The sequence below is a fragment of the Podarcis liolepis genome, assembly GCF_965112155.1.
Source record: "Podarcis liolepis genome assembly, chromosome: 3".
Classification (NCBI taxonomy): domain Eukaryota; kingdom Metazoa; phylum Chordata; class Lepidosauria; order Squamata; family Lacertidae; genus Podarcis; species Podarcis liolepis.
This window is the reverse complement of record NC_139557.1, coordinates 93869136-94012544: the sequence shown is the minus strand read 5'-3', so window position 1 is coordinate 94012544 and position 143409 is coordinate 93869136. Positions and strand designations below refer to the sequence as shown.

Here is a 143409-nt window from a genome sequence, read left to right as displayed (position 1 = left end):
AGGAAGGGGAGCCCACAACCTCCCAAGGGAGACTGCCCCACTGTCAAACAGCTCTTACTGTCAGAAGCTTTTTCCTGATATTTAGTCAGAATCTCCTTTCTGGCAACTTAAATCCATTGGTTCAAGTCCTACCCTACAGGGCAAGATAAAACCAGTGGCGTAGCGTGGGGGGTGCAGGGGGGGCCGTCCGCACCGGGCGCAACATCTGGGGGGGCGTGCTCGCACTCTCAGCTCTCTGCCCCTACCTGGCTCACTCACTCTCTCTCACTGCAGTGCTGGCTGTGCGAATCCGATCCGAGCCGCCAGGTCGCCGCCCACTGTGGAGGGGGTGGGTGCCAGGCGTGCGGTGCGGAGAGAGAGTGAGGAACTATCTGGGGGAGGGACAGTGCAGCGGCCGCCTAGCGCAGCGCTGAGCGCGGGAGAGAACCACACCAGACCAGACCAGGCAGCGGCAAGAAGAAGCTGGCAGCGGCGGCAGGTTAGGGGTTAGGGGGCGCAAATTACTTGCCTTGCCCCGGGTGCTGACAACCCACGCTACACCGCTGGATAAAACAAGCTTGTTCCCTCTTCCATGTGACAGCCCTTATGATAGCCATCTTCAAATATCTCATCACCTCTCAGTCTCCTCTTTCTCAGGCAAAACATACCCAGCTCCTTCAAATGTTCCTCATAAGGAACAGTTCCAGACCCTTGATCATATCGGTCACCCACCTCTGCATGCATTCCAGCTTGTCAACATCCTTCTTAAATTGTGGTGCCCAGAACTGGACACAATATAACCAAGGCAGAATAGAGTGGTACTATCACTTGATCTGGACATAAATACATAAAGTCAAGCTGAGCCAAACTACTGCGTAGTATGAGTGCATGAGTATGCAGGTTCACAGAGGGGAGATCACAGGTGCTTTGCTTGTCCATAGTCATTTTGCATGGCATCTGAACCTTGGCTCATAGTTTAGCTCTCTCCAAACTAACCAAGAGATGTAACCAAGGTTTTCCTTTGGTTTAGGACTCATGGTTTCTCCAAGATAGTTAAGCCATGAGCCTGGCTTAGATGACACCCTAAACTGTGTCTTAGCTCAGCAGAGCATCCAAATGAGTGGGGAATAGCAAAGCTATTGCAACCTTTTCCCCGGAACTTGCACATTTCCTCATTTGCACAAAGCCGCAGTTTGACATGTCTTATATTTCCACAAGTTCTCAGTCTAAATATAATTTTGTACATTGGGGTTGGCAAAGCACAGCCCATGGGTTGCACCCACCTTATGTCTCAGTCAAGCACCATCAATCAGGCTGCATAAACTAGCTCTCAGTTGCATTATTATAATAGTGATCTATCTTCCAATCTTTCTTTCTCTCTTGTTGAGGAGGCAGGAGTTTTTATGTGGTGCAACAGCTACCTCTGCAAATGGAATTGCTAATGAGCAACCAAGTGGTAGAGTTTGTCCTTGTTCTAGTGACCTAAAGAAAAGAAAAAAAGAAAAAGGAGTGCAAACACTAGAAAGGAAAAGTGCTATGCTCTAATGAAAGTCAGGAGATTAAAGTACAAGACTTCATTTAAGCTCTTGATGTATTTCATTTGTCAAGTGTATTGGCACACTCCAGAATAATTTTTCATCCTCTGCTGTCAGATTTCCTATACTGGAGGAACAGTATAGGTCTTATCTCAGCCTGTTTAATTGAACAGAATACAACAAGGATAGCCCAATACATTTTGTCTATATAGACTAACAACAGATTGGGACAAAGGGTGCTTCATTTGTCTGAGCTTGATGCAATACCAGTAGCATTAATACTTCAGTAATCTCTCCATTGAGCCGGAGCCAAGGAAAACTCAAGATTTTATCTCTGAAATTGTTATATCAAGCTCTGCAATGTCTGCCCTGTTATGCCAAGGATCCTGCTTGGTGCATTTATTTTCTAGTGTATAACCAATAAATATATTCCACTCACTAGATTTCTGAGAGAACACAAAAATAATATTCTGTTGCCACCTTCATTTCAAGGTGTCTCTTTCCTTCCCCCCTTTTTAAAGTTTGGTTACATTTGACTACATTGTAATGGATTAAAAATAGTTCACTCCTTAAATTCTAATTGTGCACATCTGGTCAGAAATAATCCCAACAAGGGTCACTTTCAGGAAAGGGAGTATAGTCATACCTCGGAAGTTGAACGGAATCCGTTCCGGAAGTCCGTTCCACTTCCTTTTTTTAAAAAAAAAAATCATTTTGATTGATTTTTCAAAAAAAAAAAAATCCGATTAATATATCCAATCACTTCCAAAACATTTGGAATCCAAGACATGGTTTCTGATTGGCTGCAGGAAGCTCATGCAGCCAATTGGAAGCTACGGAACCCACGTTGGACGTTCGAGTCCCAAAGAACATTCGCAAACCGGAACACTCACTTCCAGGTTTGCGGTGTTTGGAAGCCAAAACATTTGACTTACAAGTCATTTGACTTCCAAGATACAACTGTATAGAATTGTAGCATAAATAGGAGTGCCAACTTGAATAAAATATTGGGGGGAGGTGAGCACCACCCCACATAATCATGTTGCACACACACCATTTGAATGGCAATGCCCATCAACTTGGGGGGGCAGCCCCCTCAAATATTTTATTGGGGGGGTCAAATATTTTATTGGGGGGACCTTGGCCCCTAGGAGTTGGTTACTATGAGTATAAAAGACTATGGGATGACAGGCAGGGAATGACCCTTGTTAAGTACAGTGGTACCTCAGGTTACATACGCTTCAGGTTACATACGCTTCAGGTTACAGACTCCACTAACCCAGAAATAGTGCTTCAGGTTAAGACCTTTGCTTCAGGATGAGAACAGAAATCGTGCTCCGGCGGTGCAGCAGCAGCAGGAAGCCCCATTAGCTAAAGTGGTGCTTCAGGTTAAGAACAGTTGCAGGTTAAGAACGGACCTCCGGAACGAATTAAGTACTTAACCCAAGGTACCACTGTAATTGTTTTATTCACAATTAGAGAATGCCTGTGTGTATTGCTGAAAAGGGTTTAACTGGAAGATTCCATTGAAGCTTAAGTAATGGTCTCTGTGCTTTAGCTGGCTCATAATTCTCTGTCGTGTTCCTGACTTAGATCACATGGAAGAGACAGGATTGCACTCTGTGCATATGTTAATATGTGGGCCTGCAGTTCAAAAACACATCAAAGTGCAAGTAGATAAATAGGTACCTCTGGTGGGAAGGTAAACGGTGTTTCCATGCGCTGCTCTGGTTTGCCAGAAGCCGCTTAGTCATGCTGGCCACATGACCCGGAAGCTGTACACCGGCTCCCTGGGCCAGTAAAGCGAGATGAGCGCCGCAACCCCAGAGTCGTCTGCAACTGGACCTAATGGTCAGGGTCCCTTTACCTTTACCTTTATTTCTCTGAATGCCCCAGAGGAAACAAGGAGGTGTAAATGATGAAGCTTTCCAGGAGCACAGAACCTCAGACTGCAATGGAGGCTAGAAGGCGGGGAGGGGGAGAGAGTTTTGATCTCAATCCTGTTTAAAGTTATTTCAAGAGGCTGAACCTATGCTGGATATGTGCAAGATATTGAACAACTGTTTGGGTATATCATTTACTGTTTTTTGGTTCTGTTTTGAAGAAAGTTCTGCAAGAAAAGCTTGAACCAAATCTATGGGAATGGACAATGTTTTATTCCGAAAGGAGTCAGTTTTTATGCATCCAGTCACTTCAAGCTGCACAGTATTCCTTTCTGCAATAACCCTTGTCTGAAGCCCCAGAATTCAGCTGTTGGTCAGACAATGCAGAGCTGAACAGCCCAATGGTCAATCTCTGTATAATACATCTTCGTATGTTCCTGTGTTCCAATCCCAGGCACTCTTGTCCCCCTTGTCCCTGACATGTCTGGCTCATAATGGCAAGTGAAGTAGAGCTGTACATTGTCTATTGAATACATTTTGCCATACTGAACCACCATGGTCCCATCCCATGCCATCTCCTAGCCATGGCCCCAAATATCCATAAAAAACAAAAGCCCATCTGAAACTTTTGTGCAGTGACTTTTTATGACTGTCTCGTGTCTGTTATCATGGGAAATTTACTGCATCCTCCTGAAGAGATAAATCTTCCAGGATGTGGTTGACCTCATGTGCACAACAGAACAGTCAAAAGAAAAGCTAGCAATTGTCAGTGGCTCCAAAGTTCGAGCCAGGAACTTCATGAGCTAGGCCTGGAAACTGAACTGGTTAGCTATGGTTTGGGCACAGAAAGGAACAGGGGGCTGCAATATGAGCACCTGCCATCAGCAGGCAATATTAAGCTTATGGATTGGCCTAGCCTGGTAAAAATAGTAAGAGATGGGCCAATTTGCTCTCAACATATAGGGCTCCAGCTCCCAATTCAGGCCACTGTGGAGTGTCCCAGCCAAGCTTCTGGCATGGCTCTAAAAATGAGGAAAATAATGAGTCCCTTTACTACATCAGCAATAAATGTGAGTGGCTGGCCTGAGTCAGCTATTTATTGTTGCATGTGAAGGCATATATTTGCTTAGTGATTAAATATGAAGCTTGTTTCATAGGCCTGTAAAAAGCAGCAACACTTATCACGTAAAACACTTAACCTCTGTTTTCGTCGTGGAGCAATTATGTCTGTAGCTGAGGGACAGAGAACCAATTTAACCACGATCACAGCAGCAGTCACAGAGCAGAATAGGGAACAGACGTCAGCAGTAGCAGATAGCATAGAGGCACAGCAACACTCACCTGACCTATTGACAGGGGTGTTGCTGCTGCTCAGGAGAGAGCGGAGGTTGGTGGGGTACACAGTCTTGCCCTTCCCCATCTCCCTCCCAGTAAGTAGTAGCGACTCAGCTGTCAGGACGGAAGGGATGCTGCAGCCCCATCACACCTCCTGCTAATAGAAGCCAAATCTCTTCTCTCTTAAGATCCGTCCCACACCCTCCAACATGCTGAGTCCCCAAACCAAGATGAATGTCTTCCTATCCGTGTTCCCACACGAGTCATGTGACCCGCACAAGATCATGGAACCCAAAAGACACACTTTTTCAGGGCAGCGATCTCATGGCGTCCAAAAACGCATTTTGGGCCGTGTGAGATCATGGCCTCAAAAAAAGTGCCTTATCTGGGGCAAGATCTCGGGGCAAAATTGCATGATGTCATACTGCCCAAAATGGCTGCCATGCTCAGAAAAAGTGGGATGTATGACTTACAGGGTATGTGTCCGCATCACAGTCCTGCTACGGTTGCCAAGTGATGTTCTTCCATCAGAATGAAACATGGTCTGTCTGTCGTGGGGCATCTCCACACTGTGGCAATTTCAAACCCATCTCCCACACTTTATTTATTATGAATTATTACAGCAACATATTAATGAAGTATTGAAATCAGCTTAAACTGTTTACATTAGGAAACCAGTGTAGAAAGTAAACCAATGCCAAATGGAAACCAAAATGGGGACTCTCAAATATAAACAGCTATTGCAACGCTACCCTAAAACTGCCTCTGAGATCAGGCACTGGCTGTGGTTCCCAGCTAGGCTGCCCCTGGCTACCCTCCTTGCTGAGCCTCCAGCTGACAGTTTGAGTGGTGAGTGCGAAGCAATGACAGCTTCTGAATGGCAACCAAACATGCCTCCCATCCACAGCAGCTTCCCACCATTTTCATTTCCCCGAAATGTCATACCTCAGCTCTCTTGGCCTGGGCCTGGGTGACTTATTTTGGAGGGCAGCCATTGCAGATGGGAACCAAGACTAACTTCCTTTCAAAAGGCACCACCACCCACCCACCATGATAACGTTGTCTAGGGTCTCAGTGCGAAAGGTGGTAAGAAAATGTGTGACTATATGACAGGGTGTTGGGCAGTGGGGGCCCATCAGCACCCTCATTCTAAGGGCCCCCTGAAGTCTGGCTGTGGTCCAGCATGGCAGACAGAGATTTAATCAAATTAAAACATCAGTCAGACATCAGTCTTTCTTCTCCCCATCAAGCATCGGGTAGGCTGTTCACCCTTTTATTTTTTTAAAGGTGCCACATATACATATATCAATTTGTACATTTATCATGTGTCTTGTTTTTTAAAAAGCTGGTAACATTTTTTAAAAGCTGCATAGCTGCTCTTGGAATTAGCTTGTGCAACTGGGCTGGTGATAATATAGGCACTAGCCAATCAGCACTGTTCACAGATGGCTCTTCCTACAAACTTGTAAATATTATTATTATTTAGAATTTGACCCTGAAAAAAGGGGGGAAACCATTTGTACTTAATGCAGCAAAAGTGCTTCCAAACCAGCCCCACTGCTGAACAAAAGTTAAATTGATCACCCTGTTTTTTTGCCACGCAGCTCTGCAGATCTCTATGACAATTTGCCCAAAGCCTTAATGGGTCACATCAGGCCATTGACTGGGAATAGTCCTTCCTCTAAAACCCACAGTGTGATAGCTTTGTAGATTTTAAACTTGTGATGCTGTCAAATAAGCGCTCAAGGTTCCTTGCTGCTCCTCTGCCTCCCCAAAGAACTCAATTCTCAGAGTAATGCACCAGGGTAATAATTTAATTCTACAGCGAACAAAAGCAGTCATACAGAAAATTAAAATGTTTCCCTCCCTCTCCCCTCGAAACCAGCAACAACAGAACAAGGTTGCATCAATACTAGCTCAAGAGCAGAAAAGCACTTCAGTGCTTTAGCCTCGGCTGTTCTTTTCATTCAGCCTATTGGTGACGTCAGTCTGGCACTCATAAAATCCTAATTAGCATATCACCTTGTGCGTTGGAATGTACAAGTGGAGCAGTTCCTGATTCTCTCTGGCATGCTAGCTAAAAGAGATTAAGAATCATAAAAAATCCTCTGCGCTTCACGCAGTGACAACAGCCCAACGAGGCTAACATATAAAAAAAATCCTGACATGATCCTCCAAGGGGATCAAGATAAAATGTAAGCGTTCCAGTTTCTGAACTACATTTAGTTGAGCCTGGTTCTGGGATTTCCTACCATACTTCTAGATGCCTGCATCCAAGCAGCAAGTCTGCCCACATCAAGAGCCAGGGTGGTGTAGTGATTAAAGCGTCCGACTAGGAGCTGGGTTCAAATCTGCACCCGGCCATAAAGCTCACTGGGTGACATTGGGCAAGTCACTGTCTTCTCTCAGCCTAACCTACCTAACAGGGTTGTTGTGGAGATTAAATGAGACGAGGGGAACCACGTACACCACCTTGAGCTCCTTGGCAGAAAGATACCTACAGCACCCAGCTGTCATGATAGGCCACCCACTCCCTTCATGTGCGGATGGGGCAGCTGTGGAATCTGTCAAGATCAGTAAAATTAATTCTCAAATTTCATATGTTGAAAGGAGCTCTTGGCAAAGCAGATTGGCTGCGTTCTATCTGTGTATGTGGGATGTGTACTGAGTGCTAATATGCCTTCTAGCTTTCCAGACTGCACTGGGGGAAAGCGCCAGGCCTAGCAATCTAAGAGTGAAAATTTTCAATCTGGACTCTTAACACAAACAGCTCTGTCACTAAGCGCCCAGACATTGCAAGAAAAAGTTGGCCTTCATCTAGCAAAGGGCCATTATTAATAGTTCTTCCACACTGCCAATCTTTTTTTATGGTGATTCATCAAAATAAGATGTGTCCTTCAGCTTCTTCCCAGGCTCCGGAATGATAAGATGTTTTATTGTCCTGAGAGTTTAAAAAACAGTCAAAAGTGCCAGCAGCCATAACATTCAGATAACTCACTCCAGGAAGGAAGGAAGTTATGTTCAACACGATCCTCCCATTTTCAGGTTATTTTTCAGTGTCTCTCCTCTGAGAACCAACTTAACCTGACAACCAAGACAGGAAAAATAACACACACAAACAAACGTACCTTTCCCCATCTTCTATCTAGAATTGATTCAATAAATTTATCATTTCCCAAATTCCCCTGAACAAATTATTAATGAAAAAAGAATGAAGATGTAAAAAAAATCAAATCAGTAACATCTTGCTTTGTGGGAAAAGTTTTTACACCTTTACTGAGCGTCAAAGTTGCTGCTTTTCTGGCTCCACCAATGAGGACAATATCTAGCCTCTCACCACCAACATCATTCGAACAAGTTATTTCAGTTAGTTTAATTGAATGGTTTTTATTTTGTCAATTTCCTGACATTTATACATATTTGTGAAGGCTGGTTGGTGCACTTTGCGAAGGGCTGAGGCCTCTGGGAATTTGCCTCCATCAGAAAATCAGATCTATGGGCTGTGAAGACATGCCAGTTGAAGGAATAATAATAATAATAATAATAATAATAATAATAATTTATTTATTTATTATTTATACCCTGCCCACCTGGCTAGGTTTCCCCAGCCACTCTGAGCGGCTTTCAACAGAAACAAGATGGCTAAAAGGGTACAGTATCCTAGGGACACAACTGAGAGCTCAAATTAAAGCATGAATAATGGACAGCAGTATGAAAATATATGACAGGTAGCAGGTCAAATTGAACAGTATCTGACAGACGACTTGCAAAAGAATTTAGTACATTTTATATTTCTCTTAAGAGTAGGGGCTGCTGACCCTCCTTGCTGCATTGACCAATCCCACTTAGCCCTTAGCCCTTCCTCCACACCTGACCAGCCTCCCTTTACACTTCAACCCCCACTTATCCCACCACAGCTTGACCCAGAGGTGAGAGGCTTCCCCCACTCCATTAAACAGCTTGGCTGGACCTGCCTGCTGTTACCCGTTCTGATATTAAATTTCAATGCCAAATTCAGACATCAAACCCTGATATCAAAATCCTAACTGTGCAATTTTGACACATTTTCCTTTCGTCTCTCGTTTAAAACATCATCTTCTTGTCTCCTGTTGCCTCGGGAGCCATCCAATCAAACCGACCAACCTAAAGGATGCTTAAACTTGGCAAACTCAGATTTAAGTAAAGAGCATGGTTTCATGACCAAAACAATAAAGATCTTGTTGACTTTAACACTCTTGCCTAACCGATGAGTTACAGTCCTGTCCTTTATTTAGCTGCTTAAAAGAAAGGCTCTTTTATTGAGACATTGTAATAGTGTGTGTTAATGTGCTTGTGTTGTGTTGAACAGAAAGAGAATTAAATGAAAACAAAGGAGTAATCAAGGTTGCTACATAACAAATAGCTGCTGACCGCTACGAAATTCTCAACAAAGAAATGAAATAGTTTTGAGGATCCCTAGCAGATGCATCAAACCTACGGACAGGAGAAAACATTGAATATGCTGCTTGTTACTATTACAGCAACATTAATCATCTACTACACCAGCTCATTGATTGTGACCTTCAACAGAGGCCAGGACATCAAAGATACTCATTTTGTTAGATTAGCAATGTTACATCTTGTAGAAGCATGCTGAGATTGTCGTTATTCTCTTGGTTCTGTGTTTTAATTAAAGGTGTTCCTTCACCTGGGTAAGAACAAGTAGTGTAGAAGTAAATTCTTACCACACACCTAAAAAGAACTATGTTTCCTTCTGAATATACATTTGAATTAGCTGCATAATAAAACTCAATTAAATAGACATATTTGCACATCGAAAATCAGTCCCTGCACCTTTCCTTGTTACTTATGTACTCGTAGTAATAACCTGCCCTTCAGCAAATGATCCCAGGATGTGTTACAAAATATCACAGTTAAAACAAATGTAAATTCTGTATGTAAATAAATGTAAATAAAATTGTACTGTTAAACCACAAAATTAAACCAATAATGAAGTTGACAAAACAGAAGAGCAATGCATTAAGAGGGAACCCACTCAGCCAAAGGCCTGCGCAAAGAGGTACATTTTGACCCATGATTGAAAAGCATACAGTGATAACACAAGACACGCCTTGGAAGGGAGAGCGTTCTACAACCTTGGGGCCACCACAAAGAAATCCCTTAGAATGTAGCTCAAAAGACATATGAATCAGCTGTTCTGTATCTGAAAAAAGTAATGTCAAGCTCATCTGCCGTCTTAGTTACCTATATTTAGGCGCCAGGCAAAAATATTCCTCTTATCCCAGGCCTTTGGCCAATTAAACAATCTATGGCCTTTATGTGTTGGTGGGGAGTATTGTTTTTGTTTGTTGTGGTGGTATTTGTGTGGGTTTATGTTGTAAACTGCGCTGTAATCTATGGGTGAAGAGCAGTATAGAAATTTGATTAATAATAACAACAACAACAACAACAACAACAACAATGGCCTAGATTCTCATGAATTGTTCTCTGTACCTCACCTTACCAACAAAGGTCCATATAGTTAAAGCTATGGTTTTCCCAGTAGTGATATATGGAAGTGAGAGCTGGACCATCAAGAAGGCTGATCGCCGAAGAATTAATGGTGCTGGAGGAGATTCTTGAGAGTCCCATGGACTGCAAGAAGATCAAACCTCTCCATTCTGAAGGAAATCAGCCCTGAGTGCTCACTGGAAGGACAGATCGAGAAGCTGAGGCTCCAATACTTTGGCCACCTCATGAGAAGAGAAGACTCCCTGGAAAAGACCCTGATGTTGGGAAAGACGGAGGGCACAAGGAGAAGCGGATGACAGAGGACGAGATGGTTGGACAGTGTTCTCGAAGCTGCCAGCATTAGTTTGACCAAGCTGCGGGAGGCAGTGGAAGACAGAAGTGCCTGGCGTGCTCTGGTCCATGGGGTCACGAAGAGTCGGACACGACTAAACGACTAAACAACAAAGGTCAAGGAGATAATTATGCTCTGGAATAGAGTTGGAAGAGACCATCAGGGTCATCTAGTCCAACCCCCTGCAATGCAAGAATCTTCTGCCCAACATGGGACTTGAACCCACAACCCTGAGATTAAGAATCTCACGCTCTGCTGACTGAGCTATCCCGGCCCTCTTTGATAGTAGTTCCAACAGCATCTAATGACATCATAGCTGATCTTTGTGTTTGTGGTCTTGCATTTAGTTCCAATTTCCCATTCCTTTTAACTTCCGTACTTTCCTTGGTACTACAGAGGAATGATTCCAAGCAGACAATCGGTCCAGACATTGGTTTCCCACTGGAAGAAGAAACCAGCAGGAATGTGGTGGATGTGGGATGCCCTTGCAATCACCCCTGCAAACCAGCAGTGAGAACCAAAGGCATAGCACTGGGCCCCGTCAGTTTGGTGGGCTGGCAGGAAGGAACACAGGCAAAGGCAGCTGTAGGATCTGAACTGAGCTGAGGAGACTGGGAGCGCTTGAAACAATACTTTGCCATTTGCAATTAGAGCTGTCTGGACGTACCTTTAGGCCTGCAATACTTACATTTATTCTAGTTCTCTGGAGATCACATGGCCAAATTCTTTCTTTTAAAATTGGCTAGTCAGTAATCATGGGTAACACTTCCTCCACTCAAACTAGAATTGGGCTTTCCATAATTCCCACACACCTTTAATTTAAAAACAAACAAACAGAAAATACATCCAAAAGAAATTCTGAGCCTAATTCTGAGCCAGTGTGGTATAGTGGCTAAGAGTGGTAGACTCGTAATCTGGTGAACTGCGTTCAAAATTTCTGTTCTCATCCTGAAGCAAAGTCCTTAACCCGAGGTACTATTTCTGGGTTAGCAGAGTCTGAAGCATCTGTAACCTGAAGCATCTGTAACCCAAGGTACCACTTTACATCCTGGCAACTGGAATTTGTCAGCCCTGCCTTGGCCTTATCAGATATCTGAATCTCAAGTAATGATTTGTCACCTCGTGTAATGTTTCCACTGTAAATCACTTGGTGGGACAGAATCTGACTTTCATTGTAAACAATAGCAAACTTTCACTCTTCCTCTGTGTTACAGCGCCTGTATTATATTCTGAGGATTACACTGCTTGATCCTGATCTTGTTACCTGAAGCTACATAAAATCAGTTTTCATATTTCTTTAAATTAAGTCTTTTGTTTTGCTTTGGTTTTTTTAATAGTAATATTTGGGGGGGGGGAGGGTTAAAAAAATATATTAGCAGGAAATCTCAAGATTCTACAGACAACATCAGTCAACGGAATAATGCTCATCTCGCACGCCAGCCTGCAACAATTTGATGAGCTTGGTGCATTTCTCTCACAGTTCCTGAGCAGCCAGCAGGCTGGTGAATGCAAATGGATCCATATTAGTAGGGACAGAAGAGGTTTCCTTAGGCCAAGTCAGACCATTGATCCATCTAGCTCAATATTGTCTACTCTGACTGGCAGCTGCTCCCCGAAGTTTCAGAAAGGTGTCTTGCCTGGAGATGCCAGGGACTGAGTCTGGAACATTTTGCATGCAAAGCCTGTATTCTAACACTGAGCTACAGCCCTTCCAAGAACTCCCATTCAGAGCCAGCAATTCTAACCCAACAGCATAAATCGAGAAGACGACAAAGGTAGCAACAGCAACCTTTCCCTTAATTTCCCATCTCTAAACTGGGAATGATGTAGCCCTGAAATACCTTTTGTACGACAGGCATGCTAATGATCAGTGCTCTTTTTTTTCAGGGGGTATTCAAGGGTACGCAGTACCAGCACCCCTTGGGGGGGTTAAAAAATGAGGCACTTATTGTTAACAACTTTATGGTGAGTACCGGCACCTATTTTTCTAGGGAAAAAGCACTGGTAATGATTGCAGAAGTGCTCAGACAGATGCAGTAATAATAAGGAAAGGACTGGATGGAACATGTGCTCCCTCTTCTGGCCAGCCATGAAAATGCCTGCAGCTGGTGGCAAAATGTACCACAACATATTGCCATTTCTTTTGAGTATCATAGAACCGAAGACTTGGAAGGGACCCCAAGGGTCATCTAGTCCAACCCCCTGCAATGCAGGGATCCTATCCACAGCTGTACCCGGGTGGGTTCAAACCACCAACCTTCTGGTTAGCAGTCAGACACATTGCGCCACCTGAGCTTGAGGACTCTTTTCTATTAGGAAAGCCTTAACTCATATTTCTCAATATATTTTTATCAGTTGATCCGATATCTTGCTCTTTCCCACAGGGAATACACTGGCAAAGCAGCACCCAAAGCGATTGACCCCCTGCCCATCAACTGGTGTGATTGACAGGTGGGCATGGTTTGGGGGAAATGGCCTTGCGAGCCAAATTGGACCCCCAGGACAGAAGTTCCCCACTCTTGCTCTAGAAGAAGATGAAAACCTGGTTCACCTTATCAGTTGTTGCTGTTTTCGATGCCCAGTCTCTTGTGCCCTTTGGCAAACTCCCTTTCCCCCAACCCCACACACACACTTTGAGTGGTTGTATGGAAGTGTAGATGTCAAGTGGGATTTTGGCGACAGCTCAGAAAAGAAAGAAAAGTAAGCTGCGACCATGCCATTCGTCCTCATGGAAATCTATTTTATGGGTTTCTCAGTCTGCATCACTGGTTTTTCTCCACATGAAAGAGCCAAAGACAACATAAGCGAAAATGTCACTTGTAGTAGAAAGGAAATCTACAGGAGGAAAGGTCAGTGCACACAAAGCAGTTTGTCTCTATAGGCTGTTTTCTAAGGCTGCTTTGGGAGACAGTTGCTCTTGAACTAGAGCTGAGACAAAAAATAAATAAATCAGAAAAAAATATTTCCAAGAAATTAACCAAGAACTTTATTTCTTGTGCACCCCCTGAACCTTTAAGAGAATTTGCAGAGGGAGGGCTTGGAGAATATTTAGCAATTCAGACGCACAGTGCCAATTTTGCCACCTGTCAATAAGGCGGTGAATTTGGGGCGCGACAGTGAATGCACAGCAATATATTTGAATATTGCTGAAAGAAGCATCAGGGCTCGGCTCCTACACATTCCAGTCCTCCTCCAAGCCCATGGTTTCATTCGGTATTAAACTGAGCCAAAATTTCTCAGTAGAGAAGTTCCTTGGAGTTGTTCTTTTTGGGGGCTGTTTAAGAATTCACACCCCAGGAAGAATTGGCACAGTGCGATATCATTGACGTGACATTGCTGTTACTTATCGGGAGCAGGGCAGGGTGGCAGCAAAGTTGGGGTGGCTGAGGCACACCAGTGAGAGTGTCAGATTGGTTCCACCAAAGCACTTGTCCCTGTTAGAATTCCTGATCCATGATTGCAGTCATGGGATTTTTGTCTATCACATGACGGTGTATGTTTGGACTCCACAGAGTGGGAAGTGACGGAGACAGGATGTTTGTGTTACTGTGTTCCATGAAGTGGGACTATTGCCCTTTGTTCTTTTTCTCTTTGCTGTCTGATACTAGAGAGAGAGAGAGAGGGAGCCATGTTGCAGTGCTCTGTGTGTGTTTATATGTAAATAAAGTAGATTAGCCAAAATGCTGAGTTGCTGAGGTCTGTCAGGCAAGTTGCACAAACTCCATGGATCCCTAAGTGTGCCGGTGTTGGTTGACATCGGTCGCTATGATGTTCAGGCTGAAGAAAGCTTATGAAGCTCCCGAACGATTGACCAGTCGGGCATGTGTCTCTGCCAGAGTCCCACTCAAGTGTAGGCTGAACTCCTGACAGTCCCACACCATCCTAGCAGTGACACTGCATCCAGAAGGCCAATTCTGTGGCAGTGCCCCATCCCATTGGCCACCACTGCCACCCATACACAGGTACGGAGAGTATCTGATGAAATGCCAGCTGCCCAATTTCACCACTCACCAATAGGGTGGCGATTTATGGGAGACCATTCTCTGCACAGAATTGGGCCATTTTTCACAGCAGCAAAGGCTGACATTCAGGTGTGTTTGAAGTAATATACAAAAGAGCTTTAAGAGGCGGTTGGTTGGACTGTGAGAGAGGGTACCGCAGCAGAAACAGCTCAGAGCTGCAACAGAGATAAGAACGGAGACCTGGGAACTAACATCAAGCAACCAAGTTCAGACCCTCCAAGGGTCCCTGTTTTCCAGGGGTGTCCCTAATTTAGAGAAGCTGTCCCAGTTTCTGGTTTGATTCCGAATGTCCCACTTTTCCATAGGACATCCCTGTTTCCATCGGTGAAATGTTGGAGGTTATCTGACCCCCAAGCCATCCGAAGGCAATCCTGTATAGCGAAGGGGTTTTTTAATGTTTAATGTTGCATTATGTTTTTATATATCTTGGAAGCTGCCCACAGTGGCTGGGGCAACCCAGTCAGTAAGAGGTGTGGGGTATAAATAGTAAAATTATCGTGATGGAATGGGGTGTCCCTATTTTCTTTGGAGGGTTGTTGGAGGGTATGCAAGTTCTTCTTTGAGAAACATAGGTCCAGAACTCTAGCTGGGGGGAAAGGAGTTGTGAGGGAGAGCTGCAGAAAGAAAGGAACTCTTATTTTTGCAGCATTTCTCCCACTGCAAATTGCTCTCTCCTGACACCACTTTGCAGATTTGCAGGCCAATTAGGCTAAAGGGGGGGGGCTGACAATATACCTTTTGATTCTGTGATACTGGATGCTAGCAGTGTGTCTACCTAAGATCAGCAAGAGCCGAGTTCAAGTCCTCACTCAGATTTGTAGGCACACACATATATTGAATTACATGCCGCTCAGATGTACTGCACAGCTGCTGCCAACTTTCGCAAAGCTGTCCTTGTGAATTATAGTTTGCATCCCTAAGTATTCCTTTGTGTTTTGTTTTAATGCTGCAACTGTTGCCAACAGAATAATGTTAAGAAAATGAGAATGCTTTCTGTTTCCAGATCGTGCCGTATGATTGTCTGCTCTAATGCCTTTATAATGGAAGGCATTTTTTCATAACTTTTGCTGGTGGGAATAATTGGGTTGTGTGCAAGATTTTAAAATTTGTTATATGCAGTAGACAGGGTGGGATTTTTGCTCTTAAATATTGCACAGATTAAAGGGCCTGTTTCTGCATGAATCTGCCTGTTCACCAGGGGCATCCTTGGAGGCCCATCGCTGAGTGCCTCCACCCTCTGAAATTTGGTGGACAGTGATTACAGAGAAGACCACCCCCAGAGGAAGAAGTTTTCAATCCCTCTCACAACTGGTAGTCTCCAAACTCTACCCATCAGACATGGCTCTACCCAATGAAGACTCCTTTGCTTCAGGGCGAATTTTTCAAAGTCATTATAATCACCCTGACAAAGTCTTCCTTTACCTACTATGGATGAGTGCATGAATTAGGGTTCTCGAAGGACATGTCGCAGAAAAGACTCACCTGAGGGGTTTGACATCCCCTTTCTTCCCTTTGCATTTCCGCAACACTTACTCCCTGAAGCTGCCCTCACCCCAGAATTTCTTATGGGGCCTTCAATCTCCCACAGGCAGTTTTCAGTTTCTGTTCCTAAAAGAGAAGGCATCTATTTCAGGACAATGTGGGAATAGGTTCTAAGAACATCACAGGACTCTTCAATCTCTCTGGGCACTGGCTCCATCCAGCCCTGGCTAAGTTAGGGCCATTAATTTCAATAAGCCTGTTTTTCAAATTAAAATTTTACAAACATATATCAAACATAAATCATAAAAACAAGATTCCAAGAAATCTCCATCCTTTGTTGGTCCTATTATTCATCATTTCCTTCTGCATCTTTTATGATAGTCCAAATTTTTTACGTATCCAGAATTCACCCTTAAACTGCAAGTGATATTCCAATCCTACTAATGATTTTAACTGGCCTGTTCTGAGTAAACTTTACTTGGATCCTCTAGGCCAGCCCACCCATAAGGCAAGGTGAAGCAGCCGCCTCAGGCAGCAGGACCCACAGGGGCAGAAGATCCCAATGCAGGTCTTTATTACGCATTTGTTCCTCATGCTGATATTCATTCATCCCTTCTTATCTGGCGAGGAAGGTGCGCCATTTTGTGGTTCATCTTAGGTGCCAAAATGTCTCTGGCCCGACTTACTTATCCTCACCAACAGGGAAGAACTGATCAATAAGGAGAAGTAACGGGTTCCTTGAGAGTCCCATGGACTGCAAGAAGATCAAACCTATGCATTCTTAAGGAAATCAGACCTGAGTGCTCACTGGAAGGACAGATCCTGAAGCTGAGACTCCAATACTTTGGCCACCTCATGAGAAGAGAAGACTCCCTGGAAAAGACCCTGATGTTGGGAAAGATGGAGGGCACAAGGAGAAGGGGACGACAGAGGACAAGATGGTTGGACAGTGTTCTCAAAGCTACAAACATGAGTCTGACCAAACTGCGGGAGGCAGTGGAAGACAGGAGTGCCTGGCGTGCTCTGGTCCATGGGGTCACGAAGAGTCGGACATGACTAAACGACTAAACAACAACAACAGCGGGTTCCTTAGAAGGAAGTGACCACCACCCATGATCTATAACCACATGAAGCAATTCTTTGGAAGCCAATCAGTATGGAGCAACATCTGTCTCACATATTTTACAGATCAGCATCCATCCTCATACTAAACACCTGGGTCAGTAGATCTGCTTTGGGCACTAATACAGTGTCACAGTTTGTGAAGCTGCATACATTTTTGGAACTGAGCACATTTGCAGGAGAAATTTAGTTCTGAGGAAGAATCCTAAGCCAGCTATCAACTATTTCCTTTCTCTTGCTTTTCCAACTAAAATTGCTGCCAGGTCTTTGGCCAAACCTTGATTAAATTCTGATAAGGCTACAGGGACCAAATAAAATTCATTTTGAGGCCAAATCTGGCCTGCAGGCCACCTAAAGGTTTTTATATATATAAAAGCTCACTATTATTGCTTATTGCTCTTTTCATTGCTATACAGCTACACATAGCTGAAGAATTAACATCTAGCAAAATCTGCATCTTGTGATTTGAAAAACTAGGAAAGCAATCGCCTTTTTAAACAATAACTGCTGATCCATACCTGTATAAGCACCAAAAGCAGTTTTCTATGTGTTTACTCATAAGTAAAAACCACTGTGTTCAATGGGACTAACTCCCTAATACTTCAGTGTCCTCAGTAATGACTGGATGGTCAGTTTTGTAGCCAATTAAATCTGAAATGTCAAATGCAGGTCTTGGACTAGAAAACCATTTTGTTGCAACCCAGTAAGAAGCTGATGTTGTGATGTTGGTGTTGTGCATGCAACTCTTCTTGGTTAATCAGCTCAAACAAAAGTGGGGGAAAGATCCCAAAAGAAAGAAAGTTATGGTAGAGGCAGAACATAGCACAAAATTAACACAACAGAGAAGATGCTTGTTTTCTCTCCAACCTTCTGCAATGAACAGCATAGCCTTTGCTAAGAAATTAAACAGAAGTGAATTTGGTTTAATTGCTTGCAGAGTCCTGAGGAACTGGTGTGAAGGTCACAACCGGAACAACCAGCAAAATCAGCTTGTCAGGAGAAGGCAGAATCAGAGCCAGGTGAGTTCTAGGGAGAGCCTCAGCATCTCAAAGAGCAGTTGCCAGTCAAGGTGGATCATACTGTGGGGAAGGGTATTGTTTTTGTCTGTTACTACGTTACGGATTTTTGTGTTTTTATATTGGAAACCATTCCTGTGATCCTCGGATGAAGGGCAGTATATATATTTAATTAATATATACATTTAATTGATTGATTGATCGATGGATTAATTAATAAATTTATAGATGGGCCAATAAAATTATAGATGGACCAACTTGTTTGGTATAAAGCAGCTTTCTCTTTTCCTATGACTGAGTGCATAAATTTATATCAGTGTCTCCACATGTGCTGGTGGTGAGATGACTGCTGCTTTCCTGATACATAAACAGAGGATGCAATAATGAGAACACCCATGCTTTGTCCCTAGTCTCTGGACTCCTCCCTTAAAACTTCACACTACCAGCTTAGAGCCTGCATATCCAAGCCTGTTTTCTCCATGTTGCATATAAGGCACGTTTCAGCTTGCCCTGCCAAGAGGAACAGGGATTGCATTTTATTTTTGTTTGCGGTGTCACTTTTTATAGAGCAATCTGTTTTAATGCAGCTTAATATAAACCTGTAAATGTCTTTGAGACTTTACTACCCCGATCAGTCACCCGGCCCAGCCATCTGCTGAGAAAGCGTCTACAAAGCAGCTTGCAGAATACAGGAAAAGCTTGACAGCTGATTGGCCCAGCCAATAAAAATGTGCCTTTGGAGTGTTTCTGCTCCTGTCCTAGAGGGGGTTTAGTTCCTGAATTCCCACCCCACAAACGTTCAAAGAACATTCTCCAGCCACCTGTATGAGTGTACCAATGCACATAACAATACACGTAACATTTTGTGCATGTTAAATTACCTATTACAGAGAAGTCACGTTTGCCAAAGATCCCATTCCTCCCTTTTCTTCACTACCAACTCTGTGGAAGTACTCTCTCCATATCATTTAATGTGTTTGTTTTAATACTGTTCTGGGCTTTTATTGCCGTTTCAACAGAAAGGTGATTAATATATTTAAAAATATATAAATGCATACCATATTCCCAGGTTGCTAGCTTTCACTGGTTTAATAGTTGGACATATGAACTAATGCTTTACTTGATTAATGAGAGCACATTTTAACTGTTGAACCTGAAAGCGAAAGGGCACTGTTTTTATATTTTTTGAGAATATTTTAGTTCTGGTTTACCACCAGAACAATATAAAATATACAGTGAATAGCAGAGTTAGTTTAATAAAATCAAGCCCTTGCACATTTTTCAGTATCAATCTACTATATGAAGGTATTAGTGAGATGCATGTTTAATTAAATGTGATAGAAAGTGAATCACTTAAAAGCCATCTGGTTAGGTCACTAAAGATTATTTAATGCAATACCTATATTGCAGATATAAATCGCACCTAAATTGGAGATAGAACGAGCCCAAATGGCTGTGTTATACCTCTGAATATCACTTGCTGGGAATGTATTATTTTATTATTATTTATTGCATTTACAGTCATACCTCAGGTTGAAGTAGCTTCAGGTTAAGCATTTTTGGGTTGCGCTCTGTGGCGACCCGGAAGTAACGGAATGTGTTACTTCCAGGTTTCGCTGCTCGTGCATGCATAGACGCTCAAAATGACATCACACGCATGCACGGAAGTGGTGAATTGCGACCCGCGGACGCGGGTTGCATTCGCTTCAGGATGCGAACGGGGCTCCGGAACAGATCCTGTTCGCATCCAGAGGTACCACTGTATATATCCTATCTCCACAACAACCCTGTGAGCTAGGCTAGGCTGAGAGAAGACAGTGACTAGCCCAAAATCACACAGTGAGCTTCATGGCCAAGTGGGGATTTGAACCCTGATCTCCCAGGTCCTAGTCTGACACTCTAACCACTACACCACACTGGCTCTTGATGGTGTATCCTCCATAGGTAGCGAAGCGGACAAAAAAGCAGACAGACTTGCTACTTGGAAGTGGGAATCTGGAAGGTTATTGTATGAAATCCTAGAACTAGGGCTAAACGAGAAGGAAACAGAGAATGTTATGCAACCTCAATAATCGCCACATTAGTAAAGGTAAAGGGACTCATTAGGTCCAGTCGTGGCCGACTCTGGGGTTGCGGTGCTCATCTCGCTTTACTGGCCGAGGGAGCCAGCGTACAGCTTCCAGGTCATGTGGCCAGCATGACTAAGCCGCTTCTGGCGAACCACAGCAGCGCACGGAAACGCCGTTTACCTTCCCGCCAGAGCGGTACCTATTTATCTACTTGCACTTTGACGTGCTTTCAAACTGCTAGGTTGGCAGGAGCAGGGACCAAGCAATGGGAGCTCACACCGTCGCGCGGATTCGAACCGCCGACCTTCTGATCGGGTTCTGTGGTTCTGGGTTCTGTGGTTTAACCCACAGCGCCACCTGCGGCCCATCGCCACATTAGCCTTGCCGAATTAGTTGTTCAAATTCATAACTTCTCTTTAAAGAAAAATGGTAAGGGTTTTAACAAAGAGTGCAAAAGGAACTGCTATCTTTTAGCCTGATTAATCAAAACTAATGAGTTCCAAGTGCCGTCTGTTTCTCTCGACCCACATCCCATCTTCAGCAAAGCCCATTCCAGAACAGCCGAAGGGCCTGTGCTTGCAACTGCAGAGCAATTGCCTTTTCTCTCGTCAAGTACAGCTTGCATAAACTTCTAGAGCAGATGGTGGAGCTGTGAGACAATCAGATGCCTCTGAAGTGTTTAATACAATTAAGGATATGCAATGTGTAAATGCCCCAGGCCCAGACATTTTGTCCACTGATTTCTGTAATGCTTTCAAAAACAAATCTGCATAGCCAACCACCACTCCATTGTTTTTTTCTTTTTGCATGAGCTTACTAATGATTTCTATGCCAACAGCAGGAAATTTCAGCAGTTCTTTCTAAGTGAACCATATAATGATTCTTCTTGATTAACTCTTTCAGTCCTGTTAATTAGGGCTGCCATATGTCCTGAAAATCCCAGACATCGCCAGGATCTTGATCCCTAAAATGGCCTCCAGGCAGAATTTGTTTTTTTTTTTTTTTATAAAATTTTTATTGGTTTTACAACATTTTTAAGAAAAACAAACAAACATTAAAAATGACAAACATACACGTATAGTTTCAAACATATTTTCATAAACCTCTTTTCTTGGACTTCCCCATACCCCCCCTCTCTGCATCCCAATGTCCGTAGTTCAACTAGCAACTCCCAATTGTTACTTTCCAATCTCTATCCTCTTAGTCCTCTTTTATAATCTAACCTTATATCCCTGTACCCCTTTGTTTCTGGTAACCACGGCATTTTAGCATTCATTAAGTTTATAGTAGTCCTTAAGATAACTTTTAAATTTTCTCCATTCTTCTTCCACCGTCTCTTTTCGTTGGTCACGGATTCTGCCTGTCATCTCGGCCAGTGTCATATAGTCCATCACTTTCATCTGCCATTCTTCCAAAGTGGGTAAATCTTGTGTCTTCCAATATTTTGCGATGAGTATTCTTGCTGCTGTTGTGGCATACATGAAAAAAGCTCTATCTTTCTTTGTCACCAGTTGGCCGACAATGCCCAAGAGAAAGGCCTCTGGTTTTTTAGGGAAGGTACATTTAAGTACCTTTTTCATTTCATTATAGATCATCTCCCAGAAGGCCTTAATCTTCGGGCATGTCCACCAAAGGTGATAAAAGGTACCTTCAGTCTCTTTACACTTCCAACATTTGTTATCAGGCAAATGATAGATTTTTGCCAGCTTGACTGGGGTCATGTACCACCTGTATACCATTTTCATAATGTTTTCCTTTAAGGCATTACATGCCGTAAATTTTATACCGGTGTTCCATAACCAATCCCAGTCAGCTGACATAATATTATGTCCAACATCCTGAGCCCACTTAATCATTGCCGATTTAACTGTTTCATCCTGTGTATTCCATTTCAACAACAAGTTGTACATTCTAGATAAATTCTTAGTATTGGGTTCTAACAGTTCAGTTTCTAATTTTGATTTTTCCACCTGGAAACCGACTTTCCTGTCCTGTTTAAAAAATTCCATTATTTGGCGGTATTGGAACCAATTTTCTACTTTATGCTTCAATTTCTCCTGACTTTGTAGTTTGAACTTATCTCCATCCTGTTCTAAGATTTCCCAATACTTCGGCCATCCGACCTCCATATTGAGTTTCTTCACTGCTTTAGCCTCCACTGGCGACACCCATCTAGGGGTTTTGTTTTCTAGTAAATCTTTATATCTTATCCAAACATTAAACAATGCTTTTCTAACAATGTGATTTTTAAAGGCACTGTTAACTTTACCATACCAAAGATATGCATGCCAACCAAAAGCGTTATTGAAACCTTCCAGATCCAAGATATCCGTGTTCTCGAGGAGCATCCATTCTTTGAGCCAGCAAAAAGCTGCTGCCTCATAGTACAATTTTAGGTCCGGCAGGGCAAAACCCCCTCTTTCCTTAACATCTGTCAATATTTTAAATTTAATTCGGGGCTTTTTGCCCTGCCAGACAAATTTCGAGATATCTTTGTGCCACCTCTTAAAACATTCCATCTTATCAATAATCTGCAAGGTCTGAAACAAAAATAACATTCTAGGCAATACATTCATTTTAATTACTGCAATTCGGCCTAACATTGACAGTTTCAAATTTGACCATATTTCTAAATCTTTTTTAATTTCTGACCAGCATTTTTCATAGTTGTCCTTATACAAATTCTGATTCTTAGATGTTAAATAAACCCCTAGGTATTTAACCTTCTTGACCACAGTCAAACCTGTTTCCTCTTGAAATTTCTCCTTTTCCATATCTGTTAGGTTTTTCCCTAAAACTTTGGTTTTTTGCTTGTTCAACTTAAATCCAGCTACCTGGCCAAACTGTTGTATTATTTCTAAAACCCTTTTCGTACTAGTGTTTGGCTCTTGCAAAGTCAATACTAGGTCATCTGCGAACGCTCTTAACTTATAATGTTTAGCTCCGACCTGCACACCTTTGACCTGCTGGTCATTTCTTATCATATTCAGCAACACCTCCAGAACTGAAATAAAAAGTAATGGGGAAATCGGGCACCCCTGTCGTGTTCCTTTTTCTATCTTAAGCTCCTCAGTCACAACATTGTTTACAATCAGTTTAGCTTTTTGTTCAGAGTATATTGCAGCCATACCATTCTCAAAGCCCTGACCTACCCCCATCCCATGAAGATTCTTCCTCATAAAACTCCAAGAGATATTATCAAAGGCTCCAGGCAGAATTTGTTATGTCCATTCTAAATGACCTGGGAAACCTGGGCTTATGACAAAGTGGAGGTTTTTTTTGCCAATTTTCTAAAAAACAGCCAAAAAACTTGTGTTTTTTTTTCTGGCAGTTTTGCAAAAAAAAAAAAAAAAGCCCAACAACTTGGACAAAAAACTCACAACTTTGCCCCCTAAAAAAACCTTTTTTGTCCAGATCTTCACTTTCTGATATATGGCAACCCTATAATGAACATACTTTGGTTGTGTTAGGCCCCACACCAATGGGTCTTCTAGCACCTATTTAACACATTAGGCAGCAGCAAATTTTGGTTTGCTATCAAATGTATGCCCAACTACTAATCACTGTATAATTCCAAGTTGTGCCTGTATGTCTTCCTATACATATAAATATAAATGTTAGGCTGCCGCCATACTGCACTTTTTTTATCATCAGCAGGTGGCTACACCAACGCAAGCATGATGACAGACTGGCAGGAAGGCAAGCAGTTCAGCAAACCCCTTTCTGGAGCACTCTGTTAAATACGGCAGCAGCAAGCTTTAATGGAGGAGGGGAGGAGCTTCAGAGAGCAGTTTGGCAAACAACTTTTCTGTCCGGATTTTCACTGTTTGAAATACGGCAACCCTAGTTGACACAATAATCGTAAAGGACCCCTGACAGTTAAGTCCAGTCGCGAACGACTCTGGGCTTCCCAGGCAAAACCAAAGCAGCGCACGGAAACGCCGTTTACCTTCCCACCAGAGTGGTACCTATTTATCTACTTGCACTTTCACATGCTTTCAAACTGCTAGGTTGGCAGGAGCTGGGACTGAGCAACGGGAGCTCACCCCGTCACAGGGATTCGAACCGCCAACCTTCCGATCGGCAAGCCCTAGGCTCAGTGGTTTAGACCACAGCGCCACCCGCGTAACAGTGCATTAGCGGTGAATATATTCTGCTTTAGTTTTTTTCTGGGATGCTTCCCCAATGCTACCATGTTGTTGTTATCCGGAAGGGCTACAGTGCAAACACCCTTTCCCTTTGTCTCCTTTCCACCCATTTGTCCTCTTCTAAACCTGCTTTTGATTTTGATTTTCAAAAGCTCATTGGAGAAATATTCCCCCAGGTCTGCATGTAATGCATCAAGTTCAGCCTTGGAGCCAGCACTCGGATAAGCTGGCCATTGATTAAAAACTCTGCAAAAGTATGAATCCATTAGACACCGTACCTCTGAGTCATAATCCCAGAATGCGCTTCCATAACCTTTTTTTTTTTTTTTACTGTTGTTATTCAGCACTATTGATCAGAACCACTGCACTGACAGTGATAAATAGGACAGAGCCCACAAACGTACTCACACATTCTCCCAAGGACTCGCTTTTAGCATTCTGCAGCATTTTGGGAAACACTGAGCTCTGTACTTTTACCCAAAGGACTGTAGGAGTAATACGTGAGCAGCTGCTTCACTTTGGCTGGAGCATCAAAAAGGCGGCTTGGGGAGAGGAATTACGCTCAGTATATGTCCCCTGCGAATAACAGAGGCCAGCAAATAACTTCATTGTGTTCTAAATATGTGAGGTGTGACGTTCTGCACGGACTTAGATCTTCCCTTCTTTTTTCTTTTCTTTTTTTGATAGCAGTTTGTACAGGTTGTGGTGCACAGAATGTTGATATTCTCCTGTGAACCACTTTGAACCATGCTTGCGTAAATGTAAAAGGAATAATATTTATAGTTGTTTTTCAGGGCTTAATTTAAAACTTTGCTCACTATTTGACTGAGGTCAGAAAAGGGCTTGTTTGCGACGCTCAGTTCCCCAGTGAGATAATGGATATTTTTAAGGGATGGAGGTTAATCAAAACATGAGATTGTACAGAGATACTTGACAGACATAATAGAGCAAACGTAAAGGGAAAACAAGGAGAAGGGGGGGGATATATACAGCAAAAATTAAAAGCCAAATACTGACTGTCAATCACACGAACTTAAAAACTGGTGAGAAGGGAAATAGTTCAGTGGCAGAGCATGATGTTTGCATGCAAAATATCCCATGTTTAAATATCTGGTGTCCTCAAATAGGGCTGGGGAGCAGTTTTCCCCCCAAACCCCTCAGCTTGACCACAGCTTCTGTTTTCTAATTGAATGGAAGCTAGCTTGAGGGAAAGCACATCCACTAGGAGTATTTCCCAAGAAGCTACAGGATACAGTGGTACCTCAGGTTACAGACGCTTCAGGTTACAGACTCCACTAACCCAGAAATAGTACCTCGGGTTAAGAACTTTGCTTCAGGATGAGAACAGAAATTGTGCTCCGGAGGTGCGGCAGCAGTGGGAGGCCCCATTAGCTAAAGTGGTACCTCAGGTTAAGAACGGTTTCAGGTTAAGAATGGACCTCCATAATGAATTAAGTTCTTAACCTGAGGTACCACTGTACCTACAGGTTGCAGCTAACGTCATGTATACTAGGCTTCAAAGACTGGAGCTGCAGTGAATAGTAATGTGTATTCCACCCAATATATTTCTGTTTTCGTTATTAAAGTTGGCTTTATTTTCAAAAGATGCCATAGATTTATTTATATTTATTGGAAGGCAGAGTAACATTACATTGAACGAACGAATAAGCAAACTAACTAATCTGAGGATGCCTTAATAATTACGGTACTAATTCAGTCTTGGGTTTTGCTTCTCTCTTCATGGTAAACTGAAATTATCACCTTAATATCACTAAATTGATCCATAATCCAAATATAATGAAATGCCCATAGTTCTGCATTAGCCTTCATCTAGGGCAGGGGTCTGCAACCCACGGCTCCGGAGCCGCATGTGGCTCTTTTACACCTTTGCCGCGGCTCCAGGGCAGATACTAGCAAGGGGAGGAGGCGCATTGTGCGCCCCGACACTCCCCACTGTGGCGGGCGCTGTACTGGCTGTGACATCGCATGGGGGCGGTGCGTGCGTTAGTCACGCACTGTCCCGATGTCACCTTCCCGCCCGCTGTCAGATCGCGGCTCCGGAGATATATTTGTTTTAAATGTCTCAATGGTTTTGCGGCTCCCAGGTTTTTTTTCCCTTCGGAAACGGGTCCAAGTGGCTCTTTTTGTCTTAAAGGTTGCAGACCCCTGATCTAGGGCATGCTCTCTTGCATATCCATTAAGCACATATATTTTTATTTAATTTAAATGGAAATTAGTGAATATATGCATGTCTAAGCTCTTCAAAAGACCTATCATGTATGAAAAGCAGCTATTAATATGTATTTATTTTACACACAGACCCATATAAACTAACATTCTGATTTGTGATTAGAGAAGAATTCATCCCCCCCTTCTCTTCATCGTGATCTTGGTGCTCTCTGCTGATATTCCCGATGGTGCAAAAGTCCACTGGTGAATTTGATTCCAGAGTTAACATGCTCATTCTGCTTCAGGGGATTTGCTTGAGTTGCCAAAGATCAGGCTTGAAATAAACCTAGTACTTGATAGTGTCACCCATCTGCTCTTTCCACCTGGATTTTCTGCTGGCCACCCACTCCATAAATGAGCCATGACCTAATTTGCACAAAATAAACACCGAATCTGAAACCAGCTCTAGCCTGACACTTGCAAACAGATCTAGTGGCCTTTTCCAGCCACGAAGAAAGCTCCTCTATTTTCGGCCCAACGATCAGAGCGCCGCTTCAAATTCTTTCCAAAATCAGTTGGATTGGTGTGTACAAAATGATATGAATGGCTCTATCTTGAGTGGTGGGTCCAAGTCTGATGACTCCTTCCCATGACTATACAACTTTTGTGACCCACCAAGCCAAACACAGCCACACCACCCATGTTTGACAGCTCATGTCTCCTTTCTAAACCTCCTCAATTGGCTGCCTCACTGAGATTTCCACTGGAGCAGAGGGGATTGTAACCAGTCGGCAACCCATGGCTGATGGTCTGTGTTTATTAGATACAAATTGTTATCATTATTATTTAGGGTAGGATTCGACTAATGGGTTCCATCAGCAGAAGCCCTGCACGAGGACTTCTGCTCACACAACGGGACCTTTCCCCCTCTCTATCCCCAATGCCCCCCCAAATTGAACCAGTCACTGCCGCTCAACCCACCTCACAGGGTTGGTTGCTGCGGGGATTAAATGAAAAACCATGTACCTTGAGCTCCTTGGAGAAAAAGATGGGATACAAATGGAATGTGCTCTATGTGGGGCTGCCCTTGAAGACAACCCACAAACTTCAGCTGGTCCAAAACACAGCAGCCAGATTACTTGCTGTCTGGGGTTCCATTTAGATGATAAATCATATACCGTATTTTTCGCTCTATAACACGCACCTGACCATAACATGCACGTAGTTTTTAGAGGAGGAAAATCCGTAGGCATGCCACCCGTAGGCATTCCCACCATAACACGCACAGACATTTCCCCTTACTTTTTAGGAGGAAAAAAGTGAGTGTTATGGTGCAAAAAATACGGTAATCCCTCTTTTAAAACAGCTGCACTGGTTGCCGGTTCATTTCCGTACCCAATTCAAGGTTCTCACATTGGTGTTTAAAACGCTAAACAACTTAGGGCTCAAATATCTGAAATATTGCCTCCTTTCCTGCAGTCTCTCTTGTGTGCTGAAATCGGCAAAAGGTGCCCTCTTGGTACTTGCTCAGAGGCTTGGGGGGTGGCAGCAGCTCAGGTGAGGGTCTTCTCTGTGAATTTCTTCTCCCCAAATATGAGTCTGATACCTTCATTATACAGCTTCTGGAATTGCTGAAGATGCAGCCCTTTATCCTGACTTTTGACCCTTGAGGTGTAAGTTTTTAGGACCCATTTATTTTCATGGTCTTAAGTTGTTTCAAATTGTTTTTAATATGGATTTTAATGCTGTAACCCGGCCTGGGACTTTAGGGTAAAGGACAGGTAATAAAGAAATTAATAATAAAAAAACCAGGTGTGATTAACCATAATTTGGTGAGTGAACAGATGTCCGTACACAAAATGACCAAATGTAGGACAGCAATAAAAGAAAGTTGAAACTTCCACTAAATCAGATAAAATGTTGATAGGGCATATGAAATTCAACGTTAGGCTGTCCAGTAGATTTAAAGCACTAATTTGCTCTACCATGTTATTTTTGAAACACATGGTAAATTCTTCTAAACTTTTTGAATCTGACATTGCCTCCAGAATTCCTTCCTCCTGGGTTTTTGTGTGATATATTGGCTCCACCTAGCGGTTCTCAATTACATTGGTCATTACTGATCCTGTGGACGATGTTTAACAAGGAATTAAGAGTTTCACCAATGCATCACTCTATTACTTAAGAGTTTCAGCTTAGTTTATTGGTTTTATCAAATTGTATAGCAGGTTAAATATACAATAATTAAATCGGAAATGCTTCAAGAAAGAGGGATTGTGCCAAGGCAATTTTTAAGGTTTAGGCAGAGAGAGAGAGAGAGTGCATTGCAGCAAGGAGTGCATTTTGTGGTTTGCCTCAGGTTACAAAATGTCTTGGGCCGGCCCTGCCCACAAGTGAATCCGTTCTGGGAGTTGGTTCTTACAGAAATGAGTGTTCTTATAAATTGCATAATCACAACTGATCCACAGCTGGGTCTACTTTCAATTTTTTGTGAGAGGAAAATATATACAGATCCATGTGGACCCACTTGTGTGAGTGAACAACAAAAAGAATTGTCTGGGTTAGCACGCGGAGAGCCCAATGGCAGAGTATTAAATCCACAAAAATAGGCAGCACAATGAAGCATTAGGCATGTGGGTTGTGAGACCTTTCTTACCCTGCTTACAATGCCCCCCTCTTTTGACCCTTTTCGCACGACACATACCACTTTACTTACAAATATATAAAGAAATTTTTTTAAATGTCCAGTAGCACCTTACAGACCAACTACGGTAAGTTTGTTCTTGGTATAAGCTTATACCAAGAACAAACTTAGTTGGTCTTTAAGGTGCTACTGGACAATTTTATTATTTTATATATATATCTCGACTGTGTCAGACCAACACGGCTACCTACCTGAATGCTTTACTTACAGATTCATAGGTCTGATACATGTGTTGTTCCATGCAGCTGCATGGAGAAACACAGGCAAATACTCTTGAATAGAAAATACAGAATATAGTCCCAGACCCGTGCTCTTAAGTTTGGGAGCAAGTATACACATGCCTCCAGAAGCAGAGAGAGGGGGGGGGTAGGTTTCACTTCCTCCTTCTCCAGAGAGGGTGTGTCACCTAACTGAGTCTGTCTAGCTACACATCAGCCTCAAAATCTTACTGAATTGGAGAGGATCTGCAAAGAGGAGTGGGACAAAATACCTCCTGAGATGTGTGCAAACCTGGTGGCCACCTACAAGAAATGTCTGACCTCTGTAATTGCCAACAAGGGTTTTGCCACCAACTACTAAGTCATCTTTTGCAAAGGGATCAAATACGTATTTCACTCATTATAACGCACATCAATCTCTGACTTTTTGTCTTCTGGGTTTCTGGGGGTTTTCCTGTTGTTATTCTGTCTCTCGCGGCTAAAATAAACCTACCATTAAAATTATGGACCGGTCATTTCTTCGTCAGAGGGCAAATGGGCAAATTTAGCAGGGGGGGTCAAATACTTCCTCCCCCCCCTCACTGTATAGTGAGTGGGTGGGGAGGGGTATTACTCAGAAGGGTGGTGGGAATGGGTGATGGGCTGATAGGTGTGGTAAACCAGTTGCAATTGGACTGCATTTCTGAGGCTTCAAACTTGGATAGCCCAAAGAGTTGGTAAAATTCGTAGTAATAGCATAGGGGAGGCTGGGGGGTGGAGGTGGGGAGAGAGAGAATTTACTGCTTCCCAATGGCAGCTGTGTCTAAATCCTGGGCTTCTCTCATTGTTTTCTAATGGGGTGTCAGCCAGCTTCCTTGCAGCTTCCAAATTTCCAGGGGAAAATAAATTTAGACCAGGCTGTGATTTCCATTCTTATACCCTGACCCACCCACCTCCCCACCTCCTATAGGGCCTGCATGGTTTTTTTGCAGTCCGATCCATCATGTCTACGCAGAAGTAAGTCCTCGTGTAAGTCGATCGGGTCTTACCTTAATTGTTGTGAATAGGAATTCCAGCGTGAGACCGAATAAGGAGCTCTTTCTGCCAAACTGGGAACGCGGAACTTGAAGCGACGCTGCTTGGAATAAAATGAATTTATTTGTATGTTATGATGGTTTTCATACTATCTGGTAGAAATCGCTCTTTTGCAGTGAGAAGCGAAGTAGACATCTGCACAAACCCAAATCTTGAAAAGCGTGAATCTGAGATGGATTATGTGATTTAAAAAACCCTTTGTAGAGACGGCCGGGTGGGGGCGAATGCATTGCAACAATAAGCCGTCCTTGGATTTGCTTTTTTAGCTGGACATCATACAATCATGTTTGTGGGGGGGGGGAATCTCTCTCTTCAGGTCCAGGAGGAGGAGAATTGCTTTGGAAAACGTCCCCGGGGACGCACGATCCGGCTGTGTCTCTGCTTCGGGGCTGTAAGGTTTCTTTCTTTTCCCCCGGCGTCATGCACACAGCGCTTGGGGGATTTTTTAATTAAAAGCTTGCTTTTGGGGTCTTCGCGACAACATCGATCTAAAAAGTCGACAAAATGGTAGAAGCATCCGGGTAGCATAGAACAGTACCATTCATTTGTATCAGCAGAACTGATAGGTGGCTCCATAGCTCAGTGGTTAGAGCACTGGTCTTGTAAACCAGGGGTCGCGAGTTCGATCCTCGCTGGGGCCTGGGCGGTTTTTTCCCCTCCTTTTCTTCTTTTCTTTCTTTAAGAACTTAGAACTTAATGCAAAACGTTTAGTGCAAGATTTGAAGCTCGTGGAAAGAGCTCTGTGGAAATCAAGACTGCTGCCCTTCGATCAATGTAGAAGAAAAAGTGGGGAGGGACCATTATGGCATTTTTTTTTCTCTACAGCAGGAAAAAATAATTTTATTTTTTTTAAAAAAAAAAGAAAACGTAAATCGTATTTACGTACGCCTGCTTCAAAAGTGAAAATTACTCTTAAGAGATTTGAAGGTTCGAAAGCGGGGGAGGCGGGGAGGCGTCGCTGGTTGCAAAGGCTGCAGTTTCAGGTGTCTTTCCAGGCTGAAGCCAGCAGGTGGCGCTAAAGGACAAGGAATCTGCGCGGGTCTCCGAAGTGAGAAAAGTTCCCGGGAAAAAGGGTCGGATTTATCCTGGGCGGGGGGCGTTGCGCTGGGGGGGCAAGCCATGTGCTTCCAATGGATGGTTGTGTACACAGCTTTATTGGGAGCATTTGAGGTCTCCCCGAAGTGGTACTTCAATCACGTGGCACAATCTGAGTGAATCTGAGACCCAAAGAGAAAAAATGTGTTCTACTGCTACTGTAGTCTTTATTATGTAATAAACTCACGAAGAAGTATTGTATATCCCCACGCATTAAGAATGGTGAACAGGCCTCCAGGCAGCCTGGAACACCTGGGACAAGTTTCACCGGGGGGGGGGGATTAATATTTTCTTAATTTAGTAATATTGCACAGGCACTTTGCTTTTCTGTGTTAGATACACAAAGCGCAACAGGCTGAATAATAATAACTGTAAACATTTTATTGGTTATTTCCTAACGTAAAGGTCTAGCGCAGTATGTGCAACATATACAGTTCATATGTACGGTATATTACCTATGAGACTAATTCCATTATTAATACATTTCTTCTTACTGTTTCTTCTTGTACGTTCCTGTATAACACAATCCTTAGGTAAAAATAGAAAAGTCCTCAAGGTAACGAAAACAACACAGCTAATGTAGACTGCTGGCACAAGCAAACAAGGTGCAAACTGCTAACTTAACAAGGTTTCCAAATAGCTCCCTTCCTCAGCTGATAGTAGATGGTCAGTGTGTATAACAGGTACATAAGTAATTATACGTGAATGATTATCAATAGTAAAGATACTGAATTTGTTTTGACATTTTTTCTGTGTTAGATGGTAGCTAAAAGCTTTTTTCTTATAGCAGCATGTCTCTTCCAGACATTGTTTAGTTATGTATAATGGTTTTTAACATTTGCAGGTTTTATCTGTGTTTCATGGCTAGTTATGTAACCTGCTTAGGTATTATTTGTATTTTTTTTTCTAAATAAGGATACATTATCTAGTTGTATAGTGCTGAATGAGGGATGCATCCGTTCCTGCAAGTCATACATTAGTGTGGTGGAACAGGCTGTAAATGCATTGGAAATATGGCAGTCATAACGTGAAAAAATGTAGGAGGCAGCGAAGAGGCCTTCCTTGCCTTGATTTAGGGATGGCCTTAGTCTGGCCCTGCAAAGTCATTCTTAAGTCCTTGCCCACTACTAGACAGAAGGTTTACTGCAAAGCATAGCTTATTATCCTAATTGTTCCTATCCTACCCATATCCAAACACAGGTGAATTCCCACCCACCACCCACCCCAATACTGGTGCATTTGGAATTTGTATCTGTGATAGTATGATCTGAATCCCAGGTGTCCAGGAATATTGTACACCTACGTTGGGTGTTGATAGGATGACCAGGTGAGACCTACAACAAAAGGTCGCAGCATTTAAGTGCTTTTGTTGAAACATTTTTTGCCTTGCAAGAGAACCACACAAATAGAGGCACTTTGATTTATTTGTTCTCATCCAGTATTTTATTATAGGGAGGGAGAAAATACGTGTGCTTTAGAATGTATGTTGCAACTGATAAAAGAAAATCAACTGCCCAGTATCATCAAAATATCAGACTGGGCAATTTAGTTAATTCTGCTCCCTGTAGTTAATTCCTTAGAAGGTTTGCATTTCATTAGACTGTTCAGCCATTGAAATGCAGCCAATGTTCCTTGCTTACTAACCTTTTGATATACAGCCTTACTCTCCCCGAGACAAAAGTACCACAGACTTATTAACCTCGCCATCTTTTCAGTGGTGCTCTTTGCCATGCAAGTCGATGGGGGAACTGAATTTCCCAAAGAGGGTGCAAATCAGTTGCTGCTTCACACAGCCAAAGCAACCCCACTGACATTCCTGTAGAACTATACTGTTGTAAATGGCCACTGCGTCGCCTCCTTAAACCGGTCATCGGAGTAAGATTTCTGCAAAGCAACAACCTGGAATCCATCTGGGGCATTTTAACTCCTCATTAAGCAAATGTGCTGCACCTGTCACAGTGGCCTAGCAGCTGCTTGCTTTTCCTGGAGCGGAATGCTTTCATTCATATACATATATATATTTATTTGGGGTGTAAACTACACACTGATCTCACTCTCTTACTAAGAGCGGAACGGAAGCAAGTTGCCCAGCAACTCCATCTACATTCACATAACTGGTCCAAGTTCAAGCAGCACTTCTTAAGCCGGAACTCTTTCTCTTCTTCTGCATTTTCTCCTTAGCCGCTGACTTCAGCTTTGGAACCTGTTTCTTTTGGGCTCTGGTTAACCGGGAGCCTTTTTTCTTTGGCGGGGAGGTCGTCACCGTCGCTTTCGAGACCCATGGAGCCTTTTGCGCCGTTCTGTCCGACTTCGTCTTGGATCCCCGGGCCTTGGGGGTTTGGGTCATTTGCTGCTTTTTGCCAGACCTGGGAGCCTTCGCTGCCTTACGTTTAGTAGGGTCTTTGTGGGAGGCAGGCTTCTTGGATCTTGGAGTGGAAGAATTTGGGGGCGGTTCGGTAGCATTGAAGGCTGTTTTGGGGGGACGGGTTGTAAGGCGCTCTTTAAGCAGTTCAAGGACGGTTTCTGTGAAAAGACATTTTAGGAGGTTACCATCCTTGTTTCAACAGGTTGAATTTAGCAGCGATACAGAGCAATTTAAGATGGTGGGTGGGAAAGGAACAGAAAAGATTATTTATGTATGCGACAACAGCACCGTGGATGCTACTAGTCCAGAGATGGAAAGAAGGAAGAGTCCCTACCAGAGAGGAATGGCAAACCAAGCTGTTAGACTACGCCAAAATAGCAAAACTGACCGGAAAGCTCAGGGACCAAAAAGACAAAAACTTCAAGAAAGAATGGGGGGAAATTATAATTTATTGAGGAGACCCCTGTAAACAGATGAAAACATTAGCAGGATTTTAATCTCACTTGTAATGTAACAAATACTATGGACAATATGGATAGATATAAAATATAGATTATGAAATAATATGCAGTTGAGAAGGTTGACAATAAGACCCATGGAGGAGATGGTGGGGAAGTCTTGATATTCAGAGAGATCTCTTTATATGGATATGTATTTGGTATTGTAAATCTATATTTGTAATATCAAAAACAATTTTTTAAAAATGGTGGGTGAGGTATCATTATTATTAAGCAGACGACAGAGATTTCTCCAAGTAGTTCTTTATAAGTAAGCTGGAACTGAACTGAACTGCTCAGCCGGCCTGCTTTTATAGGCAGCTGGCTGTCAACATTGTAGCCCAGGGTTTCCCACATAAATTAACTGACGTGGAGCTGAGTGAAAACTATATACACAATACCCCTGGTGGCCGGGGTGAGAACTTCAATACATAACAATTATCACAGTGCTTTGCAGCATTGCCTGAACCCCTCAGCCACCCTTAACAACAGCACCTCTGCCTTGAATCAGTCTATCCCTCAGCCTCACAGGTTTGTGGTAAGGATAAAATGGAAAGGGGGGGAACATGGGGAATATTATGAGCTGTTAGGAAGAGGTTTGCTGGCTTGTGTAATCCACCCTAAGCCTCAAACATTTAGATTTGAGGTGAGGCGCCATTGACCAGTGCAGGGTTTCCCAAACTTGGATCTCCAGCTGCTTTTGGACTACAGTTCCCATCATCCTTGACCACTGGTCCTGCTAGCTAGGGATGATGGGAGTTGTAGTACAAAAAACAGCTAGAGACACAAGTTTGGAAGCCTTGGACCAGTGAGCCAAGTTGGGATTTCGATTAGGCCCACAGAGCCAACCCCTAAAAACCACACCTACCTGCCCCCCCCCACCTGATGTCATCAAGTGTGGAGCAGGTACCCATGCAACCACACGAGACTACAACTCCCATCATAAGGAATGATCGAGAGCTTAAATTGAGCTCCGAATTGCTCTTCTGCAGGAGCAAGACCTGTTCCCCCTGCTCATCAGCTGACAGAGAGCAGGAACATGCCAAACACTAAGTGGTTTGCACTCAAGCCGCTTTGAAAATGGGAAGAGAAAACGTCCATTTTAGCCGGCACAGACCCTCCAAGTGTTCCTATTTTCCAGGGACATCCCTGATTTAGAGAAGCCGTCCTGGTTTCTAATTTGATCCTGGAATGTCCTGCTTTACCTTAGGATGTCCCTATTTTCCTTAGAGAAATGTTGGAGCGTATGGCATTATCCCGACCCCCGAGCCATCTGAAGGCAATCCTGTATAGGGCAGGGTTTTTTAATGTTTAATGTTTTATTTTGTTCTTATACAGTGGTACCTCGGGTTAAGTACTTAATTCGTTCCGGAGGTCCGTTCTTAACCTGAAACTGTTCTTAACCTGAAGCACCACTTTAGCTAATGGGGCCTCCTGCTGCCGCCGTGCCACCGGAGCACGATTTCTGTTCTCATCCTGAAGCAAAGTTCTTGACTCGAGGTACTATTTCTGGGTTAGTGGAGTCTGTAACCTAAAGCGTATGTAACCTGAAGCGTATGTAACCCGAGGTACCACTGTATATGTTGGAAGCTGCCCAGAGTGGCTGGGGCAACCCAGTAAGATGTGTGGGGTATAAATAGTAAAATTATCATTATGGAATGGGACGTCCCTATTTTCATCGGAGAAATGTGGGAGGGTGTGGGTGGTTTCAGTGACAACTTGGACTGGTGTCCAATCCACCTTTTGACGGGGGTGGGGACAGATAAGGGTCTGGTCCCCCAGGCTGAAAAGTTCACCCCTGATTCAGATATACTTAGATCAGAATATATACATTCAGACTGGAGGGTTTTGTTGTTTTTAGTATTCTGCAACATGTCACTGATACGGTACTATTGCATTAGTGATGGTGGATTTACACTGGAGTGTCCACACACCACATTACTTTATTTGTTGTTCTGCAATGCTTCCCCAGTGATACAGTATTAGTGCCGCCTAGAAGGGCACTGCTGGACTACAGCACAACAAAAGCAAGCCAATTCCTGCCTCCCCAACCCCCAAAAAACCCACAAATCCAAAACATTTGTTGTGCCAATTGGAAACCTGGCTGTATGCCCATTGCAAAAGCGATTGCAGGTGCAAACAGTATCAAAACGTGATTGTGTATAACCACCCCAATACCATCATGAGCAAAATAATCACAAGTATAGAATAAAGAGGGGGGGTGACTAAATTGTTTATTATTGATTGATTGTAGTATTTACTTAGTTGGAAGCCTTTAATGGTTGGCACACACATCGAAAGTTCCTTTCCATGTGTCTTAGCATTTGTGCTACATATGCTACATAGCAAACAAAACAGAAAAACACCACATATCCTTGTTGACTTACTTGCACGGGGAATGAATGGGATTCTCTTACTCTTTGTTTTCACTGGAATAGGCTTCTGTTTACATTTCCCTGGTGGAGCTCTCCTAAAAAGCAAATAGATTCGGTCACAAAAATTATGAGTAGACATCTTGAGAATGGATAAGGAGCCTGTGTTTGTGGTGGTTTTCTAGAGGCAGATGGCCAACTTCAGTCTTTCTGTTAAATCATGAGCTTGCCAGCAAAAGACCTTGAAAGCACTCTCATGCGAACAGAACAAAAGCTACCGGTATATCCTGCCCGAATCCTTCCATTAGTTTCTCTCCTTGTGAAGAAGTGGATTTTCAGTTAAGGAAAATGTCAAGCATTTTGTACTTGAAAAGAACACTCTTCCTGATTTAGGTTTCCTGTGGATGATATTTGCCTGCTATATCTTTGGTTTTAAGTCTTTCCACTGCTCTGCTAAATTAATTGGAACTGTGATACAGTTATCATTCCCAACGGGTCACATGCGCTCCATACTTTTAAAATACATGCCCTCCCAAAGAATTCTGGGAACTGTAGTTTGCCCCTCCTACTGTTTGTAGCACTCTTAAACAAACTACATTTCCCAGGATTCTTTGGAAGAAGCAAGTTCTCTGGAATCTCAGTATTTAGTGGGAGCAATTCATTTGTAGTAAAAGAAACAACTTCAAGGGTAAATATGAGCAAGTGAGTGAATTTCAGCAGGAAACTCACATGGTGCCCCAATCCAGATTGGACCCTATAGCTACATTATTTTTTTACAAAACAGGCCTGTTTAACCACACTTTAAAAAAAATGTTAAATAATGTAACATGTCGTTTGGCTTTGGTGAGTTTGAGTTCTCGCATTTCTGCCTTGAAAACACCATGGCCTTTTTATGCTACAGAAGTTGAGACAGTTCTCACTTTCTCTCTTGAGTGTAATTCACAAACATGCTAAAGAAATGAATGAGAAATATAGACTTCTAAAAACCTGCAGAAAGGTCCATGGATCTTCCTGGAAGTTCTTGTTGGACACTTTTTCCACTGAAGGTGAAGTAATACCCGTTTCTCAGATAGCATGAACAACAGGTTGGTAAGTTTTGTTGTGTTTTTGGTGTGTGTGTGTGTGTTTAAAGCCTTACATTCTTCTCCTCCCCACACACACAAAAAGAGATTAAATGGGAGGGGAAATAGAGGCTGGTGGTTCGATGCCAATGCCATCATGTGGCTGCTGCAAAAAACCCCAAAAACAAAACAATACCTGCATGAATAAGAAGCACCCATCCCACAATAAACGCACACCTGAAAGCACCCATAGGCTCAGAAAACTACAAATAAAATCTGGAAAGTGTGTATCAAAGAGATTAAAGCTTCCCAGAACAGCTTGACATCTTCATAACAAGGCGAAAAGAACATGAAAATTACTATCTGCCCAGAAAAGCATCCCAAATGTTGGTAGGCCTGGAAGTCTTCCCTACTTGGGAGCAAAAGCGATGCTTTCTTGGTACATTAATCTTTTGGATATCCTTTGGATAAAAGGAGATAGACAAACAGTGAATATTTATTACTGTCGTTGATGTGCCTTGCCATTACTTGGACGGAAGTTCTGTCAACAGCTCTCATGTTTTTCTAGACTAGTTCCTGAGTCTCAGACGAATTCTATGGTTGGTCTCAACTTCAAAATAAATACAAACTACAAAGAGATGTATTTTTGTCTGCTTTCTGTGCTGTGGGTTACCTGCGAGCCAGCTCTCCTTGAGCACAAATGGGGACAGAGTTCCCTACAGTAGGGGTGAAAACAGACACAATATAAAACAAGTAACTGAACTGAGATGTGAGCAGCAGCAGACTGAATACTGGCCAGGCCTAGCTCCAGATTTCTTTCCAACTTCTCCTATTTGGTAAACAGGTCTCATGCTATGCTGCTGTTTCAATTATTACAGTGGTACCTCGGGTTAAGTACTTAATTCGTTTCAGAGGTCCGTTCTTAACCTGAAACTGTTCTTAACCTGAAGCACCACTTTAGCTAATGGGGCCTCCTGCTGCTGCCATGCCACCAGAGTACAATTTCTGTTCTCATCCTGAAGCAAAGTTCTTAACCTGAAGCACTATTTCTGGGTTAGTGGAGTCTGTAACCTGAAGCGTATGTAACCTGAAGCGTATGTAACCCGAGGTACCACCGTACTAATAAAACATCCACCACTTCATTTTGGGTGTACTTATTTTAGTTAAGCCTTGGTTCTAAACCAATTCCTTGGACCTCTCAAGTTACAGCTGCTGTAATTTGGCTTCTTTTGCCTGAGGCCTCAGAAGCAGAGAGCAGTACTTTAGCCCTTGCTCCTTGGGGTCTTGGGGACAGCTAGCGTGGATTTACACACAGGGAAAAAATACTATAAATAAGTCAGAAATTAAATCGTTATAACCAAGGGGGGAACCCCTATGTAAAAGCGCTAGAGAAAAGGTTTGTGCTCTCTGGCGCCACCTGGTGTTGCATGTTTATAACATTCAAATCACTGGGGCTTTTTTACTACTGTAGCTGAGTCCCTAGAGTACAGCCTGAGATCTCCTGCACAAGTTAAGTGAACAAAGCAGGAGTGGTGGTAGCTCCTCTACCTAACATAGTTTTTTACTCCTTGAGAGTTGGCACCATCTGAACCAGCAGGGGAAGAATGACCTAGGGGTTTGGGTCAGGTTTCCTGATATCAAGTGTAGTAGCTTATGCAATATTTAATTCCTGTTACTGATGGAACATGCTCCCATGCTTCACAGTATTTTGTTATTCTGCACACACACATGAAATACCTTCATGAGACATTCTTCCCTCAAAGAACCCTGGGGACCCTTACAGAGTTACCACTCCCAGCAACTTTTAACAAACTACAGTGCCCAGAATTCTCTGAAGGAAAAAGGGTCTGGGAAAACAATTGTGGGGCTTTCGGGGCTCTTGGTTTCCTAATCCTCAAATCCCTTAAAAGGGTTTTAAGCCTGTGGGCTCCCACTGATTTAACTGGAGCCCAATTGCTTTAAATCAATGTACTTCGTTTTAATTAAATTAGTGGATTGACCTGCAAGTGCCAGAGCAGGAAACTGTGGCTTCCCAGGAACATAGTTGTTCTGCAGGTTTAATGCATGAAACTGAAATCCAGTCATGTGAATGTTTCTGTTGTATCTGTTAAGTTGTGGGTGAACATATCAGACGACACAGCGATTCTTTAAACAGCTCAGCTTCAGGCCAGAACAGAACTGAGCTGAAGGGTTCAGCCAGCCTGCTTATATAGAGCTCCACTAGAATGCAACAGTACCCATTTTCTGTAACTATCCAATCACTGAACATCACTTTCGATCCCTTATTTGCATATGTGGACCTGAGTGAAAACTATCTACAGTATCCCCCTGCTGGCCCAGGGTGAGAACTTCAGTACATAACAGTATATATCACCCTGGAAGAAAACTGATGAATGTTTGTGTGTGATACTGATGCTGTTCAAAAAATCAGCAGGCAGCAGGGACATTCAAGGACTTGAAAAAGTACCCACCTTGCAGGATCCACAACTTTGTATATCGATCCATGTGGCGCAAAGGCACTGGGGTAGGATGTAGCCATAAAATAGAGCTCAGCTGGAGATAACAGGAAGAGAGGAGAAAGCCAGGAATGTGAAATTCGTCAGACAAAGTTGCAACAAGTTGATAACTGTGCAATTTTTTCCTCTCTACGTAAGCCAGGCCTGCGCAAGTTGTAACCTAACACCAGCCTAAAGCAACCATGTGGCCTTCCAGGTTCCTGATTATTTCAGGGTTGCCATATTTCAAAAAGTAAACCAGGACACCCCAAAAGTTGTTGAACAACTCAGAGTTGGTGGCCTCCCCCCAAAAATGCTTTCCTAAGAAAACAGACACAGCAACCAACATTACCTGCTTCATCCTCAGCGAAAGAAATGATGTATTTGCTGTAAGAGCTGACCATCCCTGGAAAGGCACAGGCTTTAGTGCTACCAATACAAATGTCTTGCTTCTTCCATTGATTTGCTCTCTCATCTTCTTGCAAAGCCATAAGCCGACTGGATGAAAAAACAAGAACATATGTTTTATGGTTTCACAGTTCCACTGTAGCTTAGGAAAACTCTTTCTGGTATATCCCAAAAGAGATCCAAGGCTTTCTCTTGGGCCGTAAATACTTTTTGCTACTCCCTGTTGCCATGAACTGTTTGAGCCAATGACTAGGGATGAACCAAAAACCAATATTCTGAGATGGTCTATAGGAAACCTACCTCCTGTACTGAAAAGTTAATGGAAAGAAGTTTGTTCCTTACCCGTTCATAAAATCACCAAAAATGTATAGGCCATTCAGGTTTGGAGACTCACATCCTCTATACACATAACCTCCAGTGACTGATTTTCCCACTGAATGGCTGTAGGCAAATATTGGAAGTATATCATCTGTTAAAAAAAGAGAAAATGCACTTTCGTCAATTAAAACTGTTTGATTATCTAAAAAGGAAATAGTCATCCTTCTTCAATGCACGAGCAATTTTTTCTAAAACAAATTGGGCATTTAAAGTAAAATTAGTGTAGTTTATAGCCGTGTTGTCTAACCTTTTTCCTTCTGAGGCCCCCATCCAACCTAGTTTCCTTCCTGTTGCCCCTCCCATGGGCGTAGGCACAGGAGACAACTGCCCCCCAAATAAGTAAAAATCAATACAAATCAGAGGCACTGCCCCCCAAAGAAACCTGCCCCCCTAAAAAAATCCTGGCTACACCTATCCGTGGCAAAAAAAGGGAGAGAGCGAGCTCTAGGTCTTGGTGGCCTGCCCCCTTACCCACTTGTGACTGGCCAAGCAGATAGCTAGCCAGTCAGGATTCCCCCCCCCTTCACTTCTCATTTCCCTCTGTGGCCCCCTAGTCTTGGGCTGTGGTTCCCCCATTTATGCATTTTTCACCGTGATCCCCTTGGAATATCTTGGTTTATATGGAAACACTGGTTTATAGGACCACCATGCATCCACCTTTGCAGCAGACAGACCTCTGTTTGAAGGCGTCCTCTGGTTGAATGGCTGATGGGCCCAAGACTGGTTTAAAAATAAGTAACCATTAAAATGGAAAGGAGGGGTCTTGAAATTACACATATTCAGAGACCTCCAGCAGTGGAGGTAGATCATCACAACTAGTGGCCACAAATAGCCTTTTCTGCCGTGTATTTGCCAAATCCTCTTTTAAAGCCAGTCATGTTGTTGGCCATAACTATTTCCTGTGGGAGCAAATTCCATAGTCCATGTGCGCTGTGTGAAGTACTTTTTTTTGTCTGTCCTGAATCTTCCACCGTTCAACTTCACTGAATGCCCCCAGGCTCTATGAGAAACGGAGAGAGAAAGCGTTTCTCTATTCACTTTCCCCACCCCGTGTGATTTTATACGCCTCTATCGTGTCTCCTTGTACAGTGGTACCTCCGGTTGCGAACGGGATCTGTTCTGGAGGCCCGTTCGCAACCTGAAAAGAACGCAACCCGCGTCTGCGCACGTGCGGGTCGCGATACACCGCTTCTGCACATGCACGTGACGTCACTTTGTGTGTCTGCGCATGCGTGAGCGGCAAAACCCAGAAGTAACCCTTTCCGGTACTTCCGGGTCACCATGGGACATGACCTGAAAACGCTCAACCTGAAGCAAACATGAGGTATGACTGTACTTGCCTTTTCCTGAAACTAAAGCACTCTAAATGTTGTAACTTTGCCCCCAAGGATCTTATCCTTAATGAAGTGCATTTGCACTTCCTATCCCTTCACAAAGGAATGACAAAAATGATAGCTGCAGAATTAACAGTTAAACCAAATACAGGTAAGATAAGGCCTTCCCACCAACACACTAAAAATGACAGGAAATATTCTTTACCTAAGGAGGAATTTTGACAAAGCTTGATGTCATAGCACTCAAAGCCTTCCTTGGCTCTCCAGCCGTAGTTCCCGCCTTTAACAATTATGTCCACTTCTTCAAACTTGTTCTGGCCGACATCTCCACAGAAAATTCTCCCCCTTCCTTTGCGACTGAGCGGGTCACCTCTGTCCACAGAGCAACGCCACATGTTCCTCACCCCATAGGCATAGACTTCTGGGAGAGCTTGAGGGTCAGAGGCAAAAGGATTGTCAGGGGGGATGCGGTAAGGCTTCCCATCAGAGCTTCTTCCATCCACATCGATCCGCAAAACCTTTCCAAGTAAACTACTCCTGAGAGGAAATCAAGGCATAAAACAAGGATTAATGAACGTGACAAAGAAACAGAAGGGAGAGTGTTGTAGCAGTTTCCATATATGCTGGCTGCTTGACTAGATGGGATATCATCACCTTCTGTCAAATGATACGCAAGGAAACTTACATAAAAGATTTGGGAAAAAAGCAATAAATGATAAGATAATCTTTTAAAAGCACCCCTGAACAGAAAAGCAGCGTTATTTTAAAAAGTATAATTTGCCTTTAAAGGCAGAGTAGGCTGTCTCATATGTAAGGTAAAGGGACCCCTGACCATTAGGTCCAGTCGTTGCCGACTCTGGGGTTGCGGCGCTCATCTTGTTTTATTGGCTGAGGGAGCCGGCGTACAGCTTCCGGGTCATGTGGCCAGCATGACTAAGCCGCTTCTGGCGAACCAGAGCAGCGCACGGAAATGCCGTTTACCTTCCCGCCGGAGCGGTACCTATTTATCTACTTGCACTTTGACGTGCTTTCGAACTGCTAGGTTGGCAGGAGCAGGGACCGAGCATCAGGAGCTCACCTCGTCGCAGGGATTCGAACCGCCAACCTTCTAATCGGCAAGCCCTAGGCTCTGTGGTTTAACCCACAGCGGCACCTGCGTCCCGTCTCATATGTAATCAGCACTTATTGAAGATGGACCTTACCTGTTCTGAGCATTCCCAAATTTACCAAAAGGGTCCCCGGCTTTCCCTCCATCCCCTGTAAACAGGTACATGTAGCCATCCAGGCCAAAGAGGATCTGTCCCCCATTATGGTTTGCGGCTGGTTCTTCGATTTCTAAGAGACTCCTGAAGGGGGTGGGGAGGAGAGAGAAACACAGAGATCAGAAACTAGGAAAAAGAGCAAGGGAGGAAGGCTGGTTAACATCCAGGGCCTTACTAAGTTCAAAGACGTATTTTACTTATTCAGTCACTAAGCAGAACATCTTATCTGCATAGTGCTCAATCTTCCCCTTTTCCTAGACAAAGCAAAAAAGGACCTTAAAATTCCTGGGATAATTCTATCCTTCTGATGAAATCTGTCTGCTGGATAGAGCCGTCTTAAGTGCACATCTGGCACTCCCACTTGCCCTCCCAGGAGAGAAGCTGGGTCAGAATGCGCTGCATCCATCAGCATGCATCCATCACTGCTTATGGAAAGGAAGTCAATTAATGGCTTTGTTTTGATCTATGATAACTCTTATGCCAATAGGCAATCACCCGTAGTGGACTGCACGACACGTTGCAGGTCTAAGCCGTAGTCAAAGCAGGAAATCCGGACGGCAGATCAGCACAACTCCTGGATGCAGGAGCGGTGCTATTTTTCCAGAAAGAGAGGACAAGGTTTCTCCCTTGTCCTCTTAGAATGGCAATGGCGCCCACCTGGGAGCTGCTGGAGCTGAGCTCCAGTGAACTCTGGCTGGGAAAAAAAAGCCCTGCGCAAGAGTGTTAACTGGGCAAGGTCTTTCTGCATCCAGCCATTCCTATTTGGCAATATACTTCTCAATACATCTATCCTGCTTCCAGGCACATATTGAGGCAGCAATTGAACATGGGCGGAAGAATATTCAAACTAGGACCCTCAATAAGCTTCTTTTTTAGGAGACACTGTGGTCTGGTAGATGATAGGGTTGGGTTCTATGCTGGACATTAGGTCCTGCACAGCAACTGGAAAAGCCACCAAATTCCCAAATGAGCCAATGTTTGGATGCAGAGGGTGTTCCCGATTCTACCTTTGAATGACCACCTTCGAGTCAAGCCACCAACACACAGGAGCATTCTTTGTTGACATGGATCAAGTCATACCTATAAAGGGGGGGGAGGGATTCCTTTTCATCACTGGCTTCAATTATGATTGAAAAGTGGGTAGCCCTTCCCTCCAATGTCAAGAGAGCTCAGGATCCAGCTTGTCAGAATCTGGGTCCTGTTCTCTGTCTCTGCTCTAGAGCACTGGCTGATGCAACTGGTGGGTCAGGAACCCAAAACTGGCCATGCCATGGTCTAAGATAGTTAGGGAGTAAGACACTCACCTAGAAGACCACAGTTTGTCATATATAGGTGGAAAAACAGAGCCAATGAACCTGGGAGTGATCTCCATTGAAGACAGTGGGATCAGGCTGCACAATAACGGGTACCCCCACGTTACAGGTTGAAACTGAAACTACTCTCCAGGTTGAAGATTTGTCTAGATTCTTTCCAAAGTGCCGAGTGTAGGGCTGGCAAAACCTCCTTTCTCCCCTCCCTATCACATTTTGCAAGCATCAGCTGCAAGTCAGAGCAGTCTCTCTTGTAGCCTGTGGCTACAAAGGAAAGCACACACCTTTGCTTTGCCTGCACACACCTGTTGCCTGCTGGGAACAGGCCCATACAGCCAATGAACAATGTGGACTCCGCCGATCAGTTGATATCATGAGTGACACCAGCTGATTGACAGGAGGACGTGGTTGGGCCTCATGGATCAAACTGGAACCTCTGTTGGCCAGCATTAGTTTCTGAGCCGAAGGTTCCCCACCCTTACTAGCGACCTAGGTTCAAATCACACATCTGAATGCATTCTTTTATCTTGGATAGCACAGTAGTGCTTAGCACCTGAGTCCACCTCCACCCACATACCTATAAAATTGTCCTTTTGCTTGGCCAGGGAAAATAAATCACAGATCACAGAATTCATTGTTTCTTGAAGCCCAGCTGGGATTTGCTTTAGCACAGAGTGTACTTGGTTACTACTTATTCCACAGGGTCAATATGAGGACTAAAGGTGACAACTTCGCCCTAAGCCCTTGGGAGGAAGCAGAGATCCCAAGAAGAAGGAAGAAGGAAGGAAGCTTGGGGAAAACATTACCTTTCTGTGCTTGCATCAGCCTTGTTGACATCTGACATGGAAACTCTTAATTCACTGATCCTGATTTTCTCCACCTTTTTCTTGTCCTGGTAGGAGTAATAAATGTAGAATTTCCCATTGTCCTTGTATTTGGGGTGGAAGGCCATCCCGAGGAAACCTCTTTCATCTCCTAACCAGGGGGTGGTCAGCACCATGTTCTTAATGTCCAGAAAAGGCTCTTCCAGGCGACTTCCATCTGGAAGAAAGACCCAGATGATGCCCACCTGTTCAGCCACAAACATGCGATGGGTGTTGTCGTTCGCGTGCGCCATCAGCACAGGATTCCTCAGCCCGTTGGCCATCTCTTTTAGGCACAGCTGAAGGCAGCCTTTCTTGTCCTCCACCACAGAGCCCAGGTTACGGTTCAGGTCTGTGTTTTTCAGCACGTCGGGGAAGCAGTAGTCTTCATCCTGGATGTTAAGCAGGTTGCAGAAGCGGGTCTTGTTCCTCTCGCAGCATTCCTGGATGTGTTTGTCGTCGGTAAGCAACGTGATGGCAGAACGGCAGTAGAGGTGGAACTCCGAACAGTAGTCTGAGCAAAGGCCAGGCAGGTTCCGCAGGGGAGTCTGAGGGTTCTCGGCATCATAAAGATGAGCTGCGTAGGGTGAGCATTCCTGTTAAAGGGCGAAAAGCATTCTGAAAGTGCTGTGCAATGGACCCTATCTGTGTGGCTGCTGCTGCAGCACAGTCATGCCTCCTCAGTCTGCACATTTATGTATTACAAAGACACCTCAAATAGCAGGCCTGAATAGCTCAGCTGGTTGGAGCGTGCTACTGATAATACCAAGGTTGCAGGTTCGATCCCCACATAGGACAACTGCATTTTCCTACATTGCGGGGAGTTCGACTTAATGGTCCTCAGGGTCCCTTCCAACTCTACATTTTTATGATTCTATAATCCTAAGTGTGCAATGCTCCCTGACTTTAAGAAATGTAACAGCCACATTGGATCAGACTAAAGGGCTATGGAAGGGAGACCTCTGGATACTGTTGGACTGCAACTCCCATCAGCCCCAACCAGCAAGGCCGATGGTTGGAGATGATGGGAGACATAGTCCAACAACATCTGGAAAGCCAAAGGTACCCCATCCCAGACCTAATCCAACATCTTATTTCCCACAACAGCCGTCCAGAAGCCTATGGAAAGCTCACATGCAGGACATGAGGAAATAGCCTTTTCCACTGTTATTACCCAACAACCAGTATTCAGAGCATGGTGCCTCTGATGCCGAAGGTGGCATATAACCCATACCCTCTCACACGCCCCAGCGGAAAACGGGGATGCGTGGCTTTTGGGGGCGTGCTCCTGCATGAGTCATTTCGTTCGCATGAGAGCAAGGCCCTGAAAGATGCAATATTGCTAGAACTGGCTAGAATTGTTTAAAAGTGCTTTTCCAAAAAAACAAAGTCTTTTTTGTTGGGGATAATTCAGACAGAAATTCCCAGGTATCAAAAAAGGGTCTTTATGTATGCCACTACTGCGGCCTGTGTTTTGTTAGCCCCAAAATGGAAAACAAGCGAGGTCCCAACTAAAGAAGAATGGCAACTTAAGCTGATGGAATATGCACAGCTTGCAGATTTAATATATAGAATAAGAGAACAAGAATAACATATGTTTAAAGATGCATGGAAAATGTTTACTGAATATATGGGGGGAAATTGTGTACACTTGAAAACATTGGCAGCATAAAGATAAATTCAACAGTGTAAGTAAATTTTGATGGATGTAATAATGGAATACTGAATGGTTTATGTAAAATATGCAGGAAGGTCATTGCTAATTTAAGGATGTTTAAATGAGTATTCTAAATTGTAAAACAGAAAATTTAATTAAAAAATTAGATAGATAGATAGATAGATAGATAGATAGATAGATAGATAGATAGATACACACACACATATATTCATCTTCAGCGATCACTCATAACCGAGTAAGATTGCCTTCTATAAACACAGTTTTAACAATGAGTCACTCCGTAAGTGACTGTGGAGGCCAATTCTGGTTCCACACGTCCTTCCACAGTGGGGACATTGGTTCCTGGGCGGAAGTTGATCATGGTGTGGATTTGCCAAGCGTGCCTTCCTCTTAGCACGTTTCTCCCTTGCGTTCTGAGTTTGAGTGTCTTCAAAGTCCATGACACTTTTGGTAAAGGCTGTTCTCCAATTGGAGCGCTCGCAGGACAGTGTTTCCCAGTTGTCAGTGTTTATTCTACATTTTTTAGATTTGCCTTGAGACAGTCTTTAAACCTCTTTTGTTGACTGTTAAGTTGTGGGCGAACATAGCAGACGACACAGCGATTTCTCCAGAGCAGCTCTTTATTTGTAAGCTGGACAGAACTGAACAGCAAACAGCTCAGCCGGCCTGCTTTTATAGGCAGCCGGCAGTCAACAATGTAGCAACAACAACCCAGGGTTTCCCGCCTAAAATAACTGACGTGGACCTGAGTGAAAACTACATACACAATACTCCTGGTGGCCAGGGTGAGAACTTCAATACATAACATTGACCACCAGCATTATGCCTTCCATTTTGTTCCCATTTTATTGGGGCAGTTGGGTATGATAACCATTGTTATTAGCAGCCAGTGATCGCCATATCTTCCATGAGTTGTCTTATCCCCCCCTTTAAAAGCTATCTATGTTGTGATGGCACTTGATGGCCACAACCATATCTTGTGGAGACAGACTCCATAGCTATGCCCAAAGAAGTGTGTCATTCTCGCCATCACACAATAGCATTTCTCCATCTTCTCCACACAGAGAACCTACTACTACTTGCTTGCCCTTCTTCTTGCTTACATAGCTTTTTGTTATTCCAGTCCAAAACTGACCTGTTAAATCCAAAGCTCTTGTTTGACTACTGACTATAAAGTTGTACATTGGAAGCCAAACGGAATCTGTTCCGGAGGTCCGTTTGACTTCCAAAACGTTTGACTTCCAAGGTGCAGCTTCCGATTGGCTGCCAGACGTTCAGCTTCCAAAAGAACGTTCACAAACTGGAACACTCACTTTCGAGTTTGTGGCGTTCATCAATCAAGATACGACTGTAACTGGGTATCTCAAAGTGGTTTGGCAATCAATCCTTCTTTGCAGAGAACTCTGGGAATGGTAGCTTTGTGAAGGGAATAAGAGTGTATGAACAAGTATCAGCATCCTTGACAAACTGCAGTTCCCATAATTCTTTGAGGGGTGCTATGATGACTGTTTAAAGTGGTGTGATGCTCCTTTAAATGTAAAGGGCAGATGGGGCCTAAATCTTCAGAGCTGAGTATAGTATACTGAAGTGCAGTTCAACAAAATGTCCCCTCTGACAAGCCTTTGTCCCACCATTTGCTTTGGATCCTACAGTCTCTCCCTGTCTCAAGTCCAAACTTAGGCGCTGCAGGGGCTGTCTTTCAGAGAATGCAAGCAACCCCCATTTGCAGCTAAAAATGTCTGAGGTCAAGACATTCCTAAGGGTCTACATAACAGTTGCTAGGATTAAACCGCCTTGCCAGTAAAAGGCTGGCCCATCTGTTCCTTTTTCCTCATCTATGTGAGAGGTTGCAAATGGTGTTCTGCTCATTGTTCCAACCTCTATCACAGAGGGGCTGATGAAATATTAAGTCTTTAGGTCCCTCTGTGACTACTGTGTCTGCCGTTTTATAAGGATTTCCTCTCCCTGTCTCCCTGTCTGAAAAGTTGTTTCCACATAATAGTAAGTGGAGCTATGCAGAATTAACTATTGTCCCAGTTGTTAAGGGTTGGTGGGAACCGTAACTGTGAGGGATAAACTAGAGACACCAGGAATTATTTTTTTTTGAGGTGTGGAAAATGTGCTTCAAATGTGCTTTAAAGGCACAGTGTGTTAAATGTGTTTTTCTGCATTTAATGAGCAGGGGTTTTGAAGTGAAACTTTTTGCATCAGCTTGGGTGGTGGAACTGATAATTAACAGGAGGAGAGAGGGGGGGAGTTTAACCCTTTCCTCCCCTGCTGCAGTCCGAAAGGAAATCCTTTCTCTGGAGCTAGTATTTGCATAGGCAGGAATTCCCTGCCCTCTCTGGCACCACTGCATTTTAAAAGATCTGCATATTGGGTGCAAAGACATATTTGAGGTCACCTTCCTATTTGGCCCTAAGACTGACATTAATTAATTAATCAGTGTCAGGAACCATCACATTTATTCACTGATGAAATATTAAGTCTTTAGGTCCCTCTGTGACTACTGTGTCTGCCGTTTTATAAGGATTTCCTCTCCCTGTCTCCCTGTCTGAAAAGTTGTTTCCACATAATAGTAAATGGAGCTATGCAGAATTAACTATTGTCCCAGTTGTTAAGGGTTGGTGGGAACCGTAACTGTGAGGGATAAACTAGAGACACCAGGATTTTTTTTTGAGGTGTGGAAAATGTGCTTCAAATGTGCTTTAAAGGCACAGTGTGTTAAATGTGTTTTTCTGCATTTAATGAGCAGGGGTTTTGAAGTGAAACTTTTTGCATCAGCTTGGGTGGTGGAACTGATAATTAACAGGAGGAGGGGGGGAGTTTAACCCTTTCCTCCCCTGCTGCAGCCCGAAAGGAAATCCTTTCTCTGGAGCTAGTATTTGCATAGGCAGGAATTCCCTGCCCTCTCTGGCACCACTGCATTTTAAAAGATCTGCATATTGGGTGCAAAGACATATTTGAGGTCACCTTCCTATTTGGCCCTAAGACTGACATTAATTAATTAATCAGTGTCGGGAACCATCACATTTATTCACTATTTCCAGCAGTGGTGCCAACACAGCAAGATTTGGGGGCAGAGGTCTGAGGGGCCCATTCAGCAAAAGGAGCAGAAGGGCTCACCTTTGCTGACAGATTGAAATACATTTCAGATTAAGCGAGGCAACAAACACATTGCCATCTGAAGAGGGGCAAAATCTTTAAGTCCTAAGTAAACTGAACCACTGGCTTCATTTTCCATCCAGGTTGTCTTTGCTTTACTTTAGACCAATTCCATCCCTGCCCCTGACACACACAAAGTATCCCACACTGGGGGAAAATATGGGTTCCCGTGGCTGTGAAATTATTTTTAAAAATAAGCAGCTTCCTTTTGACTTCACAATCTGAGCAGTGTTGCCCCTTGAAGAGAGCGTATTCAGTACATGCAGATAATATTTTAGCGCTGAGGAAGCTTAGATGGAAGAGTGCTAAGCCTGGTGTGTGTTTTGGCTCCTTTGTGCTGGCAAGGAGTGAATCATTGACCTCCATGACTCACTGTAAAAGGGGAACCCTTTCTGCTCATAAATCACTGGATAGGCAGGGTGCCAATGGGAGCCGCACCCTTTGCTCATTGTTCTCCTGCTAGTTACACACACACACACACTGGCTGGTTTCTGCCTTCAGCCAGATGGGCAGCCTTCACTAGAAAGCAGGGGGAGCAGGAACCGAGCAACTGAGACTGGAGGGAACCCTTTCCAAAAAGGCATGGGTGCCAGCTGTTTGATCTGAGGCTGCTTTCAGAGCTGCAGCTTTCCAGGGCACCAGGCAGGAGCACAATCTAAACACATCGCTTCATGGCATCTGGGAATCAAAACACCAAGGTCCACTTTCCTCAGCCCTGCATAAGCCGCCGAGCGCTGCCCAGTCTCGGTCTGCATTTATTTGCAAAGCAAATGGAAGAAACACTTATCTTTTTGTTCCGAACCTCAGACACAAAATGATTAGCTTCGCCACCTTTCCAGCAACGGAGAGCACCGCTGCTGCTTCATTTGATCTAGAATATTAACTTGAAAGTGTGTTTTGTAGCCCCCTTGGGCACACACAAAAAAACCTGCTTCACAGCTCGCCTTGAGCCTCACAACAACTTTGCGAGAAAGCTTAAGTGGCTCGCCAAAGGGAGGCCAGGAAGAAGACAGCAGTCCAAAGAGATTTTGCATTCGTATTTCTTTTGTCGCACTTTTGCCACCGTTCAAACAGGTTTGGCAGGTTTCTGATATGAAATCCACAAAATCTGTTTAGCAGGGGTTAAAGTAGCATGAGTGAACAAATTGCAAGCTGTGATTGCTCTTCCAAACTATCTTCAAATTTCGGGGTGGGGGGGAGAAATCATTCCTTGCTCTCCAGCCTTCAGGTGAGAGTGAGGATGTGAGATTTTCACTACTGTGTCATATTGGTTTGAAACATTAAAAGAAAAAATCACCCTAAGATTATACAGCTTAATACCTGTATGCTAAGCAAATACGTAGAATGAATCAATGGAATATTATCCTCATCCTCCCCCTGAACAATATTGCATTATGTTTTTACATACATCACTATTTGTCCGCAGGAAAGGTGCCACTTATATATATTCCCCTGTAGCTGCTAAAGATGCCACATATATATATTCTACACACACACACACACACACACACACGTACACGTAGCTGCTTAGTTTTATTTAATTTATGTTCTCTGTCTTCCCTCCTTAAAAAAATAAATAAACCAACAGTAGAATTTGCAATCAAGTGTATATCAGTGATGCATAATGAAGGTTACAACCCACCCATTGCCTTACCTGGCATAAAATATCTTTGATATATCCTCCACACAATTTGTGAGCCTGCGGATCGATATAATCCATCACCTCCCAGTATTTGGCTGCAATCGTATTGTCTTTGTCCTGATCACAACAACCAAAAGTTTCATAGGCAGAGCAGAACTCCAGGTGGAACGGAGGCTGGAAAGGAGGACCATAATCGAGGCACTGCGGGTGTCCCAGGAGTGGCCCACTTTGGCCCAAGAGCATAAAGAAGACACCGGTGAGAAAATTTAAAGAATGGAAGGAAATCCCGGCTCTGTTGCTCTTGTAGGAGCTCACAGTAGCTTTCCTCACGGAAGTTTTCCTGTTGCTAGATGTCTCCAAGATGTGACCACCTTGAAGATTAGGGTTATTCATCTTCTGAGCTTTGAAGCATCCCAAATAGCAGAGAGCTCAGTGTTTGCTCAAGTTTGCTTACACACCCCTCTCTCTGTCTCCCATTAAGTTTACTATTGGTGTGCTAAGAAGCAAAGCCTTCAGACCGCCTCTTGGCAATTCCACACCTCACACTGCAGAATACTCCCCTCCTTCCTTTTTTTCTGCAATTTTCTCTGACCCCTCTGATAGAAGGAGGCAGATGCCACACAGTAACATACACTGTGAGAGAGAGAGAGAGAGAGAGAGAGAGAGAGAGAGAGGAGGGGGGGGAGAACTTAAAGCATAAATTACAGCTGCTGCAAGCATTCTATACTATCTGGTCAACAGTTATAGAAAATAATCATTTTTTCCTATTCACAAAGCTCAGGAATCCAAAGCTCAGCAAATACTGTAGCTGGGAAAGACGATGAATCATTTCTGTCCGTTACATTCCCACTCTCATTTACTTGAAATTAATCAAACTGAGATCACATTCATGTGAAACATGAAACATGAAATTTATAACGGTCAGAGACCAGCTTGAGATCACATTCTAAAGAAATTATATAGGATTTCCCCTTTGCCAAATTACAAGCATGTGGATTTTTTTTAAAAAGGGTTTTGTTAATTGATCGTTAATATGGTTCCCACCACAAAAGGCTTGGGTTGTTTAATACGTTCATCCTGGTAATGATATTTTTCAATGGCAATATTACAATGGACATCCTTTTTACAAACTGGAAACGAGCATATTAAATGATTTATTAGATGCTACTTAGTAAATCCTACATTTTGACTCATTTATTTTTTGCCACCTTGGCACATATGTATACACACACACACACACACAGAGAGAGAGAGAGAGAGAGAGAGAGAGAGAGAGAGAGAGACAGAGAGAGAGAGAGAGAGAGAATTTTTGTACCCTCCCAAAGCACTACTTATTACCCTAATTACATTCAGTGTTCAGAAATGAATTCATAGACTCATAGAACTGTAGAGCTGAAAGGGACCATGAGGATCATCTAGTCCAACCCCTGCAATCTTTTTTGCCCAACGTGGGGCTCAAACCCACAACCCTGAGATTAAGATTCTCATGCTCTACCAACTGAGCTATCCCAGCTCATAGCCCCATATTGAACATGGGTTGGTCCTGTAAATATTTATGTCTAATTTGCTCTTACTGGTTTTGTTCCCTTTGACCGACAAGACTTTTAAGACTCTGAACATGAAGCTGCTGATAATAAAAAATGATCAGTTGCCAGAAAAACATGGCCAGGTTTGTTGCTTCAGGGGCAATCTAGCTTGAGTTGCTTCTACCCACCCTCCTTCCCTTCTTGACCTTTTTTTTTAAAAAAAAGCTGTACATTTTAGGAGAACAGTGTTTGTGTTAGACTCCACTGTCAGATCTGAGCTCTGGCTCCTGGCTGTACCCCTTTACCTGCTCTGAGCCCCACCCAAAAGGCTAACCAGGGTGAGCATTGGCATCTATGCAGATATAAGGGTTAATGCTGGAAAGCTCTAGTAAATATGAACAAAAGTAAAATTTGCTTCTCTGCTCAGAGGCTTTCAGATTTAAAACTAGTACTTTTGATTACACTTCCACATACAGCTACACCGCTTCCTTCATAGGTTGACAGCATGCACCTTTAAGAATCTTGCTTTGGCTGCCAGATTGCAAAAGGCCACTGTGACCCCTACAAAAATGTGTTGAATGCTATTTCAAAAACAAAAAGCATATCAACAGGTGGCAGACTTGCCAAAGATCTGAGATTAGTGAAAACTTCACCTAGGAAGCCTGGGAACAACTTTTACAATGCGGGTTCATCCAGTGCTGCAGATGAGAAAATATTGTCTTTTATTCTACCCAAATGAACACAGGGTGCTGACATATACCAATTTTGTCCATCTGGTATACTATACTATATCTGACTGGCATCAGAATGGATCCCAAGGGTCATCTAGTCTAACCGCCCACAATGCAGGAATCTCAAGTAAGCATCCATGACAGGTGGCTATCTAACCTCTGCTTAAAGGTAAAGGTAAAGGTACCCCTGCCCGTACGGGCCAGTCTTGACAGACTCTAGGGTTGTGCGCTCATCTCACTCTAGAGGCCGGGAGCCAGCGTTGTCCGCAGACACTTCTGGGTCACGTGGCCAGCGTGGCGAAGCTGCTCCGGCGAACCAGCACCAGAGCAGCGCACGGAATGCCGTTTACCTTCCCACTATAAAGCGGTCCCTATTTATCTACTTGCACCCGGGGGTGCTTTCAAACTGCTAGGTTGGCAGGCGCTGGGACCGAGCAACGGGAGCGCACCCCGCCGCGGGGATTCGAACCGCCGACCATGCGATCGGCAAGTCCTAGGCGCTGAGGTTTTACCCACAGCGCCACCCGCGTCCCAACCTCTGCTTAGAAACATCCAATTAATGAAAGTCCACACCATCTGAGGGAGTTCTTTCCACTGTTGAACAGCTCTTCCTGCCAGAAAGTTCTGGTGTTTAGGCAGAATCTCCTTTCTTATAAATTGAATCTATTGGTTCTGGTCTTGCTCTCCAGAGCAGGAGAAAACAAGCTTGCTCCATCTTCCATGTTACAGCCTTTGAGATGTGGGTGGGTAGGTTTCACAGCCCTTGTTTCCTGAGCACCTTTTAACATGAGATGCCAGGGATATATCTGGGATATATCTGGGATGCCAGGGATATATCAGGGATATAACAGAGAATGTTCCCTTATACCAACTCAGACCATTGGTCCATCTAGCTCAGTATTATCTATGTTGACCGACAGCAGATCTTCAGGGCTTCAGACTGTGGACATCCCCAGGGGTATCTGCAGTTTCTCCATCGCTGATTTAGATGAAGAATAGGATATGCACAAATGACAATAGTAATATTATGTAATTCAGTTCCAATTGTTGTAGCTTGATGAAGTCAATAATATACTGCGTTTGTCATTTAAGTGATACCATTTAAAAGCACATTCCAGTTCCACGCAGCTTCTTGGACCTCCACCAATGTTTTTTTGCATGGTGTTGTTGCTGTATTCCACCAATACAAAATGTACTTTGCACTACTTGTAGCAGTTCTCTCACTCATGCTTAAAATCCTAAGGCTGCTGTTTCTAAGGGCTCCACAAGATGTTTACTGAGTATACTTCCAAATTTGCTTACACAAATCTTACAGGGAGGTTATAGTGTCCGCTCTTTTTTAAGCATTTGTTTCCATGTATTTGCAGGGAAGTTATACAAGGGGCATTCACAGAACCATAACCACTGGGGGGGGGTGACTAGCTGAGGTTTTGGCCCCGGGTGAAGCCTCCAGGGGGCGCCATTGAGGCTCCCAGCCTGTGTGTGTGTGTGATGTGTGTGTACACAAATGCACAAGGGTGTGTGTGTCAAACTGTGTCTTTGACCCAGGTAAAATAAAGCCTAGTTTCACCCCTGGACATTCATCCGGATTGGTTTGCACAGGAGTTACACATTGTTCTGTCGATTGTTCTTTATCCCTTACTTGTATTTCCCTATCACTTTGCTAACCACAAAAAGTGTGTTTTTAAAGTGGATTTGTTGCACCAGAGCAGTGTAATCCACTTTAAATGCACAAACCTGAATTTCCAGTTGAATCATTCCTGCAAAGTAGTGGCAGTCTGAAGGCAACCGGAGTCTAGACATTCTCTGCAGGGTGCCTCCGCAAGCCACTCTCCCAAGTCAGACTTCTGATGAAGTCACAATTCAAGGCTGTGCCAAAGTGATGACCATGACCAGCAGGAAGGTGCGTGGGGGCAGATTAATTAATCCATTCACGAGCTCCATCCTAAAGAAAGCATTTCATGTTTGAATGCCGCAGTGCAGCACAAACAAATAAATAGTTCTACTGGGTACAACATTCAGATTCCTGGGATTCTTGAGTTTTCTTTTCTTTTGAAAAAGAACATGTTTCTAACCCTTATGGTATGAACTTTTGGACTGAAAGGATGCCTCGGATACCTCTGAGAAGCCGCTGGTCTAGTAGACAGATGGCAATGCATTGGATTACCCAAGTCAGTTGTGCATATTTGCTAAATGTTCATAATGTACACAAAAGTTGCTAAATGGACACAGCAGAATTTCTTGGGGTTGCTCTGAGTTTTCCTGCCTCGCCTAATGTGCGTGTAGCCCAACCATGCATACTGACTTCAGGTCTGAACATCTTTCTACCTACCAAGTTACCAGACACAGGGTACCAGCTGCCGTCTCCATTTTTGTTACCCAAGGAGGGCAGAAGTGCCTGCAAGTCAATTAGCACCAGAAAGCATCTACCTCTCTCAAAAATGTGCTTAAATGTACAAAGTGCATGTGCACAGACAGGTTCTTAAAGACATGTGTTAACAACAGTGCATAGAATGGGCTGGTGCGGGCCTCTTCTTTTAACTGCATGATGGGTGACTGGAAGAATTTCTAAAGGCAAACAATTCTACACTATTGTTATAGGATGCAAGGCAAGCTGTAGTCACAGCATGTCTATATTATGTATTGTCTGCTACAGATACACACACACACACACACACACAAGCACCATCAATTCAAGAACATATTTCAAAGGTTCTTATATGAAGACTTTGAAAGATAAATGATAAAATGTGTTTCCTGTGAAGTTTTATTTTAGCAATGACTCAAAGCCGAATTCCTTTGGAAAGATTTATTATAAAACTGGAACTTCATTTTAAAAAAAATGGTTGTCAATTATATACAAGGTTTTTTCATTGCAGGGGAGATCTGTATGCAGAGCAAAACATGTACAATCGGGGTGGGGGGGGAAATATAGTTCCAAAAAGAAAAGAAAAAGGATTTTGCCTCTAAAAGCAATCAAATATCAGACGATCTTCAAACTGACCCAGCTGTGTTTTTTCACAAATGTCTTCAATGGTTTGAACTTTTTCTTATTGGCTTCACAACCTTGCCGCATGACGTATCTAAAATATTTGCAATCTTGACACAAACAAAAGTAAAATGGCATTAGAATGAATGAATGGGTTAAGACTTAACTGGGTACAATCAGACCCTTAAGAACATGTTGTGAAGAATAAAAAAATCCCACTGAGCATTCTCAACCTCAGTACTCCACAAGTGTCAAAATCTCAATGTATAGAAAAATTATGGGTAAATTAGTATTGTTATAATGTGGAGCAAATAATCCAGCGACGTAAGCCTACATCTGGAAGTCACTTTGCTTAATGACAAGGTCCCAGTCCAGAATGAGGTTTGACGGCCATTTTCTAAAAAAAATTATCTAGACCATTATTACAAGAGCTTTGAAGGTACTGTATAGAGTTTAAGATACCGACAAACAGCACTATTAATCTACAGACCATGTGCTCATCTCTCATGTTAGATGTTTCCATTAGGGGTCTGATGGGTGCTGGGTTTTGTACATGCAAAAGAAAATGCATCATCTTGCTTTGTTTGGGCTCAACTAATGCTGTAATGAGTAACCAGCAGTACGCATGGTGTTCCCATCAGCAGCTAGAATTGCCTCTCCTCTCCATTGAAGGCCATGAAAGTAACACATGTAAGAAGTAATCCGAGGTTCATTAACGTCCCACATTTTGTATGGTCTCTCAGCACCTCAGATTTCCTTCCTACAAAACGGAGGAAGGAAACCCCCCTGTAATAACTGATGCTTCAACTAGGCTAAAGGTAAAATAAAAAAATTCCTTCCAGTAGCACCTTAAAGACCAACTAAGTTGGTTCTTGGTATGAGCTTTCGTGTGCATGCACACTTCTTCAGATACACTGAAACAGAAGTTGCCAGATCCTTCTATATAGTGAGAAGGTGGGGAGGGGTATTACTCAGAAGGGTGGTGGGAATGGGAGATTGGCAGATAGCTGAGATGAGCCTGTTGACGACTCTTAACGACATGCTAAAGGTAGAATGCTCTCTCGGGGCACCTACAGAGTTCCATCTCTCTCTCTTTCCTCACCGCTCCTCAAAATCAATCTCTTCTTTGAAGCTTTTGGCTTAACTCCACAGTCCAAGCTGAAAGAAAGCCTAAGAACTTTTAACAACAGTTGCCTCTTCCTGTCGTTGTTTTTGCTTGCCACTCTGGTGAACTTTAGATGCTAACTGCCTTGGTGCGAAAACCAATCACTTTTGCTTATGTTACTTGATACAGTTCTATGCACCAAACGGCAGTGTGGAGCAATAGATTTAGTGTTAGACTAGAAGCTGGGAGACCAGAGTTCAAATCCTCCCTCAGTGGGCAACCTTGGGCCAGCCATATTTCTCAGTCTGACCCATCTCACAGGGCTGGTGCAAGGATAAAGGTGGTCACAGTTGAGAGAAAAGGCAGAAGATACAAGATAAAGCTTTATGCAATATACGCTTTGCCAGGATTCTAATTATTACATGTATACAGGAGACAGAACATATATTGGGGGGGGGGGGAGGCAGTTACCTTTTCCCATCAGCATTCCAGCCACCAGTACTTTTTCACAAGCGAGACATTCATCTTCCTGCCAGTTTCTTTTTGCCAAATAAAGGCTGAAATGCAAGGCTGGCCACCAGTCCTTACGAGATGCCCACTTGTTTTTGAGCCAGTGAAGCTGTTTGTCAGAGCTGGGAGTGGGGAGAGGGAGGGGGAGAGAAGGAGAGAGAAAAGGGTGTATCTCAGTTACATCCATGCTGAATGCTGATAGATTTCTGTACTACTACTACTAATAATAATAATAATAATAATTAAAATTCTTTATATCCCGCCCTCCCCAGCCGAAGCCGGGCTCAGGGCGGCTAACAACAGTAAAAATAACACAGTTTACATAAAATCATAATCAATTAATTGAAATACATTCTAAAATCAATTCATTCTAAAATCAATTCAGAGTCAAATTAATGGCAACCATTGGGCTAGAGTTCTATGAGGGTTACAGAAGGAGGGGGTCAGACTGTGCCAGAACACAACTAAGCTAGGCTAGGAGGTGTGTACTACTTATGCTTGGCTCTACCAAGCTGTGTGCACAGGCAATCTCATTGTGGTCCAAACTTCCCTTTTTCGTTTGGAGTTTTAGGCTAGAAGTAGCCAAGGTAGTACTCTCCAGATGTTGTGGACGGCTGCTCCCATCATCTCCGACTACTATAGTCTGCCATGTTGGCTACCCCTATTTCAGGGACATGGAAGATTACTTATGGTTATTTAACTCAGTGATTTAAAAGGGTGCTTTACTAATATTCAAATGCCATCTCTTGTTTTTGGCTGTGCCCTTGCAGCGAAAACATGTTCAATTTCCAGTTAATGTCCTAAATTCAAGAAGAAAGACATGCAACCTGCTCTGGACATTTTTGATATAAATTGGTGCCGCATGGAGGAAAAAAGACAAAAAAAGACAGATAGGCTACTTTTTTGTAGGCTAGTATCTTTCATGAATTAATTCAAATAAATTAAAATTAAAATTAGACTGGACAAATGGCCATCCTCAAGTTAAAATTGAAAGCGGTTAATACACACCAGGACCAACTATTTCCACTGATATTATAAGAACCTGTGTGCGGGCTGGTACACCTCCTTCGTACTTGTTCATACAAAGAGAAAATGAGTCAGACTGAACCCTGGCCAAAGGCCTGACAGAACAGTTCTGTCTTGCAGGCCCTGCGAAAAGATGTCAAATCTCACAGAACCCTAGTTTCTTGTGAGAGAGTGTTCCACCAGGCTGGGGCCACGACCAAAAAGGCCCTGGGGCTCAGGATCTTCAGGGTTGTGTTATTTGTAGACGATAAGGTCCCCCGTGAGGCATACCAGGAGAGGTGGTCCTGTAGGTACGAGGGTCCTAGGCCGTATAGGGATTTAAAGGTTAAAACCAGCACCTGAAACCTGATCCTGTATTCCACCAGGAGCCAGTACAGCTGGTATAGCACTGGATGAATGTGATCCCGTGGCGAAGCCCCGTAAGGAGTCTCGCCGCGGCATTCTGCACCCGCTGTAGTTTCTGGGTCAGTTTCAAGGGCAGCCCCACGTAGAGTTACAATAATCACGCCTGGAGGTGACCGTCACGTGGATCACAGTGGAGAGGTCAGGGTGAGAGAGATAAGGGACCAACTGCTTAGCTCAGCAGAGATGAAAAAATGCCGCCTTTGTTGTAGCTGTAACCTGCGCCTCCATAGAAAGGGAGACGTCAAAGATTACACCCAAACACTTGACGGAAGGTGCTGGCACCAGTTGCACCACCGCAAGGGATGGGAGTTGGCCCCCCAACCCCATATCGTCTCGACCGAGCCAAAGCACCTCTGTCTTTGAAGGATTTAACTTTAACCGGCTCCCACATAGCCATCCAGCCACGGCTTCCAGACATCTGAACAGTGTGTCTGGGGCCGAGTCACGGTGGCCTTCCATCAACAGATAAAGCTGGGTGTCATCACTGATGACAGCCCAAACCATCTCGGTCCCATGACCAGAGAGAAAACTGGACTGGACTGGATCCAAAGCTGATGTTTCATCCAGAAATCCGCCAAGCTGAATGAACTAAAAGGTATTATGAAATGAAAACAGCTTAAAAAAATAACCAATTATTCCATTAGAAAACTGGTGCAATTTTGAATACAGGTAAAAGTGTCTAAAACCTTCCCCTGACATATTTTCAAATATGTTGAGAAGTTTTTGAATGAGGGGGCAGTCAAATATCCTCAGTGCACCATCTGCTGAGGTGCAGTCAATCAAGAGATACATCCCATGGGGCAGCTGATTTCACCATTCACCCACTTCTGCAATATTTCTACAATCTCCTTCGCCAAGCAGCTCCAGGCTTTGACATTCTCCTTCCACCCAGCAGAGTCCAAGGCTGCAAAAATAACTTCCAGCCGTAGCTTCTGGTTTTTCCTTTTTTCTGAAATTAAGAGCAAATCATATTAAGGGAGGAGGGCAGGGATACAATTCTGTGTATCTTCAAGCACAATAATTAAAACACCTTACTTGATTTTTTCAGCATGGCGTAATATTCCAGCATCAGTTCATGAGAAGGGACAAGTTCGTGCAAGATCTAAAAAGAAACAGACAAGACACTAAACATCCATCTTGAGACAAAGTTATGCACTTCCCTATCCCACCAGTTTCAACGGACAAATTATGACCGGAGGCTTGTGCCAAAGTTCACTATAGCAGGGGAGTGGATTGGTCCAATAATTTCACTTTATAGCCTAAGTATACTAGGGACAAAGAATTTCTTCTGCAATTCTGCAACATCAAGTCTGAGGGGGCGTGAAAATTGAATTTACAGTGTGCTTACAGGAAAACAAATCTCCATGTATGTGTGTATAATAAATAATAATAATATTAACATTGTTCATAGGCTTTCCAGACACAGTGTACCTCAACCTCATGTCATAATGAGCCACAGTTAATGGATTACAGTGGTACCTCGGGTTAAGTACTTTGTTCGTTCCGGAGGTCCGTACTTAACCTGAAACTGTTCTTAAACTGAAGCACCACTTTAGCTAATGGGGCCTCTTGCTGCCGCCGTGCCTCTGGAGCCCGATTTCTGTTCTTATCCTGAAGCAAAGTTCTTAACCTGAAGCACTATTTCTGGCTTAGTGGAGTGTGTAAACTGAAGCGTATGTAACCTGAAGCATATGTAACCCGAGGTACCACTGTACTGTGACATTTTAAAATTTAATTACTTTTATATCTCACTTTCCCTCCAAGAGCTCAAGGTGGCTGGCATACATGGTTTTCCACCTCTCCAATTTCTCCTCACAACAATCCCTGTGAGGAGGGCTGGACTGAGAGACAGTGACTGGCTAAAGGTCACTCAGGGAGCTTCATGGCTGAGCAGGAAATTGAACTCTGGTCTCTCAGCTCCTAGTCTGACAGTCTAACTGCTACACAATTAAATGGTGATCATTAAATAAGGCCTGAATATAATACCTGGAGTGCAGACATCTGAGTTTTCCTCGATTCACCCCTTCTCTTTAGGAACTGATATAGGAAGACATGTGCATTAGGGTTTGGAGGAAATTTGGAATTATATGCATATTCGCTCAACACTTCTCTTGCTTCTTCATACTCCTCATAATATTCCAGCATCTGAGGAAACACACAAATGTACAGCTGATTATTTAAGGTTGGGGACCACATTTTCACCTTGACCCAAAAGAGTGTTTAGCAACAAGGGGAAAAAATTGGATCAAGTGAACACAATATAGTGAACACAATCAGGTGACTGAAATGCTTTTTTTAAACAAAATTTGTATACCACTTGATCGTAAAAAAAAAAAAACCTCTAAGCAGTTTACCAAAAAAAAAACAAAACACCATTTAAATTATTGACAAAACACGGTAAAAATGAGGTATTTAAAAATATTCAAAAGATTAAAATCAACAGCAAGTGGCTAAAAAGAAATAAAGCATGTTTAACTTCAACGTGTCTGGATAGTCTTACCTAAGCAAAAATGTTTTAAGCTGACACTAGAAAGATTACAATGAAGGTGCCTGCCTGATGTCAATACACAAGGAGTTCCAAAGTTCCACACGAAACTATTGATTTCTTACAAGTGTGGAATGAGTATTTTGTGGAACTGTAACAGTACCAGTTCCACAGACTGAAGAGGCTAAGTGTGTATACAGTCGTAACTTGGAATTCGAATGGCTTAGTTGTCGAATGTTTTGGCTCCCAAATGATCAAAAACCGGAAGTTATTGTTCCAGTTTTAGAACGTTCTTTTGGAAGCTGAACGTCCAACAGGACTTCTGAGGCTTCCGATTGGCTGCAGGGGCTTCCTGCAGCCAATTGGAAGCCACACCTTGGAAGTCGAATGTTTTGGAAGTCGAACGGATTCCGGAACGGATTCCGTTCAACTTCCAAGGTACATCTGTTATAGGGATAGGGTGATCCTGCAAGTAAACTGGTCCCAAGCTGTTAAGGGCTTCATATACTAATTGTAACCTCTTGAACTTGGCCTGGCAGCCGGGTGCAGACCTCAGTGGTGTTATATGCAGGCAAGGTCTCACTCCTATCAGCAACTGTGCTGCAGCGTTCTGCACTAACTGCAGCTTCTGGGTCAAGCACAAGGGAAGCCCCACATAGAATACACTGCAATAATCCAATTTAATGGATCAGAAATAAGAGCTTTAGAATAAAAAGCAAAGTTTGGGTGGGAACTTATGGCTGGATAATATATATACATTGGTTTGGTGCACACAGAAAGAGGAGAGGGAGGGAGGGAGGGAGGGAGGGAGGGAGGGGGGGGGAGAGAGAGTCATTTGGATAAAATTGCCAAACCATAGTTTGGCCATTGGGTTCAAAACTTGGGGCTGACAGGCTTTCCTCTCCTACAATTACCTTGCTTCCTGATCCAAGCAAACTCCAGTTAGCCATTACATTTAAACTGGCAATCTATCTAGTATTTTTTAAAAGCCACATAAGCCAATGAACATCATCATATGTTATGACTGAGAATTCCCAAGACTCCCCAATGCTTTCTAGACACTTTTTCAGAGTCTTATTTTACTAATTGCTATGAAAGACGTTTTTCGAGTATTCCCCGAGCTACAAAATCTTGAACAGCCAGCAATTACTTAGATCAAGATTTAGAGGGGGGGGGAGTAAGCTGATTGTAAAGCATGCTCTTACATCCACATAACACGTCACAAAAGGATCCCAAACTCCAGGAATTTTAATGATCTCCTTGAGGCTGACTTTAGCCTGCCGGTATAAGATGCGCATTTCCTGCTGAATAGAAGACACTGCGTAGCTGTCCTCATCTGCGAAAGACAAGGCATAATATAACCTCTTATATTAAGCACAGTGATCTGCAATTCAGGTAAATCATGACACTAATCTCACTTTCTAAGCACCCTAAAAATAAAAAGCTTTCTGAAAGAGAAGAACCGAAGAAATTCACAACATATCTTTCTGGTCCCAAAAGAGTCAAACAGAGGACTATTAAGCAGGGAACCTCTTTCAAGCAGAGGCCACGTTGACAGGTGAGCAACCCCACTCACCTGTTAAGGCAACAAATGATGATTAAGCTTTATGTTTACCACAAGCCAGTGAATCTGATTAAACTTAATGGCAAAGCAGACTGAAACGAAAGCATCAGTCAGTCTGCTTTACCGAGAAGGCCACTCAGTTTGAGTTCCTTCGGTACAGATGCAATGATGATAAGAGCAAAAAACTCTCAACAACCTATTCAAAAAAACTAACCTTCACCTGATGAGGAAGGCAGACTTAACAACACAATCCTAAGCATGTTCGTTCATAAGTTCCGTCGAGTTCACTGAACTTAAAGGTAAAGGTAAAGGGAACCCTGACCATTAGGTCCAGTCGTGACCGACTCTGGGGTTGCACACTCATCTCGCTCTATAGGCCGAGGGAGCCGGCGTTTGTCCGCAGACAGCTTCTGGGTCATGTGGCCAGCATGATTAAGCCGCTTCTGGCGAACCAGAGCAGCACATGGAAACGCCATTTACCTTCCTGCAGGAGCGGTACCTATTTACCTACTTGCACATGACGTGCTTTCGAACTGCTAGGTTGGCAGGAGCTGGGACTGAGCAACGGGAGCTCACCCCATGGCGGAGATTCGAACCACCGACCTTCTGATCAGCAAGTCCTAGGCTCTGTGGTTTAACCCACAGCGCCACCCGTGTCACTGGACTTACTCCCTAACAATTGCTTAATGCTGAAATCCTAAACACACATGACTTCTGATTTAACTGTGACCTCAGGACAGTTTAGTAGTCCAAATACCACTGACTGCTGCACTGTATAGTGTTATTTTGTGTGTTGTTCTTAATTATTGTTTCATACTGACTATTCCTCTATTCATTCATCCTTGCCGTGCGTGGGATACAAAACAGACAATAAAAACATTATTAGGACTTAGGTGCATATTCAAAGTCCAGCATTAGAGTCTCATTCTATGCTTCCAATTTCAAGAGCTGAGCATATGGCCATCTATTTCCTGCACAGATTTCTCCTAAGGCGCATACTCACCAAGCCCCAACATGTCCCTCTTCTTTTTCAACCACTTAGAATAGTCCAGCAGCCCCCTGTAACCTTGAATGAGTTTCAGTTCTTTGTTCTGAATGACTGTTTGTTCTCCGTACTTCCAGCTTTCTGCCAGGACCAGGTTCTGATAAGCCTCGTCCTCAAACCCGTTGCACAGCAGGTGGAAGGCGTGCTCTAAAGAAACCTACAAGAATTTCAACCTAGCTTACAATCCGCAGCAGCAGCAGCGGCTCTGAATAAAATGCTACAATGAAAACCCAATGGGCTCAGATACCTCCTACATCTGGAGGTTTCCCCAATACTTTCAGTGAAAAATTTGGCAGCTTTGCAAGAGCAACAGGGATATGCTGTTTGAATGATGCTGGACTTGGAAATAAATGGGGGACCACTGTCAAACTGGTGATGCAATTAACATCAGCACACGCCATTCAAATCTTGGCAAATGCACTAACACTCACTGGATCCCAGTCAAGGTTCAGACTGGCTCGGTAGCAACCCAGTGGAATAAGGACTAAAGCTTCCACACACCGAGAAAGAAAGAAAAAGAACTAGACTTCTGAATGTAAACCAAAACTGAATTTCTCTGTTTACTGATAGACAAAGCTTAAAATATTTTTTAAAAAATATATATGCAAATGATATGAAATAGAATTATAAATGAGTGGAAAATTGAATATAAAGAAATTAACACAAAATCAGGTAAATTTTTTAGGGACTCCCAGTTTGAACTGTACAAGTATACAAATGGTACACTTTTTTGCATGTACATGGGGCCAATTTACTGCAGATCAAGGTGCAGAACTGCATATATATATATATATATACACACACACACACACACACACACACACACACACACACACACAAAATAATATCCAGTTCAAAGGGTTGCATCCAGTGCTGCAGTGCCATGTGCGCTAGAGACTTCCTTGTGTGCAATGGCACATCCCTCTCCTGCCATCTGCTGTGCCCCCTGCTCTGTGCTTCATATGGTTGGAGGACCAGATTTAGACAAAGTGTGGGAGGAGGAGAGGAAGCGGAAATCACACATTCCAAGAGCATCAGCTACAACCCAAAGCTGCATGAACTACATCAGCATTCATTGCTGTATATTATTTATTATTATTATTAGATTTATATACTGCCCTTCAGCAAAAGGTTTCAGGGCGGTTCACAGAGTAAAATGCAGGATAAAAACAAGTAAATAACCAAAAGAGAACAGCAAAACAATAACTCTATTCTGTAATTAAGGATATGTTTTACCAAAGAAACTTCTACTAGGAGTAATGGACATTGCTACAAATCCCCGCAACAAGAAATAGAAAGGGTGGGGAACCTCTGGCTCATCGGCCTAATCCTGCAGAGGTCCTAATTATGTTTGTGAGACCACCTTCCTCAAACCATGCCCACCCACCACACCCCTAAAGTCACATGAGATATCAGGCAAGAGGAAGGCAAAAGCACGGCCTACACACTGAATTACATTCAAAACAAACCACTTGTTTGAGTTGCCACCCAAAATCGCTATGGTGAGCTAAAAAGTTCCCCATCCCTGCTATATGTGGAAGAATGAGCAGCACTCTTAATAATAGCAATAATAATGTTAATAATGTTTTCTATGAAAAATAAGTATTATGATCTTAAGGATCCTTTGGAACTCTTCTCACCTTTAAATATCCTTTTACTCCTAAATTTTTCATCTGATCTGCAAAGTGGTTGGTCTCTTGAATATTGCTCCGTGGATGCCGCTGCAAGATCTCAGTTCCTATTCTCCAGATCTCCTAGCACAGAGAACACACATTCAGAACACAGAAGCAAACGACAGCTACAAAAAGTGAACATAAGCATAGCTTTGAAGTATACGGTCACTTACAACAGGCACAAAGAGCACTTCTAATTGCATAATGCAAAAATTTGCAGCCATCGTGACACAGAATTAAATGCACAACAAAACACCCTAAATTGGGGATAAGCAACCTGTGGCCCTTGGTCTAATTTCATGTGGCCCTCAACATTGTTTCAAAAGCATTCTGCAAGCAATCAGGTTATATCTCTGGCAAGCGCAATCTATCCCTATCCCAGCAGCCCACTGGCTGGAGAGGCAAAGAAGGACAGGAGGAGTATAGCTCAGTCCGATAAACTCAGTTGGTAGAGCATGAGACTCTTTACCTCATGGTTCTGGGTTCAAGCCCCATGTTGGGCGAAAGATTCCTGCATTGCAGAGGGCTGAACCCCAATTCTCAATAACTTTTGATAACCATTGACTGTGGTATCCTTCTGGAGTGACCTACTTGGCTGGTCGTTCCCAGAGGCAGTATTCTTTGGCCCCATAGAGCCTTCAATGAGGGGTTCCTGAGGGTTCAATGTTACCCCTTATGCTGTTTAACATCTACATGAAACTACTGAGTGGGGTCATCCAGTGTTCTGGAGCACGTGGTCAGCAATATGCTGATGACAAAGAGCTCTACTTCTCCTTTACATCTGCAGGTGAGGCAATGAAAGTTCAGGACCGCTGTCTTGCCCCACTAATGGATTAGATGAGAGCCAATAGGCTGAAAACTCAATCAACATTTCTCTTCAATCAGGTGTTTGGCTGATGGCTTTTAAAATGTGTTTGTGGGAGGGGCTTTTTCAGCTTGTTTTTGTTTGTTTTTTTTATTATCATTTTGTATTTTTCTGTTGGGAACTGCCCTGGGATCTTCGGAAGAAGGGCGGTATACAAAACAAACAAACAAACAAACAAACAAACAAACAATAGATGACCCTCGTGGTCTGTTCCAACTCTACAATTCTATAATTGCAATTTAATGTTGTGAACCGCCCTCAGATCTACGAATATAGGGCAATATATAAATTTAATAATTATAATTATAATAATTCTATAAGATGGCAGAAAGGAGAAACCACTTTAGGTTTTGCCCTTTCCACCACTGGCATGTACTTCAACAACAGGCTATCCCCAAGAGAATAGAGCCATCAATAGAAGAAAGGCAGCCTACCCTTGGTCCAAAAATTGTTCTACCCTGTTCCTAAACATATTACATGATGGAAGCATAGGACACGGGAATCACAGAGATCCTTTTCCATCTTTCCTGCTCAGAATCAGGGGATTAGCTCGTCTACTTACTTCGGGAGCAGCCCGCAGTTTGTCTTTACTGTAATGCTCCAACATTTCTATGTAGCTTATGATTAATTCTGCAGCCCTCTGCAACTGGCCTTGCAAAAGGGAATCCTGGATGCAGTTTAAACAACCTTCTTTTGCCTTCTGAAATTCCGAGCGCATTCCAACCCTAGACGCTACAACACAAGAATAATTTTGGTAACAGACATGAGAATAGTTTTGATGCATTTCTAATGGGGTTATAGACTTAAATTGCAATTTAGAGGAAAACACAAAAGCCCATACATTCTTGGTTCCTCTGGCAAGGAAATACAGGAATCAATCCTGCATTTCATCTTTGGAGCATAAAATCCAATACCATACTACTAAACTGTCTAACTTCCTTCATAGCTTCATGCAAAAATACTTCATGCAAAAAAAAAAAATGTGCTGCTGGCACCTAGTGTAGGCTGGTGAGGGCATAAATGAGGAAAAGGTTTTCCACCATTTTTGCTTCTTGCTTCCAGTGTTGACAGGCCTATCATACCATGCAAAGCAATAAGGAATCTTACCAACCAGCAATCAAGAACTTACTTGTGTAGTGAAAATATCTCGGGAGCAAAGGTAAATAAATTCCTGGGATGGGAGCTGTCGTTGTTGTGGCTGCATGCACATCCTGTGTTTCTCCTTCCAAATTTACCTGCCCTCTTTTTCGTCTCAGTTCTTCAACAAAAGTATCCATTTCTGTGAAAGGAAGATGGGGAAATATTTATGCTTGCAGGTCAGGCAAATCAAAATAAGAAATGGAGCAGGGGGAAAGAGACACTTTCAATGTCTTTAAAAACAGCCGTACAAGGAAGCATAAGTTTAGTTTTTTATTACTATTTACCATTAAGTATTGCCCCTTTACAGACATGAAATGGAAGCAGGGTACAAAATAGAGCACCTTGCTGAAATTTCAATCAACACTGCCGTAGCTACTGTGATGTGAAGGTTAAAGTGTGCATCTTAGAAGAAGGGGGAGGGAGAGAGACAGACAGACAGACAGACAAAGCAGGCCACTGAAGGGTTGGAAAAGCCTTCAGCATTGCTCCCCACACCATTTTTATTCCTTGCCTTGTGCAGAATCAGAATTGGAAAGGATGACGTATCACCCACCAGGGTGCCAACTTGAATAAGATATTGTGGGTGCCCTTGTAAGCTCCGTCCCACATAATCAATCACATGGCACAGTGCACACACACCATGTGAATGGGAATGCCCATAAACTTGGGGGGGGGCAGCCCTCTCAAATGTTTTATTGTGGAGCCAAAGCCCCCATAGCCCCTAGGAGTTGGCTCCTACGTCACCCATTTTTCAGAAGTGGGGCATGACAACAACTCACATAGTCATGGTCCTCTCAGTGTTTCAAATTGGTTTTAACCTTGGAGTTGTGCTTTATTCTTGCATTCATGTTGCTTTTCATTTTATGTTTTCGGCTGTATTAAAGTTACTTTCATACTTATTTATTGTAAGCAGCTGAGAGAACATTCCAGCATGGGCCAGAATGCAAGCGTCACAAATAAATATTACACTGCACTGTAGAAGAGCAGAGGACTCATTTTTAATTAATTTGTTAACCCCACATATGAATTAAGTTATTAGGCTGTAATCCTACACACACTTACATGGGAGTGAGTTCCATTGAACTCAATGGGACTTACTTCGGAATACACATACACAGGCTCACACCATGAATAGGCAATGTAGTCAGCCAACTCCTAGTGAGGGCACTTAACCTAGTCCCTGCAGTGTTCTGTCGCCCCACAGTCCCTGCAGAGGAGGCACCAGCACCCTATTCAACAGCATCCCCTGGAGCAGCGATTCTCAACCTGTGGGTCCCTAGATGTTGTTGGACTACAACTCCCATCATCCCTGAGCTCTGGCCCTGCTAGCTAGGAGTGATGGGAGTTGTAGTTCAACAACATCTGGGGACCCACAGGTTGAGAAAGGTTGCCTGGAGTTTAGTCCCTGAAATGGATTGCAACTTTTGTGTCATTTCTTTCTAATGGGCCAATGCAGTGATCTCTTGAGTTTTCTACACTCCATGAAACCACTAGATGGCATCATAGAATCATAGAATCATAGAGTCGGAAGAGACCACAAGGGCCATCGAGTCCAACCCCCTGCCAAGCAGGAAAACTTACGTTTCCCTAACACTTCCCATCCTGGTCTGCAAAAGTAACAGTGGCATAAACTTATAACAATTAGACAAAAAGCCCAAATTATAGGTTGACACTAAACGCTTCCCCCTCTTTTTTTCTTCCTTTCCCTTCCTATTCATCAGAAGTGAGAAATCCAATATTTTAGTGCACCTGTGGCAAAATATAATCAGCAGGCTTCCAGACTGGCACTACTTTCAGGTGGGATACAATCATATACTGGCAAATTCAGGGTGGACAGTTAAAACTGCTTTGGAACTCTTGCTCAACAAACCCATTTCCCCCTGAAGTTTGGGCTTTCTGCAATGAGGAAAGTGACAAGAAAATGCACTGGGAAATACAGGTAACGCTTGTTTTGACATGATGCCCCCTACCATCCCTTTCTAACAAATCAGGATGAATGTTCAACAAACAAGTGGCCTTTCCAAATAAATATATATTTTTTAATGAATAAGAAAAAAACAAGCGGCCTGGAAGTGTTCAGAGTTACTAAGGCTACGAACTGCTTTCTATTACTTTTTGTTCCAGGACGAAAGTGCTGCTTCCTAATCACAGCTACACTCAAATTCCCAGTTCCTCCGCTGCTTACTATGGTCAGCCCTCATCCGCAGAACTCCAAAAGGACATCAAGCGCAATCTAGTCCAACCTGCGTGTCTCCTCAAAAGGAGCCAGGAAACTCTAAACTGCAACTGCATCTGATTCCGTAGCCCACGAAAGCTTATGCCCTAATGAACATATTGAGCGTCACAGGTGCCTTCGCTGTTTTTACTGCAACAAGAGGCTGCCAGAATTCTCTTCCTTAACTTCAGAAAAGTGAGGTGCCAATCTAAGCTTTTCCTATCTCTATAGATCTCGGTTGGCTACCACGTGTTGTCTCCCACAGGAATCTATTGGCTCCCAGATACAAGCGACGTGAGCTCCGAGAGGAGCCTTCGCCGGCCGACCTACCTGGATGCGGAGCTTCCTTCTGTCTCTCGGTAACCTCTCCTGATAGGGCCCGGTCTCGCTCTTAACGGCAGGAGAAGCGCGCTCCCTACGAGGGTATGGAATGTCTAAAAGGCCATTTTGAGTTCCTTCCAGCACGCCGACGCGTTCCTCGCCGCCATCTTTGACCATGGCATAACCCGACTCCCTGTTCGTACTACGTAACAGCCGGTCTTCTTTTTTTTTTAGTTAGGGGCGGGGCTGGAGGCCGTAAAGGACTTTGCGGCTATATGCGCATGCGCAAAAACTTTTGAGGCTTTGTGGTTGTCGCCGCTCAGGGTAGACGTTCCTTGCGCTCGCGAGATGCTTGAACTTTGTTGGTCATCTCTAATGAAAAGCAGGATATAATTTAAAAGGTGCAGAACGACTTCGTTTTTCGAAGCTTAATTTTAGGTGACTAAACACAGAACACAGAAGTTCCCAGACCCCTGAGAGCGAACAAAAACTTGTCCTCTGAGCCCCACCAGAAAAAACCCCGCACAATTTCAACCTGAATGTCAAGAGCTGTTTATAGGAATGTAGGGAAATATCCAGTGCTCTCCCTTTTTTTTGTAATGAGTACTCTTTCTTCCTCTCTTTGCTGCCATTGGTAGCTGTTTTGTGCTGGCACCCATGGCAATTTTCTCAAGATACAAGTACTGGCACCTCATCTCTCTACCATATAAAGCCCTGGAAATCTCTATTTGGAACTCAAGCTTTCTCATAGTAGTAGCCATAGGAAATACTTACTGTTCACTGTCATAGCCTTCTATTTGACCTACAGTACAAAAAAGCGATCACAATCTTACATGCTGACTTGGAATTAAGACCCACTTAAACCAGTGAGCCATACATAGGGCCAAGCTAAATCCGAACAGCTGCATTTCTGCAAGGAAGTGGGTAACCACCATGGCACCTGGCTCTGAGTAAACATGCTTGGGATTGTGCTGCTGCAGCATAGCTACAAATCCTAAATATTCATACCCAGAGCTAAACTGTTGGCTTACTAGGGTATATTCTTCCTAAATGCACAAACAGTTGCAAGTTTGTTTTTTATTTCATTTTGCATATTTCAGTCATGAGACTCAACCTGTGAGTCTGCTCCGCATGTGCTCTGTTTGGATGAGTGTGACATCCCTGCAACAAAGGCAGCACCTGGATCTTGGCAACAGGACTATATCCTCCCCCTCTGCCTCCAGCTCCACCACCACCTCCTGTTCATTCCTCCCCTGCACTGGAGGAACAGAAGAGAGAGAGAGAGCAGATCTGCTTCCCCTATCTTTCATTTAGAATCACAAGGGGTGGACCGCCCTTCTCCATCTCAGGGTGCTATTTAGCACTAAATAGAGGGCTGAGAAGAAGGCACTTGGCTGATGTTAGTAGGCAGAGAGTGTAAGTGCTGCCACACTGAACAATTGGCAGGTAGTGCAAATCTCTGTGCAGAGGAGGGTCTCGCTCCTGTCAGCAAGTGTGCTGCAGCATTCTGCACAAGCTATGGTTTCTGGATCAAGCACAAGGAAAGCCACTGAGGCTACCTGGGGCTCTAGTCACAAAGCTGGATACAGAATCACTCCCAGAATGTATACTTGTTCCTTTGGGGGTAGTGCAACCAATTTCCAGGGCATGCAACTGACCAATTTTTTGGACATGGGAACCACTCACTCACAATGTCTTCATCTTGTCAGAATTCAGGCTCAGCTTATTTTTCCTCATCCAGCCCACCCCTCTGTCCAGGCATCATCCCAGGGCCGCATGGCCCTCCTGAATAACATATCATGGAGAAATAGAGCCGAGTGTCAGCAGTTTACTGGTGGCACCTTGCTGTAAAACTCCTAATGACCACTTCCAGTGGCTTCATATAGATAGTAAGTAGCTTTGCAGATAAAATAGCATAGCTTCCAGGGGGGCAAAAAAAAAATACCCTCCCAATGCTACTCTTTGCACTCATAGGTAGGACCCAAACCACTGTAACACAATGCCTCCAATTCCAGTTAAATGCCAGTGCAGGAAGATACCATGGTCAATGTTACCAAAAGCTGCAGAGTTATTGAGAAGCAGGTGCAAAGTCACACTCATCTTGTCCGACTCTGTAAAGGTCGTATGTCATCCAAGACTGTAGCTGACCTGTCATCCAAGAACGCAGGCAACTGCAGTTTGGAGGAGAGAGACGGAAGTGGGATCAGACAAGTTTTATCATCTCTTGACATTAAGTGTGCAAAAAAAACCCTGCTGATTAAAGCTGTAGAACTCTGCTCATGGCATCCATTCCATTTAAACTGGTTTGTTCTCTTTTTTTTACTTTGCTACTGGGATTGTACTCAGGGTGAGATCTGGAGCAAATTTAGGATTTGCATGTTTCTGTTTCCCCTTACTGTGGGTAGTAAAGGTACTGTAAAGCAGACCCTGCTATCTATGGGACAGGTAACAAGCAACCAGGGCCTGGTCCACCTCAATAAAGGGTGGGCCTGGTCCACCTCAATAAAGTACTGGTTACGCTGCCATTTTCGCTGCCCTCCATCAAGCCTGCTCGCTGATTTGCTCAAAGACTCCTACAAATCAAGATGGTATCAGTACCTCGAAAAAAAGATTGAATCTTTAGGCATCGAGCTGGAGCCCCTGTACAATTCTAACGAGCAATACATTTTCCATAATATCCTAACTAGACTAAAGGATGTCGAGAGACAAAATATTATGGCAGCTGTAAACAAAATTTGCTCCCCCATATTCTATGATTTAAATATCTTAGATAGCAGAGTCAATTATGTCACTAAATTAATAATCCCAGCCCAACGTAGGGCTTTTATGCTGGCCCGGTTGAATGTTTTTCCCTCAGCATTTGTCTGGGGAAGATATCAAAACATCCCTAGAAACAAGAGATTCTGCAGATGCTCTATGAATGTCCCGGACACTGTAGAGCATATTCTCTTTCATTGCCCATTGCACAGTACGCTCCGTCAACGCGTGCTGTCCCCTCTTTTGGGTGGTCTGGAACCCCAGCAAGGTGAATGTGTGGGATTCTGTCTATCCGACGTTGACCAAAGGGTAACGGCGGGGGTAGCCGAGTTTTTGGTAGCAGTCCTCCAAGGATCAGGTTAACAAGGAAAACCACTGATTCTATATGTGTATATATATATATATATGTATGTAGCCCACTGCTGCCTTTTTTATATATATTTCAAGGCTTTTACATGTTATTTTCTCTTTTATGGTTTTTACTTGCATAATGCCTAATAAAGGTTTGATTTCAACCAACAAGCAACCAGGTCATACATCTCAAAATGATGAAAGTTGGGCAGGTCCTAGTCATAAAAACATTTGTTGGAAATAAGCTGATTGCAACAAAAGTTACTTTCACATTTAGAAGTGAAAGTTTGAGAGGAACTACCAGTGTGTGCGGGTTGTTGTTTTTTTAAGTCTTTCATGTTAACATACTTTCAAATTCCTCTGATTGGATGAAGAAAAACAGTAGAACAGTTCTGTTTTCCAGCAGCCACTGATTATTTGGCTCAAAGTGAGATAGTACACAAGAGAATAGTATGCAATGAAAATCAATAATTGTGAGTATATGATAAGAACATCGGCTTCACTTCTGATGTAATGAGTGGCAAAGATTACTGTTAGCAATTTCAGATATCAAAGTAGCAATAACTGGAAGAGCACAACAGACTGCTACTTATGTAGTCACTCAGCGAGCCAACTAGTTCATCATTATTATTCTCTCTGTGCTGCTTGGTACAAGGGACACTGTGTGCTTTACATATTTTAATTATGTTAAAAGATCACTTCTGCATACTGCCAAATGTGCAGAGATAAAAACATTTACATTGCAATCATTAGCCTATTCTGTTATGTTCCTTTTCATATTAAGATACAAGTTAAGTTCTAGCAAACCTTGGCTTCTTTTTGTTAGAATCCTGGATGAACATACATTTTCCTGTATAGCACGCTTGTTTCACATTGAACCAGTCAACTGGTGCAATGCACCGGTAATCTAAGCACAAATGCAAAGTGAATGTATAAACCAGCAATAACCTTAATGCAAACAAATTGAAAACATAGAGGAGTGTTCAATGCTACCACACTGTATCTATGTCTTAGCCAAAAAAGCTGACATAACAACTCTCTGCATCATCTGAATGTTCTTCACCAGATGTCCTGGCCCAGTCAAACGTCATGCAGCTGCACTATATATCTGCAGTGATGACTGGCACTGGTGTCAGATACTGCAGATAACACAGCCAAACACATGCATGGTAAGGGGGTTTTGAACATTTTTCAAGCCATGTAGATTGCCGCACATAGATGAAATATAGGAGTACAGTACTAACTTTAAATTAGTTCCCTATAGATAATATAGGAATAACAGCAACAGAAGGTGCTTCCAGACTATCTGTTTATTGAACATTCAGCCTGATTTGTTTGAGAGGTGGTTAGATCGTGTTGCATCAAAACAAATGTTAATCTATGCTTTCCAATGCATTTCCCCATCACTTTACTTATTGCAAAAAGTCTGGTATTTTGGGCAAGTGGGTTTGTTGCACAAGAGCCCTTATCAACTATATTTGTGCAACCTGAATTTGCTGGTATGTGATTGAATCCTTTGGGATAAATAAGAAACATTTAAGAAATAAAATTAATCTGGTAATAAGAGACATAGTGCCTCTGTTCCTGGAGGCAGCATATAGCCATCATTAATAGTGACCACTGATAGTCTTACCATTCATGAATTTGTCTCATCCTCTTTTGAAGTCATCCAGGTTAGCAGCCATCACCACATCTTATGGAAGTGAACTATACACTGTGTGAAGAAGCACAGTCTGTACTTAATCTCCCATCATTTAGCTTCATTGAATGACCCTGTGTGATTTTTCATGTGAAATGCACAAGGAAGCCATTCAGATTCCTCATCAGGATGAAGTGGAACAGTCCATGTGACTTGCTTAAAGAATGAGGTGGTAGACGAAGCTTTGGGCAAAACTACACGTCCTGTCATCTCCGGTCATTGCCCATACTTGCTTACTTCAGCAACATCTGGGGGGCAAAAAGCTCTCCACCAGTTCTAGATAATCCTACTCCCTTATGTGCTAGATGTCTACTTGCAGAAAGATTTTTGTACATAGGGAGGAATTATGTGAGATGCAGGGGGCCAACTTGAATAAAATATTGGGGAGGCCGAGGTAAGCCCCACCCTGCATAATTGATTTACAAGATGCAGCACGCACGCACCATTTGAGTGGCAATACCTATTAACTTGCGGGGAGCCCCCTCAAATATTCTATTTTGGGGGTACCAAAGGGACCTCGGCCCCTAGGAATTGGCTCCTATGGTTAGATGTGCTTTTATCCTCCTGCAGTCAGAAATGACACTTCCTGTTCTACCACCTCAGGACCATGGACATAGCCAAGATTTATACTGGGGGGTGGGACCTCAGTTAAATATGTTTATTGATTTACTTGATCTGGGGGGGCAAGTGCCCCCCTGGCTACGCCCAGGCTCAGGACTCGCCATATCTCCGTACCCCCTTTCTTCAATTTAAATTTTCCTGCACCTTTAAAACTGCAACCCTAACGACCCTGACTGCGGAGTGAGGGCGCGCTGGGGGTGCGGGGAAGAGTAAACAAATCCCAACTATACAGTGGTACCTCGGGTTACATACGCTTCAGGTTATAGACTCCGCTAACCTAGAAATAGTGCTTCAGGTTAAGAACTTTGCTTCAGGATGAGAACAGAAATCGGGCTCCGGCGGCGCGGCGGCGGCAGCAGGAGGCCCTATTAGCTAAAGTGGTGCTTCAGGTTAAGAACAGTTTCAGGTTAAGTGAAGACCTCCGGAACGAATTAAGTACTTAATCCGAGGTACCATTGTATCGCGCGCAGGAGACGAGCGCCTCTGCTGCCAAAGCGTCAAAACCCCGCGGCCCTCCGGACTACAACTCCCGTCGACCCCTCGTCACCGGCCGCGCGAGCGGGCGGGCAGGCTGGGCCTGACGGGAGCTCTCTCGCTCCACGCGCCCACCCAGCTCTAGTGAAAGCATCCGGGGCGGCTTGGCTAGCTACTGAAGGAAGGCCGGGAGCGAAGTTGTGTTTCCCCACTGACAGGGGAAGGCCCCCCAAGTCTGACCTGTTGTTGTTTTTCTCCGCCTGTCCGCCAGGCAGTTATTCAGCACTGACGGAGGGCGGGCAGTGCTGCCAGATGCAGAACCGGGGGTGCAAAGTGAACACACACATACACACAAAGATACAGCGAAAGGAGAGGCGAGCAAAGGGGGAGAGAGAGCGCCTGAGGTGCATTTGCCTCAGGAGTGGGGCGCGCGCACCTATTCTTGGTCCTCCTCCTCCCTGTGGACAAGCACCGCCGCGCAGGGTGTGGTTCTCCTCCATCCTTTCCTCCTCCTCCTCTTGCTGCTCCTTTGGGGCAGCGGGCGAGTCTCCTCCTCCTCTTCTTCCTCCTCCCCACATCCTTCTCCAGCCGGGCTCTGCTTGCTGCTGCTGCTGACGTGTCTTGCTCCGGCTTCCCCCCGCCCGGCCGCCCCACGCGCCGCTTCTTTTTTTTTCGGCGCCAGCCCGGCAGCCTCGCGAACTCCCAACATGGCTGCTGCGGCGCGGCGGCGGCCCCTCGCCCTGCCGCCTCGGCGGATGCTGCTGCTGCCGCCGCCGCTGCTGCTGCTCTTGCTGTGCGCCCAGCTGCCCCCCTGCGCCCAGTCCGGCGGGGGCCCGGACCGCCGTTTCGCCGAGTGGAAGCGGTGCGCCGACCCCGAGTGCAGCAGTAAGTGGCGGGGAGGGAAGAGGCAGGCGAGCGGGTATCCGCCGGGTCCCTGCGACTGTCTGCCCTTGCAAAGCAGGAGCCGGCGGTGGCGGCGGCGTCTCCGAGGCCGCGTCAGAGAAGAGGCTCTGGATGGGGGCCGCCTCCTGCCTCGCAGGGTGGGGTGGGTTGGTGGAAGAGCCGGAGGGTGCTTCTGCCCCACCGCTCTTCTCACGTCCCTGGAGGGACGGCGGGGATCTTCATCTCTCCCCCTGTCATTTTACACCCTTGTCATTTTAAATATCCGTCCACGTTGCCTTGGGCCCGTTTCTCCTGGCAGGGTGGCCCCTACTTGCCACGGTTTCTTAGCTTGTGCCAGAGCGAAACTTGCAACAACAACAAAAAAACACCACCCGAGCTTAATTGAACACAGTGGGATTTATTTTTGAAGGGGTTTTTTTGGGTGTGGATGAGGTGTTTAGGATCGGAGCTAAAACTGGGAAGTGTTGCCTCAGTCTCTCACCCCCCCCCCCCCGCCGTCAAATGTGCTCTTGCAGGTTGCTACCTGTCTTCTACTTTGTAAAGCAGCGCGTGCTTTATTCCTTCCCTATGTGGAGACGGCAATAATTATCATCCCGATCACCATTATTACTCTTTCTTATACATTGCTGACTTTAACTGGAAGCCCGGGGGGGACGTGATCCTTTTACATTTTATCCCTCCCACCCACCGAAACAGCTCCACCACGCAGTCTGAGATCGAAGGGTCTTAGGCTGCATCTTTTACTTTCCCCATGACTTTGGTTGTTGTCACCCTAAAAAATTGTTGCCCCAAGGGATTTCATGGGCTGTTTTTGTTTGTTTGGCCAACCCTGGGGAGGGTCTGATGCACGCACCCAGTAAAAAGTTATTGCTGGACCTGTTTCTCTTACTGCTGTCTCTGTACTACTTACTACTGTTGTCACCAGGAAGATTTGCTTTTAATAAGCATCAAGTATTTGTCTTCCTTTCTGCTTGTAAACAAACTGCATCCTTTAGAAGCTGTTTTTTTTAGGAGAAGCAAATTCTTGACCTCATTCTCCTCACCTTCTCCTTTCATTGTCCTGTATCAAATTACTCAAAGAAATCTGATATATGAAATTCACTTTCTTGGAAATATTCATCTATTTGAGTGGTTCTTAGCTAATTAGATGACTGCATTTGTTTGTTTAAAATGTATTGTTCTGATCCAGAACTCATTGTAAGAATATATCAGACGTTTCAGATTTCTAGATTCAGATTCAGTGCGTTTAATTTTTGTTACTGACAGCCCACTGCTCAACTTGTTTAACTGCAAGGATGACTTCCTTATGTCCTGTTAAATGTGCATAGGGATTGCACCTGTACCTATGCAGGCTTACTTGGTAGTTAGTCCCACTGAGTTCAATGGGATGACGTTTGAGTATAGGATTGCAGCTATAAACAAACTGTGATCCTATCCCCCTATAACTTAGTGACACTTACTTTCAAGTAAGCATGCATAGATTTCTGCTGTTGGTTCGACATTCGTAGACTAAAAATGTAGACTTTAATATTCAGTTAAACTAACTGTACACTTGTGTGTGCGCATGCATGTGTAGGACTCTCTAGCTACATCACCTTTCAAAGATAAGCTTTTGTGAATTATAAAATAGAATTTGGAACCCTTTCCATTCACTTTGTTTATTTATTAAAATATACTTGTTCTGCCTTTCTTTCCCAAATAAATTAATTTAACTTAAATTGAAACAAATGTACAATATCCACATTTTATTTTTTTAACAAAATCAACCCAGTTCAGCATGCTCTTCATATGGCAACACACTTAGCATCCTCATTGTCAATGTTTAGGAAACACTCAATTTTTGTGGTTAAATTAACATCTAGTGTTGGACTCATATTTTAGTGGAGTGGCTGGTATAGAACTTGTTCCTCTTATTGTATTACTGAATGAACTTTTTAGGAACTTTGTATTGTATTTTGTTTTAAGCTTAGTTTTAAATTGATTTTATGTTTATTTTGTTGGTTTGAGATTCCTTTTTTGCATAAAGCAAATAACAAACATAATTAATAAACAAACAAATAGCACCCTGGTGCATAATGCATATGACTACGTGCCTTTGGGACATAGTGAAGGATTGTGATACTGGGATATATTCATGGAGTCTATTACGTTTTTCCAGGAGAAACGTCTTCAATAAAATGTACATTGAAACCTCATTATGTCCTTTCATTGCCTTAACCAACATTTTAAGACACAAAGTAACTTCGATACCAGATTTTCACCAGCCATAACTTCTCATTCCTGGGCTACATTGTTTCATAGACATGGACTGCAAGTTATAGACAGGTTTCCTTTTCTGTTGAGAAAACAGCTCTTTATTTACTTTGCCATTTTTTTCTCTCATTTTCTTTCAACAGTGCTAATGTGTCGAGGGAAAGCAGTGAAGGATTTTAAAGGCCCAGATTGTCGTTTTGTAGATTTTAAAGAAGGTGAATCGGTGTACGTGTATTATAAATTAACCGGGAGAACACATGAGCTTTGGGCTGGAAGTGTAAGTTTTTAAGTACTTTATATGGTTTAACACAAATTGGAAAAAGCAGTATGGGTGGTATTCAATGAAGCTTTACTCAGAGAAGGTGCATTGAAATTAATGAACATGACTAAGTTAGGTCCATTAATTTCAGTGGGTCTACAGTACTCTGAGCAAAACTTATTAGAAGTGACATGGGGTGGTATTCAACTAACATTTTAATTTTTCTTTCTTTCTTTTGTGCTACGGCATGTTATCTTACATATTCATTAAATAATCCCCACTTTGCCAAGAAGTCAAGGGATACTGCTACAGACTTTTAGTTTCCTCTGCATGAGAGAGCATAAGAGACTTGTTAACTTTGAATTCTACAAGCAAAGCCTATTGGAAATAAATGAATGTTTACAAAGAGGCAATACAATCACCAAGCTGCTTCCAATCCAGCTAAACTCACCACCTCTGCAGTTTTGCACTAGAAATAGCACACCATCAGCTTCTAATGCAGAAGAGATTCTGCCTTGACTCAGAAAATTTGAGTAAATGCAAATCTACCAGATCACCCAAACGAGACAGCAGATTCCTGTTACTTATAATAGAATTGTAGAGCTGCATGTTTGAGAGTGTGATTAAGTTCCCTGGAAAGGTGGTTTTGGTTGAGAACTTCACAAACTCTTGAACAGATGAGGTTTTTGTTTGTTTGTTTTTGTTTTGCTTCAACTTGACTTAAAATTCTGTTTAATATTTAAATGTCAGCACCTATGATTGAAAAGTCCAGTAACTCATATTTTCCACTGGGCAGTTGGGACCATTTTTGCATGATGTGGGCCTTCACTGCTTTGGAATCCACACATATGACTCTTCTCAGTCCAAGAGATTTCCCTGGAACGGTCTATTTACACTCATGCCTCCAAGTTTTCTTTTAAATATTTCTCCTTTGTTCAGAAGGTAAATAGTCAGGGGGTTAATGGTAACTGTTAAATTCAGGAATCTCAGCTAAAGCATCCATGACAGATGGCCATCCAACCTCTGCTTAAAAACCTCCAAGGAAGGAGAGTCCATTGGTAAATTATTATTTGCCATTAAAAAATGCTTCTTTTGTGGCATGTATTACCACATTTGCAAGGGTTTTTTGTGTTTAATGGTAGCATTTATTTTGAAAATGGCTTGAGCCACTAAGTATATATTGCCCACAATTGCATGTTACTTTTACTCTGTTTCTGCCATCAACTTTTGCTGAAAAGTGTTGTGTACTGCGTTGTGTACCCTCTCCTACTCTGCCACTTGTCCATTCAGAATTGTGTCTCCATGGGAGGAAACGATTTTGGGACCCTGTAATTTCTCCCCTACCCCATGATGGGGAAATGGAGAGCAGTTTTGAGTGAAGCTTACAACTACAAAATCTGAAATTTGGTCCTGAAAAATTTGGAAGGATATACCACAAAGGCAGTATTGCACAAGAGAAATATTTTAATTGCATTCTGGAGCATGATAAAGGATCTCATCTGTTTCATATTGGGAGCATAAATTGTGCTTTCTAAAAATGTGGTACACTAACAACACAAAAGAACTAACAATGGCTTGGATACAGAGATATACACACTTTAGTTCTATTTAAGAGCCCTAGCTCAATGGCAGAGCAACTGTTTTGAATGCCAAAGAGCCCAGGTTTAACCCTCACCATCTACACATCTAACACAAATGGGGAAAAACTGTATGGGTGGCATTCAACTAAGATTTGCTCACAAAAAGGCCCACTGAGATTAAAGAATATTACTAAGTTAGGTCCATTATTTTCAGGGGGTCTACTCTGAGTAAAACTTACCAGAAGAGATATGTGGTGGTATTCAACTAACATTTTAATTACTTTCTTTCTTTCTTTCACTGCTTCCTGCAGAGACGTTTAAAGGTATTTTCATTGACATTGCTCTGTGCATTTTAAAACATATTCATTAAGTACTCCACACTTTGCTGAGAATTCAAAGGGTACTCCTACAGCCTTTAAGTTTCCTCTGCATGAGAGAGCATCAGAGACTTGTTATTTTTTAATTCTACAAGCAAAGCCTATTGGAAGCAAGTGAGGCAACAAAACTACGGTGATACCTCAGGTTAAGTACTTAATTCGTTCCGGAGGTCCGTTCTTAACCTGAAACTGTTCTTAACCTGAAGCACCACTTTAGCTAATGGGGCCTCCTGCTGCCACCGCGCCGTCACTGCACGATTTCTGTTCTCATCCTGAAGCAAAGTTCTTAACCCGAGGTACTATCTCTGGGTTAGCAGAGTCTGTAACCTGAAGCGTATGTAACCTGAAGCGTATGTAACCCAAGGTACCACTGTACTTGCATTAGATTCCTAGATAGCAACAGTGTAGACACATACCACAATCACCAAGCTGCTTCCAGTTCAGCTAAACTCACAACTCTCTCTGTGCTCCCAATTTAGTAAGTGCTAGTTAGTTAGTTACTTTCTTTCCTACTCCTATACCATGAGGAACACTAGTCTTGAATCCCATTCCTGTGGGTAAATTTCCCTTTCAGAAGAACATTTAATGTCAGTAGCTTCCATTGAGGAACGTTTTGTTTTGTTTTGTTTTTGCATTACTTGGTATAAGGCTGCATCCTAGGTTTCTAAATGAATGGGACAAGTTAACAGCAACTAACATAACCAATGGATCTTAAGTACTACTCACTAGATTGGGGCCTCTGTTAAGGTGATGGCTTTCAGTAAACATGATAGACCTTACTTCAAATTCTTACTTCCTCTTTGCAATGAGATGTCAGAGGAGAGGTAAGATAGACTTATAGATACAGTGGTGCCCCGCAAGACTAATGCCTCGCAAGACGAAAAACCCGCTAGACGAAAGGAGTCTTGCGATTTTTTTCGCTCCCCCCCTTTTTCTAAGCCGCTAATAGCCTTTTAGCCGCTAAGCCTTTAATAGCCTATAAACCGCTAATAGCGCTAATCTGCTAAGCCGCTAATAGGGTTGCTTTGCAAGACGAAAAAACCGCTAGACAAAGAGACTCGCGGAACGGATTATTTTCGTCTTGCGAGGCACCACTGTACCTACTAGGCTATAATTTGTCACTGCTAAATAACAACTGAACAGTCCCTTAAGGTTGGGTATTCTGACTGCAAGCCTGTGCAGAGCTTGTCAGAGGCCTAGGATGTTGGCAGGACATCTTGTCCGGTAGGGCCCTGGTGGGCTCCTGCAGGCAACTTAGCCCTCCAAGGCCAAGGAAAAGTGTACCTGGCTGTCCCCCGCCCCTTACACAGACTTGTCTGGTTGAACGAATTCCTTGTAGCATGCTGAGCATATTTTTTTTTCCTTTGTAAAGGAAAGTCTGCCACTGTGAGCCATTACAACACCATTACAACTGCTTTCACTGGAATACACAAGTGGGATTATGGCACAACAGGCTCTCAGCTGGCAATAGAGTCCAATTAAAGTTGCACAGTTGAAACAGGAAAAGCACTGCATGCAGTGAAAATGGCAGAATGGAATCATTGTGTTCTTCCAGTAAGTCCCCTCTGACATTACTGTGCCACAAATAACCTGGATAATTAGGAGGCATCTGTTTCCAGGCTTGCCAGCGCTTTATAAACACAAAATATGAAGACTTGAGAGGGCCGGCTTTGAAACAAAAGGCTGGATAATTAGAGTCTCAAGTTTTTAAACAAAAGAAATAATTAAAAAGTTCACACCCACATTAGCCAAATTAATGTGCATACAAACAGCTGTATACAATAATAAGTTTAAGGTAACTCAACAAAGTTTAAGGTGAGAGTACAGTACAATATCTTAAATCCTTTGTAACTGATTACAAAGTTAATACGGAAAAACTGTCCATTCCGGCTGCAAAAAAGATGCAGTCCATGTCAAGAACACCTATTGTGCAACCTTGACTTTGGGTGTTACTAGTTTGCACTAATATTTAAGAATAAATATTGAACAAAGGGAATACCATATGCAGCTAGCAGTTCATAGAAGAGTATTATATACTAGACAGGTGTTCATTTTACTGTACCATCCTATAAGCCAGATAACCAGATAAATCCCTGGTTTAATTGCATACAAAATGATGCTGATGCTTTCAGCCAAGAACTGTGTGGCATTGTTTTTCCATCTCTTCGTAGGCCTGGCATCTAAGAGTTTGATGCAGACTCCTTAATAATAATAATAATAAATTATGAATCTGGCATCGAGAAATTGGAAATATATTTCTCAAGCCCTATGAAAAGACATCTGAATCACCTGCTCTCAACTTTTACTAACTTCTTTGAAGCCAGGAAGTGGTCCATTTAATTATTAGTAAATATCTGGGATGTTTTCCTGGCAATAAAACCACCAGGATATTCAGGAAAGGGACAACACTCATGGACCGCATTCTAACTGAGCACATTATCTTTAGCGTTTGTTTACTTAATGTGTTCTGCCAGTTTCTAAATGCCTAAGCTATCTAATCTCTGTAGCAATTCTTGGCTGTTAATATTGGCTTCCTGATAACAGTTGTAAGAACTGAATGAGAGCAGAAGTGTGAATCTTTTCTAGAAAGCAGTAAGCTGGGATAAAATCAGAAAGTGCATGCCTATGCATGTTTACTCAGAAATAAGCACCTCTGTGTTCAGTGGGACTTACTCTCTAGTCACCACGTTTAGGATGAGAGATTTAGCTTCCTTCCATAGTTTGCATTTTACTAGAGTAGCATCTTGCCTCAGGTGTGGAATTAATGATTCTTACTGAAATACACGTTGACGAAAGAAGGGTGGTCTTGCATTGATGTTGAGTGTGAATAATTTAAACAATAGCAAGGAGTCAAATAGACTTTAAAATACTGGGAAATGTTTGCAGAGTGGTGGTGGGGTATTTGAAAATAAGAGAATATCACAAGGGCATTTTGAATGTGATGTTGGCCTACAAACCATAACTTGCTCTGCAAATATGCTATTTGTTAGGAAGTAACGTATCTCATGCTAGGTTTAAGAACAATGAAAACATCTCATTATTGTTATGTTCAATGGTAGAAAAATGGATTTTGAGGAGAGCAAAGTAGGATGGGAGGGAAAAACCTGCTTTGTGTATGCAAAATTCATATTTTCTCTTTGCTTGTATAGAAGCTGGAAATTCCAGCCATGCTCTCCCAGTTTTAGACAATGTAAGAATGGCTTCTACCTCTGAGCCCTGTCTCTTAGAACCAAATTAGAGCTTTCCTGCCAGTGTAAATTGCAGCTTCAGAGGAGCAGAAGACTGCAGCAGGGGAAGATTTAACCCCACTCTCCACTTGTGATTGTGATCTCAATTATTTTCCATTGGCTGCTATCAAATGTAAAAATGCGAAGATGCTTTAAACATCACACCTAGTTTGATCCTAAGTACCACAATGCCTGTTGGTTTTTACATTTAATTTCTGAAGAGTATGGTGCTGAATATACACTGTTAAATACAGAATAATCAAGTACAAGAAACAAAGACAAACATCAGCTTTTGAGCCAGGCAAAAAGAATGCAATCTAGATGAAGTTGGGCACACCTATGCCCACAGTATGCTTCAAATGTGGATCAAAGGTCCCAGTAAATTCCTTAAGTTGAAAGCAAGTTCCATTAAAGGAACCTCCAAATAAATATGCACTAGTGAGAGTGCCACTTCCATATTTCAGCAAGACTTAGAACTATTTTTTTCTGGAGTTTGACTAATAATCTAATACAGTGTGGTACCTTGGTTTAAGAACAGCTTAGTTTATGAACAACTTGGATTAAGAACGCTGCAAACCTGGAAGTAGGTGTTTTGGTTTGTGAACTTTGCCTTGGAAGCAGAACATGTTCCGCTTCCTGTTGAGTGTAAGTTGAATCCCCCACTGCTATGGGAAAGCACACCTTGGTTTAAGAACACTTTGGTTTAAGAACGGACTTCCGGAACGGATTAAGTTTGTAAACCAAGGTACCACTGTATACCTTTCTGCAGTGTTCTAAGCTGAAGTGGTGAAATTCTGCATCTAGGCGCTGCTGCTTCACTTGTTTGATAACTTTCCATATGTTTCATTTAAATTCTCAGTGAAGCTGAGGCAAAGCATTTACATATGCAGTGGTACCTCGCAAGACGAATGCCTCGCAAGACAAAAAACTCGCAAGACGAAAGGGTTTTTTGTTTTTTGAGCTGCTTCGCAAGACGATTTTCCCTATGGGCTTGCTTCACAAGACGGAAACGTCTTGCAAGTTTGTTTCCTTTTTCTTAACACCGTTAATACAGTTGCGACTTGACTTCGAGGAGCAACTCATAGAACGTGGTATGGTAGCCTTTTTTAGGTTTTTAAAGACTTTGGTGATTTTTGAAGCTTTTCCAAGACTTTCCCGACACCGTGCTTCACAAAACGAAAAAAATCGCAAGACGACAAAACTCGCGGAACGAATTAATTTCGTCTTGCGAGGCACCACTGTACTAGATGCCTCAAACTGTTATTGACCCCTAATGAAATGATATGTGCAAGCATGCTTGATGGTTTCAATCTTTAGGGTATATGGCCTTTGACTGTGCCTATTAGGATGAATTTCAAATACAGTGGTACCTCGCGTTACATATGCTTCAGGCTACAGATGCTTCAGGTTACAGACTCCGCTAACCCAGAAATAGTGCCTTGGGTTAAGAACTTTGCTTCAGGATGAGAACAGAAATTGTGCTCTGGTGGCGCGGCGGCAGCGGGAGGCCCCATTAGCTAAAGTGGTGCTTCAGGTTAAGAACACTTTCAGGTTAAGAACGGACCTCTGCAACGAATTAAGTTCTTAATCCGAGGTACCACTGTAGCTGCCATTTAAACTTACTGTATTATTTCAAATACATAAAAACTTGTTTTATTCTGTATTCCTGACCCCTATTATTCTTAAAAGGGTTTGCAGGGGTCAGCAAACTTTTTCAGCAGGGGGCCAATCCACTGTCTCTCAGACCTTGGGGGGGCAGACTATATTTGGGGGGGGATTAACAAATTCCTATACCCCACAAATAACCCAGAGATGCGTTTTAAATAAAAGCACACATTCTATTCATGTAAAAACACCAGGCAGGCCTCACAAATAACCTAGAGATGCATTTTAAATAAAAGGACACATTCTACTCATGTAAAAACACGTTGATTCCGGGACCGTCCGTGGGCCGGATTGAGAAGGCTATTGGCCAGATCCAGCCCCCGGGCCTTAGTTTGCCTACCCATGGTTTAAGGGGGCCAAAATTTGTACTAAAAATTGATGTGCCAAGTATCATGACCAGTTCTTCTGATGCACTGCAAGTGACACTTCTATGCATTCGTAGAAAAGTTGCCTCTAAACAGGCAGAAATACTTAAAACGAAACAAAACCATTTCTTATACTGACCCTTCTATTTCCTTGTTTTCCTCTCAGGTTGGAAATGAATTTGGATATTTTCCAAAGGATTTACTTGAGATAAATCACATTTATACCTATGAAGAACTAGAATTGCCAACAGATGTAAGTTATTTGTGAGTTTCTTTTGATCTACACGCGTATTCAATTCTCAAGGCTCAGGAATATGCATGGATAAATCCATGTCTTTTAAAGGGCTCATTTTAAAAACAGACCATATAAATGAATCCAGGAGAAGAAGGGGAAAGGGAAGACTGAGATGGAAAAAGAAGAAAAGCTGTTCTTTAAAATATTTTCTCCAGCAACAAAATTCTCTGTATTTTAGACCAATAAATTTTTCTGTTTGAGATCCAGGATCACACCAGCACAAGTGACAAAACTTCTCCCCCCTTCCCCTCTGCAGCTAAAGCAACAACAACAACAACCCTGCTCTGGAGGGCCCCCAGTCTTCTGGAGCAGATTTTGTGGGAGGCTGCGGGGTGGGGAGCAGAGGAAGGGGAAGTCCTGTTTGCATAAGCAAAATCCATTGTGCAATTGGTACATCACAATTTATCAGGGTTTCTGTTCTGTACAACCTGATCCTAGGCCTGTGTCCATAAAGCCTTATTTCCAAGGAAGCAGGCACAGGATTGTAGCGCTAAACTTGTTCAAAATCGAAAGTTCTTACTATCCATTTTAAATAGATGACTCCCTTGTGGATCTTAGTGGGAACAATAAAAATCTAAATTTCAGCTAGGTTAAAGCAAGATGCCAATATAGTAGTAAATTTTAGAAGATAAATTATTTCCTTAAGTAACTAAGATTATTTATTTTCTTTCAGGAAACAGACTTTGTTTGCTTTAATGGAGGCAAGGATGATTTTGACAATTATAATGCAGAAGAGCTTTTAAAATTATCAGAGGACATGGTGGCTAGTGATGCAGAAGCTCAGCTAGAAACTGAAAAGGAAGAGGAAACAGAAGGTGATGAGCATACAGAGTCAATAGAACCAGAGACTGATGGTTCTGAAGTGGGCTCAGAAGTCGGCAGTGAAGACCATGTGAAAATGGGTCAAAAAGACAATTTTATTTTTGAAAATAACGAGAATGTAGAGGGAGCTCTTGATTCCAAGAGCAAGGACCTCACTGTAAATAGTAACACAGACAATCCTCAGGGAGACCAAAGTGCACATCAGCCTTCAGAAGAAATGCTGCAAGAAACATTAAAAGTGCCAAAATATGAAAGTGCCAAAAACTCTAGTGTATCTCAGGGCAAAGCTAAACAATCAGATAATGGAGGCGAAGATGATGGCCCTGACACACATCTACGCCAACACAAAGTATTGGAAGACTTGAAAACAACACTTGGCTCAACTGCAGATGCCCTTGTGTCTGATGACGAGACGACTAGCCTTGTTACACCTCTAGATGATGATTTCAGCGAAGATCTGGGCATTGACTCTTACGATACAGAGAAGCCTGAAGAACCTGAGGAGCAGTCTGAAGAAATCCCTTTGCTGTCTTTTACAGAAGAAACAAAATCATCAGAAGACCCAGAAGCTGAAGAGATGCCATCTGATGGGGTTTTTGAATCAGAAACTAGTGACCTTGACGATGGCATTGCGGAAGCTGCAGGAAGATTTGTTCATGAGAAAAAAGACGACTCTAGTTTACTAACAAATTTAGGAGATAAATTTTTTGCAATTGTCAGTGGAGGTGAAAGAACAGTCGATGAAACTGATGGGGACAAGGAGGAGGAGGAGGAAGATGATGAAGATAATGATGAAGTGGTCCTAATCAGCAAAAAGGAAAATACAGATGTATTAGCTGATTCAAAATCTTCAGCAGAAGATGATAGCATCACACCAGAAAATGATCTGATTACAAAGAAGATACATAATGTAGATGTGGGGGACCCTAAGGGGGAAAAACATGAAACTCAGGACTACGAAGAAGAGTATTCAAAAGCTGAAGTTGAACCCACCATAGAAGAACTGCAAAGCACTTCTACACATGATTTTGGTGCCTTTTCGAATTACGGAGGTGGCCGACAGCCTAAAGCATCCATGGGAGCTAAGGAAAAACATTTAAAACCACCCCTAGGTGATATCAAAGATGACCCAGAAGGCCTTTCTCTTCATAAAATAATAAAAGGAAAGGAAACAAGAGATGGTAACATTGAAGATAGCATAGAAAATGATACAAAACACAAATCTTTATGGGAAAAAATAGGCAAAAAGGATGGCGATGGTAAACAGCCAATGAACATTGTACCACACTTGGTGGAAGAACTAACAAATGAATCTCAACCTGAACTGGGTGTTTCTGACCTTTTGGAAGGCAAAACAAAGCAAGATGGAGAAGATCTTGAACTTGGGAAGGTGCTCAGTAATATGAAGCAGTCAAATGACTCTGCTATGGAAAGCATTCCCACAGAGGAAGATACTGAAGTGCCTATTGTCCAATCTGAACAAGAAACTGTAACCCAGGATTTAAAAAAGGAGGAAGAAGAGAAGAAATTGATTATAGAAAAACCCACGCAAGTCACACAACATAGAAACCTTACTCAGCAAAACACAGAAGAACTTAAGCCTGTGGAGTTAGATGCTGAAGAAGATGATTTCCCTGAAGTACTAGAAGAGGAGTTACTACAGGATGAAAATGCAGTGAGCGCAAAACTGTCTAAAGAGAGACTTGCAGATGAACAAAGTTTCACGTCAGAGGCTGAAAGTGGTACCACTCTGTTGCAAATGCCAAATGGTGCTATTTCAAGAGCTGCTAATCCTGTTGATGCAATAGGAGAACATGCAATAACAACACTTGAGCAGGCCAAGAAAGATGGCATGGAAGATTGGAATGATGCACAGGAAGGAATACAAATAAATAAAGATCCTCAGCTGAGCGAGAGGAAGGAAATCAAAGAGGAAAATCAGGAGGAAGTGGCGCCTCAAGTGAAAAATTCTCTGCTTCCAGAAAAAGCCCAGTATATACGTGATAAAATAATGTCAAATAAAATAAATACTTCTGAGTTAGAAAACAAGAATGACTTTCATGAAGAGTTACAGACCTCAACAGAGCACCAGCATTCCAGCGATGATGTTTCAGAGAAAACACATGAAGCTGCAGAGCCAGAGTACAGTGAGTCTGTGAGGCAGCTCAATATAATGAAAGAATTTCTTGATGAAAAACGTATTGCACGTATCCAAAAGTATCTTGGACAGCAACATATTTTCAGGATAGAATCTTTGTTTCATGACATGGAGTTGGAGCTGATGTTTGCTCAGAAACACACTGATAACCATGCAGACACTGAAGAGGCATTGGACCGGATCCTTGAATCTTCAGAGTCTAATATTCTGGATGTTCTGAACAAAGTTTTAGATTCCAGGGAGGCAGAAAATAAAGAAGAAGTGATCAAGGAAATTGATTTGTTTGATGACGAAGCTGCCTTAATGGATGACATCCAGGAATTAATGTATTCATTAAGGCAAAAATACTCTCCAGTTAGCGAGAGTGCTCCACTTGCCTCCCTTCCGGAATCTGGGATGGACTCTAGTGAATCCATTACAGGTAAGTCTTGAGTCTGCAGCCCTATGCATTCCTAGGAATAAGACCCACTGGACTTGGTGGAACTTATTTCTGAGATTTGTGTAGGATTGTGCTATATTTTGAGTTATTGACAGGGCTACAAAATATGCCAGAAACCCTTGACACATAGGCACCTGCAAACTTGATGTTGAACTTATTTAAAGAATTTCTCCAACCCTTGTCTAGGATAATTGCTGAGGAAACTTTTTAAGACAGCTGGTGAACTCTGAATCAAAATGATTAATTGCTCAGTGAATTTAACAAACTATTTCCAGATTTAAATCATGGTGTTTTACTTTGAATGAAATTGAATGTGCTTTATGTTGAAAGCCTTGATGGAAATACCCTGTGTACCTATGCAGAGGGAGCTTATTTTGCATTCAGATGTGACACCCCACCTGCAGTCTGAAGGGATACAGAATAGTATGCAACTGAGCTTTACTTAGAGAAGACCCACTGAAATTAATGAACATGGCAAAGTTAGGTCTATTAATTTTAATTAGTCTACTCTGAGCAAAACGTTAGCTGAATACCCCTCACAAGGACTTTAGTGTGACAAGTGGGATATAAAAAATAAATAAAAATACCACACCAAGAACTAGCTCTAGCCTGTTTTTTGTTTTGGCTTGAGAAGACCCAGTGTGAGAACTTCATTTTTACCTAGAAAGTCTCTAATGGGATAAGCCAGCTTGTCATATTAGCAATGAGGTCATTCTGTTCCCCAGACAGTGGTCTGGGGCCTGCATGCATATTTTGCCACACAAATTGACCACCTTCACAGTTGCTCAGCTGGCACTATCTGGCAGTAAGAACTTTATAATTATAGAGCATATGTTCTTAAAATGTTTGATTATTATATATTTCCTACATTCAAAATGAACATGAGAGATGAAGCATTAATTTGTGGAATATCATGATTTATTAAAATTTCAAACTCTTAAGAATGAACTTGATGACAAAAACTTTTACCATATATTTGTTTCACCACTTGTTTACCAACCTTGGGATAGACAATCGTAAATGGTATACTGTGCTACTAAGACAATAAAATAAAGATTGAAAGTTTGATCAGTCTTGAAATCCCCACTGAAAATGGACTGCATTTCCAGCTTCATATAATCTGCATATCCATGTTGAAGTTTTGGTTGCTAATCCATAACCATTGGAAATGTTTCACTTGTTCCTTTTGAGGAACAAATGTTAAACAGCGGAAATATTTTGAGTTGGCAAGTCCTGGCAACGGCCTGTAAAAATCCTAAGGCTGAATATATGCTGGTTGTTTGTTGGTCAGTTCTTAAACTTTTAAGCTTATCTCTCTAGTTGAAAATTTATTTATTTAAAATGGTAGCTAGAATTCTTCAAAGTCGTCAATCTGAAACAACAATATGCAGCAATGTTGCTGAAGCTAAGCTGGTCAGTTGGCCTGCACAGAAGAAAGTGTATATGTCCCTTGAGTTCTATGATGTAAGAAAGGCAGGATAAAAAACAGAATAAATTAACAAAAGTTCACAAGTCCTGCAGGGGATAGTGGCCATTCTTACGAAAAAAAGTATTTCACATTACTAATATTTGTATTCTGAAAAAATGTTTATAGAAATTCCTAATTCGGAGTTACTGAAATGAAAGTAATGTATTTGCAAACAAAGAAAAATGTGAAATTTAATTTAAGAAGTAGGCAAGGTGCTGGCAGGTGTATAACCTAACTAAAATATATACTTCTGTTCACTGTAGCTAATGCAAAGGAAACTGAGCATGACAGACATTCTATAGAAAGCCCTGTAGAGAACCTAGATCAAGAGTTACCACGAGATTTGGAACAGATGTCAACAGAAAAGGAAGAAATTATTCACCCAGATCAACCAAAGGAACATAGGAATATTTTGGAAAAGACTGGAACTTTGGATGAAACAGAAATCAAGGGTGTCCTTGATAGTGACAAAATATTGCCAGTTGCGGATACGACTCTTACATCAATTGATTCAGGAATGGAGAGGGACGTCGTTCCAGGTAACCTTTTGATAACTGTTCTTTAACTTCTTTCTCTTAACAAAAAGCAATGTAGTTTTTAAAGGAAGCATACCAATTGAAGTCTATAAAGTAGGCATATTTATATTCAAAATGGTATATTTTGCTGGTGACATTATTGTCTAGGTTTTTAAAGATTTCCAATGCCCAAAGGCATAGTTACAAAGAAAAATATAACAACTTCTCATAGAATTGTAGAGTTGAAAAGGGACCACAAGGGTCATCTAGTCCAACCCACTGCAATGCAAGATTTTTTTGTCCAACATGGGGCTTGAATCTGCAACCCTGAGATTAAGTGTCTCATGTTCTTCCGACTCAGCCATGAATGAAATTACTTATGAAATTAAAGTCAACACCTTAATTAAGCAACTTACTATGATTGCAGCGCATATGACTGTACATATGGCGTTTTCTCCATTTAAACGAGAGATGCACAGAGGGCTCAGAATTTGAACCTGTGTTATAGAAATCCTACCTTGATATGCTAGTGTAAGATAAACAATGGTGATTTTTTTCACTATTTTCAAGTCAACAATTCAGCAAAACCATAAAATTATGGTCATCAACAGAGAAAATGTATCTGCATATAAATAAGGTTCTACAGACAAATCTCTTTAGATTTAGAAAGTTTTTCTCTAAATTGTGGTATGATGACAGTATTGGATTATGAGTGAATCAGTAGTGTATTTGAACTGAATTAACCCACTAGGGTGCAATTCGAAAGACATTTACTGGGCCATAAGAATTACTAATTAGTGAACATGCTTAGGATCATGTTGTTAGGTTGCAATAGTATGTGCACTTACAGCACAAGCCAGCACATATTTACTCAAAAGTAAGTCCCATGGATTTCAAGACTTACTCAGATTGACTAATGAGTAAACAAGCTGCAATATTGAGATGTACAGGTCTGGGGCTCGATCTAGACACATTAAAAAAATGTTTCAGGAAAATGCATTGTAAACCTCATAGCGGGAAATCACGTTGGCGAAAGACGGGACTCCACAGTGCCATCTGGTGTCGCAGTGTTATAACACATATAAAACGCTTTTTCTTCACCATTGTAGCCGTGTCCTGGGATACACTTAAATTAAGACTTAAGTAGGGCCTCTGAACAAATATACAGTAATTGATAAATTTTGATTGCCTCTTCCTGCATATTTTTGGACTATAGCCTACTTGCATGAAGTGTCTTCCTCAATGTGTAACGCACACACAATGTAGAAGAAATGTGAACAGTAAGGTCATATCCTTGTGAAATACAAGAAATTAGTCTGAATTGTGACCAGTTTTTATTGCTTTTATTTATGTATTTATGACTCTCCCTTCTTCTGAAGGGATGTGGGTGATGTACAACAGAAGATAAATGTGTTAATAATTATGCCAAAAGTAATGTATTTGTCTTTAAGATGCTTTTTTTTTTGCTGAAGACATTTAGTGAAAATAATATATGGAACTTTTTTTAACCTAAGGTATAATTAATGCTAAGGATGATGCCACAGAAGAGAGTAGTAATCCATCAGATGCAGACTCTACCGCTCCACATATTACTGCTGCCTTGGATAGTGCTATCTTATCAGCAAAGGAAAATATGCGCCCCTTCACAGAGCTTGTGAGTACCTACTTAATGGTGTATATAATCAGTGTGGTGTTAATGTCTAAATACATGTTTAATTTAAAATTTGTAAAGAAGTTTAAGCAAGTCGAAGGGTATGCAGCTGCCTGATCTTGTGCATATGTGAGTCCCACTGTGGTTCGGTTGAGATCCCTCCCATTTAGAAATACAAAGGATTGCAGCCTTATGCACCCAAGTGTGCTTGCAACCGAGTCCGAACCACGTTCACACAGAAGCATGTTCAAAGACAGTGGTACCTTGGTTTTCGAATGTCTCCGTTGATGAACATTTCGGTTTCCAAACGCCGTAAACCCAGAAGTAAATGCTTCAGTTTTCAAACACGCCTCAGAAGTCAAACATGTCACACAGCTTCTGTATTGAGACTTCGGCTTTCAAACCTTTCAGAACTCAAACGGCTTTCCGGAACGGATTATGTTCATAAACCGAGGTACCACTGTAATTTCAATGACAGTTGACTGCTGTTCAAGCATGTTTAAAAGATTTCAGCAAACACACACCTGGAACCCATTATGAGAAAAGCAGCATGCATGGCGATGATTTTTAGTTGTTTAAAACCAGCAGTAGGAACACCCATGCTGCTCTCCTGCTCAAAAAAAGAGCCTTCATTGCCTGTTCTTCTAGACTACCCGTTATATACAAATAGGTGGTTCCCCCCGCCCCTTTTGCACACACCTGAATGTAAAAGGTACGCGCTTGCTCTTGAAGCCAAACAGTTTTGCCTCCAAAGTAACTTAAACCAGTGCCGTTTGAGGAGCTGAGGCCTGTGGTCGCCTCCAGCCGTGCTCCCGCTCCCCGTATCAAATGAACGGCTACAGCGCTTTCCTTCGGGAGTCAAAAGAGAGTCCGCAGGAACGTGCTGCCACCCCATTGCCGAGCCAAGAGCACCCGTCCCGGTCTGTCACCGCTGCTCCCGCCCTACCCGCCCTCACCGACTTCCGGCAAGGACCCGGCGCGGCCACCTTCCCTTCCGGAATCTCCTTCCCCCTGACTTGCCGGCACGGGCCGATGACGTCACGGGGTCGCTCGAGGGTCAGCGCGAGGTGACGTGTCCCTGCGGGGAACACAGGCGCCGTATCAACGGTCGGGGAGGAACGGGCCAAGTTCTTCGCCTCCGCCGCCTCCTTCCCGTTCAGATAGTGGCAAGCGTCTCTCCCCGCCCACCTCTCCCCATATGGAGTCCGTCAGTCCTCCCGGCGCCCCCGGTGGCGGCGCGGCGCTTCTCCTGGGGCCGCTGTCCCGCGGCTACGCTTCCCTCACGGGCCGCCTTCTGGAGGTGAGCCGGGGGCTGGCAGCCAGGCAAGGGGCGAATCTCGGCGGGGTCTCAGGAGACGGGGGGGAGTTGTAGTCGCAGGGGCTCTTGTCGCCCCCTTCTCGCAGGGGGGCCGCCTTCCAGGGCTCTTCGTGTTTTGAAGGCTCCGAGCGCCCGTTGGGGACTTCCGTCGCACCTGGGGAAAGGACCGTGGCGGCGGCGGCCGAGGGATGCGGGTGGTGGTGGGGTGGAGGTGAAAGTAACCCGATGGGCCTTTAGAGACAGTGCGAGGAGAAACTAGGTGAAACTAGTGCTTGAGATGACACAGGGAGAAGGGGAAACGTGGGTTTCCGTACGACAGAGGAGGATTTGTTTACTCCTTGCCTCTCTCTCCACCCCCTTTTGCAGGGCAGATGTGGATCGGCAGAAAGATTTAACAAACGCTAGTCCGGTGCTGCTGCTGGGGGTGGGGAATGTAATGCTGTTTTTAAAACGCGTGCACAGCCCACAAACAAGTTGTGCCCTGAAATGACTTTTGCAGAATACAGAGTTCCAGTGGGGATAAACCTGTTTAGATCAGTTTTCGTAGTTCTTGCAAGTTCGTGGGCTCACAGGAGATAGGAGTGTAGAGGAGATCAGACAATTTTCGAAGGTTCAGTAAATGGCCCTGAAGTTGCATCTTGACTGCTTTCTCTCGTCCCAGCCCCCATTTTACAGTGAGTTGTTTGTAAATGTTTGTGGCTTTGAAGCCTCATGCTCCTGTATCATGTAACCTCAGACTCTTCCGGGAAATAAATAAGGCATCCTTCCCTTCCACTTTGCAGACGACTCTAGAAAACATAAATTAGAATCATGCACATTTCAGTAAAGTTTTCTTGTTTGTGTCTATATGTTTTTGGAGAGAGATCACATAGATCCTGTATTACTATATGTGTCATAGGTTTCAGTATGACAAATACCTAATTCTTCTTGTGTGGAAAGATCTATAGTGATACAGGAACCTGGAATAATTGTGTTTTGAGTTCTGTGTGAGCAGAGTCCTAGTTTCTCCTCTCCACCCCCTGTTTTCTGCGTATCAGTACACCTAGTGATGCAAAGGTTTCTGGGAATGAAATTGAAAGCTTGTGTAACTCTCAATAACAAGATGTTGTAAATGTGTGGTGTAATAGCAAGCTATCAAGGATCCAACAGCTTTAATTCAACATACATACCTTTGATTCAACACACAACTTCAAAACTTAGTAAAGTATGGGTTCCGACATTACCTTCTGAATTTCTAAGTATATATATATTTTGAAATTCTAACGAGGAATAATTTAAGAAAACTAACAACTTGAAAGTCATCAGGGATTTAGACTTAAGATTATGTTAGGTTTAACTTGGCTAAATTTAAATGTGTAGGATGTTGTTGTTGAAGAATAAATCCAAAAGTTAACAGTAACAGGGAATATTGATTTTGTTGTTGTTGTTGGAAGAATCAAAAATTAGAATTTCTTTAAGCAGAACAGAGGGAACTGCTTGTGAATTCCTTTCCCACAACCCAGCTCAAGCTGCCTTATCTTTGGTGAGAGAACCCCTTAGATTTTGTCATACTTTACATTAAGTCCTTTCTGTTCTGGTCTGTGTGCATATGATTAGGCTATAATTTTTGGTTGTAAGGATGAAGCTTGTCAGGCATATGAGACACAATTGGGAGTGGACCCCATTGAAATTAGTGGACATTCTTCTGTGTAAACTTTCCTGTGAGTTTGGTGCATTTTCTAAATATGTACTCACTTGACAGCTTTTAAGAAGAATAAAATTTGCCAACTTTTTTCTTAGTTGGTTTCAACACTACCTGAAGACATGCAGCCTGGTCCTGACTTCCATGGACTTCCTTGGGAGCCCATTATTATTACTGTCTTTGTGGGATTTGCTACACTTGCCATTTTCTTGTGGAGAACTTGTCTATCCGTAAGTATATTTTCAAGGTCGGATACAGTATACTGATGTTTAGTTATCTGGCCGAGCTTTGACAGTTATGATTATGAAGTCTTTCAGGCTTCAATATTTGGTGTCAAATATTTCTACCTTCAACAGTAAAGCACATAAATTTATTTTAAATACTTTTTAATGAAGTGTTTTAACAGAAAACAAGTCAGTGCTGAACATTTGTGTCAAAAGTGCCACATTGACACTGGAAACGTACTGTTCTGCAGTTGCTAAATCCAATGTTAAAATTGAACAATAAATAGTAATGGCAAAGATGGATCCTTGCTAGACAGTTTCAGTACTGATAATATGGACAGTGGTCTACATTCTCAAAATAAAGGGAGAAGTTTCTATAATAATTTGTGTGGCAAGTTTATTATTGCCTCAAATTACAACATCATCAATGATAGAATGGCTTGACAGGCAAGCTTCAAACTGGTACTTTACTTGTTGCTCTTTTAGTTTCAAAATCAAATGTTTTTAATTGTACCCACACAGTACTTGCATAACCAGAACTTTGGCCTGACTTTGAAGCAGAACCTAAAAGCTTTTATTAGAAGCTTGCTTGCATAATGTAAATTGATACTTGCAATGGAAACCATGCTTGTGTTGATATTTCTTGGAGTGGTTATTGACAAACATTTACTTTTCTTTTTTGATGGCATTAATAAAATGGCATAATCTTTCTCATAATGCTGTCTTTTATCCATTTCTTTTGTAGGTAAAGAGTAGAATGTATCAAGGTAGGAATATTTTGTCCTTGCAATATTGCAGATTGTATGGCAGGATTGCTTTATTGTTTAATATAACTTTGAGCACCTAGTATCAGAATTTATTATTTAATACCACATGTATAAAGAGCTATTTGTACACTTCAGTATTCTGGCTGCTCTTTACTCTGTCTAGGCAGACCAGGTTGTAATCCAAAGATTGCATGTACCTGTCCCTCAGGTGTTTTCCTGGATTCATGGGAACTTCCACGTCTGTCTCTACACCTTTGTGCTGTGCTGGATTCTACTTAGGAGAATCTCCCAAGGGTGGTTTTGTTTTTTGTTTTGAGAGGGTGGGAAAAGCAGTGAGAAAGGAAGGCCTAAGAAGCTTTGGTGCATATACAGGCCTTTGAATCCTGCCTTTTTCCAATAGCCCCCTTTGTACTGTCTGCCTAACTTTTTCCAGTGCATCTTGAACGTGTCTTTCCCCACTACCTCACTGGAGCTTTGACATAATAGGTTTCAGTATGAAGAATACCTTCCCCTTGAGTCCCCAAAAAGGGTCATAATGCGGTGTGTCTGTTAGCATAAAATGCAGAAGCCTAATAGAAGATCTCCAGGGTGGGAAAAGAGCCCTTTTTTCCAGTGAACTGCATGCACACTGGAGTTGACAGTCCCAGTTCAGGGAAACTGAACCTAAGTTGAATGATAGATCCATGATATATTGTGATGTCTAAGCTCACCATTTTCAGCAGCTGACATCAGTGTTGTGGGGTGGGGGCATTTTTTATTTGTAATTGTTGAGGTACATGTGATGTGTAAGGGTTAGCAGGGTAGCCCAGTTCTACAGAAAAATGCTCCACATTTGTCCCTAATTTTCTTTTTTCTAGTGACAGAAAAACAACTTGTAGAAAAGATTAAAACTCTCTTAAAAGAAAAGACAGAAATCTTAGAAAAGATGTCGGAATATGATCAAAAGGTATCGTGCTGTCTGCATGTCTTTATTATTCTGAAGTTAAAAATTTAATATCAGTGTTTGGATAATCTAAAATGTGCGGGTCCTCTACTCTCTTTTAGTGGTATAATTGGGAAGATCATAATTTGGGATATCAAAAATGAAATTAATGTTAAGTTTCTACTTTCCATGTTTGTTTGTTTTCTTTTAAAAAGATAAAAGCTGCAAAAGAAGCTGTGAACGAGGCCCAGAAACAAAACACAAATCTCTCAGATGAGGCTACAGGGCTTAAGGTATGAAACAAGGATTTTATTCTTATGTCAGATGTTTAAAATATTTAAACAAAATAAACATATCTTTCCATTGCTGTTAACAGGACACAATCAGGGGGCTTAAAGAAACAAACCATCTGTTAGACGAGCGAGTGAAAAAATTGCACACCATGCTAGAAACTGAGAAAGAGCACTACTCAGAGAAACAGAAACAAGTAAGCAAATTTTCCTACTTTGCTACTGGCTGTTGGCGTGTTTGAGAGTGTGGTTTAGCTCCTTGGAAAGGTGGTGGTGGTTGAGAACTTCATGAACACTTGAAGAGGTGAACTTTTTTTTAACTTCAATTTGACATTAAATTCTGTAATCTGTTTAATATTTAAATGACAGCACTTACGATTGAAAAGTCTAGTAACTCATATTTTCCATTGGGTTTTGGAAACCTGACCATTTTTGTGTGATGTGGGCCTTCACTGCTTTGGAATCCACGCAAATGGCTCTCGTTAGTCACACATCCTTAGAATTTTCCCTGGAATGTTCTATCTACACTCATGCCTCCAAGCTTTATTTTCATTATTTCTCCTATGTTCTGAAGGTAAAATAGTCTGGAGAGTTAATGGTAACTTTTAAGTTAATAATCTTGCAACATTTATAGAATTGTAGAGTTGGACGGGACCCCCAGAGTCATCTAGTTCAACCCCCTACAATGTAGGAATCTCAGCTAAAGAATCTATGAGAGATAGCCATCCAAGCTCTGCTTAAAAACCTCCAAAGAAGGAAAGTCCACCACTTTCTGAAATAGTCCTTTACACCGTCAAACTGCTGTTACTGTCAGAATCTCCTTTCTTATAGCTTGAATCCATTGTTTGGGTCCTACTCTCTGGAGAAGGAGAAAACGAGCTTGCTCCATCTTCCATGTGACAGCCCTTTAGACAATGGCATAGCGTGCGTTGCCATCAGCTGGGGCAAGGCAAGGATTGCGCCCACTACCCACCTTGCGGGCGTTGTGCGAGAGGCAACAGGTGGCCTTCCCTGCACCCTTGTGGTGGCTGCTTTTTACAGAGGTTGCCTGCTGGTTACTCTGTTTGCCCTCTCAGCTCAGTGAGCTCCCAGTGGGAGCTGTGGCTGGCACTCCTTGGCAGAGATGGCAGCATCCCAGCAGTGCTGGAGCTGCAGCTGCAGCAGGCCTAGGAGGAGGGTGGCAGAGAGCAGGCCAAGCAGCCAAGCACAACCCTTCCCTGGCCACCTCTCCTTGGCCACGCATTTCGATGGTGGGTGCTGGTGGACCCCAGGCGAGTGGGTGGCTCCCCTCTCTGCATTTCCACCTCAGGGCATGCATCTTGCCCAAGGATACACGCCAGGAGGGAGGCCCTAGGGAAGGACTGGGGTGGGCCAGGAGCAGGTGTCCCTTCCTTGGAACCTAAAGCAAACATTGTGGCTCTCCAAATGTTTCTGAACTACAATACCCATCATCTCTTATGGAGGCAGCTGAGGTTGATGGAAGTTGGAGTCCAACAACATGCCTGATCCCTGATCTTAAGCATACTGATAATGCTTAACATTTATTTAGCACATTGCAGTATTCAGAGTACTTCATAGAGCTTATTTCAGTCCTTGCAACAGTGCTATAAGGTAGGCTAGTAGTATTCACATACTGTGTTGGTGAGACTGAGAAATAGTGACTTGTTTGCCTAAGGCTATTTATGAATGTGCTCCTGATGCAATATGAGCCAGTATTCCAGCTCAATATGTATCTTTTCTTATTCTGAGACTAGTAAATGTGTTTAGGGATCTTTGGTATGCTGCTCCTTTCTTTGAGGGGGTAAGGAACCTATTTCTTAACACAGATGGGTCTTTGTAACTGGGTTTCATTACAGGACTTGAAATAAATTATATTAGGTTGCTGGTGACCTGAAAGCCAGCTTAACTAGTTTACATACTTATACATCTCAGTAACTGTAATGTCAGTATAACTCTTTCATTTTCAAGCCCAATAAGCCTTTTTTGTTTCTATTCACAGCTCACAGAAGCGCAGAAGTCTTTGGAGAACTTCCAAGAAGTCATCACATTGCATTCTGTAGAGCTCTCTGAGGTAACACATCTGGATTTTGAATTCAAGTAAATCTTTGACCTGATATCAGCATCACTTTAAACCACAGTTAAAAACAAATTACTGTTCAATGTGAATGCACAACTTGCTGGTGCATGCTGCTGAAAAGTTCTCATTCTGCTCTTCACACTCCTGCTGTGCTACCAGGACCAATTAAGTGTCTGGCTTGTCCTGATGTTCAAATAAACAAATCTATGAGCAATAAACAAAAGTTTGGTCTTGGCTTACTGCTTGCAGTTTGTTCAGGGTTAATACCATGAGCCTGGGTTTGAACATCTCGACAAGCGAGAATCTGTCATGTTTCAAGGTGATGGAACAGAAGTGGAGGGAGGAATGCTGTAGGAATTTTTTAGCTGCATGCACATACAGCTTGTGCATTTGTATTAAACCATAATTTGTTTTTAACCATGGTTTAATGGGAGGTATGGTCTCCCAAGATAATAGAAGAATCTAAATTCTGAATGTTGTGGGTTATTAAATTATTCTGTGCTTTTTTGGTGTAAGCTGGCATTTTTATGTGGTTTGCATATTAAACTTGAAATTATTGGAATTTTTAGGTGCAGATAGCTCTTAATGAAGCTAAACTAAGTGAAGAAAAAGTGAAGTCTGAATTGAGTCGTATTCAAGAAGAGAATGCGAGACTTAAGAAGAGTAAGGAGCAAGTGAGTGTGCCATTTTTGTTAAACTGCTGTTCTTCATAAATTAGGCTTTGCTTTGTGTACATATCAGACCAAGTTAATTCTGCTTGAAAAGTTTGCTCATTTTAAAATATTGAGGGGCATGAGTAGTTGTTGGCATTCATCTGTCTTGAGAGACAATGGAGTGCACCTCCGCAGCTGAAGTCTAAACGCTGTGTTAGCAGCACCGAAGTGACCTCTCCGGGATGTAAGCCTGGTTAGTATATATGGAGGTCCTGGACCATCTAGACAACAAGACCCCCCTCTCAGCCTCACTGATGTTGTCCAAAGGAAAGCAGAGCAATATGTTTGGCACCAGCTTGGCTGCAGGAGTTGCCGGAAGGAGGCGTACAAGGTGCAATCCAACCATCTTAGTGACTCTGCTCAGATTTTGTGTAGGGTTTACTCCTTAGCCTTTTCCTCTCCTGAAGATATCCCACAAGGCAGCAGAAGTTTAGGCTCAGGGTTTTCCTTCTCCTAGATGGGCTACCTTCTCAGGTTAATAAGCCCCATTTGCCCTTTACGTCCCCCTACAACATGTGCAGAAACCACGCGTACCGCTAAACATTTTGTGAATCTTTGTACTTTTGTCCGTTTACTGTTTTTATTTTTTCCAATTTGAACTATAAAATGGTGATTTTCTTGAGTCAAAATGAGAGTACCCCTAAACATTTTTTTAGAAAAAAGCACTGCATTTGACCATATCGAGCTTCATACTTTCTTTTATTAAATCCTTTGCTTATATGACAAGTACAGTTCTTTACAGTGAATTATACTTGCTGTCCTGTTTAAAGCTGGTCATTGCAAAGACAGTCTGGAACCCTAATGCTAGGAGGCTGATTTGCATTGCTCTGTGAGAGAATGAAACCTGATGACGGTGCCTCTAGTTCCTGTGACTGGCAAGAACAGCTGCCCACCCCACCCCCACAGCCATGCTCAATGTTGTTCCTGTGCAGATTCGTAGTGTCCGGAAGGTCATTTCTGGCCATGCTCTTCAGTGTCTTCCTAACTTAAAGTTGCATCCATATGATGCCAAAACATAAGTGACATGGTGAAAGCACATTGAACAAGAAATACTTTTTGACCTTGAGAGAGAAGAAAGGAAAGCTGATGAGAAGTCCAGGTCAAACTTCCTTGGTTGATGATTCCTAGACTCTTGAAGAAATTACCATAGCTGTATAGTTATCACACCTTCTCTTCCCATTACTTCTGGCAACAGCCATGTTCTGTTAACGTTTGTTACATTGATGATATTAGAGCTAGAGAAGATGGAACCTTGGTAGAAGTGAAACATGAATGCACAATTGTGGGAAAATAAGTGGTTAGGAAACCCCACCATAGGAGCTGCCAGCTACAATATTTACTCGTGTAGAATATCTACATCTTCATTTATATTTCTGAGAAGCTCTCAAGAGCAGCTTATAGAAAAAAATTCTCACCCAAAATGATGTCCCCATCTGGTTTTGGGAACTCTGTGGTTCTCTGACACAGTGGAGTGGGGATGAACTGCTAGATTGTGCTCAGGTTATGATGAAGGCAAGTCTCCCCTTGCTGACAGTTGACACTGATGGGCAGCAGCTCCTACCGAGGTCATTTGAGGCAAGGTAATATACCATATACAATACACTTACAATACACTTTCTCAGTATATTGAAAAATTGGAGAAGGTGGAAATGTTCAACAATGAATTTTAAAAGAAATATAGATGGTTAGACAGATGCTGAAGATGCATGTTATGGTTAGGTGAATCCCATCCTGAATTCCTTTATGTATCAGGTGGGTGCCTTGTGGCAGAATATTAAAATGCTGATCCCCTGTGCAATCCACCCACCCCTCCTGTTTTCTGGTTTTATTATAAGATGATATCTAAATATATCAGTTAAAGCTGTGCTTTCATTTTAAAGGATTTTGTGCATGGCTGCAGATGATCGTTCTTTTGCCTGTGCCTCCCCTCATTATGAGCCAGCATTATTTTTTTAAAAGGGTGGCATGTTCTTTTTTGTTTTGGCACAACTTTAACTTTGACATATTCACTCTGGTGTAGTTTTAAACCTGATGGCCTGAGTTACATGCTGTTTGTCATCCCAGTAATATTGTTAATATTGTACTTGTGTTCTTTCAGCTGCTGCAACAAGCAGAAGGCTGGAGTGAGAGGCACAGTGAGCTCAGTGAACAGATCAAGTTGTATCAGAAATCTCAGAATGATATGGAAGAAGCACTTGCCTATAAAGAAAATGAAATTGAAGTAAGCTCTCTTGAAGAACAACTTTCTTCTGTGTTCATGACTGTGATTGAACTACTACACCTAATGTTGTGGTCCTATAGTTTAAAATTTGGCTTTTTGCTGCTGCTTTAGGTTTTGACTAACTGCATTATGCAGCTGAAGCAGCTTGATGCAGAATCTGAGTCAGAAGGCAAGAGGGATGATGGAAATGATCTGGCCAATGGAGAGCTCTCAGGTACTAAAATCTTAGATAACCTGGTAGACCATTCAAGCAGCTAATCTTGAGGAAGCAGTAGCTGAAGACTCTTAGGGGCAATGGTACACAACAGTGAATAATTAACATCTGTTATGTGTCAAATAGGAACAGATACTCCTAATACAAAAGACCAGAAATTAAGATGATGTCCATCTAACATACTGTCTGTGTCACTGAGAAGTAAATTTCTCAACTCTGAATTATATCTATAATGTGAGCAATTCATCAGATAAATAACTGGATTGGATTGCCATCGTGATCTGCCCTTTCTTGAGTCAATTGTGAACATCAGTAGCTTTTAATTCCTATAACTGAAATATTTTCCTGCTTCATGTTGAAATGTGTTGCTTTCATCTGTACACTTCTAGATAATTATCTATGGAGATTTCCTCTTGCCATGTTTTGAAAATTTTGCTTAAACAGACACAATGAAAATAATTTTTCTCCCTTCTAGATACCAGGAATGAAAAGATGAAGAATCAGATTAAACAGATGATGGATGTTTCAAGGGTATAACACAGATGCTTCCAATCTTTTGGGGGCAGTGGGCACAATTGGGATTCTTGAAGTGTCATAGCAGTTTCACAGAATTGCTGCCATGGGGGCATGTACCTTCATAAAATGGCTACTGTGTGGGCATGCCCAAGCACAAAACACCCATTTCACATAACACAAACTGGGTAGAGCCCCAAAGCAGAGCCCCAAAATACAAAATTCTTCTGAGCCCATGTTAACACAGATCCCTTCCTCTTACCCACCATAGTGTAGACGCTCACAAAAATCTGAAACGCCTTCCGTAATATCCCACTAGTTATAGCAGGCCTCAAAGGTGCTGTGAGAGAATCTGGGGGCAGTTTGGTACATGAAGTAACCCCATGAAAACATTGTTTTGTGTAATCAATATGGCTCAAGTTTGTATTCCAGGAGAGTGTTTCACTGGCCATTTGTTGCCTTTTTGCAGGTAAAAACAACATTATCTATCATTGAAGAAGAAAGAGATCACATGCGGTCCAAACTTAATGATGAAGTAGCAGCAAGGCATGAGTTGGAAGGTGTGTTCAGCAAATATATAATTTGGAATGACAAGTTCTTTAAAAGAAACCACTGCAGGAACTCATCAGTTAAGGGGGTTCCCATTTCCTTTCGTTGATAGACTAGAAACCTTGGGGCACAAGAATGGTTGGTTAGTTCAAATCAGTCAATGAAATCTATCTGCTTCACCCTGCTTTTTGTCCCTAATACTTCGCTTGCCAGTGTGTAATGATGTGGTGACGATAGAGACTACAGTCAACCGCTTAGACCTCTCCCTGTCTCAGCTCTAGATCCAGCAGCTGCATTCCCCATTGGCTGGCATTCATCAGCCTTCTAGACATTCTTTGTCTGCTCATTTCCTTCATTTTTTTTTTTTTATAAAAATTTTTATTGGTTTTACAGATTTTTTAAACACAAACAAACACATAAAAAGACATACAAACACGTATAATTTCATAGCATTTTTTCATAAACTTCTTTTCCGGGACTCCCCCATACCCCCCCTTTCTGCATCCCAATGACCAAAGTATTTTTTAGCAACTTCTAAATATACTTTTCCAACCTCTGTCATTTTAATCTTTTCTATAATCTTATCTCTTAACACTGTATCCCTTTCTTCCTGAAAACCTCAACATTCTAACATTCATCAAGTTTATAATAGTCCTTAAGGTAACTTTTAAATTTTCTCCATTCTTCTTCCGCCGTCTCTTTTCCCTGATCACGGATTCTGCTTGTCATCTCAGCCAATGTCATATAGTCCATCACTTTCATCTGCCATTCTTCCAGAGTGGGTAGATCTTGTGTCTTCCAATATTTTGCGATAAGTATTCTTGCTGCTGTTGTAGCATACATAAAGAAAGTTCTGTCCCTTTTTGACACCAATTGGCCGACAATGCCCAAGAGAAAGGCCTCTGGTTTTTTAAGGAATGTACATTTAAGTACCTTTTTCATTTCATTATAAATCATTTCCCAGAAAGCCTTAATCTTCGGGCACGTCCACCAAAGGTGATAGAAAGTACCTTCAGTCTCTTTACACTTCCAACACTTGTTGTCGGGCAAATGATAAATTTTTGCCAGCTTAACTGGGGTCATGTACCACCTATATACCATTTTCATAATGTTTTCCTTTAAGGCATTACATGCCGTAAATTTAATACCGGTGTTCCATAACCATTCCCAGTCAGCAGACATAATGTTATGACCAATATCCTGTGCCCACTTAATCATAGCCGATTTAACTGTTTCATCCTGTGTATTCCATTTCAGCAGCAAGTTATACATTCTTGATAAATTCTTAGTATTGGGTTCTAGCAGTTCTGTCTCTAGTTTTGATTTTTCCACCTGGAAGCCAATTTTCCTATCCTGTTTGAAAAACTCCATTATTTGATGATATTGAAACCAATTTTGTACCTTATGTTTCATTTTCTCGTGACTTTGTAATTTCAATTTATCTCCCTCCTGTTCCAAAATTTCCCAATATTTCGGCCATCCGACCTCCATATTGAGTTTCTTCACTGCCTTAGCTTCCACAGGTGACACCCATCTAGGGGTTTTGTTTTCCAACAGATCTTTGTATCTTATCCAAACATTAAACAATGCTTTTCTGACAATATGATTTTTAAAGGCACTATGCAGCTTAATTTTATCATACCATAGATATGCATGCCAACCAAATGCGTTGTTGAAGCCTTCCAGATCCAAAATGTCTGTATTCTCGAGGAGCATCCAGTCTTTAAGCCAGCAAAACGCTGCTGCCTCATAGTACAATTTTAAGTCCGGCAGGGCAAACCCCCCTCTTTCCTTGGCATCTGTCAGTATTTTAAATTTAATTCTGGGCTTTTTGCCCTGCCAGACAAATTTCGAAATATCTTTCTGCCACCTCTTGAAACATTCCATCTTGTCAAGAATCTGCAAGGTCTGAAACAAGAATAACATCCTAGGCAATACATTCATTTTAAGTCTGCTCATTTCCTTCAGGCCAAGAGAACATAGGGCCTAGAAAAAGGGAACAGTTGTGCATAGTCTAGCCCAGTTTCACTTTTTCCACTCCCTGTTGTGTTTGCAGATTTCTGGTTTTTGGCTGCTGACTTTAAGCTATCTTACTTCCCCTAGTGCTTACAGCATCTCCTTATCTTAAGCTCTGGGGAATTTCTTTACAGCCCTTTCTTTGATAGACTGCATTTTGCTTAATTCATGGTCTTATTTCTGCCTCTTTCCACCTACCCTTCTTTCAGCCTCCTTACTTCAGGGCACCATCTTTAGGTCCTCCTCTTTATGTTGGGACCTCTTCCAAGTCACTGGCCTGCCTCTGTGTGAAGCTTATTTCCACCCAAATTTGCAGTTTTTCCTTCTGTCAAAGAGCCTGGAGTGAAAACTGTCTTGTTTCCTGAGCAATTGAATGTTCTGTGTCACCATATCTTAGCTCTTAGAAATGTTGTACTAAATAGGTTTGTCTTGTTGCAGAGCAAATCAAGAAGCTGGAACATGATTCTTGTTCCTTGCAGAGAGCAAAATCTCAGCTAGAAAGTGAATGTAAAACTCTGCAACAGAAAGTGGAGATTCTCAATGAGCTTTATCAGCAGAAGGAAATGGCACTTCAGAAGTAAGTACTGGGCTTTTTAAAGATGATAAAAATACCCCAAAACATGGTATAAACCAGTTTACCCCAATCTGGCACCCTTCATATGTTTTGGATGACCTCTCATCAACCCAACCAGCATGGCCAGTTGTCAAGAGATGATAGGAATTGTAGTCCAACAGTATTTGGAAGGAATAGCGTTCTGGAAAGCTTGTGTAAGCTATAACATCATTTTGCTCCTTTTCTGTTTACCTTTCATAGAATCTTGGAAGGGACCAAAGGGTCATCTAGTCCAACCCCCTGCAAAGCAGGAATCTCAGCTAAAGCATCCATGACAGATGGCTATCCAACATCTGCTTAAAAAACTCCAAGGAAGGAGAGTTCACCACCTCTCATGGGAGTCTGTTGCACTGCTGAACAGCTCTTGCCATCAGAAAGTTTTTCCAAATGTTTAATCGGAATATCCTTTCTTGTAACTTGAAGCCATAGCCTTGAGTCTTAACCCTGAAGAGCAGGAGAAAACAAGCATGTTCCCTCTGCCGTGTGATAGCCCTTAAGATATCTGAAGATGGCTATCATATCTCCTCTCAGTCTCCTCTTTTCCAGGCTAAACATACCCAGCTTCTGTTTTTTCAGCCATTCCAATAGGGCTAGAATTGATCCCCATAGCTGCAAATATTTTTTTTTTTAAAAATTATTTTACCCCACCATTGAATCAAGGAGAGGCTGAAACGCCAATTGACAATTTGTCATGGTTGAGGACTACCTGAAACATGGAGTTGTGTAAGAGTGATACAAAAGCTTTAGAACTTTTTCCAATGCTGTCAGGTTGTGTCTGGCCAGAGGGTTAATTATACCTAAATTTCTGCTTTAGGAAGTTGTCACAAGAAGAGTATGAGCGTCAAGAGAAGGATCAGAAGCTCTCTGCTGCAGATGAAAAAGCAGTCCTGGCAGTTGAAGACGTGAAAAAATACAAGTAAATAGATTGATTGATTGATGAATGTAATGTCTCATATTTTCAGACAGTGAGCAGAAGTAATCTCTCAAATTCTTTGACAGAAAGAGAATTGATGAAATTGTTGAAGAACTGCAACAAACAGAGCGATCTTACAAGAATCAGGTGTGATGCTATCCCAATAAATCTTTCTGAAGCAGTCAATGTAGGATATAAACCAATGTGCAGACTCAAATAAACTTTTCTTCCTTCCTTCCTTAATGTTTTAAGATTGACATCCATGAGAAGAAGGCCCATGAGAATTGGGTAAGGATTTTATTAAAGCATATAAAAAACCTTTTCCTATAGTTGAGCAGGGCAGTTAATGCTTTTCGCAGAGCAGCAACAATTAGCCTTTAATGTGTATTTTCCTAGCAGAACGTGACTTTCACTATTTTTTTTCTATTGCAGCTCATAGCACGTTCTGCCGAAAGGGCATTAGCTGAAGAAAAAAGGGAAAATTCCAACTTAAGGCTCAAGTAAGTATGTTCTCTACTTGGTAACTTCAAAAGGTGCTTGGTTTTATAGACTGCCACTAATACTAAGTTATTCACAACTGCAGGTTTCTTGGTGAAAGTGCATATTATTTAATGGCAAATTCCTTCAGCGCAAAGGCGCCAACTTGCCCCCCCCCCCACATTGTGGGGGTGCATCATGTGATGTGTTATGTTATGTTACACGTCATGTGACGTGTCCTGCCCCACCTAGCGCTCGTGCACCGTACTGAGACGTTCGAGCATCCTGCCGCTGTGATGGTGGAGAATGGGGAGCGCAGAGCAGAGCTCCATGCTCAACCTCTTCCCTACACGACATCGGTGGGGATTAGGAAGTGGATCAGGGGCTGCAGGATTTTGGGGGAGCCCACCCCCCTCCTTGAAAAAAATGTTGGGGGCTGAAGACCCCTCAGCCCCCAACCACATGGCGCACCTGCTTCAGCACTATATCGTACAAGCATGAATGCACTTTGAGATTAACTTTCGATTTTCCTCCGTTAACAGATTAATAGAGATGGATCAGAAAATAGCTGCGCTTCAGAGACCACTAATTGTGAAACCAACTGCAGGCCGACCAGACCATCAAGCCGCCCCTCGCAGAGGTAGATGCTCTGTTCACCTTTGGCTAAGGATCTGAAATGTCAAGCCTAACCTTTCAGAAAAGGAAATAAAAAGTTGACACCAGTGACCATGCTTTATTACAGGTCCATTAAGTCGAGATGGCTCCTTTGGGCCTTCACCTGTGAGCGGGGGAGCTCCTTCCCCACCGCTGATGATGGAACCCCTTGGGCGTCCCCTTTCTGCCAATCCAAGAGAAGGTTCAAGAGGTGAACATGGCAATAAATCAATCCTTTTTCTTTCTTCCCTAGGTTGTCTTGCTATAGAAGCCTGCTTCATTCACTTTAAACTTTTATAAAGGCCCCATTTTTTATTTTTATGAAATTCTCTCACTTTTCCTTCTTTGGTTTAAGAATGAAAATAGTAAACATAACAAAACAGTCCTAAATTAGCCAGAATGGCACACTGTGTTTATAGATGTTGGGTTATAATTCAGTTAATTTTAAGCCTTTTGTGTCCTGTTGACCTTAATAGGAAAATAAAGCACCTTATTTTTTGCTAGCATATGTGCACAGCTTGTAAATGGAGTAATCCTTAATGCCATAGTGCTATGCTAATTTCATTCTTCCCTTTCTCCAAGGAGTTCAGAATGGTGTGCAAGGTTTTCTCCCTCCCCCTTTTTATCCTCTCAAACCTGAGAGGTAGTTTAGGCTGAAAGTCATTGGCTAAGGTTGCTCAGTGAGCTTCCCGGCTGAGTGAGTGTTTGAAACTGGGTCTCCCTGGTCCTAGTCCAATGCTCAAACCACTGTATGCATTACTGTTCATGGAGGAAAGGAGTGCATAGCCCAGGTCTCTAAACCAGAAGTAGGGAATATGTGCTCCTCCAGATGTTGCTGAGCTACAACTCCCATTCTGTCTGACAATTGGCTGTGCTGGCTGGTGCTCAGAAGCCATTAGGGCATGTAAGTGGTATATAAATTGAGAAATAATTTTTAACAAAATGTGCATACCACTTAGAAGAACAAAAGATCTCTAAGTTGTAGACAAGCAACAAGTGGGTGTCTACAGATTCCTCATCATTGCTCCAAATAATGTTGCAGAAATAACTGCTCACCAAGCTATGATTTCTTGAAGACATTCTGAACTATCTAGAAGAATGTTCCAGGGAAGACCAGAGACTGCAGCTATACTGATGGCAGGTCAACTGAGAAAGTGCATTTCTTTTCAAAATGGTAAACAATATGTGGTCTTTCTCTTTAGAGCTTGGCCCTGCTGTAGCATCCCTAATGACCTGTGGGCCAAGGACATCATCTCCTGCTACAGTAGTGGATGGAATGGTAAGCAAGGGGCAGGGAGGTTTTTAAAAATCTTCTGAGATGGCATTTTGGGAAGAACCATGTGTGTTATCCCACTGTACAGGTCTCATCAGCTCTTACATATCATGTTCTTATTTTGTCTATCATCTTACTGTCTTTATGTTGCTGGGGGGGAAATAAAGGCAAACCCGCCTAAAGAGCCTGAAGCCCCCTGTGTTTCTACTGCCCCACCTTCATCTGTTGAAGCAACAGCAGTGAGTACCAAGAGCCTGGGAATGGTGCTTTTGCTTTCCCCTGGTTTGATGGAGAGGAGCATGATGCTTCATAACTTGGCATGGCAAAATGAGCCCCGTGAGACTCATTTTAGGTTACAACTCTTCTGGGGCTTCTTGACTTCCTAAGGTTACATACATTGGTGAGGGTAGCTAACATATACTACATTTGTAAAAGCTATGCTTTGGTCCTGAGTTATTTTCTAGAAATCTAATATAGTAGATATTTGAGGCTTTTTTTTTAAAATCCCTTGGGTACTTTCTGGATTTCTTTGTGTTTAAATTAACTGTTTGTTTGGGTTTGCTGGTGATTTAAGAAATACTAACTACATGGATGATGGTTTTAGGTGGTTAAATATTCAGGACTGTAACTTAGTTGGAACACCTGTTTTTTGTTTAGCCAGAGTATTCAGGAAAAGGAAAATCCCTATAGCAGGGGTGGGGAACGTTTTTTAGTTCAGGAGCAGCATTTCCCTGTGCGGTCTGCATCCCAATCATGGGTGGAGCCAGAGGCAAAAGTAGTTTGGGCAATGGATGAGAGTCTTGCCTTTGTACAGCAGGCTACATTCCAGTCAAAATTTGAAGACTGCTACACACACAAGACTCTACATTCTCCGTTCAGGCAAGGAACAGGCATAGTCTTAAGCAGGCAAAAGTACTTGATGGGCACTGAAAATGCTGTGCAAGGAGGAGTTTAGTCTGAGGCTCATTTAGAGAGGTCTGCGGGGCTGCAACTGGTCCCCTAGCCTGAGATTCCTCACCCCTGTTTGGTAGTATGCAGTGAAAACGAGTTTGAAAATACATAGCTTTCAAACACTTAACATTTTTGGTGGAAGATCAGTTTTATATTTCGCTGGTGTATATAGTAGAAGACTAACTTTTCTGTCTTTACACAGGTTAACATGGGTCCTAAAGGCCCACCACCTTACCCAGGGGCCCCCGTAATGGGACCGCCAGCAGCTGGACATTTGCCACCACCTCCAGTTCGTGTTGGACTTCCACCCCGGCTACCCTATGGACCTCGACCTCTTCCCTTAGGTATGGTTGTTTTTCCATTGTGCTTTTTTTTTTTTAAAGAATATGTTTATTTGAATTGGCATTACAGATTCAAGAATCTTTCTCACAGCCTGTTGCAGAACAAAGTTATCTTCGCGACAATGAGTGAGTGGGCAGGGGTGCCTCATGGTGAATTTGTGAGAGCTGAGCAATGTTAGCAATACTAATTTGAGAGCCATAACCTGCTTTGAATATTTGGCTGAAGTATTTCATCTGAATATTGCCTTGATAGATTTGGTGAGTCTATTGATAGCAAAGCACAGTTGTAACTATGTGGGAAAAGGACTGGAAGTGACAAGAGAGGCATGCAAAATACAGATGGTTCCTCTTCTGAGAAGTGGAACATTTTGTTGTCTGTTCACATATTATCTGCCAAGCATAAAGGCTTCAAATATGCTTCTTTAAAATGGAAGTTGGTAAACTTGGAATTCTGTGCCTGCTGTTTGGTTTCTGTCAAATTTCTGGGGTGAGATTGCATGTATGTACTTCCTCCCAGTGAATAATTCACTGTACTGCTTTTCCTTCCAGTACGTGGAGCCCCTCCACCACCTCTTCCAAGAGACTATCCACCTGTCCCTCCATTTGGAATGAGAGACTTTCCACATGGTCCACTACCACCTCCTGATCAGAGAGTATATCAGCGTGGACCTCCTCCTTTCCGGCCTCCATACCCAAGAGATTATCCTCCAGGCCCTCCACGGCTACCTCCGCAAGGATTAAGGGACTACCCCCCTCCTCCTGCCAGAGACTTGCCACCTTCTGGACCCAATGACTACCAAGGAGGTCCTTCTGGTCCCCCATCCCCAGCTAGCTCACGGGACTCTGCACATCATGCTGAAGAGAAGCCATGACTTTGGATTTCTGGACTGATCTCCATCACGTTTCATGTGGGGAGGATTTCATTGGCTTCAGAACCAACTCTTCTTTCCTCCTCTGGACTTGGTTTCTATGTAGCTTTTTTCCCTTTCTCCTTTGCAGAAATAATTTCTCTAGCAACGCGCATTCGATCACCTTTAAATGAGGACTTGTTCATCCTCTTGGGATGCACATATAATTTTTCTGTGATGAACCTGAAGCCTGCTTCTACAGCTGTGGCTGACCTGCAGCTCTCAACGTGCAATATATGAAAGTACCTGTGTGGTTAGTTTTTAATTAATGTAGCCTATGTAATAAGTTGGTGAATGATTTCAAAATGATAATTTGAACATTTCCTGTGGAAATACCTTTGGTAAGAAATGCTACCCCTTCACATATAGCCTACAGTGACTGTAGACAAGTGGTTTACATGAGGATTCTAATGCAGATATTTTTAAACTACCTGGTATGAAAGACCAGAAACAAACTACTCTGTACTGGAAGGACAAATCTACTAATAAAGTGAGCAAGATCTCTTTCTCTTTTTTTGCTACATTTAGAAGAATGAATTTTGTACAAATCCATTTTCCTTTGCTGTAATGAATAGTACTTGTCACGAGACGGCTTAAGATGAAAGGATAGAACAAATTCTTCCGGCTAGTGGGTGATATTCAGCTAAGTTTTAGACCCATTGCAATTAATAGGCCTAACTCAGTAACAGTCATGGATTTCAGTGGGCATACACTGAATAAAACTTAGTTGATGACCACCCAGTGTCATGCCTCCGTAAAGCACAAAACCCCCGCAATTTAGAGCCCTAGCGGCCCAGGAAAATTCAGGTCAAATTTCCCATGTTGAGTGCAGATTCCTTAATCGCAGGCTCAAAAAATTATGAGTTGAAATGGTGCCATTTTACATAAAATCACTTGGTAATTGTTATAAAACAGCACATTTGAGTTGAATCTGAGTGGGACGTGAGCTGGTGGCTCCTTGCCCAGGACTCCTTCCATTACCCCACCCCAGCTGGCTTCATTGGAGTCATTTGACCCTCCTGAGCAGTATGGGCTGTGGAGCTGCCATGGGGAAGGGGTCTTTGGGCAGATGCAGCTTCCATGAGCAGTACTGTTGAGGATTCTCTAGAGATGCTAGCACAGAGGGCTGCTGAAGTGGGACTCAGAAGCTCACCCTTCCCTTGTGCTCATTTTGATTACTTTTTGCTTGTCATGTTTGGCTCTGTAGTAGGCCAGATCTTGTTTCAAAACTACATCAGTCAAGAACATATCTACTCAGCAGTGACTTCAGTGGGGCTTACTGCTGAATATGCAGATGTTTAGAACAGTAATCTCAATGTGTAATTGGTTTAAGAGTAAACAATACTTAGTCCAGACTTGAAGCACATGGAAAGAGGCTTCTATAGGCTGCTGCTTATATGCTAAAACAAATACAAACTTCCCTTCTTTGGAGTACAACACACAGCTTTCTATGAATGTGCTGGTATGTATGAAAGGGCATTTCTAGGAGAATTAGCCCCATCATTAATGTTCTTTTATCATCATCAATCTCGTCTCATCATCAATGTTCTCTTATCATTTAATGTTGGTCTTTTGGAAGCTTTCCAAAGGATCAGAAAATGCTTTGAGTATTACGTAAAGAGACAATTCACACTTCAAAGAACAGTTCCATTTGTGATAATCACTTAAGGCATTCTGGGGGCGAATAAATACTTTTGCTGGGTAGCATACAGTGGTACCTCTGGTTAAGAACTTAATTCGTTCCGGAGGTCCGTTCTTAACCTGAAACTGTTCTTAACCTGAGGTACCACTTTAGCTAATGGGCCTCCCGCTGCCGCCGCCGTGCAATTTCTGTTCTCATCCTGAGGTAAAGTTCTTAACCCGAGGTACTACTTCTAGGTTAGCGGAGTCTGTAACCCGAAGCATTTGTAACCCGAGGTACCAGTGTAGTAGGAACTACTCATCTTGACTAAGAATGTTTTCAGAATAGTTCTTGGTATTAAGACTTAAGTCATGTGCCTGCCATCAAGAAGAAACACTCCAGCTGTGGCTTTTCTTTCCCCCCTTGTGCTGAGTAAAACAAGTTTTACATTAGAAAGTAAACTAGCTGGCTGTAGCAGGATTGTTGGATATATATAAGCAAGCTCTGGGTATGTGACTTGGCCACCTCAAACAAAGAACTGGTCCTTGCTTACCAAGGCTCTTCAGTAAACTTGCAAGAAAATAGTTCCTATCCTCTTATGGGTCAATAACTAGTTAATGTGCAGCAAGTAATAGGTAAGTGAAAACACCTGTCTAGGAACAAACACTGAATTCAGTAGGATTTCCTTCAGAGTAGACACGGTTAGGACTGTGCTGTGACTCTCATGTGACCTAGTTTAGTGATGTATTGCTTTATATCTGCACTTTAAAAAAAGCATTTTGTGCATTCTCATCTTTGATCTGTAATTAATCCAGAGAGGATTAGGCCTGCCAAATTATAAGTACAAGAGCTTTAAGGGAGGGGAAGTAAAGGGATACATTTTATTCCACAATCCAACCGGGGGGGGGGGAGTAGTCTCTTTTATGTTAAGTGGTGTGTAGTGTTGCTCATCTGTTTTGTTTTGTTTTTTAAAAAAAACCTTTGCACACTAACCCATCTCCAAAAGGCCTTATGACATGAAGGTGCCCAGAATGGTGCCTGTGGAAAATCTGTGTGCGTCCTATGGGGTGAATACAGGCTTTCGCTCTCCAGGCTTCAGGAAGCTATCAGCAAGCCTGGGGAGCCCGCGGGAGTTCCCGCAGGGCTCCCTAGGCTGCGGATAGCAGCCTGCCACCCAGGGCGCGGGGCGCCCTGAAGCAGAGCGCCCCTCGCACAGGGCAGACATCGGCCAGCCCCACAAGCTTGGGAGACAGTGGGGAGGTGCAGCGCCGCCATACCGCTGTTCCCCAAACTGGTTTTGTGGGGGAAATAAAGGGGGGGAATTTCCTTTATTTCCCCCCAAAAAAACTAGGTGCGTCCTATGGGATGAAAAATACGGTAATTTCCTTAATGATCAATGTAAAAAATTCAAGTCAGTAGGCAAACTACCTGATTTTTTAAAAAAATATATATATCAAGCAGTCTTTCTTGTGATCAGATTATTCCTAATTTGCCTTAGCAAGTGTAAATTACCTATTTATTTTCAGGAATTCAGAAGCACCATGATTTATTTGTAGCTACTTTTGTCCCCAAACTGAAGAAAAAACAGGCATATGAAAAGATGAAGGTAATCCAGGGCGCAGCATGACCAAGTATCTTTTCGCATCAAGTAAATTCAAGTGCTGCTTTTTTTTTTTGTCACCTTCATAAAATCAATCCATTGACTAGAGAGAGATGCATACTTGAAGAGTTGCAGCAACCATCATGATAATAATTTTGTTGATACTGGCACATCTTTATTGCTGTATCACGTCTGGCGGATGAGGACTTCCCAACCGCCTTACTTGGGGGTGTTCTTATATGGGTGTAGAAACCAAATTACAAAACTGAACTCTTACAACCAGCCCAATTAGGAAAATTCACAACACGCTTTGGAACATCTGTGATAAAAATATACATTCCAAAGAAAACTGCACCTAGGTGGCAGGGCTTGGCTGCTGATCCACTCGATGTGCGGCAGGTGATGGTCCCATTTGACTTGCTGGGTAAAATGCAGCCATTTCCCCTGCGTCCTGAAGGATGAGTGCTACATAAGGCAGCTGCTATGGTTTTGTGGCAAGTGGTTCAGTTCACAAAAGTCACTCTTTGTGCAGTGTTTGATGGAGGTGAAGATAAAGTGGCTTCTTGGTCAACAATTGGAGTTTCTTCCTCTTGAAGTCAGTGGGTTTTTTGTACCTATAATGACATAAAGAACTGTCAGGCTCTTTAGTTTAATAATCCTTAGGACATGTGCAAGCACAAAGTTACGATGACCCTGCCTCTATGTGTTGCAGCATCCCATTTCAAGATGTATTAGGTTGTGATTATCACTCCCCTGCTATCTTACCTACTAAAAGTTTCAATACTTTGACAGAGGATGCTCAGCTTCTTTATCAGTCTAGCAGACTTTGAGCAGCAATTGCCAATCCAGCATAGCACAAGTAGTTATGTTCTTCAACATGCAAGCAATTGGTAGGATCTGAGTGTACACAGCATGTGCCCAAGGTCACTTACAGTTCTATAACAATTGGTCCAGGTTTAATTTCATCCATCTCCATGAAGGCAAAGCACTTGGTGCTGGTGAACCTTTTCTTAGGCTTATAGTGTTTAAATTCAAAGAAAATAGCTGCACCTGAACAGAGGGGAAAAGAATCATTCCTTGAAAGGAGGCATCTAGGATACAGAGGGTGAAGACCCCCAACCACACAGACTTATAGAATTGTAGAGCTGGAAGGGACCATGAGGGTCATCTCGTCCAACCCCCTGCAATGCAGGAATCTTTTGCCCAACGTGGGGCTTGAACCCACGACTCGACTGAGCCATGTAGAGATGATGCAGAGCTGTAGCAACACAGTGCATGTTACATAGCAGAGTGCTTCTTTTTATAGGCTTGGCACAAAGCTGCCTCCCATTAAACAACACTTTTTGCTTTACGTTATAAAAGGTACTGAGCAATTATTAGAAACACTGTTGTCAATCTGTCACGAAAGCAAAACATGGAAATGTTCTTCCTCCCCGCCCTAGATTTTTGACTTCTGAAGTGGTTCTAAATTCAGCTTTGATCAGCTGGTCCTATTTCAATGCAACAAACCTTTTGTTAATTTTTCAACATGTTTCTGAATCTCGATGTCCACATTAAAATGAACGTATGTGTCCTCCTTCCTTGAAGCAACTGGTGTGTCCTGCACAGGGGTCAAGTCTATCCCATTCAAATCTGTTAGGAGGCAAAACATGATGTTTTTATCAGGAGAGAGAGCTGTTTCAATTCTTAGAAAAATACAAGGACCACTGCATTAAATTTTGGAAGCCTCCATTTCTGAAAATGTAACAACAGAATTATACATGTTACTAGTGAAAAAAGCATTTGTTTTTGGGAACAGCACAAGAATCACCTTTAGACAAGGTGAGTATCTTACATGACTATCACATCCAATCCAAAATTGTGTACATAATACCACAAGGAACTGACGTATCACACCTATTAGGAATTCTCATTGTGCATCACTTGTTGCAAGAGAAACACGTGCATATGACAACATATTTATTTAGGGTGAAATCCATTGTTGCCATTCTGCTTAAGGAATCCTTTTAATTCAGCAGAAGCATTGACTAACGTTTTAAAAAAAAAGGGAAGACGATTGTTCCTACTCCTTGTTGCAGTATCCTGCACCCCGCCTTCTGCTCCAGATAGCTGAAGGACCCTCCAGTACAGCATGGAAGGTGGTCTAGACTGAAGGGGAATTGGTTAAAGAATGCCACTTTTCTAACATTAGCACACATCTCCACTGGATCAAAAACATTTCTGTAAGTAGAATTGCAGTGTTGTTAATTATGTTTGTATGGCTACTCGGTAAAATATATTTTCTTATAGTGTACATTTTTGGAAGCTCACAAAATAAAAACAGCATTAATCATTTCCTTTCTTGCAGATTAAGACTCGAATTTCATGTTTAAAAAACTCAAGTAGTTTAAAAGGCCTGGATAAATACAAATATTTTCACCTGGCACTGAAAATACAATGTGATGGTTCCAGGTGAGGCCACTGCATAACTAGGATATCACCCTCCCTAGTAGTATGCTCAAGGTAGATGCTATTTCCTACCCAGGGGTGATTTTGCTACAGAAAATCTGACAGGTTAGATCTGAATGCATTTGCAGTGTATATTGCAGGATATTGCCCAGTAAACTATCACCCACCAGTAACAGTAACGGTAGGCATAACATAAATTCAATTCTGTGAAGGGCACTTTCCAAACACATAATCCACCTTTTTAAAATAAGATTCAATACTTTCATACCTCAAACGTCACTTGAAGATTTTCAAGAAATCCACAAAATATGTTGCTCTATTTATTCTTTTAGGAACACTTTGTCATTAGCATTTTTTATGAAACAGAAAAATACAAAGGTATATATTTTATATATTTGAACACACTTTCATCGTCAGAAGAAGTTAATCTAATAGAAATCTGTCATGACCTGCTGAATGTTAAAAGCCAAGAAACACTTATGACATGAAAGTGAGCATTCATTTCAAAGTGAAAAGAGGAGCTACGATGTTGAAGACTTGGAAGAAGTCTGGATAATGCACAACTCCTAACAGATGCAGGATGCTTCTCAAAACCAGTATCTTGGGATACTGGCATGACACAAATGTGTCATTTTTCAGCCCTTCATAAACACTGATTGAGTCAGAAAATGTGTACATGTTGAGGGGGGAAACTACATACTTGCTGTGGGAGTCTTAAGCAATTACTGCCAAGCCTGCTGGCAGCCGGGAGTAGATCAGAAGTGTCAAAGGAACAAAGCTTGACTTAATTGCCTCGCCAACGCAACTAACACAACAACTACCTTTCACACTAACTGTGATATAGGGATCGATGCACTGCCCAGCATCTTTAAGACCAATTTTCTCTATTTTGATAGTAAGCAACGTCATCCCGGGTTCAGATGGCAATCTGGGTAATAATGTACCTGGCAAGAAAATAAGACAAGGGGGTGTTAAAGAAACAGAATTATAGCCCTTCAGCACAGTTTCTACCACTATTTTTATCTGCATTCTGAACCTGGAGGATTCAATCCACTGACTGTATACAAGGAAAAATGGGGCTGCCTAATGTCAAAGGACCACCTTGAGCCACAAACAAACAGCTATTTATTTGGATCTGCCAGCAAGTCTCATGAGCAAGAAGTCTGCAGGTCCTTTTCAATGTTCACCATATGGGGAAGCAAGGTACCAGCCACCAGTAATCCAGTACACTTGGATTACAAGGATCAGATATATTATATTAGTACATCTAATCCCCCAAATAAGCACTGAACAGATACACCAATTGTGGGAAGACAAAAGATTCACCTCTGTACCCAAAGACCTCGATTCAATTGAGGTGGGCAGACTTCAGGGGGTTGAGGTCAGCTCTGAGGTCAACTTCATTGCTGTTTAACTGGAACTCTGAGGTCCAGTAATTGGAACCAGGTGTAAAATAGTGGATCAGGGAAATGGCAGAGCCAGATGCAAAATGGCGGCTCAGGGCCAATTAACAACTGTACTCGCAGCTCTATATGGTGATAAACCTGTGTATATATAAGTACAAATCTACATTTGAGTCACCTTAGATAACAAAACAGCAACTGGAAAGAAGAGTTTCACAAAGGTCTGATCAAAGGTAACCAATGAATATTATTATATGTTAGAGTTCAGAAATAAATATCAGCATAAATTTCCTCCTTTTGAAAGAGATAGTACCAGGTATTAATCTGCAGGATCTACTCTTCAAATTACAACCTCCCCCTGCCTCCACCCCCCAAAGTGGAATTACTTTTTTCATGTGACCCTGGTCATATAAAGCAATACGGACACTTGGAGATGTTCTGACTTTGGGTTTAATTGTCTGGTGGCATGGGCAAAGAGCTCTGCAACATCTAGCATTTGTTGCTGTGGGCAGGATGATTTTACATACAAGAGGTTTCACATCCAAGTGAAAGCACAAGGCCAGTGCTCTGGCCAATACGAACACATTCACAATTAATAGCTGCTCACATTAAGATATTATCATACCTTCATTGGCTCCTGCGTTAGATGAATTATGTAGTATATGGTTACACGATGGAGCCATGCATGTAGAAGACAAGACCACGTACAGTTAGGCAGCACAATAATGCAATAGGGGATCCATGGAAACAAGCAGATTGTACAGGCAAAGCAAGTACAATGAACAGTACAAATTCAGCAAAGCAGCTGATTTGAGAATAGCAGTATATAATGCCTCCCGAAATCTAGGTTGCATGAGTCACCTTAAGCCTTTCACATTTAAGCCCTTCTGTAAAAAGTATTTCAACACTATGTTTACACGTATCTAACTACAAATTTTGTCCAGACATAGAAGACAAAAATGAAAGCGAGTGCTGGTGGTCTAAGAGCCATTTCAGACATGGCAATTGGCCAGGGAACAGGAAGCACAACTATCAGGTGCCCTGGACCCCTCTAGAGATTCATCAGCTATAGGAGCGGAGTCAAGATCCCAATGGATGCAAGTGATTTTACACTCAAAATGTTTTGCAAATAAGTCATAGTGAGCTACTGCTGGTTCTATCATCTCTTTTAGAACAGACTATAAAAGGCACCACACTACCCGGAAAAGTTCTGCTGGACAGCACAATGAGGATGCAATGGAGGCAGCAAAGTATGCCCTCTTTACTGCCTTCACTGCCACTAGGTAGGCTTGATGAGGAGCCCTCACCAGTGTTTGATTGCATTTGATTGCAATTTTCCTCCACTCATGTTTGAGCCGTATCCTAGCTTGTTTCCTCTGAAATATACCAGGGAGCCAAATGGGCTCCACAAAGAGGAAGAGAGCACTCGGGGCGATCGTGCGCCATCATCCATTAGCTAATGACCATCCAAGTGTGCACCCAACCACTTCTGCAACAAATCTTAACTCCCACATCATCACCCTCATCCTAGTAAATGACATTTGAAGAAAATGGTGCCCCTCCTACCTGGAATTCTGGCAGGAAACGCGTCTGGAGATCCTGCTCCAGCTCCACCCTCCTCCTCATCTTCTTCAAATTCCAAATCTTCCTCTTCACCAGGTGCTAAGATCTTCCTTTAAAAACACACACACCACAACTGAGGGGTGATTATGCACCTTCATCACTCAATTATTTTCAGATCAATGTGCCTGCAATGAACAGTATGGCTTGAGGAAATATCCGTAGCCTTCCAGATGGTAGGAAGTTAGAATTGACCTCTAACAATTCCCTGTTAGACACTATACTCCAATCTCTGGTATAGCTTCCTAAAGCCCTCTCCATATATACTTCTAATTTATTGGTTGCTTACCTTGGCGGAACAGGCTGAACATCAAAGGGGAATTCTTTATTATAGGAAAGAATATTCTTTAAGACTGTAAGGGAAGACAGACAGTCACCATCAACTATCAAAAAGCCTAATTAGTGTATAAATGAAATAAACAGGCAGAGGGTTTCATTCTTGTGCCCTCCCAGAAGACACCTGAAAGAAACAGTGGCTCCTTACATACAACATAACAGGGTCACTGTAATTATCATTTTCACAGTCACCCCCCCCAAAAAAAATAATTCTGAGTTTTAAGGGTAAGTAGCATTTCCTACAACCTAATTCATGCAAGAAAAGCAAAGAATGAAAGAAAAAGGGTCAAATGCATGGTGAGAAAAATTACATCCGATCGTATTTTAAATCAATGTGAGAGCCATACTTTTTTGTCTTTTCATGTTGAAATAGCTTGCTCTCTTCTCAGAAAAAATAGCAACTTGCAAACACTGAGAACCAACACTGTTTCCCTTCATTCCTAGTAAGGCTCAGACAATAATCTCTTGGAAATAGTATGAAGAATTGGTGATGGTACTTTTATCATTTGGTCCCACACAATCACACACAGTATGTATTTTTTTAATAGAACAATATCTGCTACCATCATGTAAATTAAAGGGGGTGGAGGGAGAGAATAAGGCATTGTATACATAGGACTCTACTCCAGAATAAGATGGAATAGCCAGTCCTGATAATATGAGGAAGTTCTATAAGGTTGCTGAACTTCATGAAGTACAATTAATCGTAGCCCTGGTTACAGATGAACAAGACCTTTCATTTCAAAGTAATGTTTCATATTGTGGTTTTGGATTTACAGCTACACTGTTTACACATACAGGTTCTTTGTTTTTAATGGTTTACCTGCCATTTACCCAACACACTGAGAAGTTAAGGAAAGCACTTTGCTTTCAATGCTTTACTACAGAAGAATCCAATTTCACCACTCTCCTGTTCAAGAACGGAAAAATTCAGGGCACCTCTCTCTTTTGCGAAAGAGCACACTAGAGACTAAGGCTGCAGTGTTATGCACACGTTCCTGGGAATAAACCACAACGAGCAAAGAGGGGTTCAGACTTGCATAGGATCGTGTCCTTAAGAGTTACGAGTGGAGAAAAAAGTAAGTACCAGGTTCAGAGCAACATCAATTCAGTCCCCTTTGCCCAAATCAAAATATGACACTACTGTTTTCAAGCTTTCCATGTGTGAAGTAGGATTTTCAATCATGCTGCATTTGGGCATTGGTTAGAAAATTTGGGTTGTAAAATACTTGCTCTCGCAGCTCTCTCCTGCATAGGAGGGTCAAAAGTTCACAAGAAGGTTAAAAGTACAATGGAATGTTTCACTCATGAAGTTTGCTTATATTGATTTATTTAAAATACTCACGTGCCATCCTTTATTTTAAAAAGTTCCAGGGTAGTTCACTCACGCAGGAGGCTGTGATAGCCCTACCCTCCATGAATTGCGTAACTTCCTTTTAAAGCTATCCAAGTTGGTGGTTATCAAAGACTACTAGGCATGGTGGCTACACATGGTCAGAGGCAGTAGGCCTCTAAATACCAATTGCCAGAAGCCACTGAAGGGTAGAGTGCTTGCAGATTTCCCATGGGCATCTGGTTGGCAATTTTGAGAACAAGGTGTTGGGCTAGACCAGGCCCAGGCAAACTCGGCCCTCCAGATGTTTTGGGACTACAACCCCCATCATCCCTAGCTAATAGGACCAGTGGTCAGGGATGATGGGAGTTGTAGTCCCAAAACACCTGGAGGGCCGAGTTTGCCTATGCCTGGACTAGACAGGCCATTGGCCAGATCAGTCAATACCTTACATTAAAATAAACCCTTTGGATCAAAGAAAGCTACCTGCCAAAGTGGAACCTGTGCACAGATTTGTAATCAACTTACTTCTACTCAGAGTAGAAATATTAAATTAATGGACCTAGGTTAATCATGGCCATTCGTTTCAATGAGTCTACACCGCGTAGACATTTCTTGACTAAAATCCATTATGTATCTGCAATAGTCACTGTTCTGGACATGCATTGTGAGTGGCTCACGTAGGCACATAATGGGCAGCTGTCTCAGAGGAGGGATAATCTATCTTTACATCAACAGTGATTGAATGATCCATACACATCCCCCTCCTCCAAGCGAAGCTGATTGTGCTGGAAGGGTAAACAGCCAGTGAATTATGCACAGATGCAGTGGAAATCTGTGCTGATATGTTCAGTTCAAAGGTAACTTCTCGTTTAATTAATTTCTCATGCTGCATTAATATCTTTTTCACAGCATTCGTTTTAGGAAATTCTGGTCTAGAGAGTTGCTTCATCACTTGCTTGACGGAACAGCATGCTTGGAAGATTATTTTCCTGGAGAAAACCAATCAGCTCCTAGCTGCTTACCAATAGAATCTTTATAGAACTGTTTGGAATACATTTATAGCAATCAGGAGCCCAAGCACCTAGATATGAAAACCAAGACTACCTTGTGGGCCCTCCAAGTTGTTCTTTGTGGTGCATAGTAAGAGAAACCAGAATATCACAATAGCACAGCTGACTGAACACCATCCCACACTGACACTGCTTTTAAATTATTCTTGAAATAAAAAGATACTTACTTGGTTCTAGTTTCTTCAGATCCTCTAGCTTAAATCCTTCCTGGGACTGTGTAGACTAAAAGGAAAGTAGTATTACATATCTGTATCTACTATCCATTGCTACAGCCAGTTACAATGGTAAAAGTAGTGCTGGTTTTGCATTTTGTTCTACCTCTTGTTTCCTGAAAGGGCCCTGTATTTCAAAGAGAAACTAACTGTTAGTTCTTTGGGTACCTTTGAACTTCATTGTTTACCTAAAGGGAAAAAGTTATTGAGACACAAAATCCTGCTGATGTAAAAAACTGACTGGAAAACATGTTGAATTATCAGCATGTCTTTAATGCATCAAAAAAGAGAGCATTCTCTCCAGCTTCTTGAAGATTCATTAAGGCATTAGAAACAGAAAAAATAATTTCCCTTGTGAGTCTTAAGAAATATCTGCTCTCTTGTCAAAAATTGAATATGGTACTAATGTCCAATAATTTTCCATATTAGATCCACTTTATCACACACACACTGGTCCCTTATATATTTTAATTAAACCATAGGAATTTTTGTGTGTGTTAAGACCACCAAAATTCAGGGCAGGGTTTACAGGACTAAACTGTGGCCTTTCAGATGTTGTTCGACTCCCAAATCCAATCATCCCTGACAAGTGGTCATGCTGGAGATGACGGAAGTTGGATTCAAACGTGATATGGAGAACTGCAGGTTACAGGATTAGAACCAGGACAAAAAACATTAAGGATTATGGATGTATTTTAATTGCTCATGTGGTCAGACCAGGCCAGAGGTGAAGAAACCAGTGATAAGATGTCTGATCGGGCAGAACTAAGCTGGGGCCTTCTGCCAAAATAACTTTACAAGGAGAAGATAGCATAGATCAAGACTGGAGGGCAAAGCAAGTTATAGACCAGGAAGAAATAAAGGCTGCAGCGAACACAGGACAGCAGCAACAACTAGTTTACTAGTCACTGCATTTAATTAATTAAACATCCTGGTGATGCTTACATATTATATTGCATGGAGACCTGTTGGCAATCTATATAGAGATCAAGAAGTAATTATGCTGGTGTTGAAGGCAAATAATGACACATTTGCTTAAGACTGAAGTATTGGCATGTTGAAACAGCATGCAATTTAGTAATATGTACTTAAACGAAAGAAATGACACTGTAGACTTTGGGTAGATTTGTTTAAAGTCAGAGCCCAACAAAACATTATACTCATTGTGAGAAAAATATAAGCCACAGTCTAAAGGCTCCCTCAATAGGAAAGCTGAAGGAGCTTGTCCTGATGTCAACTGAAGGGAGAGAAATCCACAGGCAGCAGGCTTATCATCTCTACTTTTCTTTTTAACAGCTATGAGAGATTAACTGAGCAAGATAACCAGAGACAGAAGTCTGCCTGTTGGCCAGCAGCATTTCTTCACCTCTCAGTGTGATATCAAGGCAAGCACCTCCAGCTCCTCTTGACTACGGGGAGGAAGTCTTCAGAAATCTCAATGACTAGAACCTGGCTGCTTTTCTTATGGCAAAGGAAACATACTGCCATGTATCACACTTCTCAGTTCTATTTTTTGTGCTCCAGCAGTAAAGTGTACATATGCTTTGCATGCAGAAGGTCCAAAGTTCAGTCCCTGGTGTCTCTAGTTAAGAGGATCTTAGATACCAGGATTGAGACCTCTGCTTGGAGAAATTCAACCAGTCACAGAAAAGTAGACTATAGACAGTTGCATGGTCTGGTGCAGTATAGGGCAGTTTCACATTGATAATTTCAGCATAAGCCCAAAGGGCTTCACTCCTGTACTGATTGTAGTAAAATGATTATGAAACAGGTTTCAGTTTGTGCTACTTTCTATTGTGATCTAACATGTCAGTAGGAAAGGAACTAAAGTTTCTCTGAAGTATATATATGAGTGATGTTGTTACTTTTTCTTGCAGAGTATCTATAGGAGAAAACTTAAAAGGTGAAGAAAAGCAACAAATAAAACTAGACGTCATTCTCATCCCAGACCAACTCCAAAATACATCACTACTAGTGAAGTGATCAGTCTACTTTACTTTGTTGTTCATGGGACAAGAGCACCTTTGTGAGTAGCCCCCTAAGCACTTCAGTGATATTTAGGAACACTTTGGTGAGATTAACATGGAAGGCTTGAAAATACAGACAGAAAGCCACCACCTTCAATATTCAGAAGTTGTTTTAAGAAGAACATTGACCAACCAGAGGAGGGTAGTCAGAACGGTGACGGGTTTGGAAACTAAGTTTTACGAAGACTGACAGAAAGAGAGCTGACTGTGTTGAGCCTGGAGAAGATAATATTAAGGAAATACGTGATAGCAATCTTCAAATATCTAAAGAGCTTTGATGTTCCAGTGGGCTAGAGACAAAGAATGCAAATTGCAAAGAAGACTTCAGCTAAGCATTAGGAGAAACTTGCTAACAAAAAGCAGTTTGTCAATGGAACAGACTGCCCTAGGAATGATGGCATCTCTGCTGGAGGTATTTAAGCATAGGATTGTCAGGAATGCTGTAGCTCCATTCTGAATTGAGCAGGAGGTTCGACCAGAAGACCTCAAACAGTCTCTACAATTCTATGATTCTATTCTCAACCACTGCTTAATTTTATCTCTCCTTCTGCTTCTGATTCCCTGTAATAAGTGGCTAACAGAGGAATAGAATACAATATATGTAACAAGCCATCTTTCCATAGATAGTGTCTTTTATTTAACATTTATTGAGACCCACAAAGAACCTGGAAGTCACAAGGTGAAAACTGAATTAACTGTACCTGCAAAGCTGCACTCCTGAGTTCCAAACATGTTGCGATCTTTGCTAAGGTTTTCTGTAAGTGAGAGGAGAAAGTTAACTTTTTTTTTTACTAACAGAATATTTCTTTTCAAGCTCATGTACTAAAGCAGCAGCAATTCAGTTGTGTGTGTAAAAGATGGAAGAGACGGCAAAGTGCCTATCTAAGTGTAGAGGCAGAAATAGCGGGCAAGAATATTGCTCTGTGTTCCTAAGAGCTGTTTCCCATCTGCAGCCACACTCCTGCACAAAGATATACATTTTATTATGCAAGTTCAGCTGTGCAACACATGTAGTTTGAAAGCAGAATGACAACCAACTTCCAGACTGAGCTACAAGAGACCACATCTTCATAGATGAACGCAAATCAGAATATATTAAATTCTAATATGAGACTCTTCCCAAATACAGTGTTGTAAACAAGAGGGCTAAAGATGTTCTCTTCTTTTTCCTCCACCCACATTCCTTCCCACTCACCCCCTGCACTGAGCCAGAGGCAAGTGAGGTATCAGTCTGCTTTCCTTTCCTGGCTTAACAGCTAGGCTTACAGCCCTATTTCTTCTCCCCAAATTAGAGCATTACAGCTGCTTGAACTTGCCAGCTGCACTTTGTTGTGGAGCAGAAAGCTTTGAGATGTGTTAGAAGGCACTTGAGAGTTGAAGAATGATAATGCACTCCGATTTGCTTGGGAGAGATTTAGAGCCACAAGGAATAGGTCTGGTTTGTTATTTTTTAAAGAAAGAAACTGAGATCTATTGAATGGTGGCAAGATACCAGCAAGCATTATTCATAGCTATTTCTCAGGAACCACACCCAACACTAACTTTTTTTTTAAAAGAAAAAAAAACCCAAATCCAAAACACTACAGCTAGATACAGCTAATGTTTTTCCAAGTGTTGCTTTCCCCAACAAGATGCTTCATTTTTCAGCAGGGAAAACATTTATCACATTAAAAGCATTAAAGTTGTCCTTGCAAGTGAGAATCTTTGTCCACAATTTATGTTAAAACTGAATCTTAAGAGTGTGCTATTGGATATGTTAGCCATTAGCTCTGCTGTGCAAGTAATGTTTGTGCTACTGCACATGTTTTTCATCCAAATTGAATTTTGCTTTGTTAGAGCTTTAAGTCTATTTGCTAGTAATCAGCTATAAGTTCGGTATGTTTTAACGCAGTGATAGTTTGCAATGAAACAGGATTTTCATGACTTGATACTGCTAAATGTAACAGAAAGATCAAGACACAAACCCCCTTTTACAAGAGCCAAGAACTCACCATGGGAAGAGAGGTGTGACCAGTAAGAAGAAATTAAGCAACAAAGGGATTAAACTAGTGAAATTTCTATCTCATTTGACTTTTATGTCCTCTATGATGCATAGAATGACACAACGTCCATTATGCCCACACCTGTCCTTCCTATAGAGTTTGTACCTAAAGATAACCATGTCACACTGGCATGTCACACTGGTTCTCTCCATTCCACCAGGTTTCTGTTATGCCGATTCTATCTATGCTTGCCTTCAAGACCATGCACTCCAGCTCACCCATCTTGGTTTGGTGGATTCTAGTATTAATGTCTGAACACAGTTTCTCTCTCCAAATGTTTTTGGCACTTGCATATTTTTAAAAAAGAGAAATGTGGCTGAAAAGTTCTCAGTCTAATTCCAAACCCAACTCCATTCCATTTAGTCACCTATCCCCTTCTCCCTAAAGAAACACATAATTCATTTGCTTCCTGACCCTTCCTTCCTAGAACATCAGAACCCGAATGCTTTCTTTGCTCCTGTTCCCCCCGCCCCTGAACATCGGAAATTTATGCACTGAGATGGCAGTGTCCAGGGAAGACCCGCCCCCTTCTAACTGCCATGTAGCAATTTGCTACTCTAGATAGGAAGAAGACTCTCTTTACTTTAAAAAATAGTCCAAAACAAAGCTGGTTATTCTTTCAGAGATTGTATCTTGACATTTAAAGCAAGATCCATTAAATCTCATCATTTTGCAATGATAGTTGTACAATCGTCACAGCAGATATAAACATATAGCAGTGAAGAAATGTCCTTGGCATTAACACCTGCTTGTTCTGCCTTTATCCACCCATCACTCTTTTGATTAAGATGGACCATAGATCTAACCAAAACTTTTCAGAGTGTGCATTGGCTTCCCTATTGTGAAGAGTGTGAAGATTATACTTCCATGCTATCCTAGAATGTGCCTTGAAAGGCAGGGAATTAATCTCCGAATCCTCACCATGCATACTCTTATTTAAGATCCATTTGAAGGCTCTACTACACAATGGCAGGGATTCAACAGAGCCCTAGAGTAGAAGACATTTCCATTCATGCAAGAGGAGACCGCCAATCTGCTGATCCTTCCTTCAGCTATAGTCCTCATATTTCATGGTGTTCTGAGAAGCAGTAGGGGGGACTGCAGTAGGAAGAAGAGAGGAGCTCTGTTCAAGAGCAAAATTTTGTCTGTTGTACTTAAGACCAGGCAGAGTCAGTTAAGCAATATGGAGACTCAATCAAAACTATTTTAGCATACATTTTTTCCTAATTTAGGTCTGGAAGCATTTACCTATTAAGTGATTCAAGCTCCAGATCTCAGTGGACAAGTTACCCATACACATTCACTTCTATCACACATCATAGCCCCAAGGCTATGATAAACCCTGATTGGTATTGATTTAGAAAATCTGTTTCATCCAAAACAGCCTGGATTTGGTTAGCAACCACTTGCTCATGAACTATGTACAAGAAGGGGACATTAGTAACTGGCTGGCAGCTGTTTAAATTTTGTGGATCCAGGGAAGGCTTAAGGAGTGGTTTTACCACTGCATCCTTTAAGCAGACAGGGACCGTTCTTTCTAGTAAAGAGGCATTAATCACATTTGGCCCAACTAGCCTTCCCCTCTTTATTAGTTTTTGTCAGCAATGAAGACCAAAGGTCCATACCCACACCAATCCAAGCACCTTGTTCACATCCTCAAACCATATCAACTGAAGTTCATCCAACAAAACAAGTCAAAACAGTGTTCTGGATCCCTCTCGAGATTCACCTGCTATGGAGTCAAGGTCCAGCAGATGCAAGCAATTTTATTCTCAAAATGCTTCACAAACAAGTCACGGTGAGACACCATTAGTTTTACCACCTCCATCAGGCTAGAGTATAAAACGCCCTGTACTACACAGAAAAGCTCTGCTGAATGATGCAGTGGAGGCAGCCAGGTTGGCCTTCTCATTAACAAACTGTGAATGGAAATAAAAAAATTCCTTCCAGTAGCAATTTTTTTTTTATTTTTTTTTATTTTATTTTTTTATTTTGACTATGGCAGACCAACACGGCTACCTATCTACTACTGGAACCTGTGAATGGAAAGATTTGGTTTAAAGCCAAAATGTCACCTGTATAATAAAATGAATGAATTTTCAATGGCCTGGCTAACTTGTTGGTGCATGGTGAAGCAGGGATCTCCTGCTTAGCAGTGAGAGTACTTTCTGTCTATCGTAATCTATGTTAAGTTTCTTTGAACAAAATTTCTTCTCCTGAAAGCGGAATGCCCAAAGCTTTAGAAGGCAGATAATGTCAAGGCAGTTTTCAGACATTCACTGCCACACAAAACCCAATATTTTTAAATGGCTGCCCAGATAGTACTTCCTCTTTTCTCTTTACTGCAAGGAAAGGGTTAAAAACTATTTTGAAGAATATTCCACCACCAATGAACATACACCATCATGTACCTTTTGATCTTCTGTGAATTCTGAGTTGTTGGGTTGAGACTGGGCCTCTTTCTGTAGATGCCTTGCTAATCTGGAAAGAGGGGAGACACTTTGTGAAATTTAGGGTCATAAAAAGGGTAACTGTGCTCTTAAAATTCTTAAAAACAGGTTTAAACAGGAACCTGTATGTTTTATGTTAAGAGGCAGGCAGTGTTCTCAGTAATGAAACAGCATGTATATTGTATAGTGTTAGGAAAGTATACAAGAATTAAAATAAGGACAATCAAACCAAGATTTAAAAACATGCACTTCTTCAAACATTTTCACCTAGAACTAATTGAGACATACATCAATTAGCCACCCAATGTTTCTTATGTTTATGCTTGGAAAACACAATTATGTTGGTCTATGTTGCCTCCATCATTACATTCTGCATGGAAATTCTTACTGTCATTAACGCAACTCCCACCTATGATGTAAGTTCTGAGTAAATAAGAAATAGTAAAACTACTTCTGTACATCTCAACCAAGCCCCTAACAACACCTGTTACTATTCTCTTTAAAAAGCCATAGTATATCCATACCATTTAGCATCTCTGTAGGTCAAGTCCTTATCAGAGAATGACAGAAAATGCTTTATATTTGAGGAAGCACTTATGTGATCAAGGGCACCAAAACACTCTCAAAACGAGATCCCTGTTCCTATCATTTTTTAAATCTATAATCTGACTTGCAGGAAAGTTGAGTTTGAAGCAGATATACAACTTCCAATGCACTTTCTAAGCAGATGCAATCAAACCAAGGAGTTACGTAACATACAGGGAACTGAAGTTATGCTGTTTCAGATAACAGATAATGCAGACTCCAGACAACTTAATCCAAGTTCACACAAGTGGCAGGAATTAGGGCTAGGATATAAACAAAAGTACGCCCAATAGTGCTTCTGAATCTCTGCCTCCCAACAGCAGCTACCCACCCTTGTTGGCAATGCCCCAAAAGCTGCACCCGGAACTGGGAAGCTTCACAACAGCTAAGGTACTAGTGTAGTAAGAGCAGCAGGCAGCGGCAACCTGTTGGAGGTGTGCCTAAAGTCTTGCTGGAGCCTGCTGAACATCAGGTTATTGGAGATTCCTTGGAATAATGATCGAGAGCAATAAATTCACCCCAATCTAGACATTGAACTTATAAGATCCATTTCTACCACTATTTCAATCAAAGCCAAACAATTTATACTTGCTTCCAAAAAATACTCATACAGAAGCGGGCTGTTGGCAATTCTGTTTAGTAATCTGTAAGCCGGTAACATGTGGAACTTCACTGGAAAAATTCATTATTATTATTGAGAAAGGGTCAAGATGAGACAAAATTCATTTAGCAGGAATCTACCTAGGAGCAGGAGCCATCAGAAACCCCTCTTATTTTTACTGATCTTTCCTTACATGACCTCACTGGATGTGCTCCAGGGTAGAAAAGCAATTATATATCTGGCTAACTGCCTTTGTGAACTGTGTACCCTAGAAACCTTTGCAACACACAGCAGCTCCCCAGCAGGCAAACCAATGTGCACAGGACTAGTTGAAGACAGAAAGCTCGAAAATGGTTGCCACAGCTTACAGGGATTCTGAAAGTTAATGTACCAATATTCTCCCAAGTCTAAAATAAATAAGATTGCACCTCTGCCTGTGTGGCAACAAAGACAGAGCTAATGCTTTTCTCAGGGAATGGGCCATGCAGGTCAGTGGCAAACACAGTGGCATAGCGTGGGTTGTCAGCACCCGGGGCAAGGCAAGTAATTTGCGCCCCCTAACCCGTGGATTTTAGTACTCGAGTGCGAGGGTGCCCCCCCCAGATGTTGCGCCCGGTGCGGCCAGCCCCCCCTGCACCCCCATGCTATGCCACTGGGCAAACAGCAAAGTATGTGGCATGCCCCAAATCCCCCAGCAAAGAAGCCCAAGAAAATGCAGAAAACAGGTTGTTTTGACTGGTCACCCGCAGATTTATTCAACACACTAAGTTAAGGGTAGAGATACTCAGGCCCAGGGGTCAAATGTAGCCCTCTGGGCCTCTCAATCTGACTCTCTCCAGTTACATACAGTGGTGCCCCGCAAGACGAATGCCTCGCAAGACGGAAAACCCGCTAGACGAAAGGGTTTTCCGTTTTGGAGGTGCTTCGCAAAACGAATTTCCTATGGGCTTGCTTCGCAAGACGAAAATGTCTTGCGAGTTCCTGCGGGGTTTCCCCCCCCCTTTTTCCCAAGCCGCTAAGCCGCTTATCAGCTGGTCCGCTAAGCCGCTTATCAGCTGATCCGCTAAGCCGCTTATCAGCTGATCCGCTAAGCCGCTTATCAGCTGATCCGCTAAGCCGCTTATCAGCTGATCCGCTAAGCCGCTTAACAGCTGATCCGCTAAACCGCTTATCAGCTGATCCGCTAAACCGCTTATCAGCTGATCCGCTAAGCCCGCTAAGCCGCTAATAGCGCTAATCCGCTAATGGGCTTGCTTCTCAAGACGAAAAAACCGCAAGACAAAGAGACTCGCGGAATGGATTCTGTTCGTCTTGCGAGGCACCACTGTACTCTGTCCCCAAAGCCACATACCCTAACAGCCTTGATTCCCCACTCTCCTTGAGTGCCTTTCCCCAGCTGGAATGTGCCCTTGAACTCTGATGAAGATTCTTGCTTGCCTGGATGGAGGATATAGAATTGGGTATGTGTGTGTATAGAAACTAGGCTGGTGCATTAAGGTAAAATTTACAATTACTGCTCCTCCCACTCTTCCCTCTGGCCTGCTCATCACTGGCATGTGGCCTCCAGGTCACCTGAAAGGGGATGTGGACCTCAGACTGAAAAAGTTCCCCTAGCCCTGCAGTAAATGGAAACAGGGCATCAATTTTCCACTTTTAAAAACAACAGCAAACAAAGGGGAAGCTTTTATACCCATTATGCAGGCCAACCAAAAAGGTGGTGTGAAAAAAAGATCAGAAAAGGCTTGCCTCTCTCCTCACAACTGCATATCCCTCCATGAGAAATCCTTCAAATTGTGGGGGAAATGTAAGCCCACACAGCACACGGCTTGTAACACATGATTTCAGCTAGTAGGGTTTTCCCAGATCAACCATCAGACCATTTGATATTTATATTACCTATATGCTGCTTCCAGCAATGCACAAAGCCAAGAGATGTAAATGCTGCAGTGGAAGCACCTCTTTTCTCAGGTGCTTGTAGAAGTAGATGGACCAAATTCAGTCCACTTTTCCTCATGACAGTTCAGTCCACTTTTCCTCATGGCCCGAGTTGCAGTACTAATTTTGCCAGGAGCTATAGGCTCCGTTTCCTCCTGAGTGTCAAGCTTCTAAACCTCTTGTGTAATGAAATAAGAGATGGGAGACCAAAAAAAAGCAAGGTGGGGAAATGCTAGAGATTTTGGAGGTATGTAGTTGAGAAAGAAAAAAGGTGTTTGACGATCTTAGGCAGGCTTCCTCAACCTCGGCCCTCCAGATGTTTTGAGACTACAATTCCCATCATCCCTGACCACTGGTCCTGCTAGCTAGGGATCATGGGAGTTGTAGGCCAAAAACATAGGTTGAGGAAGCCTGATCTTAGGTACATGGAAAAATATGACTTCATTAAAGTAGTACTACTTTGCTTACATAAATTAAATGCATAGCATACAGCATACATTTGAAAGAGACAATAAATCCCTTTGCAGGGTTATACAACCCTGTAAAGTGACAAGGGCTATCAATTTAACAGCAAGAAAAAACAGTGAAATAATCTAAACTTGCAAATGGAAACTCATACTTACCTACCTGGAAAGAGACAAAGAAAGCTGCACCCAGTTGATGTTGCCAAACAACTCCACAAATCTAAATGGAAGAGTCTGAACTATATATATAACTTGCTAATTCTGTACACGTACTATAAACTGTCAATTTTGCAAGATTTCTATACAAGCATACAATGATTTCTGTCCAGCACACCCTCTTTTGCCTTTCTGAAGTATGAGATTTGTGATTTCATTTCAAAGATTGAATTTGCTCATCTTAAACCTAAATGATGTTAAGGCAGAACAGCAAAGATGGTCCCTACCCATCTATAAAGCTACAAAAAATATATAATATGAAGAGGTGAAACCTGACATTTTTAGGAAGGATAGCAAAGGAACAATTCTCAAAGTGGGTTTTCATCTTTGATATTATGTGTTTGTATGTTTTGTGACTCACCCTGAGAACATTTTATGATGAAGTGCAGAATGTAATTGTAAAAATAAAATAAAATCTAGCAAAGTTGATTGCTCTTAAAAACCATTTTAAGGGAATGAAGTTCAGCGAACACCAATATTTTAAAACAGTGCCTTTAAAAGCATCCCATCCAATATTCTAAAAGAGATAAGTACTTAATGTTTTCCCCATTTACCTAAAATTTTCAATTTTCCCATGTAAGGCTGAAAACAGGAAAAAAGTTTTGCCCCTCAATATTCGCAGGCCTCCATACTGCTGCAGAACAGGGATGGGCAATCTGTGGCCCTCAGTCTAATTTCAAAAGGTCCCTGCAAGTTCACACTTCTAGCAAGAGTGCTGTGGCCTGCTCAGCTGAGCAAGTCCTTGGCAGTATGAAAAAGGAGAATGGAAGAATGGTCCCATCTACTTTTTGCTCCAGCCCCATCTACCATCATCACAGAATGAAGCCCTTGGTACGCAAAAGGTTGCTCAAATCTGTCAAAGAACCTAACAGTTATTGAGGCACCATTTTCAATATTTTAAAGATGGGAAGCTAAGTTGGGAGCTGGCAAGTTATCCAAAGGCACACCATGAGTCAAACTGGCAAAACTGCAACTCTGAGTGCATGAGATTTGGATGCAAATCCAAATCCGCCCACAGGATTACTCTGCCCTATTTTTGTCCTAGAAATACAGGACCACATTTACCATTTCTAGATTTCACCATTACATCTCTTAGGGCAGGTTTCCACACTCATATTGAGTGAAAGTAGTGCAGTAGACAGCCCTGAAATACAGTTCAATGAAAAGGGATGTTATGCTCCACCACTTAAGCATCTGCCAGGGGAAAAGAGAGTCACACTGTTACTACTGCTTTCTGACGAGACATTAGTGATGAGGTTCATCACTTCTGCTGCCTGGTTTATCCCCTCCTTCAAAAACCTGTGAAAGTTTTAAGAGGCAAGGCAAAACGGGTAAATTCCTCTCGCAGAACCATGTGCATGGTTTTCCAGGAAAGTCTGAAACTAATGCATACTGCACAAACCAAATCAATTTAACAAGAAAAAATTATTGGAGTTCCACAAGCCTACCATTAAACCCTACAGCATTTTCCATGTAAAATCTATATTAAGTTCTATCGCAAACATAGAAATGAACCTTTATTTGCACAGACCATCTGATGCAGTACTGTACTTGGCATCTCCTTGAGTGAATTGTCCTCTGTATTAACATTTTACAGGCAATTCCAGTGGAGACCTAGAACAGCTCCAGCAAATGTCAACAGCAGGTATTTAAGTGTCTTCTTACCTGACAACCTGCATGATATATAAAAAGTGATACATGCTCATTAATCAGTAACGCCAACTGCAAATCAGTGGCAGCCAAAGGTAGCTGAAACCAGTGGGACTGCAAGGAAGTCACAGAGGGGTGGCCAATAAGGCCATGGGGACATAGCCAAGTTGCACTGGTTTTCTCTCTATCCTCCTCCCTTGCAAGGATATAGTGGACATTTAAGTACAGTATTGCCTTTGTACAACTAACTACTTAGTGCCTAACTAAACTGAAAAGTGTCATACTTTAGGTTCAGAAGCCGTCACAGTTTCTTTTCTCCTAGAAGAAAAGTTGCATGGCCTCCATCTGTTCTGGTTCTCTTGTTTTAGTTGTATAAATACTTTGTTGTTGTTGTTGTTTAGTCGTTTAGTCGTGTCCGACTCTTCATGACCCCATGGACCAGAGCACGATATTTAGTACCTAACTAAATGTCTTACCTTTAAAATTATTTAATTATTTATATACCACACTTTCATATGTTACAAGCAGCTACAACTTAAAAGCACAACTCTAGAATAAAAACAGTAACAACTTGAGGCACTTCAGTAAAAGCTGGTTGGCGAAGAATCTCAGGTTCAAAAAGACCAGTGCAAACCTTGGTTCAAAAGATATGCCTGCTGTGACAATGTCTGCTGTGGGTTCATGCCACAATAAACGTAGATTACTCAGAAATAAGCCCCACTGAATTCCATTGGGATTGCAGTATGAATTGGTAAGACTTTTTTAAAAAGTGCCACAAAGGACTGTTAACTAGGGACCCCATAAATTTCCAGAACTATGGAGAGACTATTCCCCTCCTCTGGCCAATCACTATCTCTTAGCCTAACCAAGATCTCAGGGATGTGGGTACAAAATGGGGAAACTGAGACCCATGAATGCCACCTTGAGCTCCTCAGAGCAGCAGTGGGGAACTGTGTTCAGCCTGAAGGCCCAGAAGGGAATGTTCTGAGGGTCAGTTTGTTCTAAATTATTATTATTATTAGTAGTAGTAGTAGTAGTTGTTGTTGTTGTTTATACCCTGCCCATGCACCCCCTCCATGAGAAGTTCAGAGAGTGGCAACACAAGAATGGGCCTTTTCTAAGGTTGTTTGTTGAATGCTCCCTCCAGGGAGGCTCACGATGCCTTTATCACATATCTTTAGGTGTCAAGCGAACACATTCCTCTTCTCCCAGGCCTTTGGCTAATTAAACAATTTATGGCCTGTAAAGCGAGATGAGCGCCGCAGCCCTAGAGTCGTTCGTGACTGGACTTAACTGTCAGGGGTACCTTTACCTTTTTATGGCTTTTTAAACTGTGTGTAGGGGGTGCTATTGTTTTGTTTTTTGCTATGTTGTGTGGGTTTTTTAATATTGTAAACTGCCCTGGTATTCTCAGATGAAGGGTGGTATAGAAATTTAATAAATAATAACTGGGTCACCGTACTCTGATTAACGATGATGTGGTGACATGGCATATACTAACAAGGGGAGGCTTAGAACAAGCTTCGTCATATATCAACAGAGGGCATATAACTGATTCTATTCTTCACACCTACATGGCACTCAAAAAGGGATACTCCTATGTTGTGGGAGGGACAGAAAAAGATTCTGAAGTAACTTGTAACGCACAGCGAATAACTATTTGAAAGATGAAGGGCACATACTCTAAGACAAGATGCCAAAGAATTATTAATCTCATTCTGTGAGGTCAATGGGCTTTTAGACTTCTTTTTCTTGAACTGGAACCCTCCTCATGCCATACTGACTGGAAGTCACCAAGGCGCCTTAAAAGCTGTTTGCGATATGGCAGGGAGGATGTCAGCTGTTTGAATAGGAACAAATTTCACTGAAAGCCCCTTGCATTAGTTTAAGGCTTAAGCAGCTCTCTTGGATCTCAGCCTGTCTTCTGGTTTTTTGCAGATTTGATTCAAGTCAAGAACAGCAGTCATAATTACTTCCCAGCAAGCTATTAATATTATGCAGGAGTCCCCAAGTGCCAGCTGGGTGCCGATCAGCGAAACATGAAAGCTTGGCAGGAAAGAAAAGGTGGGCCTCTCCAATTTTTATGGAGGCTAGGTATCTAATTGGCAAGCACGGATCTCCACAGCACGGCATCCAAAGCACCTGCAGAAACCCTTATTCCACAGAGTTGCAAGAAGCCCTGTGCCACAGCACATCTGGCAGCTCCAGCAAGGGCTGAAAGATAGTCGCAGCATCCAGATTAACACTGTGGACAACAACAGGTGGCTCCCAAAGGCAACACTTTCGCCAGACACCACACAACTGGCAAACACATAGATGTGCCTGGGGAAGCAAGACAACGTTAACAAAATCATTTAGTCTTATTTCTAATGTTAACTTTAGGTTTCAGTGCAGAACACGCATAGAGAGAGAGAGAGAGAGAGAGAGAGAGACCCAGGGCAAGGACACTGAGGCAGAGATATCTCCCTATCCTTCCTTAAGGCTTCAAAGCTCAATGTTGGAGGCAAATATTTAGAAATAGAGATAGGAGTGATCTAGTTCAGCAGCCCTTCCCACGGCTCCCCAGCGCCTCAACTGAGGACGACCTCATCTTCACCCACAGGCAACCCCCCCTGGGACCTTCGTGGCCCTACCCCCCCCAAAAAACCCCACAACAATCCTCCTGAAGTGAAGCATCGACACATGGGCTCCAAGCAGGCAGAACCTCTTGCAGCCTTCAGACCCCCCCGCCTCCACCGCCCTCGTCTCCTGAGGAACCGGAGCCTCTCAGCTCCTCAGCCCCACCCAGAGCTTTTTCGATGCTTGTGCCCTTCGGGTCACCACCCTCGGCCTCCGCCCAGAAGCGCCAGACCCACCCAGGCGCCCGCAGCCCTCCAAGTGCCTTCGCCCCAGCCTCAACTTCTTTGCCCCACCCAGTGCCGCCCGCCGCCTCTCACCCGCCGCCGCCGCCGCCGGGCTGCCCAGCCCTTCGGAGCCGCCGCCCACCCCGCACTCACATCTGATACTCGTCTATCGCCTCCACGAGCTGCCCCCAGGAGTCGAAGTCGGTGCCTTTCCTGAAACTGGCGCCCCAGCGCTGCAGGAGGCTCCGGGCCGCTTCCGACATGGTCCCAGCGCTGCTAGGGCACCATTTTCACCCCCGGGGCCGCGCGGGGGGGAGGAGGAGGAGGAGGAGGGCTCGCGCCGGGCAACCGCCGCTCCGTCCAAAGCCTGCAGCACCGCTACTCAGTCACCGACCAAGCCCATCTGCCACCGCAACCAAACCTGGCGGCCGCCTCTGGGCCGGCTCCGCCTCCCCGCCATCACGCTCGGTTGTGCCCGACCAGCCTTCCTTGCTCTGCTCTCCGGCGCATTTAGAGCCGCTGTGACACTGGCGAGCGAGCGTCGGCTTTGGATGTGCCGGGGTCTCCGGCCAGTCCGTTGTTCCCACTCCGGAGTAAAGCCGCCTTGAGTTCCACGGGGCTTAACTCCCTGGTCAGTGAGCATATAAAGACGGCAACCTAAGGAAGGGGCTCGCTGGGCTTTCCCAAGGAAGCCAGCAGAGAAATTCATTTCCCCGGAGGCTGCGATCCAACGGCAGAAGCAAAGACAGGGCTCGTGATGGAGCTCGAGCATTTCTTGCGGGAAATATTTATTCATTTCTATGTGCGCACGCAAGCGATCATTGTTATTCCATGTCAAAAATTGGGAGAGGGTGGCTTTTAGGACAGCCCTCCAGTGTAGTCTGGTGTCCCTTTCCCCATACCGGCAGGTGAGCAGTTGAGTATGTAAGCGCATGAGACCATAACCCAGCAGTGTAGTCCAGGCTTAGCATCAGGCGTAATTGCGCATCTAATGCACCGTCGCCCTCCTTTTGTAGAACAATAGGCAGTAGTAGCCCGACGGAATTCCCCCCGGGGATTATATTGTTAGCGGAGTTTAAAGGTAGGCCCTGCAATAGAAGCTATATGCTCCCTACATGTCACTTTATATTTAGGGCTATACAGATATTCGCATACACGCAGACACATACAAAATCCATAGGATTATTATAGGAAAAATGTAATCGAGTTGTCCTCTCCACCAATACGCAGCGCTCAGCTGGGGCTCAAGGCGCCTTGCCTTACACGCACTTCGTCGGGGCTTGCACCCCTCCACAGCGCGCATGAAAACTCAA

General features: G+C 42.6%; 5 protein-coding genes across 18 annotated transcripts in view; 2 read left to right on the top strand and 3 right to left on the bottom strand.

Annotated features, from left to right (window-relative positions):
- Positions 1-33019: 33019 nt before the first annotated feature.
- HHIPL2 (HHIP like 2) lies at positions 33020-53001 on the bottom strand. The gene is made up of 9 exons (XM_083496080.1): positions 52536-53001; positions 45982-46634; positions 43806-43949; positions 42809-43140; positions 41234-41360; positions 40836-40981; positions 40460-40541; positions 36943-37025; positions 33020-34216 (listed from the first exon to the last, which is right to left on the bottom strand). Exons 1-9 carry the CDS (start codon positions 52914-52916, stop codon positions 33819-33821), a joined length of 2346 nt encoding a protein of 781 aa, XP_083352206.1. The 5' UTR covers positions 52917-53001; the 3' UTR covers positions 33020-33818.
- A 4523-nt stretch (positions 53002-57524) lies between these two features.
- TAF1A (TATA-box binding protein associated factor, RNA polymerase I subunit A) lies at positions 57525-97202 on the bottom strand. 8 transcript variants are annotated; one of them, XM_083496123.1, is made up of 11 exons: positions 97019-97202; positions 69577-69726; positions 69010-69179; positions 67550-67663; positions 65868-66066; positions 64506-64636; positions 62802-62960; positions 61851-61917; positions 61641-61764; positions 59346-59506; positions 57525-57879 (listed from the first exon to the last, which is right to left on the bottom strand). In XM_083496123.1, the coding sequence occupies exons 2-11, from the start codon at positions 69722-69724 to the stop codon at positions 57764-57766; spliced, it is 1389 nt and encodes a 462-aa protein (XP_083352249.1). In that variant the 5' UTR covers positions 69725-69726; positions 97019-97202; the 3' UTR covers positions 57525-57763. The 8 variants fall into 8 exon arrangements, with proteins under 8 accessions (XP_083352249.1, XP_083352248.1, XP_083352247.1 ...); XM_083496122.1 differs by lacking the exon at positions 97019-97202 and adding an exon at positions 73814-73833; XM_083496121.1 differs by lacking the exon at positions 97019-97202 and adding an exon at positions 72133-72354.
- On the top strand, positions 78537-116158 carry MIA3 (MIA SH3 domain ER export factor 3). Of its 4 annotated transcripts, none has more exons than XR_014524282.1 (28): positions 78537-78910; positions 81325-81458; positions 88821-88907; positions 89623-92350; positions 94100-94375; positions 95866-96005; positions 99100-99231; positions 99971-99992; positions 100850-100938; positions 101130-101207; positions 101291-101401; positions 103204-103275; positions 103851-103955; positions 106093-106215; positions 106327-106429; positions 106905-106960; positions 107412-107502; positions 109946-110084; positions 110322-111036; positions 111120-111180; positions 111286-111321; positions 111466-111533; positions 112053-112150; positions 112253-112375; positions 113367-113443; positions 113605-113676; positions 114591-114732; positions 115279-116158. XR_014524282.1 is itself a non-coding variant. In XM_083496007.1 (28 exons), exons 1-28 carry the CDS (start codon positions 78733-78735, stop codon positions 115599-115601), a joined length of 5766 nt encoding a protein of 1921 aa, XP_083352133.1. In that variant the 5' UTR covers positions 78537-78732; the 3' UTR covers positions 115602-116158. The 4 variants fall into 4 exon arrangements, 3 of the variants coding, with proteins under 3 accessions (XP_083352133.1, XP_083352134.1, XP_083352135.1); XM_083496007.1 differs by having other exon boundaries at positions 110935-111036; XM_083496008.1 differs by lacking the exon at positions 113605-113676 and having other exon boundaries at positions 110935-111036.
- A 2853-nt stretch (positions 116159-119011) lies between these two features.
- Positions 119012-142384, bottom strand: AIDA (axin interactor, dorsalization associated). 4 transcript variants are annotated; one of them, XM_083496167.1, is made up of 12 exons: positions 142250-142384; positions 133764-133833; positions 130012-130065; positions 127390-127410; positions 127239-127293; positions 124619-124682; positions 124276-124382; positions 123335-123346; positions 122128-122250; positions 120368-120490; positions 119791-119908; positions 119012-119472 (listed from the first exon to the last, which is right to left on the bottom strand). In XM_083496167.1, the coding sequence occupies exons 1-12, from the start codon at positions 142357-142359 to the stop codon at positions 119376-119378; spliced, it is 954 nt and encodes a 317-aa protein (XP_083352293.1). In that variant the 5' UTR covers positions 142360-142384; the 3' UTR covers positions 119012-119375. The 4 variants fall into 4 exon arrangements, with proteins under 4 accessions (XP_083352293.1, XP_083352294.1, XP_083352295.1 ...); XM_083496168.1 differs by lacking the exon at positions 123335-123346; XM_083496169.1 differs by lacking the exon at positions 127390-127410.
- A 288-nt stretch (positions 142385-142672) lies between these two features.
- BROX (BRO1 domain and CAAX motif containing) overlaps positions 142673-143409 on the top strand; it is a 25671-nt gene continuing 24934 nt past the window's right edge. Inside the window, exon 1 of the mRNA XM_083496139.1 lies at positions 142673-143409. This exon is cut by the window's right edge and continues 530 nt beyond it. The gene's annotated coding sequence lies outside the window, so the exon portion shown is untranslated.

Excerpts from the sequence above, each read along its gene's own strand:
- HHIPL2 (XM_083496080.1), bottom strand. The coding sequence starts at position 52,916 with ATGAATAACCCTAATCTTCAAGGTGGTCACATCTTGGAGACATCTAGC. Across the intron at positions 40,982-41,233 it reads TTTGGTGATTTTATGAACGG|TCGGCTTATGGCTTTGCAAG; the intron begins GTAAGGAACAAA and ends TTTTTCATCCAG. Across the intron at positions 34,217-36,942 it reads CCCATTCATTCCCCGTGCAA|AAACCGTCCTTGAACTGCTT; the intron begins GTAAGTCAACAA and ends GTCTTTTCACAG.
- TAF1A (XM_083496119.1), bottom strand. The coding sequence starts at position 71,879 with ATGCAGTTGCAGTTTAGAGTTTCCTGGCTCCTTTTGAGGAGACACGCA. Across the intron at positions 69,180-69,576 it reads GAGATATTTTCACTACACAA|CGTCTAGGGTTGGAATGCGC; the intron begins GTAAGTTCTTGA and ends CTTGTGTTGTAG. Across the intron at positions 59,507-61,640 it reads ATTGTAGAAATATTGCAGAA|CTCTGACAAACAGCTTCACT; the intron begins GTGGGTGAATGG and ends CCCCACTCCCAG.
- MIA3 (XM_083496007.1), top strand. The coding sequence starts at position 78,733 with ATGGCTGCTGCGGCGCGGCGGCGGCCCCTCGCCCTGCCGCCTCGGCGG. Across the intron at positions 103,276-103,850 it reads ATTCTGTAGAGCTCTCTGAG|GTGCAGATAGCTCTTAATGA; the intron begins GTAACACATCTG and ends TGGAATTTTTAG. Across the intron at positions 113,444-113,604 it reads CTACAGTAGTGGATGGAATG|GCAAACCCGCCTAAAGAGCC; the intron begins GTAAGCAAGGGG and ends GGGGAAATAAAG.
- AIDA (XM_083496167.1), bottom strand. The coding sequence starts at position 142,359 with ATGTCGGAAGCGGCCCGGAGCCTCCTGCAGCGCTGGGGCGCCAGTTTC. Across the intron at positions 127,294-127,389 it reads GCCCTTTCAGGAAACAAGAG|TCTACACAGTCCCAGGAAGG; the intron begins GTAGAACAAAAT and ends CTTTCCTTTTAG. Across the intron at positions 124,383-124,618 it reads GTTCAGCCTGTTCCGCCAAG|GAAGATCTTAGCACCTGGTG; the intron begins GTAAGCAACCAA and ends GTGTTTTTAAAG.